The sequence below is a fragment of the Malus sylvestris genome, chromosome 15 (assembly GCF_916048215.2).
Source record: "Malus sylvestris chromosome 15, drMalSylv7.2, whole genome shotgun sequence".
In the NCBI taxonomy this organism is placed as follows: Eukaryota; Viridiplantae; Streptophyta; class Magnoliopsida; order Rosales; family Rosaceae; genus Malus; species Malus sylvestris.
The window spans coordinates 40,316,285-40,460,463 of record NC_062274.1 but is presented as its reverse complement, the minus strand read 5'-3'; the positions used below and the strand labels follow the sequence as shown (position 1 = coordinate 40,460,463).

General features: G+C 38.1%; 2 protein-coding genes, 1 long non-coding RNA gene and 1 pseudogene across 6 annotated transcripts in view; 1 reads left to right on the top strand and 3 right to left on the bottom strand.

The window, feature by feature from the left end:
- Positions 1-5,009: 5,009 nt before the first annotated feature.
- LOC126603396 (nitrate regulatory gene2 protein) lies at positions 5,010-11,406 on the bottom strand. Of its 2 annotated transcripts, none has more exons than XM_050270226.1 (5): positions 11,071-11,406; positions 9,161-10,788; positions 7,952-8,163; positions 7,407-7,630; positions 5,010-6,605 (listed from the first exon to the last, which is right to left on the bottom strand). In XM_050270226.1, the coding sequence occupies exons 2-5, from the start codon at positions 10,614-10,616 to the stop codon at positions 5,810-5,812; spliced, it is 2,688 nt and encodes an 895-aa protein (XP_050126183.1). In that variant the 5' UTR covers positions 10,617-10,788; positions 11,071-11,406; the 3' UTR covers positions 5,010-5,809. The 2 variants fall into 2 exon arrangements, with proteins under 2 accessions (XP_050126183.1, XP_050126184.1); XM_050270227.1 differs by having other exon boundaries at positions 9,161-10,736.
- Positions 11,407-36,115: 24,709 nt separating this feature from the next.
- LOC126603397 (probable L-ascorbate peroxidase 6, chloroplastic/mitochondrial) lies at positions 36,116-111,303 on the bottom strand (annotated as a pseudogene).
- On the bottom strand, positions 105,872-106,513 carry LOC126603398 (uncharacterized). The gene is made up of 2 exons (XR_007616253.1): positions 106,155-106,513; positions 105,872-106,063 (listed from the first exon to the last, which is right to left on the bottom strand). It is a non-coding gene; the product is annotated as an uncharacterized LOC126603398 (long non-coding RNA).
- A 24,307-nt stretch (positions 111,304-135,610) lies between the features above and the next one.
- Positions 135,611-144,179, top strand: part of LOC126603976 (aldehyde dehydrogenase family 3 member H1-like) — a 10,329-nt gene continuing 1,760 nt past the window's right edge. The window contains exons 1-5 of one of the 3 annotated variants that reach the window (XM_050271015.1): positions 135,611-135,967; positions 143,261-143,329; positions 143,465-143,561; positions 143,667-143,873; positions 143,980-144,095. In XM_050271015.1, the coding sequence (XP_050126972.1) occupies positions 135,626-135,967; positions 143,261-143,329; positions 143,465-143,561; positions 143,667-143,873; positions 143,980-144,095 (831 nt within the window). In that variant the 5' untranslated portion in view covers positions 135,611-135,625. Of the gene's footprint in view, positions 135,968-139,757; positions 140,255-140,295; positions 140,716-143,260; positions 143,330-143,464; positions 143,562-143,666; positions 143,874-143,979; positions 144,096-144,179 lie in introns of those variants that run through there. The other 2 variants (XM_050271016.1, XM_050271017.1) reach the window with 2 other exon arrangements.

Here is a 144,179-nt window from a genome sequence, read left to right as displayed (position 1 = left end):
TTCAAACGATTGCTCATCACCTCATGTACCTTCTACACCTATTGTATGTCAAAGTTTGCTTCAAATTTGCGATTTAATATAATTTGATTTTAATATAAATGTTGCTTGCCATATGGGATGGAAGAGCTTGGATGGTAGGTTTCTCCATGGGTGGTAGAAGTGTTGAGCTGGGATATGTCAAATCTACAAGAAAAAAAAAGTGAAAATACTCTTGGTTCAATCGTCAGTCCAGAAATTTGAAGCCGGGGCGGATGAACAGGTTAGGATCGCTAAGTGGACTGCGGGAGTGGGTAAGGCCGCAGGAGTGGGCCGGGCCATGTACGGGGCGCGTAGGCGCAGTGCAGCGCTAGAAGTGCATTGGATCTGGGCCAAAGGGATCGTCGGCGCGGCTTAGTCAGAGTTAGTCTGGCCCGCTTGGCTTAGAGGGGCGCTAGGTTCGCGCTAGCCTTGGGCTTGCGAGTGCTGAGCTTCCTCCATGGCTATAGCTGTAGTTGCTTGGGCTTAGATAGTTTGGGCCGTGCACTAGGTGGCTGCGTACAAGGCCTAGGCTTGCGTTGCTGGAGCAGTGGCTTGGGCTGCCTCTAACGCCTAGGCCTGGGTTTATGACTGCCTTGTTACTACCTACTCACCATGGCCTCGCTGCCATAAAGTTGTCCCACTCCCCACTACCACAGCAGTTACCGTGGTTGCTATGGTGGTGGTGCTCCATGGTGGCAAAGTTACTCCTCTTGCCACCAAGTTGAGTCTCATGGATCGAGGTTGTGGGGCTATATCGCAATCTCCACCATTTAAACTAGATCTTTGACCGGAGAAAGTTCCATTCGTCGTGGTTTCTGAATTTCCCCGCCATTGTATTTTTCTCTTACATCTATTCAAAAAATTAAAAAATTGTAGGAATAAGAACGTACAATTTTTTTTTACGAATGAACGAGAAATAAGAAACTTTGAATGCAAGAGTCTTCTTTGAGCGTGTAAATCAAGCTCTCAATGAAAGCACCAATTTGTGGAAGCAAATTTCCTCCGTCTCTTCCTTTGACGAAAAATACATATGCAAAATAATAACACCTTTGATTAAGGCCAAAAGTCTCACATGCCCACGATGAATTGGGGGGGAAGAGGGAGGGTCTTTGCCCGAAGAATATCTGATGCCAAATTTAGAATTCTAAAAAAGAATGTATTTAGGAGTATGTGGGTAGCAAATAACTTGGTATTTTAGTGGGATAAGTGGGGTATTTATAGGAGGGTGGCCGGCCATTTATGGTGGTGATGGGAGATAATTGCAAGATATTATGTGAAATAATATCTTGCAATTAACATGGCAATTATTCCTAATTTAAATAGGAAGTTTTGGGAGTTACGTTTTAATAAAATCAATAAGGGATTGATGAGGAGTAATGAGATGAATTTGAATAAATTCCTTAAATACCACCTTTGACTCTTCCTTGATTGAGCCGTCATTGTCTGTTGCATGCGTGTGGGAATTCCGGTGTGCATCGAGGGAAATCTCATCTTTTCACCAAAAAATCCACATGTTGTGATTTATTTAATTATTTTTTGGCTGCACACCACACACTTCATGTGTGAGAAGTACAATTTTTATCTTATTTTTCTCAAATGTTGTTTTTTAATTTTTACGGGAGGAGTTATTTGTTTTTAATGGGGTTGGCAGGCATCCGAAAAAAAAGGGTTGGTAATTAAGGAGAGAGAAAGAGAGAGTGTGCGAGTTTAGAGGGTAGTTATAGGGTGACATGTCTATGAGATTTAGAAAAAAAGGCAAAAACTTGTTTATACAAAATTACTTTAATGCCCACATTATTTTCTTTTCTAACTTTTTTTTTTAGTTATATTAAAGGTTAAAAAAAATTCATTATTTTTTCTTTTGTTAACAAAAGAGATTGATCTCGTAGATGGTGAAATCGATACCAAATTAGGTTGCCCATTGTGTGGCTTAGCCAAACTCTATGACAACTTGTCCCTAATTTTACGATTTTATAAATTTTAAAAGTGTGAATTGACGGAAATGTCCCTAGAGGCAAGGATTTTGACTTTCGTTGACTGTATTTTCGTGACACATACATGTTATTATTTTTTTGTATTCTCGATGTACACGACAATATGAACTCATAGGCGCAAACAGAACTAAATTTGGAGTTATGACGAAGATTTTACAAACTACGGAGCATGAAGAACGTTTTGATAATTTTGCATTTACGGGGGATAATTTTCATTCTTTTTTCATCTTTTGTGGTTTGGGCTATGTGCCATGTGGGGCCCATGCCCCATTCCTTCCATCTCTTCCGTGTCTCCCTCTTTTTTTTGGAATTGTCTCTCATCTCTCTCTTTCTCTCTCATTTCTTTCTCTCTCTAGTGCACACTCCCTCTTTCACTCTACACCTCTTCTACCGCAGCTTCCTCCCTTTGTAAAACAACCACTGCACCACACATCACTCACCATTTTCTCTGGGAACCACCACCATCGCCTCATTCCTGGGGAAGCACAGAGAAATCTAACCATCATTGGAACCTCCGTCTTCCTCACCCATTGCGCATAGAATGCATAGAAACACTAGACCACCTTACCTTGGATCTTAGTGAAGGTAAGTGTAGAAATTGACTTAAATCACCCTAGTTTGGACTTCTGAGTAAGATTCTGAGTTTATACATGTGTTTTGGTGATGGTTTGACACAAAAACATCTCGATGAAGAACTTCCCCAAATTCTAGAAAATAGAAACCATGGCTATCCGACCATGTTCAGACCAAGTAGGTGCCAGTCCTGTCGTACAGGTAGCAATAGGCAACTCCAACTCGTATGTGACCACGAATAGCATTAGTCTTCACGTGATTGTAGCACTAGAGCGTATATTATTGTTACATCCAGTCATGTTCATGTCAGAATACCTCTGCATGAACTTATGTGTCAACATGTGTCGATAAGGACCGGTATGATATGTTTTCTTAGGCGAGATTATGTGTTATTGATGGTTATATGTTCATTTACGCAATATTGCGACGTATGGCAATCTTGTGATTTTGCAGGCTACGGTAGGTATTTTCATACTATACATAGTATGTATATTTTGGAAACTATACTTGTTTTACGGCGAGGGGTTATAACGCTTTCAAAAAAAAATTTATAAAACTTTATTTTTAGGCCCACTCACCTTTGTTTTTTTCACCCCTCCAGGTTTTAGCAGCTGAACTTTGTATCAATGAGGATTCTTGGCAAATCCTGGTGTAGACGATTACCTTCGATGGTATAATTCTCACCCTATCTTACTATACTGTACTTATGCTCTGACATCACATGTGAAATGGGTTTATTCTCGCTCACAGCACACTCTTATACTTAGGCACTTTTAGGTTTAAATTTATACACATTTTCCACACCACTCACTTTATGGCTTCGTCACCTTTCAGGTGTCGGCCAACATAGCTTGATTAGGAGTCCAAGTGGACATTCCGGGTTGGGGTGTGTCAAACTCCCCCTCCCCTAGTGTAAAAATATCGATGTACTAAAAAAAATAGTTTAGATTAACTACTACAACAACATTTTAACATTGCCACTTAGTACTACGGTCTAGTGGTATTCCTCTTCACTTGTAAGTGAGAGGTCTTAGGTTTGATTCTTGCCAAATGCGAGATTGAACTACATTATTACTAGCCCATTATGAGGCTAATCTCACCCCCTCCCCTTAGTGTAGATAATATCACTTGTTCAAAAAAAAAAAAAAAACAACAACATTTTAACCTTCATTTTTTTAGAATGACATTTTAAAATTGTTTATTTCTTTTGTATTGTTTAACACTTTATTTTATCTAGAATCTTTGTTAGAATAACTAGTGGAGATAGAATTGGTATCATACTCACTATTCCACAATTCGAACTTAGTATCTCACATGGAAGATTTTTTTCTTCCTTGATTTTCGCAAATACGTATTAGGAAAAAAACGTAGGATGTTTGCCACTTTTACATTGAAAAACGCACCACTGCACACTGCTGGACTTTTCTCTTGGAAAGGGATCCTCTTCGGATCCATTCCACCTAATCCGCCAAGTTTGGGGATCCGAGCCATTGAAATGTGATCCAACGGCTACAAACAGGGGCCCACTTTAAAAGTTATAATAACTTTAGCCGTTGGATCAAATTTCAATGGCCCGAGTCCCCGAACTTGGTGAATTAGGAGGAAGGGATTCAAAGAGGATCCCTTTCCTTTTCTATTGTTCTCTTCTTCTATTTTCCTTTTTGTGAAAAGTCTCTTCAGTAGAAAAACTTGAAATTGGATCCCATCCGAATTCAAATTGTGATGATTCTAGGGATGTGAGGATCCTCACATCTTAGTTATTCATCGTGTATCATGCGATCAGAAATCATTTGACTTTTTTTATTTAAAATTTAACGCAAATAATACCTGACAAAAACTAACCGCACGATATACGATGAATGACTAAAATTTGGGGATCCCTAGGATTCCCACAAAATGGATCCGGAGAGGATCCTCTTCCAAAAAACTCCACCAAAGTGCAAAAAAACCAAGACCACGTCCCCACTCATCAATTAAATTAATAGAAACGCGTGATAAATTTGAAACACAGCTACCTTGACGTCCCCCTATTCTAGATTAGTTTCTCTCATGAATACTAAGATTCCAAGTTCAAGTTCACAATTATAACGACATGATTTTGCCCAGGTTGTCCCTGCTCGCGTGGGCAATTTCTAATGCAGTGTTGCCCCCACATGCAGTGGTGGATTCATGATTTGAACCTTGGGAAGTCCTAATGTTAAATACAAGGTTTTTCTATAAGAAAAGAGCCCGAAGCGCGTAGTTTATTCACTTGATAGGCTTGTTATGCACATGTCAACATATATCGACATATGCCTAAACAATGTAATGAGTGATAGAGAAATATTGTTAAGTGTTGTTAACCCAACATGTCAAAATATCTAGCTTGCATTACATCAAACATTTAGTAAGCACAAAAATAACCCGTACCAAACATTCAAAGAGTCATCAAAAAATCTTCACATGTATATTTTCCGAACTCATATGGTCCCAAGACCACCTTGGTCCCTACTTCCATCCACCCCTGCCCACATGCATCGATAGTCGGAAATCGCTCACATTCAGACACAATACAACTCTAACGGGCACCATGCACTTGAATTAATGCAAGGTGATGAAGCATAAGAGAGATCCAGACAGTACAAGAAAAGACAAATCACTTTGGTGATGGGATAGCTCATTCAAAGACTTGCAGTTTCTCTAAGCTGACATCCTACACATTCCAACAACAGGCAATATATACACCTAAAAACCAATAAACCCAATAAATGAATTTTCTGTACAAATTTGCCATCTGTCAGAGGGGTTGTGCAGTACCAGATATCAAGTCAAGGACGCATTCTTGGCTTTCTGCCTGGACCACGTCACCAGTCAGACCAGTCAGACCACACACATAAAGAACGGAACCCTCCGATATTAAGGTCCTCACCCCCAATTTTGTGTGGAGGCGACGCTGATGCAGTACATCCGCCAGACCAAAAAATTTCTCCTAGTCGAGATGAGAATGTATCAACTTCCAGGCAACCCAAAGGGATCAACTCTACTTCTACTGTCTATCAACCTTTCTTAAATACCTTCTCGAGGCTCTGTCATGCCTAAAGTTTCATATAGTTCCCTTTTCTTTATCTGCTAACCTACCATTTCTAAATGTATGCGATCTCAAGAAACGACTGTACATATAGAGACGGGCTCTAGCTACTCCACGGATCGCACGTCCGACTTGTATAAATATATTTTTACATTCGCTATGAGCCTCTGGCATCTTGAAGTCTGACTTGCTCGTTAACTTTCAGAGCCTCTGAAGTGAAACTACTTAAAGTTTCAAAAATTGGGACCAAACCACCTTGCAAACTATTGGAAGCTGCGTGATTAACTAATTTGATGGCCTCCTGATGCCTCGCTCTCTCCTCGGCTAATCTCTTCTTCATTGAATCCAAATCCACCTTCAGATCATCTAGTGGTGAAACTCCACTATCTGAAGGAGACTTTGACAGAGCGCTTTTGTCTGTTGATGCATCATGGTCATGGTCTCTCTTCGCTCTCTCCATACGCAATTTTCTGAGTTGGCTCTCCAAATTCTTGGAGACATACTCAGCTTTGATCCTCTGACGTTGCTCCTCGTCCTGCCTTTCCCATAACTGGTGTAAGGTTGAAGCAAAATCTTGCATCGCACCTGCCACCCCCTTTTCGGAAATCCTTTCCATTGCTTGGCACCAATCATTACAAACTACAAAAATGGGTGGAGCTCCCATCCGGCTTGGGGAGAAAGGGGCAACTCCATCGGTAGTTTCTTCAGGTTCCTGATTAATGCACCTTGAAAGCCACCCATTTAAGGACTCCACATAGGACTTTTGGGTGCTGACCCAATTGTTAAAGGAGGCGCACCAGCTCAGAAGCTCCATTTCAAGTTCAAGAGTAGCTTTCAAACCGGAATCTTTTCGAAGGCCAGTGCTCACCTTAAGAGATCGAATTTTGCTCTCCATAATAGCTTGGAACTGTTTCTGGTGGCATTTAAGCATGGATTTCCACATTCTTATCAATCTGCATATAAAAAGATACTAATATTAACAAAAGATCCCCGGTGAGTTAAAAATAAACTTAGAACGTAAAAATATTAACATATAAAGTCAAGTCCCTGCAAGTAATAGATATAACATATAACGTCCCTGCAGATAAAAAGATACTAATATTAACAAAAGATCCCCGGTGAGTTAAAAAAATAAACTTAGAACGTAAAAATATTAACATATAAAGTCAAGTCCCTGCAAGTAATAGATATAACATCACCAGTAAATAACCTATGTTTGGCAGGAGGGCAAAAATAATGGAAAGAAAATGTAAAAGGGCTAGGATTCCCTGTAGCACACCATAATCTATCCCTCGATGTACTGATGGATTCCCTGTAGCACACCATAATCTATCCCTCGATGTACTGATGGATTGTCGGTAGGAAAGTTTAAGCATCTTTACATACAAGTTCAGGAATCATACATTTTACGAATCCCCCTACCAAAATTGTCACCAATAGTCTTAAGGGGTCATGCATGAGGGAAAGTGACCCAATAGAAAGCAAAAGTCATCACCGTTGAGCTGGTGGGGGGGGCTCAATACGAACCACTACCAACTTATTGATTTAACTATTGGGAAATAATCTCTAACACAATGACCTTATAACCTCATATATACAAATTCTATACAAATAAAAAAGCAATGAAATGAAAGAAAAAAAAGGCAGGACATAATTCAGATTAATTCATCCAACAATAAAAGTGAACCAATGCAAATATTGTTGTGACCCAAAGTGATAAGCTGTTGCTGAAAGAAGTTGAAGAGATTTGTTACCCATGAATCAATTCCGTGACTTGGGGAAGCAATTCTTCATCCCTCAACTTATGTATCCTCCTCGATATGGTATCAACAGCTCTGATACAAACATTAATTTTGGTTAGCAACTTCCGTACAGAAGCCTGGGTGGCATCAATCTTAGCAGACTCAGCTCCATGATTATCTAGATTTTTCAATTTCTTGCACTTCTTTTCATAGTCAACCCGTAGCTTTTCTTCGTCCTAAAATTAGTGCAACACGAATACATATTAAACAGATGTCAACAGGAGCAAGCTCCAAGCCACTTGAAGAACAAAAAAAGTGATGATTGACTCATCAAATCGAAGCTAGTACAGGAAAAAAAAAACTATAATATAGAAATTCAGGTCCTTCTATGAGTGCAAATGCATTGTACTTGTTAAATCAGAGGGAATGAAATAATTTTTGCAACCTGCTGCAATAAAAGGATTTGGTGACTGTGAGCTAACAAGGACTTTAGTCTTTAAGTGTCATCATAGTAGTAATTATGAGCTGCATGACGTCCATAATTTAGATTCTCTCACCTTAACTTCCTTGTACAATTTTTTCTCCCATGCATAAAGTTTCTCCAAAGTTGATGAGAGGTTTCCAGGCTTCTTGATATCTTTTCCCGGTTCTCCCTGGTAAGCTTTTGCCAATTTCACGGTCTTAGAACTTAATTTTACTGGTGGCCTGGATGAAGGGGGTGAAGACAGCATGGAAGGTGCTACAAGGTAAAGGATCCTTGAGAAGACCACTGCATAGACATGCATAAGTTTTAATGAAACAGCAGCAATAATGCTTCTTCATAAAGATCCCAATAAAAAGTATTAGACTATAACAGAATTTGATTATCGATCCTACAAGCATTCTACAGTCGAAACAGTGAGATTTATATATATTTTTTTTTTCAAAACATTCAGGTGTAACTTGGACTTTTAAGTTTTTGGTCATTGCAGTATGAGGAAGCTTTCCAATGTGTAAAAGGAATCCGAAGCCAAGTAATTATCAAAACAAATTCAAGCATGAGAAGGTCCTCAGAAGTAAAACCTTTTCAGCATGTGTACATATAATGATCAGAGTGTATCTCTGATAAAACTTCAATCAGTTAGACCACCATAAAATATAATAGTCAACACGGCTCCTGCAGATTAATTCTCCAGTGACAAATGTTTCACAGCTATCTCCAAAAAATTTATTGCGTAACATGCTGGTTTCTAATTTAAAGCAAACATGAACAAGGGAGGGACTATTACTTTTTTTCAGTGTCAAGACTTGGACAAGTTCAATTACAAAGCCATATCTAATGCTTAACAACTGAGTATACAGAAAAGGAAATGCAAGAAAAAGTAGAGCAATATTGTATCCACATTGCTCAACCAGAGCTTCTAATAAAAACATGGAAGAAAAATAATTCTGAAATCATCTTGTTAATTATGCGAACTTTATTCAGTGTTCGCACTAAAATCCTAATTTCTCATCTACTCATGGCACATGGTTCATGTGAGTCTATAAGGCACAACACTTAAGTATTTTATGCTACTTGGGTCGATAAGTATGCATTTTAGTTCAGAGAAAGTAAGCCCTTGTTACAATGGAGCTGGGATGTAATGCATAGACAGCGCACAGCTTAGATTCCCAACAACAGACAAAAACTTTACTTTTAAATGTGGTCGGACAATATGGTGGAAGCAATCTACAGAATGAGGATATGTATGATAAATTACCAAGACAACTAGGGATTAGACTCCTACCTTTAAGTGCAGCTCCTCTAGGCTGATAAGGCAACTTGCCCACCTCAAGCAGCATGGCAACCTCTCTCCCATAAGTAGACGCAGTCTCGAACTCATCCCTGATTTCCTTCACAACCTCCTGAAGATCCCTTGTACCGTGGACTGACAATGTAGTTAAGCTACTCCCTTTAGAAGATCCAACATCGTGCGTCGATGCTGCTTCAACCTCAACCTCAAACTCAAAACTCACCCTCTTTTTCTTCACCAATTCCTCTTCAGAGTTTTTGGATCCAATTGTATCAGGACTGCTCTTTATCTCCTTCCCATGCCCAGAGTGTGAACTTTCACTGCTATGCAATGGCACAGTCCCTGAACTCCCCGAACTGCTTGGCTGCTTCAATGGCACAGCCCTTGAAGTCCCTTCACCCGAATTTCGATTCCTATTCCTATTCACATTACCCTCCTCATTCGCCTTCCGCTTCTCCTTGTGAACCTCTTTCAACACTTCCTGCTCTGTCTCATCCTCCAAATCAGGAATTCCCTCTCTCTCCCTCACCTCCTTCGAGTCCGGACTGCTCGTCGTGGACCCGTACCCGTATCTAGCCTTCGGATAGGAACCCGGGTAACCAGTATTATCATAAGTTTCAAACACATTCAGGAAATCCCAAGTGGAGGTTGTCGGAGGCGAAGGCGGTGCAGGTGGAGGACGGGCCGGTGATGGTGGGCTCGGCGGCCGTCTATTGTAAGGATTTTCACTATTCACCGGTGACCCCATTTGGTACCCGAAAAACCCACCACCGCCATACGGCTGAAAACCCGAATAACCCGGATAAGGATCCAGATAAGGACCATTTTGGGTCGGATATCTCTCCGGCTCTTCGTAATACACCGTCTGCATCGGCGTCTCTGTCCTTCTCATATAATACATATGTGAATTCGGAGGGTAATTCGAAGGGTAATTCGGGGGGTAATTCGAAGGGTAATTCGGAGGGTAATTCGAAGGGTAACGATAGGAGGAAGAAGAAGAGGGTACCTCTTGCTCCGGGCTGTCCTCGATGTGAATGTGACCCGACGACAAGTCCAACTCGGATTCTGACTCGGACCCAGATGACAAATGTATGTGAGAGTCGTCAATGTCGTCCGCTTTCGGCGAATCAGCGGAAACAGAGTGCGAAATCGACGTAGACGACGAGTCGTTTGTATGGGGTTTCCTTTTCCTGGGCTTGCCTTCGTCGGAGGGTAACGTGAGAACTGGAGATCCCGGCGGCGAAGACGACCCGCCGGCGCCGGAGATAATGAGGTCTTCGTCGACGAACTTGCACAGGGCGTCGCCGATGTGCTGGAGCGATTGGAAGTAGGAGAGGTGGGCTGCGGCGAGAGCGTAGCGCTGGTCCAACGCCTTTTTGATGAAGTCCTTCCGCTCCCTGCAAAGCGTGACTAGCGGCAAGTCATCGACCTTGGAGCCACCGCAGCCCATGTCATCCGGCAAGTAACCCCTGGAGAGAGCCCAAAATTACAAGCCAATGCCACTCACCGCCACCACCAACTCTGCGCCTAAGGGACCTGGTCTTCCTCCTCATGGCGTCCTCCTCCATGCCTGTCCGTACAAACGAAGCATCGTGAACAACCACCGCAGATCCGACTACGATCTAACCGGGTCACAGAGACAGAGAAAGCAAAATCGGATTCAGACGAAGATCAAAATTCCAGATTTAACGGAACCCAAATGAAAATTCGAGATTTTAATGGAAACCCTAGAGCAGAAACTACAAGGTGAGCAGCACAAACATGCATTTACACACATACATACACAGACCTATAGATATAGAAATAGAAATACATCTAATGCGATCGATTTAGACAGAGCCAGAGGAGGGGGTAGTGAGATTTGGTGCATGAAAATAAGTGAAGGGGTGGGAAGCAAATCTGACCGTTGAGATCGATGGGGATGAGTAATGACTGTCCATGCGAGGAGGGGACAGAGGCTCAGAGAGACGAGTCTCTCTCTCTCCTCTCTGAGAGTTTGAGAGAGAAAGGAGCAGGCAGGCAGTCAGGCGGCAGATACAATACAAACAGATTTTTAATTTAATTTTCTTTAAATTTAAATTTTGATTAAATTAATTCAATTGTGTACATAAGAAAACAAAATAGGGCGTGGAAATGCGAGAGATTGGAGGTTGCGAAGAACAGAGGGAGAGGGGTAAGGGAGCAGGGTGCTTTTTCTCGTTTTTTTCGTGGAATTTCAGATTTGGATGAGAGCGAGACGGGAGAGAGAAAGTGTCTGACAGGAAATAAATTTTAGAGAGGGAGGACACAAGGTGGAACGCGCCACACTGGATACAGAACTTGACTTCATTACAGTTTACCGCGAACAAAGTGGGTATTTACTATTTTGGAATTGGGTCCTTTCCTAGGCAAACTCTCGTATCTTTAACTCTCTAACACAACCGTTGGATTTTGATTTAACTACTATAAATATAAGGATTCTTCTAAAGTTATAATAATTGTAGCCGTTTGATCAAAGTTGGAGGGTCAGAAGGATTTCGAGGGTTTGCCTCGGTAAGGATCCAATTCCACTATTTTCTTCCTTTTCTTGGTAATTAACCATTCCAGTTTACCGTGTAGTAGTGATTGCATCCGTCAATAAAGAATGAGCATCGATTTTTTTTGTGAGAATTTTGATAATTTTAAAATTATGTTCATTAATCGTATATCATGTAGACATAGCTCTAAAATATGAAGTCGAAAGTAAACATATCTTCACTAATGTTTCTCAATCGCCAAGAAGTTGTAAAAAATCCTTTGATTGCATCTATGACAAGCTTCGAAGCACCTTCCACACAGACTTTATATAACAATGTTGATATTCTCCAACAAAAATAGAAACACCATTATTAAGAAACAATTTAAACATGTTTATTAATTCTGAATCGAAATCGAAATCAAGATTTTGATTTCAAATTCGGATTATTTAATTGATTACCATTCATATACATATCAAAATCTCCCCAGCCATTTACAGTTAAAAAGATGTGAAAACGCATCCATCTACATATGTAAGAGCAGTGCGTTTCCACAAGTGATGCAAACACAATATCATAAAGTAAACTCCTGGTTTTAAGAAGAATTGGTTCTCTTTTTTTCTTTTCTTTTTATAAAATAAAAGACAGTGTTAGTGCGTTAAATTGTTAAATATTAGAAGGAAAGGAGATCAGCGGGGATCAAATCCACATCAAAATACATAAGTATTATTATTTCCGTCACTGCAATAAAGTATCATTTGCTAGAAGAATTGGTTTTTGACTGGATTGGTTTTCAGCTGGTGGAGAAACAACATATTCTAACAAACTATTGTCAATTTCGATCCAGATGGTTAGCAAACAACTAGTCATATGTCTACACGCTATGCGTGTGTAATTAAATTTGTAGGGGGAGACATGTCAAAAATTCTACGCCGGAATTGTGAATCAAAAGTCCGTGTGATTTTCTTTTATTTTACACTGAATGGCCAGGGATTTTGACCTTCGTGAACGCGCATTGCATCCGTATTGGTCAAATTTGCATAAAAGATCAAATCGTTAAAATGTGGAGGGAAAAGCCAAAAAGCAAATTTTGAGAGGTGTGAATTTGGGGCTTCTCGGTTTGGTGAGTAGAATCATTCTAATCATCCCTTTTCCACCGGAACATGTTCAAAAGCTGCTAAAATTAAGGGATAAGGATTGTTTGCCCTCTCACCTTCGATAACCTTCCGTGCCTTCCTATTTTGTATGATCACGGTTAAATCACGTCAATATTTTATATAATTTTTTTTATAGAGATAATAAGACAAAAATAAATAGTAATATAAAATATTGACATGGTTTAATAGTGACCACACAAACAGGAGGGCACGGGAGGGCATCGGAAGTGGGAGGGCAGACAATCCTTGTCCAAAATTAAGAGAGTAGAGTAAAATACACGCTAAATATGGAATATGATCATATTCAGATTCTTTTTCTGATGATTCCAAGAATCACTTTATTGTGTTCATTCATCTTTCATTCTATGGTTAGAAATTATTTTTAAATTTTTTTATTTAAGATTGAATATTTGACAAAAAATGATAGTATAATGTACAATAAATATATACGATGAAATGATTCCTAAAATCCTTACAAAAAGAATTTAAAGAGGACCCTCTTCTGCTAAATATTACTACTTAAAGCTTTACCAATAACTTTACACTTATTCTGCTAATTTTGGAAACTCAAATTACCCTTTCATAATTCACACACATATAATAATCATTATAGCTTTCGGTAAATTACCCTGTCACACGACATGGGATCATCATAGGCTATGGATTTCGTTAAGACCGAAAGCAAACCGACACAGGACGCAACTTTTCACAGGGTAAGTGGGGGTGAAATACAGTTGTTACAACGTGATGGTCAAATTCAAATTCAATTCACAATGAGTGGAGAAACTCAAGATAATTGGTTTATGTATCTAAAGCGTGTGATGATTATTTTGGATTTTTTTGTGAAGATTTTATAAATTTTTTAATTACATTTGTTTATCGTATATTGTGTGATCAATTTTTATCAAGTATTATTTATATTCAATTTTAAATATAAAAATTTACAATAATTTTTAACCGTACGATATACGATAAACGGATCTGACGAGAATTCTCGTGGATCTAAAGCAACACTTCCATCTCTAAATGTAGAATACTCTCAACAGTAGTGGGTCCCAAACCTAAGTATTTTCGGAAAATTTGTTGCACTTATCATACTAGTCACATTACAAGCGTGTGAGGAATTGAGTGTGAAAGAGGTTTGGATAGAAGTTTGAAAAAATAGTTGTGGTATTATCCACAATGAGTTGGTTGTGTTTTTTACAGACAAACTGTAATTTGAAACTGCGTAACTTTTTCTTTTTGGGCTGTGAATGAGTATTTTTGTACATGAGTATAAAAGTCAAGATTCTAAAAAACGTTAAGCGTTAGTCGAATGGCGGGTTAATGCCTAGTGTCTATGCGGCCTATGAGAATTTAAGTAAATCTCTTGTATATCTTGTAAATAAGTGCATATTGATAACAACAACAACAACAAAGCCTTTTCCCACTAAGTGGGGTCGGCTATATGAATCCTAGAACGTCATTGCGCTCGGTTTTGTGTCATGTCCTCCGTTAGATCCAAGTACTCAAGTCTTTTCTTAGGGTCTCTTCCAAAGTTTTCCTAGGTCTTCCTCTACCCCTTCGACCCTGAACCTCTGTCCCGTAGTCACATTTTCGAACCGGAGCGTCAGTAGGCCTTCTTTGCACATGTCCAAACCACCGGGACTGATTTTCTCTCATATTTCCTTCAATTTTGGCTACTCCTACTTTACCTCGGATATCCTCATTCCCAATCTTATCCTTTCTCGTGTGCCCATACATCCCCCGACGCATCCTCATCTCTGCTACACCCATTTTGTGTACGTGTTGATGCTTCACCGCCCAACATTCTGTGCCATACAACATCGCTGACCTTATTGTCGTCCTATAAAATTTTCCCTTGAGCTTCAGTGGCCTACGACGGTCACACAACACGCCGGATGCACTCTTACACTTCATCCATCCAGCTTGTATTCTATGGTTGAGATCTCCATCTAATTCTCCGTTCTCTTGCAAGATAGATCCTAGGTAGCGAAAGCGGTCACTTTTTGTGATCTTTGCTAGATTGCTCCAGTCATTAGTGTGGATAAGTATATAAATGGATAGAGACAGGAAAGCAAACACAAGATGTACGTGGTTCACCCATATTGGCTACGTCCACGGAATAGAGGAGTTCTCATTAATTGTGAAGGGTTTACACAAGTACATAGGTTCAAGCTCTCCTTTAGTGAGTACAAGTGAATGATTTAGTACAAATGACATTAGGAAATATTGTGGGAGAATGATCTCGTAACCACGAAACTTCTAAGTACCGGAGTGTGGTATCGTCTTGACTTGCCTTATCTGTCTCATAGGTAGATGTGGCATCTTCTCTGGAAGTACTCTTCCTCCATCCAGGGGTGGTATCTGTAACTGGTGGAGATGCACAAGGTAATGTATCAATTTCACTTGAAGCTTACTTGTAGTTTCAGGCTCGATCAAGCGCGATACAAACCATGTAGTAGGAGTCCCCCAAGTCGCCAAGCTAGGGGATCTGCTAAAAGAGGTGACAGACAAGGTAAGCAATCAGAGCTCCGGCTGATTGTTCACATTCTCCCTATCTTGCAGGCAGCATGAAGGATAAAGAGAAGAAAAATAAGGAGAGATGATATGGGATACTTTTGCTTTTGAAGAAGTAACTTTCCACAGGCTTATTCTTGAACTGGGCTGGAGGGTTTTCTGGTTTCCTCCAGAGTATAAGGCCGACTGAAGAATTTGAGGGTCAAAACAAGTCCATCAAATCTAGAGTACGTTCGACCCTGCTGATATGGGATACTTTTGCTTTTGACAGAGTAGTGGATGTATCGGCACGTGTGTGCTGTTACGCTTGTCTCCACATGCTTCCTTGTATCCTTCTCACTTGCCCTATCTGTTCCTCAGGCAGATGCGGTATCTTCCCTGGAAGCATAAGATGTTGAAGATGAGTACTCGAGAGCAATGCCAGGTAAGTAATCAGGTAAGGGGTTCCAGGCAGTCAGTTCCTGGCTGGAAGCTTGATTCCAAGTGCTGACTGATTGCTCTCTTTCTCCTTGTCTTGCAGGTAAGAACAAGGCCAAAGGAAAAGACAAGGAAAAAGCATGATATGGGATACTCTTGCTTTTAACCCTGATGATATGAGATATTCTTGCTCTAGTATAGCTTGTTTACAGAGGTATTATCGGGGGGAAAGAAAGCTGAATATTTCGAAAGGCTTCGTTTGGAGTGCCCTCTCAGATAAGAGGAAGGGTTGAGCATTTTTGCAGGTCTGCCTGTCCGTTTGGGATGGAGGTCGACATATATAGGAGTCTCCCTAACATCAAGTAATAATGCTATTCCTTTACCCTGCTTGGTCATAGCACGGTAGTGGGAGCTGCCAGCTTCACATGTTTTAACTCTGTCAGAGCACTTTGAAAAAGTGGTCTGTGGTATCTGGAAAGCTGATGTTGCGTGTGAAGATTACATACAAGCTTTATCCAAGGAGATCCAGCTCTTGAAGTTGGGGAAGTGGTGCCTCTTCGGTTTTCGAACAAGCAATCCTGTCGGGGATTTGGCTCTCGAGATTCGGAGAACGATGCCTCTTCGATTTTTGAGAAAGCAATCCTGCTAGGGGTCTGACTCTCGAGATTCGGAGAGCGGTGTCTCTTCGATTTTTGAGAAAGTAATCATGTTGGGAGTCTGGCTCTCGAGATTCGGAAGGCGGTGCCTCTTCGATTTTGGAGCAAGCAATCTTGTTGGGAGTGTTTTCTCGACTGTGAGTAAAGGTTGGGCATGTTTGCTAGTCTACCTTGCCACGAAGCACCGAGGTTGACACACAGGGACTTTCCAATTATCCAGCAGTGGTACTGTTCCTTTACCCTCTCTTCGATTTTTGAGAAAGTAATCATGTTGGGAGTCTGGCTCTCGAGATTCGGAGGGCGGTGCCTCTTCGATTTTGGAGCAAGCAATCTTGTTGGGAGTGTTTTCTCTAATGTGAGTAAAGGTTGGGCATGTTTGCTAGTCTACCTTGCCACGAAGCACGGAAGTTGACACACAGGGACTTTCCAATTATCCAGCAGTGGTACTGTTCCTTTACCCTTGTGGGTAATAATATGGTAGCTAGACCTTCAAAATTTATGTGTCTAAACTTTGTTAGTGTTGTTTCTTTGCTATTCTTTTACCCTTCTTGGTCAGAGCGATGTAGTGGAGGCTGCAAGCTTCACGTGTCTCAACTTTGTCAGAGAACTTTGGCAAAGTTATCTGTGGTACCCATGAGCTACTGTTGCGTGTGGGAAGTGGGTGATTGAACAGTACGATTCATGTGCTTTCTACTTCGCCAGAAATCTTCGACAGAATGCCCACAATTTCCACAAAGCTGAGTGTGCGTGTGACAGGTGCTGACAAGGCTGGAAAAGTAGGTGCCTCTTTGATTTCTGAGATCGGCCCTCGTGGTCTCTGAACAGCCCAGCTTTTGAGAAAGCAAGCCTCTTCGATTTCTGAGATCGGCCTTCGTGGTTTTTGAGCAGCCCAGCTTTTGAGAAAGCAAACGCCTTTTCGATTTCTGAGATCGACCCTCGTGGTCTCTGAGCAGCCCAGCTTTTGAGAAAGCAAGCCTCTTCGATTTCTGAGATCGACTTTCGTGGTCTTTGAGCAGCCCAGCTTTTGAGAAAGCAAACGCCTCTTCGATTTCTGAGATCGACCCCCGTGGTCTCTGAGCAGCCTAGCTTTTGAGAAAGCAAACGCCTCTTCGATTTCTGAGCAGGCGCCTCTTCGATTGCTGAAGCTTCGTCGAGTGCAGATTTTTATAGGGGCTGACATTAAGTTCCAAAGCACACTTGAATATCCACCAGTTGAAGCTCCATTCTTGCACTTCTAAGATCTTGATTTGTCCGACCTCTTCTCTCTTCAACACCTTTGAAAATGTCTGGCCCCTCCGATCATCGTTTTGACTTGAACCTTGTTGAAGAGGCAGCCCCGCCTTCTCCAGACAACATATGGCGCCCATCCTTCGTCTTCCCTACTGGTCCTCTTACCGTTGGGGATTCCGTGATGAAGAATGATATGACCGCTGCGGTAGTGGCCAGGAACCTTCTCACTCCCAAAGATAACAGACTACTTTCCAAACGGTCTGATGAGTTGGCTGTTAAGGATTCTCTGGCTCTCAGTGTTCAGTGTGCAGGTTCTGTGTCTAATATGGCCCAACGCCTATTTGCTCGAACCCGCCAAGTTGAATCATTGGCGGCTGAAGTGATGAGTCTCAAACAGGAGGTTAGAGGGCTCAAGCATGAGAATAAACAGTTGCACCGACTCGCACATGACTATGCTACAAACATGAAGAGGAAGCTTGACCAGATGAAGGAATCTGATGGTCAGGTTTTACTTGATCATCAGAGATTTGTGGGTTTGTTCCAAAGGCATTTATTGCCTTCGTCTTCTGGGGCTGTACGGCGTAATGAAGCTCCAAATGATCAACCTCTGATGCCTCCTCCTTCTAGGGTTCTGTCCAGTACTGAGGCTCCGAATGATCCCCCTCCGGTGCCTTCTCTTTCTGGGGCTCTACCGACTGCTGAGACTTCTCCTAAGCAACCTTTGTGAAGGCTCCCTCTTGTTTGTTTATTTTGACTCAAGTATATGTACATATTTGTAACTTATCGGGGATATCAATAAATAAGCTTTCCTTCATTTCAACGTATTGTGTTAAATACACCAAAGCCTTCTTCGCTAGGTTCTTTGAATTTTCTTTTGTTGAAGCTTGTATGTTGGAGCTTTGTGAGTGAAGCATGTAGGTTGAGGTAGTGTTCCCTTAATTTCCCGAGTGAGGAAAACTTCTCGGTTGGAGACTTGGAAAATCCAAGTCACTGAGTGGGATCGGCTATATGAATCTTAGAACGCCATTGTGTTCTGTCCTGTGTCATGTCCTCCGTTAGATCCAAGTACTCTAAGTCTTTTCTTAGGGTCTCTTCCAAAGTTTTCCTAGGTCTTCCTCTACCCCTTCGGCCCTGAACCTCTGTCCCATAGTCGCATCTTCTAATCGGAGCGTCAGTAGGCCTTCTTTGCACATGTCCAAACCACCGTAACCGATTTTAAATAAGTGCATATTGATACTTACAAAAAATTATACTTGTATGAAATCCATGGATAAAATAATAAAAAAAATGATAAAATGCAAAAAGAGTATCCACCAAGTCCAAAATTTAAAAACACATTAAGCATATATGTCATATAATCATAGTGAGGAGTATTGTATGAAGACACATGTATAACAAGTTCACAATTTTAAACCACTTAGACTTAGATAGGATTTTTTTATTTTTTATTTTAATTTCATTAAAAAAAAACCGCCTAGGCCACCTAGAGTCCAACCGATTTGGAAGAAAACGTCTCGGCTCACCACTGCCTAAGCTGTTTTTTTTTAACATTGATAAAAGTAATGTGCATACAATCAAATAAGCATGAAAGATCTTTATAGATAAGGAGCCAATCAGCGTTCTAAAACTTTATCAATAATCATGTGAACAAGTGTTTATTCCAAGTAGGTTTTTTTGTTTTGAGAAAACACAAATTGCTTTCCAAAATCCAAAAGAAAAGGAGCTATAAAGGTGGTGGTTGGTTGGTGTTGAAAGGGACATGAAAAAAAAATCCTAAAAGGGCGTTCTTGTTTAAGTAGTAGGGAAGGAGGATTATCCATGTAAAAACCACTCCCACCTTCCACTTTTAGTTTTCTTCCATCCAAAATACAGACCTTTTTTTTTTAAGCAGGAAGAATTTGACTAAGTCACATAATGGTTAACCTAATTTGGTATCAAATTCGTCATTCATAAAATTCGAACTTAAGACCTTTCACTTACATGTAAAGAAAAATACTACCGAATCGTAGTACTGAGTAACCAGACCAATTTTATTTGTTTTTATTTTAATTATTGACGAATTGGGCTAGTTTCTGACCAACTAGTTTGGGCTAAACCTTTGAGAAAAATGACACTTCACCACATGGGACCACTAACTCAATGAGGTCAATTCTAATATGAGATCCCCACCGTACGATTAGTCAACTTTATTTTAGTAGGCCCACTACGAGGTTGGTAAACTTGGATAGTTGGACCCCACCACATTCAATAGGCATTGGCCATCTTAATCCCATTGACGAGATTTCCGCGTTAATCGCCATCCATTCACAGAAGAGATCCTTCTCTAAAATCCAGGAATCAAGTAATATGCGTTTTTAAATTTTGATTTAACAAGGAAAAAACAGAAAAATTTGTAAAACAATTTAAAAGTTATAATAATTTTTAACCGTTTGATCAAATTTTTAAAACTCATATCACTTGATCTCTGGGCCTTGGGGGGAAAGATCCAGAGATGATCTATTTTCTCTATTCACTTCCATAATCCTTCAAATTAAGAGGTCAAAATCTCTAATTCCACTAACATTTCAATCAATAAAAATTTTGTTTCAATATTTTTGAAATTATTACATGCATTTAAAACTCTATTTAAATAATAAAATAATATTTGATATTTCGGTTGGAAAAGTACAAAATTTGATATAAAACTTCAGACTGTCACATCAACCATTAATTGAAATATGACTTTTATAATTTGACATTTCTTTTGGAGACTAATCATTAAGAGCGGGATGCTCTACTAACCTAGGAAGGCATAAAGCATGCTTAATACAAATGAGAAAGCTAACTCAATAAAATATCAATCTTGCTGAATGAGAAACTAAAAATGTAAAAATTACTACACAAATATAATATTGATCATTAGACCATCTCCAACCTTTGGGCTAAAAGCCAAATTTTTTAGCCCGGAACATTTAGTTTTTAGCCCAGAAACATCTTTTCTGCTCCAACCTTTCTGCCCTAAAATTTTAGCTTGGAATTATTAAAAAATGAACTTAGGCTAATTTTTTTCTTAAATCAATTTTTTTTTTAAAATATAAATATGTAGATTATTGTAAATTAATTTTATGAACATTTTAATCTAAAAAAATTTAAATTCCGATAAACATTTGACATTTAGCCCGGGGGGAAAGCTGGGGGGTATTTGGCCCAGAAATAGCATTTGGCATTTAGCCTAAAATTTTAACATGGGTTGGAGACTGTTTGGGGGAGGGTAATTTGGAAGGTAATTTGGCTTTTAGCCCAGAGTTGAAGATAGTCTTAGAACAATATATTTTCTAAACTGAGATAACTACAACCAAAATGATTTCCCTAATTTTCCGTTCTTGAAAGAAAAAACGTTAAATCTTTTTTTCGATTTCACAAAGATCAAGGACTTGAATTTAGTTTTAAGAAGATTGTTTCTATGACCCCCGTTATACATCAACCAAAGATTCGTAGGTTAAATAATGAATAATATTTTTAAATTTGTATTCGATGTCTTGTGTTTGATTATATCGCTAATATAAAGACATCAATAAATAACAATCATCAAAGTAGAATCTAACTTTAGGCAATATATAATGTGTAAGTTTATGCATCAGTGACATTTGACTTTCGTTCCTATCATTGTCATTATTTTTCTTATCAATAAACCCCTTAGGGGGCGTTTGTTACGCCGAATTATCTCGGACTGGACTATCTTCAAGGACTAAGCTGGACTGACTTAGACTAAACTAAGCTGAACTAACTTAGTGAAGCGTTTGGTATAGTGTTGGACTAAGAAGCTGGATAATAACAAATTCTAATATTATATTATTTAATATATAAATTATTTATATTTTATTATGATCTAGGTGACCGGAGATGACGAAGAGTCTATCGGGAGTAGTTGTTGAGCATGACGAGGACGAGAGATGATAGTCTTAGCTAGTCCCATGGTTATTGGGGGGTCTCGCTAAGACCTTTTAGTGAAGGGTTTTGTCCATGCTAGTCCTCTTTAGTCTCATTAATGTTAGTCCCAACATGGAACAAATACAATATTGGACTAACAGCTAGTCCAGTCCAGTCCAGTCCCACATAATGAGGACAAACAAACGCCCCCTTATAAAATTCGGATACAACAAAATCAAAAGACCATAAAATCTTTATTACAAAGAAAAATGATTACCGCACTTATTTTTCTTTGTTTTTCAAAGTACTTTTTTTTTTCTTAGACGTTATTGGATTTACGAAACAAGAGCAAGATGAAGTGTGGTACAATAAAGTTTAAGTGTAAAAGTTATTTCTCTATCATGAATTACAAGCGTGATTAGTAAAAACTTATTCAACTTATTTGACACAGCGCTCACAGGCGGAGCCACCCACAAGGCTAAGGTGGGTTGTAGCCTAAGGAGGTTTTTTTTTGTAAGTATAGTACTATTTACACACTCATTTCTATTTCTCACGCATCCCTCTCAATGTTCGGCATTCGCGTCAAATGAATTGAGGAAGATTAATAACAAAAAAATAATAAGGGTGTATGAATATCACTATCTTTTTTTTAAGCTCATACTTTAACAGCAATGCATGTAGCCTATATAGCCCACTCAATTCCAACACATGTTATTATTTCATTATATTTAGTAGAAGATAGGTAATAAATAATATTTTTTATGCTAAAACTAATAAATTAGTTCTATCTTCACAATTAAATCCCTATATCTGCAATTCCTTACTTTTCGTTACGATTTTTCAATGAATGTAACTTTCGGTACCCTCTTAATCGCTTTATTTACTTATTCTTGATTTATTTAGTAGGTTAATTATTTATATGGTCCTTGCAGTATTCTGTTAGGATTATGATTTCAAGAATTGTTTATATTCTATTGTTTTTTTTATATTGATTATCATATAATTTTATGTAAAAAAATAAACATATGATTTTATGGCATTAATTTCAACTAGCCCATCCAAGAAAAATATCCTAGCTCCGCCCTTGACAATGCTGAGCATCTTGCAATACAAGTGATTAGTATTATGAACTATTAAATTTGTGTTCCACTTTCGACCCCCTTAATACCACATTAGAGGAATAGTTGCACGAACACGTATATAGTTAATTTATATGCATATTCTTATAAATATATTGTGTTATCAATATACTCACGTTATAACATATGTATTTATTTATTAACAATAGTCTAAACTTATGCTACATCAATAATATAATTAACCCGCAAAAATAAAGTAAAACACAAAAATTAATATCGTGTGTCAATGTGAATCTATTACTAATATTCTCAACGTGGATGTAATGTGTCCACTCTCCTTCTCGACTTCTAGTGAATGACCTAAACTCACTTATCAACTTTCAATGCCGTGGGAGTTGGGGTCACTAAGGAGAGGACCAAGGTCCACTGTCGTTTGATCGGAAATGACATGCACGTAGCAGCCCAACAGTTTAGGGGTAGTCAAATTAGAATTTGATAGCATTTTAATGAATTTTAAAATCTGGATGTATTCAATTAGGATTTTAAAAGTGGATTTTAAAAGATTTTGAAATCAGAGTGTCGTCAAATTAGGATTTTAGAGGATTTTAAAGAATACATTGAAATCCAGGGATAGTTGATTAGGATTTTAAATAAGTCTGCAGATGTCTAGGTATAATGAAATTACCAAGGATTTGCTAGGATTTTGATGAGTGATGAATTTTAATGGATTTGAGGGTGTGTGGTATAAATACCAAATGCTATCAAGAATCCAACCCTTACCCCTTAGATTTCTTTTCACGCCAGAGGAACAGTCTTCTCCATTTGAGAGGACCTGCTGTGAACTCAATCGTCTTTGACTTCCATGGCTGATCGTGAAATCTTTGCAGGCATGAGAAGATGCCCCAACACCACCAACATATTTTTTCTTTCTTCACGACTGCCCAAACATCTCACGTAAATTCCTTTGTTGATGCTTTCTTTCCCTTTAACTACTTCTTATCTCTGTTGTACTTTTATTTGCAGAAGATACCTTGTTCAATTCTGCTTTGGTGCCTTTGAAATGTCACCATTCATTATTAAAACCAATCAACGTCACTCTTGAAACACATATTCTTTGGCTTGGGTTGGATCAATTCCTCCAATTTGTATACATTCTAAACATTATTAATTTGTGTTATTACTAAAGTATGAAAATATGCAATTAACTAGTCCTTGGACTGAGGACTGTGATTTCAGACGGTGTAGTATAATACACATAACAATTAGGGCTTCAATTGCAGAGAATTTGAGAGGTTAATCTTAGCCAAGGATTTCGTTAAAAATGATCCCACAACTTTGCATGTGATTTCTAATTTTTTTTAAATCCTAGGAAATCCAAGAAAGAATCCATACAAATCCATACAAATCTATAATAGAAATCTACACAAATATGTCAAAATCCATATGGAATTGTAGAGTCCATTAAAATCTTTTAAAATCTATCATCTAAACAAAATCCATTAAAATACTCTGAAATCCAAATTGACTACACCTCCTAAATATGTTCGGCTCCCCCTGAAGCATGCGCACCACGTGGAATAACGTCAAACTAACACCTACTTACTGGCTGATCGAAAATTGATCACTTTTTTTGGGAACTATTGAGAATTCACATGGCTTGAACATCTCTACATTACTTGATTCACTTTAAAACATTGCATTTGTCCATTATGCAATGAACAAGAGGAATCAGTAGAGCATGTTCTCCTTCTTTGCCCATAAATGATTCGGTTTTGGTATGGAGGTCCGTTAAACTATAAGGTGGATCAGATGGCTGTGACAACTCTTGATGCCTGGTTACTCATGGTTTCTAGGGAGTGTTCAAGGAACTCGATTGACAAGAAGTTTCTATTTACAATTATGACTTTTACTTGCTGGCATATATGGAAAGATCGCTGCAAGACAATTTTCAATTGAAAGCCTCCATCCCCTATCTGGACTATTCATGCTATTGTTGATGAAGTGGAGTTGTTTCTGAAGGCTAAAGCTCTGGCCCATATCTCTTCAGCCCTTCACTTTTGGACCCCGGAACACCGACAATCTTATTAAAAATAGATGTCGATACTAGTTGGAAGACCGGTTATGGGCGTGGAGTTGTTGGGGTGGTGATGATGGATCATTTGGGTTGGTGTCTGGCTGTAAGAAGGAAGGATATTGCTATGCAAAGTGTGTATGCAGCTGAGGTAATGGCGATTCTAGAAGGATGCTTGCTTGCCCAACAGAATAATCCATCCCAGGTAGTAATGGAATCTTATTACAAACATATAATCACTTGCTTGTTGGATAGTATGGAAACTGCTCATTGGGAGACATGCCCCATTTTGTCTCGGATAATGAATGTCAGTAATTCATTACCCATATGCACCTGGTCTTGGGTTCCAAGATCAAGGAATAAAGCAGCGGATTTCGTGGCGTCGTTCCAATCTACGGAGATGAGCGACTCAGTTTGGGTTAAAAGACCCCCATCTTCGTTTGTAAGAATCTTGAACAAGGACGGGCTACCATGTCCTTCGTAGTTTGTTTTTGGCTCATGGGGGAGGGTCAACGCTGGTGCCATGTTTGGAGGCATCTTTGTATGCCCTGTCCTTATTTTTTTTGCGATGTGTTTGCAGTTCCCTTTTGACTTTCTTTCTTCCTGGTTAATATATCTAGCTTTATCAAGGAAAAAAAAACATTTCATTTGTTTGTCGTGCAGGTTTCGGATTTAATTTATAATGAAGTGAATTTTTTAATCAATAAAATGATGATAATTAAATTGAATTAGTTACAAGAGTGACAATATTTGAATGCACAAACTCACACACTAACATAATCTCTAATATATGTGAATTCCGCGTTTAAAAAATAGGATTGTTCCTCTTGACCATACTCACATTGATTGAACTTCTCATAACCAAGCTATTCCTAATAGAACTACTCATTACCAAACTTTTCTTGATCATCAAACTTATATTGACCAAGCTCTTCTTGATCAAACTTATCATGACCAGGCTCTTCCTGTCTAGAAATCTCTGCAGACATATAAATTTCAGTGAAATAAATACTCACCGACACATTAAAATTTGGATCGCCAAGGCTTATGTGGCATGCACCATGAATCTGACAAATCGTACACATGGTATGTGACCTATCAAAATCAGACCAATCATCAAGAGAGACACGTGTCAACACTTGGCGGAAAGGAATTATTTGATTTTAATTTAAATTAAACAAATTAATTAATTTAAATTTAAATAAAATGAAAATGCCAAATTGGGGAAGGTGGATTTTTTTTTAATTTTTGTTTGGTTAAATCAAATATTAATTGATGGAGTCAAATCACGAACTAAACCACAAGTCGAGTTTTGGTTCTTTGGTCAATTAATCAAGTCCACAATCAAGGCCAAATCTAGTTGTAGGCAAGACTTAGAGAGCCTACAAATACGAGGCCTTAAGACAAAGAAAAGAGTAAGAAATTCATCAAATCACTCAGATGCTCAAACTCCTAAATTCCCAAACAATCAGAAGATTCAGAATGTGAAGAACCACCAAGCACCTTGTAACATCCCACATTGCCCAAGGGAGTGGATCATGTAAGCCTTATCAGTATATTCCCATCTTTACCTAGCACGAGGCATTTTGGGAGCTCATTGGCTTTGGGTTCCATAGGAACTTCAAAGTTAATCGAGTTCGCGCGAGAGAAATCTCATGATGGGTGACCCACTGGGAAGTTCTCGTGTGAGTTCCCAAAAACAAAACCCCTAAGGGCGTGGTCAGGGCTTAAAGCAGACAATATCGTGCTACGGCGGAGTCAAGCTCGGGATGTGGTGGGGGCCTGGGTTGGATGTGACAATTTGGTATCAATACCTATCCCTGGCTGGATGTGTGACGACGAGGACGTCGGGCCCTTAAAGGGGGGTGGATTGTAACATCTCACATCGCCTAGGGGAGTGGATCATGTAAGCCTTATATGTATATTCCCATCTTTACCTAACACGAGGCCTTTTGGAAGCTCACTAGCTTCAGGTTCCAAAGGAACTTCGAAGTTAAGCGAGTTCGCGCGAGAGCAATCCCATGATGGGTGACCCACTGGGAAGTTCTCGTGTGAGTTCCCAAAAACAAAACAGTGAGGGCGTGGTCGGGGCCCAAAGCGGACAATATCGTGCTACGGCGGAGTCGGGCCCGGGATGTGGTGGGGGCCTAGGCAGGGATATGACACACCCCCCACACGTGCCTGTTCCTCCATTGCCACAAGCCAAAACCTTGAGGCATTGGTTCATTCAAGATTAAATCATCATGACCCTTGGATCAACAACACACATATTTTCACCCCGAAGGTTGAATAAGAGAATTCAAGTTTTGCAAAGAGATTGTAACCCTACATTTACTTTGATAAAAAAATTCTTTATTTGTACATGTGTTCTTGTGTTATTTGTCAAAGCAATTTCTCATGTACAATATCATCGTCATTAGCAAAGGCAATTATACACTTCTTTGCCAAAAAAACCATTGCTCATTTGCATCTTGGTCCAATCAGCATCATACATACTTGTTAACTTGCACTTAACACCTCCAATTGGCTCATGGAGAATCGTTATAATAAAGCATGTCCTTAATTTTTGATTTTCACGTAACCCAGTTGAAGCGAGTGAGTTTCATTATGGTGCTAATCACACCCTCCATTCTAAACGAATAGCAACCAAACTTGGCTCTGATACCAATTGTTGTGAGTATCGCATTTAAAAGATGAACAAATAAAACAATAATTGATACACCATAAACAAAATAAGCAAGATAAATAACACTGGGAGGTTACATGGTTTGGCTATGTGCCTATGTCCATGGAGCAACAATAACAAATTTTCACTGTGTCAATAATGAGTACAACTAAGAATCTTGTCAAGCCTCTAGGATTAAGACTTGAAGAAAACCTTGAAAGAACAAGAACAAGAAACACACTCTTATCTCTTTTTGTTTTCTCTCACAAACACTTTGCCCTTACAATATTCTCACTCTAACTCCTTCAGTGGACTACAACTTATTGTTCTGCTCCAATTCAAAACTAGTGTAATAGTGCCTTTATGCAGACATGACAAAGATCTTTTTCAATAAGGAATATTAATCCTATTAAAATCTAGTAATGAATCATTCTTCAATTGAGAAACCAACTCCAATTGAAAAAAACAATTTTAATTGAAAAAATAATTTAATCATCTAAGATTATAATTTCTAATAGATTAGGACAACCCATCATAAGCTAAAAAAAAACCCAACATGCCATTCTATTATGCGCGGACTCGTGTTTGTGTGTGTGTTTAACAAATGTGTCTAGTTAATATTGTATGTTTAAATAATTTTATCCAGTCAGAACCATTTGTATGGTTTGGTTTGATGACCAAACTAAACCAAATCGAACTTTCGGGGGGTAAAGAAGTGCGTCATGATCCTGAAAGTCAAATTGCTAATTTCGCATGCAGTGCATGGAATATTGTTTTGCATCATCATCGTACTAATACGTAGAAAATAGTTTTATTATTTAACGTCTTTGGTGTGCACGAATTGTCAAATAAATAGCGCATTCATCGTTGCATCGTATCATTGTACGTCTGTGGTGGAGTCTTGTCGATACCAACTACCATAACGCGTTGGATTACGTACCTGCACGAAATTAATACTTGCAAATTGACTATTCGCAAGGATGAGGATCTTCTCTAGATTCTTTTGTTAAAAATCTTCACATTCTATTTGTTTATTGAATATCGTGCGATCAATTTTTGTTAAATATTATTTATATTTAATTTTAAATAAAAACTTAAAATAATTTATGATTACAAAATATATGATGAACAAATATGATGTGAGAATTCCTAAGATTCTCGTAAGGAGTGGCGGAACTAAAAATTGAAGTTTGGAGGGTTATGTAAGGCATAAGAAAGAAATTGAAAAAAAAAAATATAACTAATTGGAGAAGAAGGTTCATTTGTTGTAGTGGAATGGAAAATTTTAATCAAAAGAGAGTAATGAAGTCACAATTTTTTGTTTTTTTGAGATAATTATATCGTAAGCAACGAATTTTTTTTATAAGTTCCTATATTGAAGTTGAACAAAAATTAATAATCATGGTTCAAAATTCCAGCTATGAAAATTATCTTTTAAGATAAATTCTTCCTCTATTCCATATATGCATGGTTTTACTATAAAATGACACCCTATCATGCAAAATAGTGAACTAACTAAGGAAGACTAGTTGAAATATGTCTTTGGTTTCATAACAATACTTTTGTAAAACCTTTTTTTTTTTTTTGTCAATTAGAGAAACACAATAAAGCTAGCCAGAAGAAAAAAATACATAAGTTGAAGAATGTAGAGTATCCAACTAAAAACACACAAACAGAAACTACAAAATGAAAAATTCCAGGGTAGGTTGGGACCTCTCCTGGTCCTTAAGTGGCTCTGCCACTGCTCATAAAGAGGATCCGGATGGGATCCAAATCCTACTCCTATGATCCCATCTCATACCATCTTCACATGAGATATCAAATCAGAAGTGGAATGCAATGCAATGCAATTAAATTTGAAGGTAAGAATAAGTTTCAATCGATATGTCAATCCTATGTGGATTGACATATGAATTTTTTTATGTCAAATTTGACATATGAGAAAATGTGAGTCCTGCAAATATCATATATAAGAAAAAAAAACATATGAGTTGGAGAAAGAGGAAATCTTACATTGCCACTGTTGATGCACAAAATCAATGAAGACTTGGGTACAATAGAAAGTGTTAAGTTCGTGAGCTTCGTTAGATTGCTTCGGTCATTAGTGTGGATAAATATATAAATGGATAGGGACAGGGAAGCAAACACAAGATGTACGTGGTTCACCCAGATTGGCTACGTCCACGGAGTAGAGGAGTTTTCATTAATTGTGAAGGGTTTACACAAGTATATAGGTTCAAGCTCTGCTTTAGTGAGTACTAGTGAATGATTTAGTACAAATGACATTAGGAAATATTGTGAGAGAATGATCTCTATTTATAGAAGAGAGTTTCTAGTTTCATTCTGACATTGACGCGTGTCGTGTTGTGATTAGCTTCTGATGTTGACATGTGTCGCGCTATGATTGGCTTCTGATGTCGACACATGTTGCGCTGTGATTGGCCTCCTGGTTGAAGGGAAACTCTTTTGGGTTCTTGACGGTATAACATTGATCGGTGCTCAATAGTTTAGGGATTGGTCAAGTATGGTACAAACAGTGCTCCCCTAAGTTCCCGAGTGAGGGAAGCTCATCGGTTGGGGACTTGCAAGATCCAAGCCATTGAGTAATCATGAAACTTCTAAGTACTGAAGTGTGGTATCATTTTCACTTGCCTTATTTGTCTCATATGTAGATATGGCATATTCTCTGGAAGTACTTTTCCTCCATCCAGGGGTGGTATCTTTAATCGATGAAGATGCATAAGGAAATGTATCAATTTCACTTAAAGCTTACTTGTAGTTTCGGGCTTGGTCAAGTGCGATACAAACCCTATAGTAGGAGTCCCCCAAGTCGCCGAGCTAGGAGTATTGCCGAATGAGGTAACAGACAAGGTAAGCAATCAAACTTCCAAGCAAGCAACCTGGATCGGAGGTTCGACTTCGGCTTCCGGTTGATTGTTCTCCTTCTCCTTGTGTTGTAAACAGCAACAAGGATAAGGAGAAGCAAATGGAGAAGAGATGATATGAGATACTTTTGCTTTTGAGGAAGTAACTTTCCACATGCTTATTCTTGAACTGGGCTGGAGGGTTTTCTGGTTTCCTCTGGAGTATAAGGCCGACTCAAGAATTTGAGGGTCAAAACTCTAGAGTACGTTTAACCCTGATGATATGGGATACTTTTGCTGTTGACAAAGTAGTGGATGCATCGGCACGTGTTCTGTTACGTTTGTCTTCACATACTTCCTTATATCCTTCTCACTTGCCCTATCTGTTCCTTAGACAGATGTGGTATCTTCTTTGGAAGCATAAAATGTTAAAGATGAGTACTCGAGAGCAATGCCAGGTAAGTAATCAGGCAAGGGGTTCCAGGTAGTCAGTTCCTTACTAGAAGCTTGATTCCAAGTGCTGACTGATTGCTCTCTTTCTCCTTGTCTTGCAGGTAAGAACAAGGCCAAAGGAAAAGACAGGGAAAAAACAAGATATGGGATACTCTTGCTTTTAACCCTGATGATATGAGATACTTTTGCTCTGGTGTGGCTTGTTTGCAGAGGTATTATCGGGGGGAAAAAAGCTGAGTATTTCGAGAGACTCTGCTGAGAGTACCCTCTCGGATATGAAGAAAAGTTGAGCATTTTTTTTATTTGCAGGTCTGCCTGGCTATGGAGGATGAAGGTCGACATATATAGGAATTGTCCCAACAGTGAGTGGTAACGCTGTTCCTTTACCCTTCTCGGTCATAGCAATGTAGTGGGAGTTATAAGATTCACGTGTTTTAACTTTGTCAGAGCACTTTCAAAAAGTGGTCTGTGGTATCTGGAAAGCTGATGTTGCGTATGAAGATTGCAGACAAGCTTTATCCAAGGAAATCTAGCTTTCGAAGTTCGGAGAGCTGTGCCTCTTCGGTTTTCAAACAAACAATCTAGTCGGGGATCTGGCTCTAAAGATTCAGATAACGGTGCCTCTTCGATTTTTGAGAAAGCAATCCTATTGGGAGTCTGGCTCTTGAGATTCGGAGAGCGGTGCCTCTTCGATTTTTGAGCAAGTAATCCTGTTGGGAGTCTGGCTCTTGCGATTTGGAGAGATGTGCCTCTTCGATTTTTGAGCAAGTAATCTTGTTGGGAGTCTGGCTCTCGAGATTCGGAGAGATGTGCCTCTTCGATTTTTGTGCAAGTAATCCTGTTGGGAGTCTGGCTCTCGAGATTCGGAGGGCTGTGCCTCTTCGATTTTTGAGCAAGCAATCTTGTTGGGAGTGTTTTCTCGAATGTGAGTAAAGGTTGGGCATTTTTGCTAGTCTGCCTTGCCATGGAGCATGGAGGTTGACATACATAGGGACTTTGCAGTTATCAAGTAGTGGTGCTGTTCTTTTACCCTTGTGGGTAATAGTAGGGTAGTTGGATCTTCAAAATTTATGTGTCTAAACTTTGTCAGAGATCTTTGGCAAAGTTATCTGTGGTACCCGATGAGCTGATGTTGAGTGTGGGGATTGCCGACATATTTTACTCAGGAAAATTTGCTTCTCTAAATTCGGAGAATGGTGCCTCTTCGATTTTTGAACCAACGGCCCTGTTGCCTTTTCTTTTATAAGGGCACCAATTGTGTGCAAGAAATATGTTCAGAGAGTTATTGCTTGTAGGAATTTTCCCCTTATTTTTGTACTTCAGAGATTTATTGCACCTCATTTCTCCTTCATCATTTCTGAGAATGTCTGGCCCATCCGACTGTCGTTTTGACTTGAACTTTGGTGACAAGGTAGCCATGCCCTCTCAAGACAACATATGGCACCCATCCTTCTTATCCCCTACTGGTCCTCTTACCGTTGGAGACTCTGTGATGGAGAATGATATGACAGCTGCAGTGGTGGCCAGGAACCTTCTCACTCCCAAAGATAACAGACTACTTTCCAAACGGTCTGATGAGTTGGTTGTTAAGGATTCTCTGGCTCTCAGTGTTCTGTGCAGATTCTGTGTCTAATATGGCCCAACGCCTATTTGCTCGAACCTGCCAAGTTGAATCATTGACGTCTGAAGTGATAAGTCTCAAACAGGAGATCAGAGGGCTCAAGCATGAGAATAAACAGTTGCACAGGCTCGCACATGACTATGCTACAAACATGAAGATGAAGCTCAACCAGCTGCAGGAATCTGATGGTCAGATTTTACTTGATCATCATAGGTTTGTGGGTTTGTTCCAAAGGCATTTATTGCCTTCATCTTCTGGGGTTGTACCGCGTAATGAAGCACCAAATGATCAACCTCAGGTGCCTTCTCCTTCTGGGGTTCTACCTAGTACTGAGGCTCCGAATGATCACCCTTCGGTGCCTTCTCTTTCTGGGGCTCTGTCGACTGCTGAGACTTCTCCTAAGCAACCTTTGTGAAGACTCCCTCTTGTTTGTTTATTTTGATTCATGTATATGTACATATTTGTAACTTATCGGAGATATCAATAAATAAGATTTGCTTCATTTCAATGTATTGTGTTAAATACACCAAAGTTTTCTTCACTAAGTTCTTTGAATTTTTCCTTTTGTTGAAGCTTGTATGTTGAAGCTTTGTGAGTGAAGCATGTAGGTTGAGGTAGTGCTCCCTTAATTTCCCGAGTGAGGAAAACTTCTCGGTTGGAGACTTGAAAAAATCCAAGTCATTGAGTGGTCGTGAGACTTCCGAGTACCAAGGTGCAGTAGCATATGGAAGGAGTCCCCCAAGTCTCCGGTTGAGGGAGTTGACGAAGGAGGTGTCTTGCTAGTAGCCAAGTTTCCAAAGTAACAAAACTTCACCATTTTCCTTTCTAAGTGGTAGCCCAAAACTCCTCATTCATATATATTTGTTAAGAAAGAGGAGGCCTAGACTTTTTTTTTTTTTTTTTTTTAATTTTCAAATTTTTGAATTTCCGAATTTCTAAATTTTTGAATTTTCGAATTTTTGAATTTTCAAATTTCCAATATATATATTTAAGCTTTATAGGTGAAGCTTTATAGGTGAAGCTTTGTAGGTGAAGCTTTGAGATTGAAGCTTTGTTGGGTACCATGAATTAATTTTGCTTCACACTATCTTGATCAAGATAGTGGGAAGTGAAGCTTTTGTAGGTGAAGCTTTTGTGGGTGAAGCTTTTGTGGTGGGTGAAGCTTTTATGGGTGAAGCTTTTGTAGGTGAAGCTTTTGTGGTGGGGGAAGCTTTTGTGGGTGAAGCTTTTGTTGGTGAAGCTTTTGTGGTGGGGGAAGCTTTTGTGGGTAACATTTTTGTTAGTGAAGCTTTTGTAGGTGAAACTTTTGTTGGGTACCATGAATTGATTTTGCTTCACACTATCTTGATCAAGATAGTGTGAAGCTTTTGAGAATTTGTAGTTGTCCTTCATTGATGAAGCTTTTGTTGGTGAAACTTTTGTGGTGAAGCTTTGTTGGGTACCATGAATTGATTTTGCTTCACACTATCTTGATCAAGATAGTATGAAACTTTTGAGAATTTGTAGTTGTCCTCCATTGATGAAGCTTTGTTGAATTTCCCAATTTCCCTCTTTTTTTTTGGGAAACTAGAAATTTGAAAATGTGGGAGAGACAACATATACAAATTTTGCTTCCACACTATTGAGCAAGAGATTGTGATGCAAGCCACACCTTGTAGTAGTCGAAGGTTTGGATGAACCATATAAATTGAATTTGCTTCGAACATTCTTGATCAAGAGTGTGTGAAGCTTTCTACGAGTTGTAGTTGCCCTTCATTGATGAAGCTTTTGTTGGCATCATAAATTGGTTTTGCTTCACACTGTCTTGATTAAGAGTGTGTGAAGCTTTTGAGAATTGTGGTTGAACTCCTTTGATGAAGCTCTTGTTGGCACCATAAATTGGTTTTGCTTCACACTGTCTTAATCAAGAATGTGTGAAGCTTTTGAGAATTGTGGTTGCCCTCTATTGATGAAGCTCTTGTTGGCACCATAAATTAGTTTTGCTTCACACTGTCTAGATCAAGAGTGTGTGAAGCTTTTGAGAATTGTGGTTGCTCTCCATTGATGAAGTTCTTGTTGGCACCATAAATTTGTTTTGCTTCACACTATCTTGATCAAGAGTGTGCGAAGCTTTTGAGAATTGTGGTTGCCCTCCATTGATGAAGCTCTTGTTGGCACCATAAATTGGTTTTGCTTCACACTGTCTTGATCAAGAGTGTGTGAATCTTTTGAGAATTGTGGTTAAACTTCTTTGATGAAGCTCTTGTTGGCACCATAAATTGGTTTTGCTTCACACTGTCTTGATCAAGAGTGTGTGAAGCTTTTGAGAATTGTGGTTGCCATCCATTGATAAAGCTCTTGTTGGCACCATAAATTGGTTTTGCTTCACACTGTCTTGATCAAGAGTGTGTGAAGCTTTCTACGAGTTGTAGTGTTTGCATTGTTACAAAGGAGAAAAATCTGAAGAAGATGCAAGATGGCTTAATAGCTTGATCTTCGTATGCCATGCACTGAAGTTGTTGTTGGCTTGCAATAAGACTTTGTTGGTGACTATAACTCTTGTTGGGCATAAGTGCTCCCCTAGTTGAGTTATCAAGCTTGAGGGTTTTTTATTATTTGTGAATGTTAGGAGTTCACATGTACAAGTTGTAACACTCGTCTTTTAGTAGGTGGAATGAATGGTGAGTTGCTTTCATCACTTGGTTGGTGGTACGAATGTGAGTTCCTTCATCACCTTTCATTATATTTCATCACCTGGTTGGTGGCACGAGGATGAGTTCCTTCTTCAAGTATGGTATAAATAGCCACGTTAGCTATTAAATTAACATTTGACATTTATCTTTTGACATTTCCATTCAAGATGCTCTAATTTTATTATTAGTCTTGTTTAATTAACCTATCATATTTGGTTGTGAACCCTTTTATTAAGATAAAACAAACCTTATACCACAAGTTAATTTTTGGCCCTTGAACTCTAATAATAGTTGCTTCCATCCTCGATGTTACACATTTTGGTCCTTTTTGTTTACTCGGTCAAATTGAAATTGCGTTCATAATCTTAAGAGCATAATATGAAACATGTTTGGAATTGATGTTTTCTAACTTCTCCCTAAATTTTAACATAGGTGCTCATTTGTGAAGCACATTGGAGATGCTCAAGGAAGTGCAAAAATTCTAGTATAGATCGACTCTAAACATAGAATGAGAGAATGAACGTCTGAATGTAAGGCCAATAAATCAAAAGTGCTAGCGATCAAACGGTCATATATACTATGCTCCAATTCATACTAGAAAAATTGAAACAAGTGACAGAGAAAATGATATATGTAGTTGGACATTTAATAAATTAAAATTATAGAGTTTGCTTTCACACTGACATATGTAGTTTTGATTATTCAATGCTCCCTTTCACTTGGCTCCATATGGAAAAGCAAAAGCAACTTTTGCCATATAGGCCCATGGCTAGTTAGGCTTTATCACGACACTCAGTAGTCAATACTCGATAGGCTTTGTCCCTCCATTGAGAACAATCATTGTGCTAAAACCCTATGTGCCACCAAATTGGGGGAGTGCAGGCTGCAGAGCTCAGCTACTTATGATCATCTCTTTATTTCTTACACTTTTATTCCAAGGGGAAAGTCCCATTCCTTCTGGTATTTGCCCCATGCTTTGACCAAGCAACATGTTCAAGCAGTGATGAAATCAGAATTTTCAAATAATAGAGTTGTAGTATCAGCCAAAAATAAAATTATTGGGCCATTTGTCTAGCACTTTATAGGTAGCTAACAATTATTATCAACATGTGCCGAAGGTTTATTCTATAATGTCGAAAACTATTATTATTTGTAGAGACTTGTCGAGGATGGATACATGATATTGTGGAGTAATGTTAAAAATTATCAAGGTTTTTCAACTAAAATATTTAATCAAGCAAATGATGCGCACAATAGAGTCGCACACAAGAAAAGAGAAAATGAAGACAAATATGATAGAAGAAAATAAAAGAAGTAGGAGAATGATATTGTAATTTAGTTTGCATTAGTTGTTTATAGGGGTTCAATACAATACATAAACAAATACACATGGGGATTTTGAAGTTGATAGGGTCAAAGACAACTAATGACTCCATAGTGGCTCTGTCACTGTATCCAAGACATTTTTACAAGAAGAATGAATGTTAGCAAGGTCACCCTTTTCATTATGTAATGTTCTATGATAACTCAAATTGTTTATCTTTAAGGTCACCATTTGACAATTATTCTACAAAAAATTAATCAAATACGAAATCGTTTAGCTATTTGATGCTTATCCAATAAATAAATAGACCATGCATGTTATTGAATCAATGCTAAAATTTTGATGGCATTAATTGAATTGTTCAAATATTTTAGTTTTGTGCGTGAACTAAAAAAGAAACAATTATAATCATCGTGCAATATTATAGAAAAAAAGGAAAAAAAAAAAAGTAGAACAAGAATGTACTACTGAGATAGCATCCCACTCATAAAAAGCTTCACATAAATTGATGTGGCGGGAACGCTGGATAGCAAATTGTCATGAAATTAGGATCACATGCTTCACAGAAAATAAGTCTTTCATGAAATTAGGATTACATGCTTCACAGAAAATAAGTCATATTTGGGAAAACAAAATCCTATTGAGTCAGTCTTATTTTGGCATGCTACGTTGTTAGTCCCTGAAGCTGAATTACAAAACCGAATCAAATTCATTTGACTAAGAACGAAGATCGACATAATCTAATAACATAACATGTCAAATTGTCTATCAAGAAAATCTCTGCCGTCATCGACAAACGCATCTTGCAGAGTAAATTTATGCATTTTCTCATGTCCATGATTTACAGATTGATAGTGTGATATTATTAGACTAAAACTCGTCGACATACATTATATAACAGATGTTAGGATTATATTACGTTTACTAGTACAACTAGCACTAATTCGACCGTAAAAAGACATTGGTACCCTCATCGTCATATTGAAAACTTGGAATCTACTCCAACATCACTAGCTTCATTGCCAGTGCCACTAGGACAATATATTGGCCTCAAATTTCTATCAAGGTAAATGGTCAAGCTGGAAATAATAGATAGGAATAACTGATATTCTAATGTCGTTTAAAACCCTACGATCAAATGACTTGCCTAAACCAGATGTCAATGTGGACGGTATCCCAAACAATTGACGCATATGGCAGTGAAATATTGATATGAAATACTGCCATAGTGATAGATCCAGAAATGTTTCCTCATAGGTGAAAGCCTGGTTGCTCTTGCTCCATTTGAGGGAAGAACGCAATTTTTTCACTATTTAAATGTATGAGCTCGAACATCACCTTGCAACGTTACCTGAACGTAAGTTTTCAATAATTTGTTCAAAAAAAAAAAAAAGAGTCTTCAATAATGTGCAATTCTCAAAAACTTAACTTACTCTGATGTTAAACAATGTGTGCAAGCACTGACATTGTTTGAAATCATGGATGAAACTGAGAAGACCGGATCGCTTGATAAATCATAAACTCGTACAAAACCTTAGGGAACGCCTCAGTAAATATTTAGTGTAAATTGTAAAATAGCAATGTAATACTTCTCATTTATAAAAAAGAAAAACCGAAAATCAAAAATCAGTTTCCGAATGAAGATGACAAAATTGCCAAAAGCCCAATCACAACTATGATATTTAGGAAAAAGTTACTGTAGAGGCTTATCTGGGCTTCCACCAACAGCTTGATACTCCGCCCGAATTTCTGCTTCATATTATCTGACAGCTCTCTCTGCAATTCACAGTCACAGAGGTATTACTATTGAATTTATTCCTTTCCTCTTCATTTAAGAATCCCGACTATTACACTTGAGTATTGAAAATAGCTTCATCTTGTACTGTTAAAGCAGATAGCCCAACAAAGCTTGATACTTGCTTTTTACTCGTGCAGAAAGCCATACGAATAAAGACCATGAAAATTTTGTACGGAAAAAGTTTCCCCCCAGATTTGTCATCATTCCTCACAGATGCAAGGGATTTGTTAATTATTGATCAAAAGATTATTGATTAAGAGGTGTGGGAGTTCCGCGTTTACAACCTTGCCAGACGAGTATTTGGCTGCCACAAACTTTTCTGGTATAGGCTGCAAAGGACCATCATCGATCACAATACCCTGATCATCATATTTAATAATCAGTCTCAAGGTTAATAGGCAAAACAACACCGGAGGACCTTTGCACGAAAATCGAAGCAGGAATAAGTTTTCATACAGTAAGCATTAACATGCATTATTCACAGGGGATTGCTAATCCATAACAGAATCAACATATGAAACTTTGAAAGTTAGCAAACCTCTGGAGGGTCAAGTTTGGCCCCCAGGTTGCTGAGTTTAGCATGAGCTTCAGCATAATCCTTGAAGAAGGCTTCTTGTTCTTCAGTATATTTCTCAGCATATACCTGCAAAATTTCCATGTAACACAGGATACGCATAGAACATCATCACTCTCAATTATGTTTTGTTTTACCTTGAATGCTGGATCTTCAAAAATAGCTGCATCAGTTGGCAACACCGGTAGATCTTCATCCCTCTTTTCCTTGATATCCTGTAGAGAAAACCCGTCGTGAGTAAAGGAAAACCTTGTACCAACTCCCACCAGCCTCCTATTGGAGTGTGAGAATTCACACCCAAATAAGGGGATACTATTTGAATACCTTGAAGTAGGAATTATCAAACTTCAACCATTGTGCTGTCCAAGATTGTCCTCCTGGTGCCCCTGGCCCGTCTTTCTGCCATGAACATAATGCTAGTTAACTTTCTAGCTATTGTGGTGAAATTATTCTTGTTCTCCTTAAAATATTTATCGTTGGCTTGTAGGTGCGAGCCGCCACCACTAAATAACCACATGGCTAAAGATATCATGTTTGACATTAACCTTAATCAAGTCAGTAAGCTCATGTTCTGGTTGTTCAATCTCAAAACCTCGAGTGATAGATGGAACGGAAAATATCTTAAATAAGCCACTTGACAGTCGCAAATTCTTTTCTGTTAAGTGTGGTTTAAGTGAATACGAGATTCTGAGTCAATACCGTGTAATTTTCTCTGGCTTGCCCTAACCACGGTGATCAGGTCTGGACCTCCCCAGAGTGTGTGCCCCAGACAATGCAACTATTTCCTACATATCAAACAGGTTCATTAGTAACCATCACATGCACATTGTTATGTCCAGAAACCAAGTTTACATCACTTAAAAGTCACCTTGTCATTCAACCCCATTCGGTAGAAAACCTGACGTAGATGATCAGCAGGCGAAGGAGGGCCAGCATCTAAACAAGCCGAGACAAATATTTCAAAATGAATTGAGCAAATTGAAGAGCAAAATCGTATATGGTCTTCACCAAAATAATTCCAAATTCCATGTTTATCTTGAATACCATTATAGAAAAATATGCATGGTTTACTAACCAGGAAGCCTCCCTTCTTCTGGGCACTGCCTCCTGAAAAACGAAACGATCTCAATCAGTTAAATGAATTTGTTATAAATGTACAAATTTTGTTCATACGAATGTTAGAGGAAGACTAAGAATCACCTCCACCGCAGTAGCACTGGCCAATTGGAACAAGTCGGCGTATGAGACACCAGGGTACTTGCCTATTATCGGCTGAACGAGCTTCAATGCATTCACAAAACCTAAATTTGAGAAATGTAAGCTCATTATCATTGTGTTGACCCTAAAAACTACCAAGCCTACGTGGCGCGCAGGCCGAGTAATTAATAAGCTAACTACGTCCTTTGGTTGTGTGCGGGGGGTGCCAACTCATCGGCCGAGCTTGGCCGGGGTGTAAAATGTGTTGATGTCGCGTTGGGAGCGCTGTTGACTTCTTGATCTTACGACTGCGGTCGAGGAAGGAAACGTCTCGGCCTTCGGGTTCTAGAGCCTGAAGACAAGGCTGCTAGTCTTGCGAAGTTCACGGATCGTCGGTGCTGGGTTTGGTCACGGTGATTATATTCGTAAGAGTATAAGCACGCCGAACCGGTACCAAACTATACGGACACAAGTACTCAAAAGAGATGTATGTCTTAATGGTAAACATGGTTTGGCCGTCAGAATGCTGAACTCTAAAACTTGTGTATATCCAATCATAAAACAACTCGGCGTTCAATGAGCTGAGCCTAGTAATTTGTAACACCTAACTTTGCCGAGAAGGCTAATGAGATGACCTCTACCAATAAGAACTCGAAAATCCTTCTTGGCCGAGACTTGGATAGATAACCAGCCGGCCTCGACGCAGTGCTGTTTATCCAAACTGAAGGTGCTCCAGGGTCGGCTGATTCTACAGCAACAATGTTGTTTATCCAAACTGAAGATGTCACTGGTTGCCTTCATAGTGCTGTTTATCCAAACTGAAGATGTGTTGACGGAAAAAGAAAATAAAAATCTCAAGATGTTTAAGAGGTTTCGCGTAGAGCGAGGGTTTGCGCATGGCAGTTTATGTGTTGAATTCGAGGGGGTTTGAATGATACACTCCCCTCTATATATATAGTAGCGAACCTATTCCTGGCCGAACAAGAGATGTACTCGGACTAAAACTCCCAAATCTGATCTGATAAGGATTCGGCCAATCCTAGTTCTGATAGGTTTATGAATCAAGCTCTATAATGAGTTAGGTTCACTCCCGAGTTCCTAATGCCTTCAACCCTGGAACCCCCTTGTTGTACCAAGACTCAACTTTTTCGCTCTTATCCCAATCAATCCTTCCTGCAATAGGACTTGACCAACCTGATTGGCGATTTATGCCAGCCTAGACGGTTCATAATATTTCCGGAAGAGCATTGGACCGAACACAAACCTAAGCTCGACCCAATAATGTTATTTTGGGCCCAAACATTGCCCCATCGCTTCTGAGGTCTTCGACCTAAAACTCCTTAGCCGAGTTTTGACCTTGAAGAAGTGAAATTAAACCTTTAAGTATCTTTAAAAACAATGACAAGTCTCGAATATCCCATCCACCAGGCGCATTTATGAAGCACGATTGGACGATCTTAAATTTGTCAGACATCCTGCCATGTGGCATCTCCTTGGCATGTTTGTCTTCACTTGACATTGAAACGCCTTCTCAAAACTGAACTCCCTACCACACGCCATCATTATAACCTTGATCCGTGAATTTTTGATCTTTTTGAGACGTGTAGACACTCAAACGTCTCTTCACCATTGAGCTCGCCATCATACGTCATCGTGCAGTCTCGATCTACAAGTTTTTTGATCCCTTTATTTGGATTTTAACTATTCATCATGATTACTAATCCCTCGATCAATCTTATCCCTTATTTTAAATACTAAACCTTTGGATCTTCCCCTAAAACGCCTATAAATACTCAACTCTCTTCATTCAACCTTTTACGCTTTCAGAACCCTTAAATCCCCTTGCCATTCTCTCTCAAATCTCTTCGCCATTTTCTCTTGAAAACCAGAAAAACAGCCTCCAATACTCATAAAACTTTCATCTCCAATGGCTACCAATACTTTCATTAACAAGTTGATCGAGGAGTGCAGCAAATGTCAAAATATCACCGACCGAAACACGATCAAAACCATCCGGTTTGAAGATGAGCCAAATGTCTCCTACCAAACCCTAGGCCCATTGTTTAAGGACAATGTTCCAGAAGCAATCATCGAAATGCTTAAGGAGCACTGCCTAAAACCTTTATTCCAAGGGTATGACTGGTCGAAATGGGAATCAGCTAAACCCCAGGGTGTTTGGCCCTTGACCACGACGGCCTGAGTTGCCTGGGTTACTCGGATGAAGCCATATTTTGGCGGCGAATGGAATGCTCTCGGCATCTTTGACGCCATCAAACTCTTGACCATTGAGATGAACTTGGATTGAGAGCTCGTGATGGCCACATTAAGCTTTTGGTGCTCGGCCAACAACACGATGATTCTCCCCTTCGGCCCCCTTGGCCCAACGGTTTTAGACATGACCGCCATACTTGGCACCCCTTTATCCGACATTTCGGTATACATCTCTCTCATCGGGTAAAAATTCAGTTCAAACCTAAAGACAATTTTTGAGGAACGTGCCGTCAAAGTTATGATGAAAGGAGATCAAAGGCCGTCAAAAGAAGAAGTACAAAAATTGTACAGAAACTTTTTCAATTACAACACTTTGATGACCCACTTCGCCGGCTCAGAGGGGGAAAACCCCACGAAAGGAGAACATGAGGCTTTCTTACTCTACTGGTACAACAAATATCTTTTTTATGCCAAGTCGAATAAGTGCTTGGCCGAGAACATATCGGTCCCCGATGCCCTGGCTAGCGGTCACATCCTGGCTTTCAGTCCAGCTGTCCTTGCCAACCTTACTAGGTGTTTGGCATAAGCAATCTTGGGGAAAATCGACCCCCATCAAAATGACCCACTTTGGGTCTTCCAGCTCTGGCTGCAAGTCTACTTCTTGACTTTGCGGCCTAAAATCCTAGGGTTTAGTTCTTCCAAAATTATGGGTCTGGAGTTAGCTTTGCGCCCTATCCCTACTCATTTGGCCGAAGAAATTTTCAAATACTTCTTCAGCTTAGAAGATTTGTTCGACGACGAATTGGGTCATTTATCATGACTTGTGACATACCTTATGGCTGCGAAGCTCAGTGAGGTAGTTGGGAGGTCTACCATCCCAATTTCCTAGCTCGTCAACTGGGCTATCTTCAAGGGTGCCCTCTGCCATTCATTTCATCTCGCTCCCTTTTAAGACGAGAACGCTTTTCTGGTTCCTTGAAAAAAGAATGTGAAACAACCAAGAAGAAGTTTACAGATCGGCTCACCAAATTCCGCATTCGGCCAAGAAACTTAAAATCTCGGTGTGCCAACACCTTCGTTAAGTGGTAGGAGGCTTATACCAAGGACTTCTTTCACACGTCAGTCGAAGAAATCTTCAAAAAACTTTTTGACGGTCGCCTGAAGAAAGTTTTTGCTTTAAAATCCAAAGAAGTGGCCCAAGGTATATACCTTCTACTTTCCTTGTTCATTTATATTCGTTCAAGCTTTAACTTATCCTGAGTTCAATGTTTCTAGGTAGTCGTACCATCAAGAGGGTCGAGGTAGTGGCGATGGCTGCATCTAAAAAGAAACTTGCCCCTCATTCAAAAAGGGTGGAGGCTGCTGTGCCGACTCTGTCGAGTAAACTTTTATGCCCGGAAGCCGAAACGGCGTGAGACGCTTCCCGACCCAAAAAACACGTTAAGAAATTGGCTAAAAAAGAGGAGTGAGAGGTTCACGTTATCTCCAGTCAATCTACAGGGGCAACTGCTCCTAGCGTTTCTCTCCCTCCTTTTGTCGTCGAGGCTTTTGTTGCAGTACAGCTAAACCCAATAATTGGGCTGGCCATCAATCCAGTTGTTGAGCTGCTTGCCACTTCAGCACTGGCAGCTGCTCATGTCAAAGCTGGCCCGGTGGTTGCAGCCTCGGAAGAAGTGACTCCCTTGGCAGAGAAGAAATCTCTCCCTGACCCAAAGAAGATTGTGGTGGTTATCCTGGAAGAAGAGGTATAAAATTTATAATGTTCTTCTACCTATAACTCTTTGTTTAATGATTGACCTTTTTTTATCTAGGATGATAAGAGTGAAAATCCCCAACTGGCGAGGAGGCCTCGACCGGTCGAAAAAATTGCTCTTAATTCCCAACCGGTGGTCGAAACAGCTAGTCGAGTTGAGCGTCCCTCGATTAAAGCTGGTCCCGATCCTGCAGGGGCACCGTTGGTTGAACCGGAAGCAACAACAGAGACTCTGGTTCATCCTCAGGATCAAAATCTCGGCATTCATCTTCAAGAAGTTACTTCGGCTTTTGTAAGGCCTTTCATTATCCTTCTATTAACTTCCTGCTTTAGAATTCTAAACCAAAAAGATATTAAATGTCAGGTGCCCAATTACTCGTTTCATAAAAATTTTATGCCTCGAAGGGTGTTATATATATTTCCTGGCCACCTTAGTGGCAACCTTTATCGGCTGCGAGAATTGAGAAGCAGTCTTAAACACTGGGCTCAGCCGTTAAGCTCTCTAGGTTCAAGCAATGAACTAGGGGATATGGTCGAAGTCTTATCTCGGCAGGTCTAAAACAAAGTCTCTCGGCTATCTTTTACAATTTTCCTTTTTTCCTAAAATCTTTTCATGTGCAGCCTTTATGGGAAGTCGAGCTCGATGCTCTCATCTCGAGTACTTCTGGAGTGGCCGGGCCATCCGCCACGTCGGCCGAGCCTTCTGCAACTGCGGTCGAATCCAATGCCTTCACCAAGTTGCAGAAACTCCTATCTATTTCGGCCTTGCAAGTCCTTCAATGTAAAGGCCCCGACTCCGTAGAAGAGTGCCCGAATGATCTTGCAGCTAGTGGCTTGCTGAGCATCGAAAGTGTTATCCACTTATCCAATCTCCTTGAACGGACCCGGCAGTACTTTACTATTTTTAAACTGGCTCTCCGGCCCGAGGACGACCTGAAGGCTGCAAATATTGCTCATGAAACCAGTCAGCTGGAGGTTAAGGTCATAAAAGCAAAGAAAACGCAGCTGGCCGACCTTGATCATGAAATTACCGAGGTACAACGTCAAATCGCCGAACTTCAACGGTAAAGGTCGGCCGTTACTTCGGATCTCGAAAAGGGTTTTGAAGCGAATAAGGCTCGACTAATAGACTTCGTAGCTGGCGCAAGGCAGATACATTAACTTTAGCTTGGTAAAAGAACAAGGCAAGTCGAAGTCACAATGGGTGAAGTAAGGTGGTTGGAACTAAAGGCCGCTATTGAAGGCTTCCTTCCTTCGACCCTTTAGGATTTTGGCTTAAGGAAATCTTTTGTAACTTCACTTGTATACCCTTTTGCAAAATTAATGAACTTTTTATTCTCGCATCTCCCAAGTGACTGGATAGTATTTCTTTAAAAATTTCCCATTGATTGGTAGTTTATGAATTAGACCCGTTCGATCTTTAAGGTGGTATGCCCCATTGCTGAGAATTTTATGGACGACGAACGGTCCTTCCTAATTCGGCGACCATTTCCCGAATCTAAGATCTTTGACTCCTACAGGCAACACGGTTTGCCAAACTAACTCTCCCTCGCCGAACGTTTTTCTCTAACTCATTGATTATAGGATCGTTCGACAATCTTTTTTTGTGCCACCAAATAAGCATCAAAACGAACTTCCTCCAAGACTTTTAACTCTTGTCTCATGGCCTAGTTATATTCGGCACTGAACAAACTACTTTGCTTAATTACTCGTAACGAGTTTATACTCAGCTTGACTGGTAACATCGCGTCGTGCCTATAAGTCAACGCATATGAGGTCGTCCCGGTTGCTGATCGGAGTGAAGTTTGATATGCCCATAAAGCCTCGTTTAACTTCAAATGCCATATACCAGGCTTTTCTTTTATCATTTTTTCGAAAATGCCGATCAAAACTTTGTTACTTGCTTTGGCCTGTCCATTTGCTTGTGGGTAATACGGCGTGGATTGTTCGAGTTGGATTTTCAAGTTTCCCGTATATTCTTTGAACCTTTCAGCTGTAAAGATCGTGTCGTTGTCAGTTATGATCGTTTCTGGTACGTCGAATCGTGTCACGATGTTCTCTTCTACAAAATTGCAAACTTCCTTGGATTTTAATTCGGCTTATGATTTTGCTTCGACCTACTTAGTGAAGTAGTCGGTCGCCACAAGTATCCATGAATGTTTTGCTGCTCTAAAAGACGGCGTTATTTTATCGATTACGTCTATGGCCCATCCTTTAAACGGTCAGGGTTTGGTGACCGAGTAAAGCAGTTTGGCCAGAGCTCTTTATATTGGCCTATGAATCTGACATTGTATACATCTTCATGCGTAATTGATACAATCTTTCAATATACTCAGCCAGAAATATCTATGTCGATAAAGCAACCAACGCATCATGCCTCAAGATTGATAAGCTTCGTAGATTCCTTCGTGTACTTCTACAATTGCCTGGGCAGCCTCCTGCGGGCAGAGGCACAGTAACAATAAACCATCATCACCTTTCCGATACAACTCATTCTGGTATGACACATAGTTTGGCATGTACCCTTGTCCTTTGGTCGTGTTTGTCACTAGGGTTGTCGAGATATCACATAATCGACTTTCTCTAATCGTTTGCTAATGTCTCGACAGCGCAGACATCTACAGAAACCTCTTGTTCTAACAATGAAGGTAATGACATAACTCGTGTACAGATCATGCGATCGTGTTTGAGAACTTGGTGATTAACTAGGGCCAGGTATGGTCGTCGTACTACTTGTATTACCAGGCCTAGTTTGCCCTCCAAGAGTTGTGCTCCGGAGGCTATTTGTGCCAGTTTGTCCACATCAGTGTTTTGAACACACGAGATGTGTTCAAATGTAATTCTTTCAAACGACTTGGCCAAATAGTTGGCAACCATGTGATAAGGTGCCAAAGTACAACTCATGCAACGAAAAGTGCCATTGAGTTGGTTAATCACAAGTTTGGAATCACCAAGGATGAGTACGCGGGTTACCCTTAAGTCGTGTAGGACGTTAAGTCTGACGATAAGAGCTTCACACTCAGCCTGATTATTCGTACAATTGAAATCTAGCTTGAGAGAGAAATACCAGCGGTAATGATCTGAGGATTAAATGACGATGCCAACATCAGCTGAGGCTGAGGTACTAGAACCATCAAAGTACATCGTCCAATAATTATCACATTTTTCGACCATGCCGATTTTGACTTCATTGCCCCCGAAACCTTATGGAGATGGGTGTTGGGCCAAAAAATCGGCTAGTGCTTGTGATGCGAAAATTAACTTAACACACAAATTTAACCCTCTTTTGACAATTGTAGTATAAGTATAAGTAGGGATCGTTTTGGACCTAGGATTAGGAGGGCTTGCTAATAACCTCTAAACTGACTCAAAAACATAAAATTAAACTTAAAAACACTTAACAAGATTCACAAGATTCAAAGCAAACTTAAAATACTCAAAACAGCTTAAAACAACCAAATAAACTTAAACTAGACACTAGGAATGACTTTGGATGAAAATTGACTTTTACTTGAATCAAAACACTTAAAAACACAAACTAAAACAGATTTGAAACACTTTGAAACAAGAAACTAAAAGGGGGGTTTTGATTTGGATGAAGTTGAAACAAACAAACAAGTATGAAAAACTAGACAGATTGTAAAACAAATTTGAGAAATAAGATGATGGATGGGATAGCTAGAGGCTTTTTCTCCGCACATGACATGTATGCAAATAATTCGATTTCCAGTTACTACTTCATTGAATTATGAACAACAATGCTCCAAATTAACCATGACATCACTAGTTAACTATCAGATTTTCCTTGTTTTATTGGATTGGATGACATCATTCGACAACCCAAAACATTCTTCAAAAGTTCCCTACATGACATCATAATAGAGATACAATCAAAGATCATTACGTTTAATGAAAATCATAAGCATTGACAAAGCACTTGCAACTATGACATCATGTTGCTTATGCTAGGAATTGAACTTAACGCAATCGTTTATAAGCGACCTTCACTACATGTGAATATAAGTTTGTAACGATTATGTGAAACTTCCTTATATTCTAGCAACAGATTTATGCATGCCAATTAAGTGTCGACCCTTAATTAACAAATACAAATAAGTTATCAATCAAATAGTTAGGCCAATTGCATTCACGATTCAAGAGTTCATAACTGGAATTTATCAAATTATATTGCACACATAATTATGGCTTTGAAATCACCCCTAGCCAAGAGGGGTTTAGCCACTCATATTTACAACAAAACGAAAGGAAATGAATTTAAACATTAGAAACAAAAGAAAGAAAACATCTAAACGCTCCAACGATCCAAGTTGGACAACAAGCACGTCCAAGCACTTTCCTTCCCTTCCTTTGCTACGACACAAGGTGTTGGTGAGTGTTTGAAGGTTTGTTTATATGGAGGAATGGATGTAAAGATGAATGGATGTGTTTGGATGAAGGTTGTATTGAAATGGGGATGAATGATCAAGCAAAAAGTAAACGAAATTGATGTTACACACACTTCTTTTTATAGAGGAAGTGCATGGCAATGGAGGGGAACATGGAGTGGTGTAGCAATTGAGTGCAATGATGCATGAAATCTGAAATGATGGAGGGAACAAGGAATGGTGTAGCAATTAAGTGCAATGAGTCAATGTAATGATGCATGAATCTGAAATGATAGAGGGAACTAGGAATGGTGTAGCAATTGAGTGCAATGATTCAATGTAATGATGCATGAAATCTGAAATGATGGAGGGAACAACGAATGGTGTAGTAATTGAGTGCAATGATTCAATGTAATGATGCATTAAATCTGAAATAATGAAGGGGATAAGGGTGGTTATGCATGGCATGGGTGGAAATGTGAGTAAGTGGTGAATCAATGAGGGCAAGGAGGTGAAAGGATATTGTGCACATGGTAGGCAAAGGAAAGGAAGTGGAATGATGCAAAAAATAAGTCAATGGAGGGAACATGGATGATGATGCACGGCATAGGAATCCAAAGGGAATGCAATGGTGGTGCAGGGCAATGGTGGAAAGGTGAATGGTGGAGTGACACCCCTTTATGGCTAAGCTCTTTGTCCTTTTTACATTAATTCTTCTTTCTCTTTAACATATTCCTAGCCTCTTTAGTCTTCAATTTCATCCATCCACCTTGCTGCATGCATGTGCTATTCATTCCAAGCCCAAAACTGCTCAAAAATGCATCTTATTGCTTTATAAGGCCTATGGACCTACAAACACACGAAAATAGCTTAAAATACATAATTAACTAAGAAATAACAACATAAATGCATGAGAACAAGCTAAATCAGTCGCATAAATATGCTCCTATCAAATTCCCCCACACTTAGCTTTTGCTAGTCCTCAAGCAAAACAAAACAAATGAAACAAACAAAACACAACCTAGATCTTTCAACATTTGCCTTAGGGAATTTTAATGAAACATGACATGTTAAAAATCATCATTACCACAGATTTTGGTCATCTTTACACTTGAGCACATACTTAATCATAGTCACCACTTACTAGTTCACAATTAACCAATTAAAACAATGTTTTGAATGTAGTAACATGCCTTAGAGAATTTTCTCAATTCCTTACAAGCTACTTTCTATTTTCACACACATTTTCTGACTACACACCCTACACTAGTATATGTGAAAAGATTGATGTAAACACGAAAGACTAGGACTCACATATGTTATAACAAAGAAAGCAATTTTCTGGAGTTATTAAGCATGTTTAGATATGATCTCATGAATGGAATGCTACTACTTAGATGCGAGAACTAGTAACACCATATCCTCATACCAATTTCGAACTCCACAAATTGAAGCACACAACACTCAAGATTGAAGTCAAGGGTTGTAACAGGGCTTGGGGGTAATGGCTAATAAAGAAAGGATAGGAATAACAAACGTTCTTAAAGAGATAGCAAGTAAAGCAATGAAGTAGACACTTGGAATTCACTTTAGAATGCAGAATCAACTTTTAAATACAAAGGGAAGATTCATGCAACACTTAGGGCCGAATTCAATGTTTTGGACGGACCCTTTTTAACAAACTTTTTTCTTTTCACTTTTTTTTTTCTTTTCTACCCGTGCCTTATTAAGGACTTTGGCACACACACACTGATGCGAAATATATAAGCACACAAATTAAACCCTCTTTTTATCAAATGTAGTAAAGTATGTAAGTAGGGATCGTTCTAGGCCGGGGATTAGGAGGGATTGCTAAACACTTGAAAACTGACTTAAAAACATAAAAATAAAATTTAAAACACTAAACTAGACTCAAAGAATGCAAAACTATACTTTAAAATACTTAAACAAACATAAAACTCAAAACAGCAACCTAATGACTCAAAACTACCTAAAAACCACTTTCTGGGCAGTTTTGAGAACCTAACAAGAACTTGGACGAAGTTGGATAAAAACTTGAATAAAAACACTTAGAAACACAAATCAAAACACTTTCTAACTAATCTAAGACTTCAAAATAAAGGGGGATTTGTTTTGGACGAAAATTGAAAACAAAACAGAAACTTTAAAACAAAACAGATTGTAAAACGTTTTTGGATGAAAAGGATGGATAAAAGGCTAGTTAGGAGGTTCTTCTCCACACATGACACACTTGCAAACAAAATGATTTTCAGTTGTTCTTTCAATAAATTATGAAACTCAACACCCCAAGTTAATTAGATACGCTTAAATTAACCTTCAAGTTCTCCTTAAGTTAATGAATTGGATGGAAAAGCGCATACAACAATTCAAAGCATTCCTCAAAGGTTCCTTACGTGATGAGCACAATAAAGATACAATCAAGAATCATGAAGCACAATGAGAACTATAAGTGTTGACGAGGCATTCGTTACTATGATGAGCATGAAACTAGTGCCAAGAATTCATTCAACGCGATCGTTTTCAAGCGACCTTCACTACTTGTGATTATAAGATTGTAACTATTAGGTGAAACTCCCTCATAATCTAGCATCATATTCATGCATGAAAACTAAGCGTGCACTCTCAATCAACATACACAAATAAGTTATCAATCAAGTAGATGAACGAATTGAATCCGCAACTTATGAAATAACAACTGAATGTAATCAAATCATATTGCAAGCATGTACATGGTTTCAAATCACCCCCCAACTAAGGGGGTTTAGTTCCTCATTCTTGCAATACAAAGATACATAAAATTAGACATTAAAATCAAAGGAAAGAAAACACCTAAAATGCTCCAACTTGGAAAGCAAGTGCATCAATGGATCTCCCTTCCTCCTTGTTGCGGCATGAAGCTTGTGGACAGATTTTTGGGTGGATTTATGGTGTAGAATGGATGGGGAATGATATGGAGGGGTTTAGGGTGAGTGTGGAAGAGTGTTTGATGGTTGGAAGGTGGTGGAAAACTAGGCAAAGAGGGTGGAAGAAGGTGGAGTGGTTGTTATGTTTTCTAGGCACTAGAATGGTGTTTTTGGGGTGTTTTGCTTCCTAGGGTGTGTATGGACGAATTTCTGTGATAAAATGATGAATATGGGGGATTGTTCTTTGGCCAAGGGGTGTAAACATGTATTTATAGGCCCCAAAAACCTTAGAAAATAAGGTTAGGTTAAGGATGAAATGCATGGCAATTTGTGTGTGTGGTGTGCAATGGTCCAAGGGTGAAAATGAAGTAATGATGCAAAGTGTGAAGGGTAAAATGGAGTGGTGTTGTAGCTAGGGAGCATGAATGATTGTGTACATTGCATAGAGATGGAAAGGGAGGTGAAATGTGTCAACAAATGGGTCAAAGGTGCAACAACATGTGTTGCACATGGCATTGGATTCCAAATGTGAATGATGGAGCATCAATTGGTGCATGTAATGGATGTAAAGGTTGTCTAAAATCTAATGGGTGAAGGGAACAAGAGGTATCAAGCAATTGAGTGAAATAATTAAATGAATTAAAGCATGAAATCAGAAATTATGTAGGGGACAAGAGTGATCAAGCATGGCATGGAATCCAAAGGGAATTCTATGTGGTTTGCATGGCAAGGAATGCAAGTTGGGGTGACAGATTTTTGGGCTGTTTTCTTCATCTTTTGGACCATAATTCTTCATATTCTTGGCCTCTTTAGTTCTCAAATTCGTCCATCCACTTGGCCCATGCATTTGCTATCCATTCCAAGCCCGAAACATGCTCCAAAGGCCTCCAAAATGCATCTTCTTGCATACTTTGTACTTAGAGTCTTTCACTTTGCATGTGGGCTTCTTTGCATGTGTATGAGTTGTCATTATTTATCCTTGCAATTACACACACACACTTGCACACACATATGCCCAAAACGTCCATCCTCATGCATGCAATCCATTTGAGCCCAATATTGATCCAACATGCACCAAAATGCACTTTTCTTGCCAAGGTTGTTATTAAGACCTACAAACAAAAGAAAATGGCTTTAAACACTAAAATAACTAAAGAAACACAACGTAAACGCACAAGAACAAGCCAATTAAGTCGCATAAATATGCTCCTATCACACACACACACACAGACACAAGAATCACTTCCCCCACACTTGCTTTCTGCAATACATTGATAAAAAAGGAGAGTCATGCTTTACGATGCTTCAAGAACAAGGGTATGGATGGTCCTAAAACTAGGCTAGGTAAGGATAGTGTGGATTAACAAAGAACATAGGCTTAACAAGGCTCAACGGGGTTAAACTTAAACACATAATGAAATAGGGGCACGGCAATTTGACTTTGGTGGTCACTACACAACTTCATCTTGAATATGTGTTATGCAAATCAATAGCATGCTTTGAATGAAATAGGCATGAGTTATAGCATTTGGAACTAAATGATGAAACGCCTTCTAAGTAGCAACCAAGCAAAGAATAATGAGATCATGCAATGACTTTAGAAAACAATGATGCACAGATTATTAACTCTCCAAATAAACGTTTAGGCTCAAGTCTCACAAGGTTGTAGCGTTCATTTGAGTTCCTTCCTTCAAGCATGTTACAAAAATTGATTTTTCCTTTATGATTGCATGTGAATTCATAAATTATAACCACAACCAAGCATACACCAAAGAGTAAATCAATTTTCATCCATGTTTATAACTTTCTTTAACAGTCATGTAATTAAAAATCAAACCCTCATCATTGTGTTGGAAGGTACCCCAAGACACAAATAAACACACAAAAACAACTCTTTTTGGGTTTTTCAAACAAATTTTCAAATTTCTAAGAGATTTTCGGATTTTTATGTCAAAACACACTAAAACACTCCAAAACAGCTTAAAAACACTTAAAAACAACAAGGAACAACACTAGAAGTAATGGGTGATAAACTCCTACGAATTTCATGCAAAACAACTTGGTTACCCCCCCCACACTTAAATCAAACATTGTCCTCAATGTTTCAAGCATAAACTCACACAAAAACAAGCAAACAAACAAACAACGAATAAACATGACAAGTATGGAAAAGTAAAAACTAGACACAGTAGAGTTTAAGAACGCAAATATGGTTTTGGAGATAGATGATCTTGTTGACTTTCCACAGCTTTGATCTCGAACTGGTTTGGAATTCTAAGTGAGGAATATTAGAGTTTCTTGGTTTCAAATCAGACTCATTCTGCTGGGTTGATTTGATTGTGCAGTCTGCATTCTTCTCTGCTTGTTTCTTCTGCACAGCAGGCAGGCACGAGGTAGAGGTGATGGTCTGTTTCTTTTTTCAATCTTTCCAAGTGCCCACCATTTGCTTTCTTTCTCCTTGTCCCTAGCTGAGGATGAATTAGCACATTGTCTCCACATGCTTCGAGGTATCATTTTCACTTCCCTTATCCGTTCCCTAGGTAGATGTGGTAGACGAAGATGAAGCATAAGATGTTGAAGATGAGTAGTTGAGAGCAAGGCTAGGTAAGCAATCAGGAAGAGGTTCCAGGCAGTCGGTTCCAGATCGGAAGATTGATACCAAGTGTTGGCTGATTGCTCTCTTTCTCATTGTCCCGCAGATGAAAACAACGACAAGGAGAAGTGTTGGAAATGTGCCCTAAAACCAATCATGTGATGATACTTTACGGACATTTCACATGTTAAACTAATCTAGTTTAATATCAAGGGCAAAGATTATTGTTTAAGCCGTCTCATATAAATGTTATATGCTTAAACAATAAGTCCAAGGAATATGTAATTAGGAGAATGTAATTTAAACAAGTTAGATTTATGAGACCATTCTCTTTCATATACATATCCTAAACGTTCCTGATCATAAGATTGCCAATTGGGCATTGACAGTTCGTTAAGATCAGTACGTGCTGTGTCTTTTCTCATGGAGAGTGACTGGTCTCGAGTCATTGGTGTGATTGACACCAAGACAAGCATGTAGGTGCTCAATAGCGAATGAGTCCACTGAACACGATCAACGAGGAGTTCTCATACTCATGTCACATGAGAACTCATGGTTGGGATAATGCAAAGTAGTTCTTTGACCTGAGGCATCATAGTTGTCTTGTGGTTAAGTCCTTGATCTTTGACTATGTCAAAGTCACTCCATCAGAGGGTGTCCATGGCATAGTTGGGGTTAAGCCACTTAGCCATGGAGGCAAGTGAATGCGCAACAAGGGATCTCTAACCTTCAAACCGTTTGAAGGAGAATACTCTATGATATGATTAAGAATCTCTGGCCAGAGTATGAATGAGATTTAGGAAGTCATTCCAAATCACATTCAAGGTAATCATATAAGTAAATGAATCACATTGGATAGTAGACATGAATAAACTATCAATCCAAACAATGTGGTCAAGAGTATTGTATTAGAGAAAGACCGTATTGCATTGTAATCCTAAACTGAATAGGTTCTCCACCTCTTTTGATTAGCTTGGGTAACCATGACATACTGCTAGGTGTCACTCATGGTTTGTGGAAGCCCTAAACGTGTATAATCACTAAAGGGAGAATTGAAAGTAAGTTTCAATTCACAATTGATTTGAAAGAGTTCTAATCGCCCACTGCCTCGCTAAAAGGAACCTAATGGATCGTACACCGTGTAAGGTAAAGATTGAAGAAACAATGGAGATGAGTAAGAATAATTAAATGGTTTAATTATTTATGGCAATGATTAATTAATGTGTTAATTAATCAAACGAATAAAGTTCGTTAAAAGACTTAGGGTTAGTTTTGGGCCTTAAGGCCCAATGGGCTTCGAACGTCAAGCCCATTGACTTAAGTTGTATGACAACTTAATGACTAAATATTCACAAAAGCCCAAACAACGCAATAACACCCTATGGCCGGCCATATTGATAATGGAGTGGGTTTTGGACTTATTACAAGTTTGCCACTCCAATGAAGGTAGGTATAAATATGACTTTATAGCCTTTTCTTTATTAGGGTTTCTTTTGGAAGAAAAGATGAGAACAAAAGCTCTCTTTGCTCTCTAAGAGGCCGGCCACCCTAGAGGAACATAGCTAGCAATCTTACTTCCTCTAGGTCACTCATTTCTTCATCAATCATTCCTTGGTGTGGAGATTTAGAGATTCTCAACTTTGAGAACTTGGAGAAACCAATTCTTCCATCCAAATCCATGGAGCTAAGAAGAAAGGAATGAAGGCCCTATCTCTTGGGTGATTATCCTTTGCTTATGCAGAGAGGCATCAACAAAGGTATAAATTTCTCAACTCACTTTGTTTTGAGTTGAGTCTTGGTTCACCTAACTACTAGGCTTTGAATTTCATGGGTAATGTTTTGTTTTTGAGTGCATACAAGCATGAGTCTGCCTTTAATTTGTTAATTGCATGCTATAGATGTTGCTCAAAAGAACATGTTTTTCACAAAATTTCCTTCAAGTGGTATCAGAGCCTAGGTCTAGTAGTTGGTGAATCCTTTTGGGTTTTGTAGTTCATAGTCTTTGATTTGAATGTTGTAATTGTTACAAGCTTTATTCTTGCTTCTTTGAATGTAAATTTTGTTAGAAAATTTGCCATCTCAAATGTTGTACGATGTAGTTCATATGAGCATGAATTTTGGAGCTAAAATTTGGTGCCATGTTTTTGGGAAATTCGGCCAAATCCAAAAGGGTGGATTTTTGGGTTCTTGTTTGTCTTGTTAAAAGTGTTTTAAGGTGACTTTTGGAACCCCTAAGTACCCTAGGATGTTAACCCCATTTTGAGTAGTGAAAATTTGAGTTTTATTGATTGAAAATGTTCATGGAGCTCTTATGGGTTTTTCATGAATGTTCTTCATTGTTCTTGAGGTTCTTACCAAGAACAAAAAGTTTGTTGTTTTGATTCAAAGTTTTAGTTAATTTCATAAAGTCTTTGTTTTGTGTTGGTTGGTGTGAATTATCTAACAACAAGACATTTATTTGAAAAGGTGATTGAAATGTTGATAGAGTGTTTGAATTTATGTACATAATTGATTTTTTTTCTTACACACATGTTTCCCACCAACCAATTTCCACTTGCATGGCTTTATGACTTTGTTGAAAAAAATTTCAAAATTTTTGTGGCTTCACTCTCACCAAAACCGGCCACCCTACAAGTAGGGTAGTTTTGGGGCTTTTATGCAATTACATAAAGTTTTGATACTTTTGTGTATTTGTAGTTTGACCAAAAAATTTTCGTTTCTTACGTAAAGGCCCAAAATCACTAAAGGACAAATTGTTTTGTTCCTTTAATGAAGTTTTTGAATTTGTTGAATTTTTGGGTTCTAGTTGTAATTACATGAAGTAGTGGACTTTTGTGTTTTTACAAAGTGACCTCAAAAGTTTATGTTTTGCAACATAGCCCAAAAGTTGAGGTTATTGCATTTTGGCCCAAATTAGGTTGAGAACAAAATGGTTTTGTCTCTTTAAATGAGAATTGGATTTTCATTTCATTTAGCTCCATTTAAATCAATTCTATGGATACAAAAACCAAATGACAATGTTGCATTCAAGTTTAATTAGTTAAAGCGTTAATTAATTAAAGAAAAGGTGATTATGAACCTAAGCCTACGATAATTGAGCTATGTGAAAGGCCGTCTTAAATTTATTTGAACCATGGGAATGAGTAGATTAGATTTTGGTTGTAATTTGATATGATCAAATCTTGTAAAAGAGCATAAGCTCTTCCTTACTTTAAAGTAATTTGTTTTGATCAAATGTTGTAAAAGAGCATAAGCTCTTCTTTACTTTAAAGTACTCCTTTTCTTGTTTTATTTGATATGCATGAAATTGGAGTAGTTGGGTCCAACACCCAATAGGAAAAACACGCCTTAATATGATTAAACGCGTAACTAAAATCAATCACCATCCCTAGACTGAGATTCAACACTAGGCTCGTGTTGGATCTAATCAAAGGTTCATAGCCATCCTAAGGCCCTAAGGCAACTATATAGTCCATCAATGAATGCAAACCTTATGTTAGTAGTACCATATACTCTTGCTTTAAAAACCGTTTTACAAGCTTAGTGGGAGTATTATATACTACTAAATCAATCACATGGACCAATAGTTGTAATAGGACCAAATTGTTTTAATAAGATTAAAATGTATGTTTATATGTGATGAGACCTAAAATCCTCAACCAAACCATTATTAAGTTGATAAGTGTGAGAGTGCTTTGAACACTCTTTTGTGACTCGTACACTGACTTCACCCTATCATGGGGGAGTACAAAGTGCATGCTTACACTCAGGAGGAGTTCTATATGCATACATGATGTTGTGAAGGTAGGCAACAAGAATAGCCAACATCATATCATTTTGAGGTTGTTCTTGAACCCCTACTCGAACTTGCCTGGTGGGAATGACTTAACTAAGTGCAATGGAGCCAACATCATATCATTGTGAGGCTTCATTCTCTAGAGGCCAAATAAGATGGGTAATTGCAAGAGATGCAAATGAGTAAGTGTACTCTCTCATTATTATTCATGCTAGCCAACATCATATCATTGTGAGGTGGGCTTGGTAATGATGAGTCTCCCATACCCTACTAAGAGTTTCCTCCAAAACTCTCGAATTCCGATGAGGGATATGGAATTTGCCAAAAATAGTGGGTGGTGCTATTTGATTTAAAGACCCGAATCAAATGGCTTAAAATCAATCAATTTACATTCGTTATGTATTTGTTTACCAATATATTTGCAAACGCTATCCAAAACTTGACAAAGAAAAGCCGAATGCTTTAGTTTCTGGACTTGGTACCACAATCCCAAAGATTGTCTTAAATGGATTGTATATGTACCTAAGTAGTATAATCCTCACAATCTTCCTATTAATAATGTATCATTGGAAGAACATGTTAGATAAGTCTATCATAAAGAGGACAACACTTTTAATGTCATAGTTCTTCACTTACAAATCGTTGTATGAAGAAATAAGAGTTGCTTTGAACAACCCTTAGCTAATGCAAACACTAGTGCTTGTTTCTTTGTTAAATGAACAAAGAACTTGAGAAGAAAGCACAAGGGCATGGACACTTTATGTGCCATGATTCTTCACTTACAAATTGTTGTATGAAGAAATGAGAGTTGCCTTGAACAACTCTTGAAAGTTTGTAATTATGTTTAGAACATAATGGTTGGTTGACAAAAATAGTCCATCAACATGGACTTATGATGATTTTGAATCATTGAGTGTTGAAGTGTTAAACCACTTCTAGAAACGGAAACTAGGCAAGGACTTCACCTTTGTGTCCCTATCCAAATGGTTCACTAAGTTTATTGTAAACTATATAGTGAACAATAACCACACACTCTCCAAATCGTTTGATGTGTATAACACAATTGAAATAAGTTTCAAGAGAGATAGTGGGAGTTTAGGGAACATGACTATTGTAGTCAAAGGAGAAGTCAAATGAAGAAAGCGAAATAAACTCCAAAGGAACAAACTTTCTTTATGAAAGGATGGACATTGGAAGGGGTATTTGCAAGAAATGTCTTGCAAGTGTCAAGAACACACCTTTCGAAGGTGTTGTAAATTGTTCTTGAAAAGTTCAAAACAGTTGGTTCTTCTACTTGAATACTTGATTCCGTATTAGTAACTATGTTTTACAATCGTTGTAAAAGTGTGGCTAATAAAAAGTAGAAGATTAATGAGAGAAGAGAAAGTACTTCACATTCGGAACGTGAATCAAATGTAGATCTCTGCGAAAGCAGATGGTACTTACTTCCTCATATGAACTACTAAAGAAATTGGAAAAACCATAGATTGTCTTTACATTCCAATTTTAAGGAACTTAATTCCGTCACTATAAGGGATGGATGAATGTTTTGTTTGACAAAACATTGTTCTTTATTAATGAATGATTAGATTATTGTAATCTAATTGATTGTCTCTATAGTAGAGATGATATGGTAGTGTTAACTGTTTAGAAAATAACGATGCTTAAAACCCAAAAGGTTGCAAGGTAGTGACTAATCCCAACTGAGTTGTGATACCTCTAAAACATAAATTACGAGTTGGTCATAGATGGATGCTTTGGATCGTTAGATCCGGATCCAATACCTTCTTATTAAAATTGTATAGAGGCGAAATGTTCGAATCTTTATTCTTTTGGAAAGGAAGAAAGAATCACAAAGTTGTTGAGGTTAATTCACTTAGATGTTAGTGGCACTTGTCCACAACATAATACTCCTCATGTTGTATGACATTCACCGAAGATCACTCTCGGTTGGACTATCATTTATTTTGAATAAACACAAGTCCGAATACTTTGCAAAAGGTTTCAAAGAATTCAAGAAATGTAAGTTGATGAGTAAGATGTCTAAAGTATTTACCTCCTTAGATTTGATCCAAGGAAAGGTAACACTTTAGAACAGTTTCCTTGAAAGATATCAAGGAAAGAAGCATCATATGATAATGGATTTCTCCATTAAGAGAAGAACGAACTCGAAATAAGATTTAGTTCGTTGGATGTTATCAATTGCCCATATATAGGATATATATTTCTAAGACAATATGATTGTCAATTAGAAGATCTTCCAAAATTTTCATGACTCCATAGGATATAGTTGGAAAGAAAGACTAATTTTAATCATGTTAAGATTTGGGGTTGTGTGCTAATAAGCAATATTTGTTTAAAGAATTATCTTGTGGGTATCCTTAAATTAACATTTGGATATCACTTCTATAAACCAACTAACAAATGTTGTTTGTTGGGTAGTTCATTGTAATCCTACAATATGATTTGCCTAACGCAAATGAACGAGAGATAGAACTCAAAGAATGGGTTCTTTGAGAGACAAGATGATAATCAACAAATATAACAACCTAGTTCCTACGACACAAGCTCCAAGGTAGTCGAGAAGGATTTATAAACTGTCTCAGTTGAATGGTTTGAACTTTATGACTATGTCATAGAGTTACACCTCTTAATTCGAAAGAAATAAGAATGAAAATCCTTATGACTACATTAAGTGTATATACGACATATACTCAAGGAAATGGTAAAGTACCATTTGACCCGAAATAATGAAACCTTTATAGCTAATTGATAGCTTAAGGTGACTACAATTAAAGAGATTGGTTGACTTGGAAGAAACCATCTTTGACGTAGTCTTGGTTTCAATTAATTTGAAGATTGCTAGCTACAACTAAATGGTGATTCAATGTTTGGACATAATATGGGTTTCCGAAACCATTATTAAGATAGTCTTGATAATATATGTCTAAAACTATGAATCACAAGACATGTAAGTTGTAGAGATCCATCCATCATGGATCTTAGCAAGCTAGTGGGAGCTATAAACGTCTTATGAGAGAAAGATCAAATCGTTTGATTTCTCATAAAGATGTAAATGAATCCTTTGTTTACTAGGTTTACAAAAGATTAGTGGGAGTTAATCATGTTCCTAAATTTGAATATATATATACAAATATATGATATATTAATTTTGGAAATGAAAAAGAATACTTCTTCGTTAAAGTTATGACTTTAAACATTCTATAACGATAGAATGTATATGGGAGACATGGTCTATAAACATGGGATGTAAATCTACAATGATAGATTTTAGGATATAATTGGATTATATCAACCCCTAATGATAGACAAAAGATGCTAGGAAGTTTCTCATATGATGATAAACTTCAATCAGAAGAACAACTCTAGTAAGACTAGAAGGTAGCTCTTCTCAAAGGGAACATACCCTTTGACTCCCAAAGAAATAATGAGTAAATAGAATCCTTTATGCATACGCAGAAAAGTGATTTACGTATTTCATATTGTATGTAAACATTGATATGATTTGTACCTAGAACGGTATAAGATGATATCAGTGCAAGCCCAGGATCAGAACCATGGCAAATGTCAAGTGAGTCCTTAAGTATTTAAGAAATACTAAAGGATAGATTCCTCAAAGAATGAGGAAGAATTATAATAACGTAATGGAAGCGTAAATGTATTAGATTATGAATCTAATCCATTATTGGATGTTTCTTCATTATGAATGAAGAGATATTTGGATGGAAACATTAAAAGTAATGACTTTAGTGTGTTCCATTGTGAATGCAAAATATATTGCCATATAGAAGCTTACAACAATGTTGTTTAGATGAGAAAGTTCATTCATGAACTCTCTATTCGGTTCCAACCAGAAAGTGTCTCTAGTGTACCGACACTACGACACTAATGAGGCGATAGCTCAAGCCAGGGAATCAAGGTCTCATCAAGATCCGAACTCAAATGAGAGACTGAACCACATGATTGAGAATCATGTATAATGGTGACGTCGTTATTCTCAAGGTTGCTTCTATGGATAACATATAGATATCCATTGTCTAGGCCTACTACTTAGCCATTTTTGAAATGACTAAAGAAGAGGTATCATCACTGATGACCAAGCTGATTGGCTCTAGTGCAAGGGGGAGATTGTTGGAAATGTGCCCTAAAACCAATCATGTGATGATACTTTACGGACATTTCACATGTTAAACTAATCTAGTTTAATATCAAGGGCAAAAATTTTTGTTTTAAGCCGTCTCATATAAATGTTATATGCTTAAACGATAAGTCCAAGGAATATGTAATTAGGAGAATGTAATTTAAACAAGTTAGATTTATGAGACCATTCTCTTTCGTATACATATCCTAAACGTTCCTGATCATAAGATTGCTAATTGGGCATTGACAGTTCGTTAAGATCAGTACGTCCTGTGTCTTTTCTCATGGAAAGTGACTGGTCTCGAGTCATTGGTGTGATTAACACCAAGACAAGCATGTAGGTGCTTAATAGCGAATGAGTCCACTGAACACAATCAACGAGGAGTTCTCATACTCATGTCACATGAGAACGCATGGTTGGGATAATGCAAAGTAGTCCTTTGACCTGAGGCATCATAGTTGTCTTGTGGTTAAGTCCTTGATCTTTGACTATGTCAAAGTCACTCCATCAGAGGGTGTCCACGACATAGTTGGGGTTAAGCCACTTAGCCATGGAGGCAAGTGAATGCGCAACAAGGGATCTCTAACCTTCAAACCGTTTGAAGGAGAATACTCTATGATATGATTAATAATCTCTGGCTAGAGTATGAATGAGATTTAGGAAGTCATTCCAAATCACATTCAAGGTAATCATATAAATAAATGAATCACATTGGATAGTAAACATGAATAAACTATCAATCCAAACAATGTGGTCAAGAGTATTGTATTAGAGAAAGACCGTATTGCATTGTAATCCTAAACTGAATAGGTTCTCCACCTCTTCTGATTAGCTTGGGTAACCATGACATACTGCTAGGTGTCACTCATGGTTTGTGGAAGCCCTAAACGTGTATAATCACTAAAGGGAGAATTGAAAGTAAGTTTCAATTCACAATTGATTTGAAAGAGTTCTAATCGTCCATTGCCTTGCTAAAAGGAACCTAAGGGATCATACACCGTGTAAGGTAAAGATTGAAGAAACAATGGAGATGAGTAAGAATAATTAAATGGTTTAATTATTTATGGCAAGGATTAATTAATGTGTTAATTAATCAAACGAATAAAGTTCGTTAAAAGACCTAGGGTTAGTTTTGGGCCTTAAGGCCCAATGGGTTTCGAACGTCAAGCCCATTGACTTAAGTTGTATGACAACTTAATGACTAAATATTCACAAAGGCCCAAACAACCCAATAACACCCTATGGCCGGCCATATTGATAATGGAGTGGGTTTTGGACTTATTACAAGTTTGCCACTCCAATGAAGGTAGGTATAAATATGACTTTATAGCCTTTTCTTCATTATGATTTCTTTTGGGAGAAAAGATGAGAACAAAAGCTCTCTTTGCTCTCTAAGAGGCCGGCCACCCTAGAGGAACATAGCTAGCAATCTTACTTCCTCTAGGTCACTCATTTCTTCATCAATCCTTCCTTGGTGTGGAGACTTAGAGGTTCTCAACTTTGAGAATTTGGAGAAACCAATTCTTCCATCCAAATCCATGGAGCTAAGAAGCAAGGAATGAAGGCCCTATCTCTTGGGTGATTATCCTTTGCTTATGCAAAGAGGAATCAACAAAGGTATAAATTTCTCAACTCACTTTGTTTTGAGTTGAGTCTTGGTTCACCTAACTACTAGGCTTTGAATTTCATGGGTAATGTTTTGTTTTTGAGTGCATACAAGCATGATTCCGCCTTTAATTTGTTAATTGCATGCTATAGATGTTGCTCAAAAGAACATGTTTTTCACAAAATTTCCTTCAAGAAGGACAGGGAGAAAGCATGATATGAGATACTCTTGCTTTCAACCTTCATGATATTAAATACTTTTGCTTTGGATGAGTTGTTTGCAGAGGTACCCTAAAGAATACTGAGTAACTCGAGAGGCTTCGTTGGGAAGGCATTCTCGAAGATAAAGAAAGGTTACATATGTCTGCCTTGTAATGGAAGGTGAAGGTTGACATTTATAGGAATTAATAACCGGTACTATTCTTTCACTCTTGTCGACAACCGTTGGATGATTTAACAGTAAACTTCATGTGCTTTCTACTTCACACGAAATCTTCGACAGATTGCCCATAATTTTCGCAAGGCTGAGTGTGCATGTGACAGGTGCTTACACGTCTGGAAAAGCAAGTGCCTCTTTGATATCTGGAATCGGTGCTTCGACAAACTGCCTGTGATTTCCACAAAGCTGAGTGTGCATGTGACAGATGCTGACAAGTCTGGAAAAACAGATGCCTCTCTGATTTCTAAGCTTGCCTCTTCGAGTTCTGAGCTCGCCTCTTCGAGTTATGAGCTCCGTCGAATGCAGACGTTGCATGTGACAAGTGTGCACAAATCTGGAAAAGAAGATTGGCCCGTGGTTTCTGAGCAAGCCCAGCTTTTGAGAAAGCTAGCGCCTCTTCGATCTCTGAAATCCCATCGAGTGCTGATTTTTATAGAGGCACGCAGTACGTTTCAAAGCACACTTGAATTTCTGCCTGTAGAAACTCCCTTCTTGCACTTCTAAGATCTCGATTTGTCTGACCTCTTCTTTCTTCAACACCTTTGAAAATGTCTGGCCCTTCCGACCGTCGTTTTGACTTGAACCTTGGTGAAGAGGCATCCATGCCTTCTCCAGACAACATATGGTGCTCATTATTCATATCCCCTACTGGTCCTCTTACCATTGGGGATTTGGTGATGAAGAATGATATGACCGCTGCGGTGGTGGCCCGGAACCTTGTCACTCCCAAAGGTAACAGACTACTTTCCAAACGGTCTGATGAGTTGGCTGTAAGGATTCTCTGGCTCTCAGTGTGCAGTTTGCGGGTTCTGTGTCTAATATGGCCCAACGTCTATTTGCTCGAACTCGTCAAGTTGAATCATTGGCGGCTAAAGTGATGAGTCTCAAACAGGAGATTAGAGGGCTCAAGTATGATAATAAACAGTTGCATAAGCTTGCACATAACTATGCTACAAACATAAAGAGGAAGATTGACCAGATGCAGGAATCTGATGGTCAGATTTTACTTAATCATCAGAGGTTTATGGGTTTGTTCCAACAGCATTTGCCTTCGTCTTCTGGGGCTGTACTACGTAGTGAAGCTCCAAATGATCAACCTCCGATACCTCATCCTTTTATGGCTCTGCCGACTGCTGATGCTTTGTCGACTACTAAGACTTCTCCTAAGCAGCCTTTGTGAATGCTCATTCTTATATTTTTCTGCCTCATGTTCATTTTCAACGAATTTTAATGTAAAATACCTTGCATATCTGTCAATGTTTCAAAAATAAACCCACACCAAAAACAATTAAACAAGCAACAAATAAAAATGATAATCATGGCAAAATAAAATTACAGAAAAGGGAAGGTTTTTAGGAACGCAAAACATGGGTTGCCTCCCAAGAAACGCTTGCTTTAACGTCTTGCAGCCGAACGAAACTTCCTTCTAAGGTTGGATAGGGCCCACGGCACTGAGTGGGATTTCTTCCACAATCTGCCCCACATCACTCTCATAGTATTGCTTTAGGCGATGCCCATTCACTTTGAATTTGTCGCCGTTTCTTAAGCTTTTAACTTGGACTGCACCATGGGGAAAAACATTAGTGACAACAAATGGCCCAATCCACTTAGACCGTAACTTACCAGGGAACAATCGTAGACGGAATTGAATAGTAGCACTTTCTGTCCAATTGAGAATGCTTTTCCCCGAATCATTTTGTCATGAAACGCCTTTGTTTTCTCCTTGTAAATTCGTGCATTCTTATAGGCTTCATTCTGTATCTCATTAAGTTCATTCAGTTGGAGTTTCCTATTCATTGCAGCAGCATCTAAGTCCAAATTGAATGTTTTCACACCCCAGTGCGCTTTGTGCTCCAGTTCCACAGGTAGGTGACACGGCTTGCCGTAGATTAGTTGAAATGGAGACATCCCTAGAGGTGTTTTGTAGGTAGTGCGATATGCCCACAGTGCATCATCTAAACGCAAGCTCCAATCTTTTCGGTTTGGCCCAACAGTCTTCTCCAAAATTTTCTTGATTTCTCTATTCGAGACTTCGGCTTGGCCACTTGTTTGAGGGTGGTATGGCGTGGAAACCCGATGCTTCACATTGTACTTTTTAAACAGCGCCTTAATGGTGTGATTGCAAAAGTGGGAGCCTCCATCGCTTATGAACACCCTCGGCATGCCAAATCTGGAAAAGATGTTAGCCTTGATAAAATTTGGCACCACTCTAGAATCGTTAGTATGGGTGGCTTTGGCTTCCACCCATTTCGACACATAATCAACGGCTAGCAAAATATAAGTAAAACCATATGAGGGCGGAAAAGGTCCCATTAAACTCGGAATTATGCACACATCTACGAATAATCTGGTCAGGACAATACTTCCACAAATATGGATCATTTCACACATAAAATCGTGTATCATTTCTGAGTTTATCATGCTTGTATTTATCTAGAGTGCTAGGAACTTGTTTTGTGACCAAATAATTGACCAAATCAGCATACCAGGGCTCACTTACCTCTAGGGACAGCAATTGCTCGTCAGGGAAGGTCTCTAGAATAAGTAAGGAGTCTTCATCGTGTACCAAACGGTTGAGGTGGTCAGCCACCACATTTTCACTCCCATTTTTGTCTCTTATTTCAATGTTGAACTCTTGAAGTAGGAGCATCCAACGAATCAGCCTTGGTTTGGCCTCCTTCTTGGTGAGGAGGTACTTCAACGCTGCATGGTTAGAATATACAATCACTTTAGTGCTAAGTAAGTATGAACGAAATTTATCTAAAGCAAATACAACTGCAAGAAGTTCTTTCTCAGTGGTAGAATAATTCAATTGAGCATCATTTAGTGTCCGGGAAGCGTAGTGGATGACGTGGGGCTGTTTGTTCCTCATTTGGCTTAAAACAGCACCAATGGCATAATCGAATGCATCACACATTAGCTCAAATGAAAGGCTCCAATCTGGTGGCATGATGATGGGGGCCGAAGTCAACATGTCCTTGAGGGTTTTGAAAGTGGTCTCACATTCCTTGTTGAACTTGAATGCTACTTCCTTTTGGAGTAAACGGCAAAGGGGTTGGGCGATTTTTGAGAAATCCTTGATGAATCTCCTATAAAATCCTGCATGGCCAAGAAAAGAACGAACCTCCCTCACCAAAGTGGGAGAGGGTAAGTGACGTATAAGATCTATTTTAGATTTATCAACCTCAAGCCCTTTTTCTGATATGATATGCCCCAAAACTATACTTTATTTTACCATAAAATGACATTTTTCCCAATTCAAGACAAGATTAGTTTCGATGCATCGTTGTAAGATCAAAGTAAGATTATTCAAGCATGAATCAAATGAGTCACCAAAAACACTAAAGTCATCCATAAACACTTCAATGATCTTTTCCACAAATTCTGAGAAAATACTTACCATACACGTTTGGAATGTGGCTGGTGCGGTGCATAGCCCAAATGGCATGCGTCGATAAGCAAAGGTACTAAAGGGACATGTGAAGGTAGTCTTTTCTTGGTCATCGGGAGCTATCACAATCTGATTATAACTCGAATAGCTATCAAGAAAACAATAAAATGAATGACCAGCTAACCTTTCTAGCATTTGATCAATAAAGGGTAGCGGGAAGTAATCTTTTCTTGTCGTACCGTTGAACTTCCGATAGTCAATACAAACTCTCAATCCGGTTTGGATTCGGGTGGGCACAAGCTCATTATCTTCATTTTTTACCACAGTGACTCCGGACTTCTTAGGAACAACTTGGACTGACGAGACCCAATGGCTATCAGAAATTGGGTAAATCACTCCACAATCTAGTAGCTTGATGATTTCCTTCTTCACAAAGTCCATCATGGGTGGATTGAGTCGGCGTTGTGCTTCTCTAGATGGTTTAGCTCATTCTTCCAAGAGTATTCGATGTATGCAAGTGGTAGGGCTAATTCCTTTGATATCGGCCAATGTCCACCCAATGGCAGTTTTGTATTCCTGAAGCACCCTTACCAACTTGTCTTCCTCTTGTGCAGTAACTGAAGAAAAGATGATGACGGGCAGCGTCTCTTGTTATCCCAAAAACACATATTTCAAATGGCTCGGCAATAGTTTAAGCTCTAGGGAAGGGGGCTGGATTACAGAATGAAGCAACTTGTTAGTCGAATTGAGAATTGAAATTAGGTTAGGAGACTTACCAATGTGCCTTAGATTTGACTCTAAGGCAGCAACCATCTCCACCAATTCTTCTTGAATAGGCACGACAAGATGTTCTTTGTTGTTGCCATGTGCATGCCTAAGTGCTAACCCTTCGTTTTTGAGTCTTGTGAGAGTCTTTTCAAGTGCATCCTCACTCAAATCATCAAGGAATTCTTGTGCCCAAGAGTCAATCACATCAATAGAGAAACAAGAGTGACCATCATGAGGATATCTCATAGCATCAGAAATATTGAAATCAATAACTTCCCCATCAAATTCCATGGTCAATGTTCCCTTGAATACATCTATCTTTGTACGGGTAGTCTTCATGAATGGTCGGCCAAGTAATATTGGTAATTGAGGGGAATGGTTCGAGTCTTCCATTTCAAGCACGTAGAAGTCCGCCAGAAAGACTAGGTGATTCACCTGCATTAAAACATCTTCCAAAACACCTTCTGGATACACATTAGATCTATCAGCCAGTTGAATGATCACTCCATCATTTTTTAATTCTCCTAAGTTCATAGATGCATATATTGAATAAGGCATGACATTTATTGATGCACCTAGATCTAACATGGCAAATTCAAAGCGAGTATTTCCTATAACACAAGGAATAGTAAAACTGCCTGGATCTTTGCACTTAGGAGGTAATTTTCGTTGCAACACAGCTGAGACATTCTCACTTACCCTTACCACCTCTTTGTTCGAAGCCCTCTTCCTTGTAGTGCACAACTCTTTCAGGAACTTAGCATACTTGGGAACTTGTTTAATTGCATCTAGAAGTGGAATGTTGACTTGCACCTTTCTGAATGTGTCAAGGATGTCTTTGTCACTCTCATCCTTCTTTGATTGCATAAACCTGTGAGGAAATGGTGCATTGGTTGGAATGGAATTAGAAGTCATGGAATTTGAACCCAACTTACCTTTGGTGGTCAAATTAGAGTGTGTAGGTGGCTGCGGCAAAGATTGCTCAATCCTTGCCGAGGGCAGGCCTTGTTCCTTCTCCTCAGATTGCATCTTTTCGTCCTCATTTTGATTGGATTTAGATGGGCTGGGATCAGATCCAGCTTCTTTTCCACTTCGCAAGGTGATGGCTTTGGCTGATTCAAAGCCTCCCTTTGGATTCACATTCGTCGAACTAGGTAACTTACCTGGTTCTCTACTAAATTGCCCCATGAACTCTGCCATTTGTCCCATTTATCTCTTCAATTCAGTCACCTCTCGAGCTTGATTTTGCACTTCCTTGGCGTAATTGTGCATATCTTTAGCTTGCTTTTCCTGACCCTTCGCCAATGTAATTAGTAACTGAATAACTTGAGCATTATCAAAAGACGAACTTGAGTTATTTTGGGCAGGTTATGTTTGGGGTTGTGCGGGTGCATACGGTATTTGATAGAATCCCGGAGGTTGCTGTCTGAATGCACTTTGTTGTTGGGTTTGTTGGGGCTCCCTCTATTTGAAATTTGGATGATCTCTCTAACCTGGATTGTATGTATTCGAGAACGGATCATTGCTTGGTTGGTTTTGACTCCCAAACCCCATAGCGTTGGCAGATTCCCACCCTCCATTCTTGATCAATTGAGCGCACTTATCCGTGAGATGTCCATTCATTGAGCACACGCCACAAGCAACTACACTTTGTTCTTTTGGTTTGTCAACCACCTGTGAAAGAAGAGTAGTAAGATTAGCCATTTAATTTTGAAGTTCGAAAATAGCACTTACCTCATTAACTTGTTGTTGTCGTGGGTTGTCTCTTTGACCAACACCTTCATATTGTTAGGCATTCAATGCTCGGTTGGTGCGAAAATTATCTTAACACACAAATTAAACCCTCTTGTTGTCAATTGTAGTAAAGAATGTAAGTAGGGATCGTTCTAGGCCGGAGATTAAGAGGGATTGCAAAAACACTTGAAACTGACTTAAAAACATAAAATTAAGTTTAAAACACCAAACTAGACTTAAAAGATGCAATACAAACTAAAAAGACTCAAAACTGCTTAAAACAATGAATTAGACTCTAAACTGACTCTAGGGATGGTTTTGGACGAAATTAGGTTCTAACTTGACTCAAGACACTTAAAAACACAAATCAAAACAGATTTTGACTAATAAAACACTTTAAAGTAAAGGGGGATTTGATTTTGACGAATTTGTAAACAAAACAAACAGATTGTAAACTAAAACAGATTTTGGACGAATTTTGGTAAACTATGGATGATGGGCTAGCTAGAGGGTTCTTCTCCACACATGACATACTTGCACATAAACCAATTTTCAGTTGTTCTTTCCATCAATCATGAAACTCAACACCCTAGGTTAATTAAGTCCGCTTAAATTAACCTTTAAGTTCTCTTTAAGTTATTGAATTAGATGGGAAAACACATACAACAATTCAAGCATTCTTCAAAAGTCCTTTACGTGAACAACACAATAAAGATACAATCAAAGATCATTAAGCATTATGAAAACTATAAGTATTGACGAGGCATTCGTTACTATGATGAGCATGAAACTCCTGCCAAGAATTCATTGAACGTGATCGTTTATAAGCGACCTCCACTACTAGTGAATATAAGTTTGTAACTATTAGGTGAAACTCCCTTATACTCTAGCATCATATTCATGCATGCAAACTAAGTGTGCACACTTAATAAACATACATGAATAAGTTATCAATCAAGCAGTTAAACAAATTGAATTCACAACTTATGAAATCACAACTGAAGGTAATCAAATCATATTGCAAGAATGAACATGGTTTCGAATTCCCCCTAGCTATGGGGGGTTTAGTTCCTCATACTCACAAAGCAAAGATAAACAAATTTAGACATTGAAAACAAAAGAATGAAAACACCTAAAAATGCTCCAACAATCCAACTTGAATGGCAAACACGTCCAAGGGTCGTCATTCTTCTCTTTGTTGCGGCACAAGGTGTGGTTTGATGGATGCGTATAGATATATGGAAGGGAATGGCTGAATGTGTTAATAAGAAAAGACTCTGCCTTGAGGCAGAATGTGTCTTCCTCCCTTCTCCTTAAACTGTTCGTGTGAATGTGTCTTTGGATGGATCTCTCATTTCCTTTGTTATGGTGAAGGGTGGATGTATTTATAAGCTAGGGAGAGGACCACCATCTAATTAAGGTGGTAGTGGTGTATGTTGTGGTAATGAGTGGATGTAATGGGTGTAGTGGGTGAATGTTTGGTAATGAGTGGATGTAATGGGTGTAGTGGGTGAGTGTTTGGTAATGAGTGGATGTAGTGGGTGAGTGTTTGGTAATGAGTGGATGTAATGGGTGTAGTGGATGGATGTTTGGTAATGAGTGGATGTAATGGGTGAGTGTTGTGGTAATGAGTGGATGTAATGGGTGTAGTGGGTGAGTGTTTAGTAATGAGTAGATGTAATGGGTGTAGTGGATGAATGTTTGGTAATGAGTGGATGTAGTGGATGGATGTTTGATAATGAGTGGATGTAATGGGTGTAGTGGATGGATGTTTGTAGTTGTAGGACAATACACTTGCACACACACATGCTGATTTCTAGCCTTCAAATCTTCAAAAACGTCCATCCTCATGTCTCTATGCTTGCACTATCCAATCTTGGCCTAAAAATGCTCCAAAATGCTCCAAATAGAACTTTGTTGGTTACTTTGTTATTTGAACCTATAAACACACGAAAATAGCTTAAAGTACTAGAATAACTAGAATAAAACTAAGTAAATGCCAAGAAACAAGCTAACTAAGTTGCATAAATATGCTCCTATCAAATTCCCCCACACTTAGCTTTTGCTAGTCCTCGAGCAAAACAAAAGAAACAAAACGAAACAAGGGTATGGATGATCCTAAAACTAGGCTAGGTAAGGATAGTGTGGGTTAACAAAGAACATAGGCTTAACAAGGCTCAACGGGGTTAAACTTAAACACATAATGAAATAGGGGCACGGCAATTTGGCTTTGGTGGTCACTATGCAACTTCATCTTGAATATGTGTTATGCAAATCAATAACATGCTTTGAATGAAATAGGCATGAGTTCTAGCATTTGGAACTAAATGATGAAACGCCTTTTAAGTAGCAACCAAGCAAAGAATAATGAGATCATGCAACGACTTTAGAAAACAATGATGCACAGATTATTAACTCTCCAAATAAACGTTTAGGCTCAAGTCTCACAAGGTTGTAGCGTTCATTTGAGTTCCTTCCTTCAAGCATGTTACAAAAACTAATTTTTCCTTTATGATTGCATGTGAATTCATAAATTATAACCACAACCAAGCATACACCAAAGAGTAAATCAATTTTCATCCATGTTTATAACTCTCTTTAACAGTCATGTAATTAAAAACCAATTCCTCATCATTGGGTTGAAAGGTACCCTAAGACACAAATAAACACACAAAAACAACTCTTTTTTGGGTTTTTCAATTTTTATGTCCAAACACACTAAAACACTCCAAAACAGCTTAAAAAACACTTAAAAACAGCAAGGAACAACACTAAAAGTAATGGGTGATAAACTCCTACGAATTTCGTGCAAAACAACTTGGTTACCCCCCCCACACTTAAATCAAACATTTTCTTCAATCTTTCAAGCATAAACTCACACAAAAACAAGCAAACAAGCAAACAACGAATAAACATGACAAGTATGGTAAAGTAAAAACCAGACATAGTAGAGTTTAAGAACGCAAATCTGGTTTTGGAGATAGATGATCTTGGCGACTTTCCACAGCTTTGATCTCAAACTGGTTTGGAATTCTGAGGGAGGAATATCAGAGTTCTTTGGTTTCAAATCAGACACCTTCTGCTAGGTTGATTTGATTGTGTAGTCTGCATTCTTCTCTGCTTGTTTCTTCTGCACGGCAGGCAGGCACGAGGTAGAGGTGATGGTCTGTTTCTGTCTTCAATCTTTCCAAGTGCCCACCATTTGCTTTCTTTCTCCTTGTCCCTTGCTAAAGATGAATTAGCACATTGTCTCCATATGTTTCGAGGTATTATTGTCACTTCCCTTATCTATTCCCCAGGCAGATGTGGTAGACGAAGAGGAAGCATAAGATGTTGAAGATGAGTAGTCGAGAGCAAGGCTAGGTAAGCAATCAGGAAGGGGTTCCAGGCAATCGGTTTCAGATCGGAAGATTGATACCAAGTGCTGGCTGATTGCCCTCTTTCTCCTTGTCCCGCAGATAAAAACAATGACAAGGAGAAGGACAGGGAGAAAGCATGATATGAGATACTCTTGCTTTCAACCTTCATGATATGAAATACTTTGCTTTGGATGAGTTATTTGCAGAGGTACCCCAAGGAATAAGGAACACTGAGTGATTCGAGAGGTTTCGTTGGGAAGGCATTCTTGGAGATGAAGAAAGGTTATGTATGTCTGCCTTGCAATGGAGGGTGAAGGTTGACATTTATAGGAATTAATAACCGTTACTATTCTTTCACTTTTGTTGGCAACCGTTGGATGATTTAACAGTAAACTTCACGTGCCTTCTACTTCACAAGAAATCTTCGATAGATTGCCCGTAATTTCTACAAGGTTGAGTGTGCATGTGACAGGTGCTGACACATCTGGAAAAGCAGATGCCTCTTCGATATCTGGAATCGGCGCTTCGACAAACTGCCCGTGATTTCCGCAAAGCTGAGTGTGCATGTGACAGGTGCTGACACGTCTGGAAAAGCAAGTGCCTCTTCGATATCTGGAATCAGTGATTCGACAAACTGCCCGTGATTTTCGCAAAGCTGAGTGTGCATGTGACAGATGCTGACACGTCTAGAAAAGCAGATGCCTCTCCGATTTCTGAGCTTGCCTCTTCGAGTTCTGAGCTCGCATTTTCAAGTTCTAAGCTCCATCGAGTGCAGAGGTTGCATGTGACAAGTGCGGACAAATCTAGAAAAGAAGATTGGCCCGTGGTTTCTAAGCAAGCCCAGCTTTTGAGAAAGCTAACGCCTCTTCGATTTTTGAATTGGCCTCTTCGATTTCTGAGCTCGCTGCTTCAATCTCTGAAATCCCGTCGAGTGCTGGTTTTTATAGAGGCGCGCAGTACGTTTCAAAGCACACTTGAATTTTTGCCTGTAGAAACTCCATTCTTACACTTCTACGATCTTGACTTGTCCGACCTCTTCTCTCTTCAACACCTTTGAAAATGTCTGGCCCTTCCGACCGTCGTTTTGACTTGAACCTTGGTGAAGAGGCAGCCATGCCTTCTCTAGACAACATATGGCGCCCATCCTTCATATCCCTTACTGGTCCTCTTACCGTTGGGGATGATAAAGAATGATATGACCGCTGCGGTGGTGGCTCGAAACCTTGTCACTGCCAAAGATAACAGATTGCTTTTCAAACGGCCTGATGAGTTGGCTGTTAAGGATTCTCTGGCTCTCAGTGTGCAGTGTGCAGGTTCTGTGTCTAATATGGCCCAACACCTATTTGCTCGAACCTGTCAAGTTGAATCGTTGGCGGCTGAAGTGATGAGTCTCAAATAGGAGATTAGAGGGCTCAAGCATAAGAATAAACAGTTGCACAAGCTCGCACATAACTATGCTACAAACATGAAAAGGAAGATTGACCAGATACAGGAATCTGATGGTCAGATTTTACTTAATCATCAGAAGGTTGTGGGTTTGTTCCAATAGCATTTGCCTTCGTCTTTTGGGGCTGTACCGCATAATGAAGCTCCAAATGATCAACCTCTGATGCCTCCTCCTTCTGGGGCTTCGTCGACTGCTGAGGCTCTACCGACTACTGAGACTTCTCCTAAGCAGCCTTTGTGAAGGCTTCCTCTTGTATTTTCTGCTTAATGTTCCTCTTTTTTTCATGAAAATGAATGTAAAAATACCTTGCATAACCGTCAATGTCTCAAAAATAAACCCACACCCAAAAATAATTAAATAAGCAACAAATAAAAATGACAATCATGGCAAAATAGAATGCAGAAAAGGGAAGGTTTTTAGAAACGCAAAACTGATTGTGGAGCGATTAAAAAGTCTTCCTCATTTGAATACATGGGTTGCCTCCCAAGAAGCGCTTGCTTTAACGTCTTCCAGCCAGACGAAACTTCATTCTAAACTTGGATAGGGCCCATAGCATGGAATTGATCCTTGAATGGAAGGTGATACTTGACGTGATTCGGCAATGGTTTAAATTCTAGTGTAGGTGCCTGAATCATCAAAATCAGCAAGTTAGTATATAATAAAATCGAAGTTGGAGAAGATGGATTACTTGCTTGCTCCAACACAAACTCAATTACAAACACCACATCTTTGAAGGTTGCAGGGATATGAGACTTGACCAGATTTGAGGTTTTGAGAGTTATAACTTTTCCCGTGTCATAAAATCCAACTTCTTTGGGAATTTTCGTCTCAAGTGTATCATCTTTAATGAATTCTAGACATTCCCCATCCACTTCTTACTCTTGATTCTTTGGAAAGGTTTCGAAGATGCCTTTCTCACCTTCTTCTTTATTGGATTACATGATCCTGCAAGGAATAAGAACATTTGGTGAAACGGGGTCAGGATAAATTGAATTTAAGCTTACCTTGGTTGTAGTGGATGGCATAGAGGGCATATGGGGCTGTGGCAAGGGTGGTTCTTCCCTTGCCATGGCCTTGTTATTCTCCTCTTCTTCAAGCAGCAGCTGTTCATCCATGTTTTGTCTTGGTTTGGATGTCTTGGGTTCACCTCCAACCTCCATAGCATTTCCCAAAGTGATAGCATCATGGATTTCAAAATCTTCCTTCAAATTTTCAATAGTTGAGTTGGAGAGTTCACTTTGCTCTTGAATTTGTGCCAAGAACTCCATAATCTGCCCAATTTGCTTCTCCAATTCACCCATCTTCTTGGCTTGATTTTGCATCTCTTTGTTTCCATTTTCTACTTCCTGGTTCAAAGAGGTGAGTAACTTATTAAACATATCATTATCCAAAGACATACCTGAATTGAATTAGGCAGATTGTTGTGGTGGCTGTGATCGTTCATATGGCCAGTGATAGAACTCATCCGGTGGCGGCAAATATTCTTCTTGTTGTGAGCCCTGCGTCATAGAGGTTAGTACATCAAGAATTTCATCATAACTCATAGGCATACTTGAATTTGATTGGAATTGTTGTGAATGAGGTTATGGTGGCTGCATAGGTCTTGAATAGAACTCCTCTTCTTACTGCCAATATCCATCTTGTTGGAATTGTTGAGGTTCTCCCCACATGTAATCTGAATAATCTCTCCAATCCGAATTGTAAGCGTTGGAAAACATGTTGTCCCATGATTGGCTATGGCCTTGATAACCCTAAGCATCTTCATTCGCAGCGAATTGAGAACATTGATGAGTTGGATATCCTTGCCCATAGGACACACCATATGTAGGGACACTTTGCATTGTGGTCTTTTCGGCATATTGTGACAATTGAGAAGTAAGTTTCGCCAATTGAGCATGCATGGTAGCAAAATTCATGTCTTACTTCTCTAGTACCTGAAATCAAGGAAACAAAACTAAATCAAATATCAAAAGTAAAACAAACAAAAAAAAAACACAAACAGAAACAAAGTCAGTAACTAAAAACAGAAGACACGAAAATATACAAAAAGAAATAACAAGGGATTAGCAAAGTTGCTAATCCCTGGCAACGGCGCTAAAAATTTGGTGCGAAAATTATCTTAACACACAAATTAAACCCTCTTGTTGTCAATTGTAGTAAAGAATGTAAGTAGGGATCATTCTAGGCTGGGGATTAAGAGGATTGCTAAAACACTTGAAACTGACTTAAAAACGTAAATTAAGTTTAAAACACTAAACTAGACTCAAAAGATGCAATACAAACTAAAAAGACTCAAAACTAGTTTAAAAGACTCAAAACTGCTTAAAACAATGAATTAGACTCTAAACTGACTCTAGGGATGGTTTTGGATGAAATTAGGTTCTAACTTGACTCCAGACACTTAAAAACACAAATCAAAACAGATTTTGACTAATAAAACACTTTAAAGTAAAGGGGGATTTGATTTTGACGAATTTGAAAACAAAACAAACAAATTGTAAACTAAAACAGATTTTGGACGAATTTGGGCAAACTATGGATGATGGGCTAGCTAGAGGGTTCTTCTCCACACATGACATACTTGCACATAAACCAATTACCCCATGTTAATTAAGTCCGCTTAAATTAACCTTCAAGTTCTCCTTAAGTTATTGAATTGGATGGGAAAACGCATACAACAATTCAAGCATTCTTCAAAAGTCCTTTACGTGAACAGCACAATAAAGATACAATCAAAGATCATTAAGCATTATGAAAACTATAAGTATTGACGAGGCATTCGTTACTATGATGAACATGAAACTCCTGCCAAGAATTCATTTAACGCGATCGTTTATAAGCGACCTCCACTACTTGTGAATATAAGTTTGTAACTATTAGGTGAAACTCCCTTATACTCTAGCATCATATTCATGCATGCAAACTAAGTGTGAACTTTTAATAAACATACACGAATAAGTTATCAATCAAGCAGTTAAACAAATTGAATTCACAACTTATGAAATCACAACTGAAGGTAATCAAATCATATTGCAAGCATGAACATGGTTTCGAATTCCCCCTAGCTAAGGGGGGTTTAGTTCCTCATACTCATAAAGCAAAGATAAACAAATGTAGACATTGAAAACAAAAGAATGAAAACACCTAAAAATGCTCCAACAATCCAACTTCAATGGCAAGCACGTCCAAGGGTCGTCCTTCTTCTCTTTGTTGCAGCACAAGGTGTGGTTTGATGGATGCGTATGGATATATGGAAGGGAATGGTTGAATGTGTTAAGAAGAAAAGACTCTGCCTTGCGGCAGAATGTGTCTTCCTCTCTTCTCCCTAAATTGTCCGTGTGAATGTGTCTTTGGATGAATCTCTTATCTCCTTTGTTATGGTGAAGGGTGGATGTATTTATAAGCTAGGGAAAGGACCACCATCTAATTAAGGTGGTAGTGGTGCATATTGTGCTAATAAGTGGATGTAATGGGTGTAGTGGGTGAATGTTTGGTAATGAGTGGATGTAATGGATGTAATGGGTGAGTGTTTGGTAATGAATGGATGTAATGGGTGTAGTGGATGGATGTTTGGTAATGAGTGGATGTAATGGGTGTAGTGGGTGAGTGTTGTGGTAATGAGTGGATGTAATGGGTGTAGTGGGTGAGTGTTTGGTAATGAGTAGATGTAATGGGTGTAGTGGATGGATGTTTGGTAATGAGTGGATGTAGTGGGTGTAGTTGATGGATGTTTGGTAATGAGTGGATGTAATGGGTGTAGTGGATGGATGTTTGTAGTTGTAGGTTAACACACTTGCACACACATATGCTGATTTCTAGCCTTCAAATCTTCAAAAACGTCCATCCTCATGTCTCCATGCTTGCACTATCCAATCTTGGCCCAAAAATGCTCCAGAATGCCCCAAATAGCACTTTGTTGCTAACTTTGTTATTTGAACCTACAAACACACGAAAATAGCTTAAAGTACTAAAATAACTAGAATTAAACTAAGTAAATGCCAAGAAACAAGCTAACTAAGTTGCATAAATATGCTCCTATCATCGGTTAGCAATTAAGGTCTTGGCAGCCATGGGTGTTTTGTCCACCAAAGCTTCTCCCGCTGAGGCGTCTAACATTTGGCTTTCAATTGGTAGAAGCCATTCGTAGAAATATTGAAGAAGAAGCTCCTCCTTCATCTGGTGTTGTGGACATGAAGCAACAAGGATTTTAAAACGCTCATAGTAAGTCGGAAAAGATTCACCTTGGTTTTGCTGAATGCCACTAATCCTTTTGCGTAGTAGAATGACTCGAGAAGTTAGGAAAAACTTCTCCAAAAATGCCCATTTCATACTCTCTCATGATGTGACAGTTCCGGGGGCTAGCTTATACAACCAATCTTTAGCCTTTTCCAAGAGAGAAAAGGGAAAAGCCTTCATTTTCAGAATGCTCACATCAACATTCACAGGGGTCATGCTTGAACAAACAACCTCGAACTCCTTCAAATGTTTATTAGAATCTTCCATGGACAACCCATGGAACTTAGGAATATGATGCAATAAACTGGACTTTAATTCGAACTTGTCGGTCTTATTTTGGGCTGCCCTTGGATATTGAATGCATAAAGGCAGAGCATTGTCCAATCCCAAAGCGGAAAGCTCATTGATTGTTCGATTGTCTACTGCCATATCTTGGACTTCTTCAAAAGTCCTTGCTGTGGCCTCTTCTTGCTCTTCTACTTTGTCTTCTTCAAGATCTGGTGCAAGTTGAGATGGTTGGGGATCTTGTTGATTCCTTGCTCATCTCAAAGTTCGTTCAAAATTGTCATCAAAGTCAAAGATGTGCTTATGAGCAGGTTGAGAACTTCGATTCATAAACCACCTAAAACAAGAAAACAAGTAAAATCAGCAACTAGGAACAAAAACACTTGAAAATAAACAAAAAGAAATAACAAGGGATTAACAAAGTTCCTAATCCCTGGCAACGGCGCCAAAAACTTGATGCGAAAATTAACTTAACACACAAATTTAACCCTCTTTTGACAATTGTAGTATAAGTATAAGTAGGGATCATTCTGGACTGGGTATTAGAAGGGCTTGCTAATAACCTTTAAACTAACTCAAAAACATAAAACTAAACTTAAAAACACTTAACAAGATTCACATGACTCAAAGCAAACTTAAAATACTCAAAACAGCTTAAAACAACCAAATAAACTTAAACTAGACACTAGGAATGACTTTGGACGAAAATTGACTTTTACTTGAATCAAAACACTTAAAAACACAAACTAAAATAGATTTGAAACACTTTGAAACAAGAAACTAAAAGGGGGGTTTTGATTTGGATGAAGTTGAAACAAACAAACAAGTATGAAAAACTAGACAGATTGTAAAACAAATTTGAGAAATAAGATGATGGATGAGATAGCTAGAGGCTTTTACTCAACACATGACATGTATGCAAATAATTCGATTTCCAGTTACTACTTCATTGAATTATGAACGACAATGCTCCAAATTAACCGTGACATCACTAGTTAACTCTAAGATTTTCCTTGTTTTATGGATTGGATGACATCATTCGACAATCCAAAACATTCTTCAAAAGTTCCCTACATGACATCATAATAGAGATACAATCAAAGATCATTACGTTTAATGAAAATCATAAGCATTGACAAAGCACTTGCAACTATTACATCATGTCGCTTATGCTAGGAATTAAACTTAACGCGATCGTTTATAAGCGACCTTCACTACATGTGAATATAAGTTTGTAACGATTATGTGAAACTTCCTTATATTCTAGCAACGGATTTATGCATGCCAATCAAGTGTCGACCCTTAATTAACAAATACAAATACGTTATCAATCAAATAGTTAAGCCAATTGCATTCACAATTCAAGAGTTCATAACTGGAATTTATCAACTTATATTGCACACATAATCATGGCTTTGAAATCACCCCTAGCCAAGAGGGGTTTAGACACTCATATTTACAACAAAATGAAAGGAAATGAATTTAAAATTAGAAACAAAAGAAAGAAAACACCTAAATGCTCCAACGATCCAAGTTGGATAGCAAGCACGTCCAAGCACTTTCCTTCCCTTCCTTTGCTACGGCACAAGGTGTTGGTGAGTGTTTGAAGGTTTGTTTGTATGGAGGAATGGATGTAAAGATGAATGGATGTGTTCGGATGAAGGTTGTATTGAAATGGGGATGAATGATCAAGCAAAAACTAAACGAAATTTATGTTACACACACTTCCTTTTATAGAGGAAATGCATGGAAATGAAGGGGAACATGGAATGGTGTAGCAATTGAGTGCAATGATGCATGAAATCTGAAATGATGGAGGGAACAAGGAATGGTGTAGCAATTGAGTGCAATGATTCAATGTAATGAAATCTGAAATGATGGAGGGAACAAGAAATGGTGTAGCAATTGAGTGCAATGATTCAATGTAATGATGCATGAAATCTGAAATAATGAAGGGGACAAGGGTGGTTATGCATGGCATGGGTGGCATGGGTGGAAAGGTGAGTAAGTGGTGAATCAATGAGTGCAAGGAGGTGAAAGGATGTTGTGCACATGGTAGACAAAGGAAAGGAAGTGGAATGATGCAACAAATGAGTTAATGGAGGGAACATGGATAATGATGCATGACATAGGAATCCAAAGGGAATGCAATGGTGGTGCACGACAATGATGGAAAAGTGAATGGTGGAGTGACACCCCTTTTGTGGCTGAGCTCTTTGTCCTTTTTATGTTAATTCTTCTTTCTCTTTAACACATTCCTATCCTCTTTAGTCTTCAATTTCGTCCATCCACGTTGCTCCATGCATGTGCTATTCATTCCAACCCTAGAACTGCTCCAAAATGCACCAAAATGCACCAAAATGCATCTTATTGCTTTATAAGGCTTATAGATCTACAAACACACGAAAATAGCTTAAAATACATAATTAACTAAGAAATAACAACATAAATGCATGAGAACAAGCTAACTCAGTCGCATAATTATGCTGCTATCAGCTTGCCCTTTGATGGCTTTTTGGGGCACGTATTGCAAACTGAATTCGAACAATGCCATTGTCCATTTCCCAATTTGGCCTTTTACTATAGGCCGAGTGAGCATGTAACAAACATTTGTCTAGGCGATGACCTGCGTAACCGATGAGAGCATGTAATGTCAAAGTTTTGACACGGTGAAAAACAAAGCCAAGCAAAGCTTCTCGACGGGTGAATAATTGATCTCAGACGAATTCAAATTCCGGCTGAGATAGAAGATAGCCTGTTCACGCCCAACATCGTTATCTTGTGCAAGGAGGCAACCGATAGGCTCTTCAGCCACCGAAACGTAAAGCTTAAGAGGTTTGCCACGTCGAGGTGGTACGAGGATTTGTGGTGTTGTAAGGGAAACCTTAATTTACGGGAAAGCTGCTTGATGTTCTTCCTGCTGTTGGAAGTATGCCCACAAAGCCACTCATTTGATGTAATAGCTTTTTGGAATACTTATTGTATTAAACTTTTATATGTTTAATGAAGGGCAAAGCTTATTGTTAATCACTATTTATTGTATTATGTGTTTAAGCAATAAGGGAATCCAAGGAATGTATTTGTTCTAAGAGAGAAGTGATCTAATGAGTTAGATTATCGAGACCTCTCTCTTATGTTCATTCCTAAAACGTTCCTAGCCATAGGATTGCCAGTTGGGCATTGACAATCCGCTAAGGTTAGTATGTGTTATGTTGACTCAAACGAGAGTATGAACTAGTCTCAAGTCATTTGGTGTTGGACACTGAGACAAACACATAGGTGCTCGAAAGAGTAATCGAGTACACTGAACGTCGATCAAAAGAGAGTTCGAACATACATGTCATGCATGAACTCTAAAGTTGCAATATGCAAAGTAGTCCTTTGACCTGAGGCATCATAGATGTCTAATGGTTAGGTCCTTGATCTTTGATCATGTCAATGGCATTCCTTCGGATTGTCCACGGCATTGTTGGGGTCAAGCTATCTAGTCATGTAGGCATATGAATGCACAACAAGGGATCTCTAACCTTCCATGGTGGAAGGAGAATACTCTAAGATATGATTCTAAAGTCTTTGGCCAAAGCATATGAATATGACTTAGGAAGTTTGTTCCAAATCATATTCAAAGGAGTCATATAGGAAAGTATCACATTGGATAGTAGACATGAAACAAACTATCACTTAAACAATGTGATTAAGAGTATTGTATTAGAGAAGGACCGTATTGCATTGTAGTTGTAACTGGATAGGTTCTCCAACCAATTCTACTTAGCTTGGGTAACCATGATATGCTGCTAGGTGTCACTCATGGTTTGTGGAAGCCCTGAAGATTAGCAAACACTAATCTTAAGGGAGAATTGAAATGTGGTTTCAATTCACAATCGATCGTTAAGAGTAACATCGCCCACTGCCTCGCTAATTGGAACCTAATGGATCGCACACCACATAAGGATGTTAGTGAAGAAATTATATGAAATGGATAAGCAATTAAATGGTTTAATTGAAGAATGGTCAAGATTAATTAATTAGTTAATTAATTATACGAAAAGTTCGTATTGGGCTTATAAGTTGGTTTTGGGTTTCGGGGCCCAAAAGTGTTTTGGTCCACAAGGCCCATTATGTTTAAGTTGTATGACAACTAAAACAAAATGGGCAAATTAGCCCAATAACAAGGAGAGGCCGGCCATTAGGGTGAATGGGTAAGCTGTTGGAAATATGCCCTGAAAGTCAATCTTTGGAAGAAATCTTTCAGGACAAATGAATCGATGTATGGATGATTCTTATACATCAAATGGCAAAGATACTAATTAGGACTATCTCAATAAACGAAATATGTCCTGAATAGTGAATCCATGGACAATGGATCGATTGAAGAAGTAATCTAATGATGTTAGACTACAGAGACCTTCTTCACATAAACAGATGTCCAAAAAGGTTCCTGGTCATTGGATTGTCGGAGGGATACTGACAATGCGTAGACCGGTACATACTATGTCTGCTTCAATTGGAAGGATGGAAAGTCTCATCCCATTCGTGTTGTGACACTAAGACAAGTATGTAGGTGCTCATTAAGGGAATGAGTTCACTGAACACAATCGAACGGGAGTACTTGCATGGAGGTCTACTCACATGTCAAGCAAGTAACTCTAATGGTTGGAAAGATGTAAGTAATCCTTAGACCTGAGGCATCGTCGTTGTCTTGTGGTTAAGTACTTAATCTTTGATTATGTCAAAGTCTCCCCATTCGAGGGTGTCCACGGCATAATTGGGGTTAAGCCACTTAGTCATGAAGGCAAGTGTATGCGCAACAAGGAATCTCTAATCCTCGATAAGAGAGGAAGAATACTCTAAGATATGATTCGGGAATCTTCGGCCGAAGTATCGAGCGTAATAAAGGAAAGCGTTCCTAAACGACTCAATTGGATCATATAAGAAGGAATAATCACATTAGGGGTTTGACATGATATATCCATACCCTAATGATGTGATTGAGAGTATTGTATTAGAGAAGGATTGAATTACATTGTAATTCCAACTGACTAGGTTCTCCGAATAAACTTCTACATTAGCTTGGGTAGCTATGACATATGGTTAGATGTCACTCATAGCTTGTGAGTTCTTCTAGATGATTAGATGTAGTCGTCAAAGAAGAAAGGTGAATTAAAATGAGGTTTTAATTCACTAAGTGATTGAATTAAATATAAGCAATTGGATTAATGCCAATCACCTCACTGCCTTGCTAATTAGAACCTAAAAGATTGTTCACCACAACACTATTGTAGTGAGTAATTAATGGATGATGGAAACAATTAATTGGATTAATTATGTGTTGTGATTAATTTAGAAAAGTCTAAAGAAATCATAAAAGCGATAAAGATCGTTTTGGGCTTAAAGAAACGTTCGGGTTTAATTAGGCCCATTGGGCCTAAACCCATTGGGCTTTTATTCAAGCATTGGATGACTTGAAATAATAAAAGCCCCAAGCCCAAAAACAACACAAGAGGGCCGGCCATATTATGTGGGTTTTGGAGAGATATTTAGTCAAGTGTTGACTAGGTTTTCTTTTTGTCTATATAAGCAACTTTATAAGATATTGTTCATTAGGGTTTTTGTGAGTTTTGAACAACAAAAGAGGCAAAAGAAAATAGCTCTCTTGAACCACAAAAGCCGGCCACCAAAGGGGGTTTTTACTAATCTCTCTTACACCCTTTTGGTTATTCCTTCATCCTTCTCACTACACTAGTGGGTGAGGATCTTTAGAGGTTTCCTACTTTGGGAACTTGAAGAGAACCTAGGAGCACTCATTGTAACAAAGTGGAGGAGGCAAGGAGGGAAGCTAGGCTCAAGGATTTCAAGGAGCAAAGGCCTTGGAGGTGGTCCATCCTTGGTCTTAAGTCTAGATCAAGAGGTATAAGACTAACCTTCACTTTGTTCTTGATTCCAAAAATTGTTTTGATGCATTATATATAAACCTATGAACCTTGAAGGGGATTTGCATGACTATAGCTTTGATAATCTGTTATAAATGCTTCCGCTGCTTTCGTATATTAAATTTGATTTGTATATGCATGATAGTCATTATGAAATCCCATTCTAGAATCTCATAAATTTCCCTTCAAGTGGTATCAGAGCCAATGGTTTATGTATAATGTGTCCTTTTGGATTTTATGCATATGGGTATTAATGTTATGTATGACATATTATTGTTTCATTCAAAGTATGTTTATCTTTTGTTTTTCAATAGTTGAAAAATGTTAGTCAAAAGTTGAGAAAGATATGTTTGCAAAAGTGTTTTGTATACATGAATGAAAAATGAGTTTAGAACTAGTTAGACATATTATTTCTTCATTTAAAAGTATGTTTGTCTTTTGTTTTTCAATGGTTGAAAAATGTAAATCAAGAGTTGAAAAAGATATGCATGTAAAAGTTGTTTTGTATGCATGAATGAAGAATAAGTCATGAACAAAATTTGGGGTTTTGTTCAAAAGGGTAGGCACGGTTTTGGGGGTGGTTTTGGGTTGTGTTTGTGTTTTATTGTAAACCACTCACACACCCTATTAATGCTTAAAAGTAGTGTTCTTGTCACTTTTGTTTTTGGGTTTGAAAAATCACCAAGAATATATAAATCTTGAAATTGTGCTCATGGTTTTGTTCTTGGTGTTCATGGTTTGGTTTTGGGTGAAAATAGTTTTAATTGGTTTTCATGCATGGTTTTATGGTTTTGGATGATGTTCTTACCATCCATAACCATATTAAAAACTTATAAAACCCTAGACTTGACTAGGAGGATTTCCATCACCCATCTCACCTAAGTTTTAATTGCAAAACCAAGTGACAAGCAAAATTTAATTTTTCTTACATAATGTGGCTTTTAATGCATGTTGTGTAAGATTGTGTAAGAGAACTCCCATCCCCTTAATGTGGCCGGCCTCCCTAGTGGATTTATCCACTTGTGGGGCTATTTTGTAATCTTTAAAAAGTTGATATTTACTTTGAAATATTTACGGTTTTACCCCTAACTTTTCATATTTACATTTAGGCCCCTACTAACTAGAAAGTTAAAATATTTGATTTTAATTTTGTTAGTTGTTTAAATTCATAATACTATTATGCCCATATGCACTAAATCTAAATGTTTATGTTGCATTCCATTATGATTATTTAAATGTGTTTAAGTAGTTATAAAATGGGTGACTTTGGACTTATGCCTTAAACGATAATTGAGCTATATGACAAGGCGCTAAAATCAAATTGTTTGAACCATTGGGAATGTGTTTTAATTACTGTTTAATTGGACCTTGTCACGTTTGACGTTAATCTTTATCTCCCCTTTTAGTATATGTAATTTATAGGAATTTGTACAAATCGGTTTGTAATTCTTATTACTTCTTAATCTCTATTCGTTAGTGGATTCCCTCTAGTGCTAGACTAGAGTTTCTTTAACTATTGGTAAGGAGACATAACTAAAAGAGGGTTTTGACATGAGATTAAAGATTAAAAGGGTCCAATGCCCAAATTAGCAATGTATGATTGTCTTTCATTTCTAATGGCTCAATGAAAATGGTTTTAATTGGATTGATAAGCACGTAATTAAATTGACACAACCTCCCTGAGTTTATATTCAACAATGATGGCTCGTTGTTGCAATAACCTAATAAGTCCATAGTCATCCAAGAGCCTAAGATAACTATAAAGTCCAATTTCAAAGGAATGCAAAAACCTTAGTAGTAGTAGTTACTTCGAATATTTGAAAAATTTGGTTTTGATATTGATTTGTTTTTCTCAAAACAAATAGTGGGAGTATCGTACGCTACTAGACTATAATGAATACAATTAGTAGTTATATAAATATCTCCAATATTTTGAAAAATGTTTTGATATTGATTTGTTTTATGAAAACGAATAGTGGGGATATTATATGCTACTAAATTCATTAACTTTGGACTAGTAGTTATAATAGGACAATTTATTTGATTGTGATTAAATAAATAAAATTGATGAGACCTTAAAATCCCTCAACCAAACAATATTAAGTTGTAAGCGTAAAAGTGCTTAGAACACTTTTTCGTGGCCTTCCACCGTGGTAGGCTCCAAGCGTTTATGACTTGTACACCGCCTTCACCCTATCATGGGGAAGTGACAAAGTGCATGCTTATATTCAGGAGGAGTTTATTTAAAACATTTGATGAGGTTAAGGTAGGCAACGAGTATGGCCAACATCGTATCATCGTGAGGTCATGCTTGAACCCCTAGCTAAACCGGCATGGTGGGAAAGAACTTAACTAAGAAACATAATGCCAACATCGTATCATCGTGAGGTATTATTTTCTAGAGGCCAAAAAGATGGGTAATCACAAGAGGTTGTTGTGAATGGGTACTTGTACCCTCTCATTATTATTGTTGCTAGCCGACATCGTATCATCGTGAGGTGGGCTTGGTAATAGTGAGCCTCCCATAACCCGCTAGGAGCTTTCTTTGAAATCTCCCGGATTCCATTATGGGGGATATGGAATTTGCCAAAAATGGTGGGTGGTGTCATTCGGTTTAAAGACCCAAATCGTTTGACTTAAACAACAATCAATCTAATTATTTTATTTGTTTATGTATATAGATATGGTTGGAAGCACACTCGCGAAAATACTCGACAAACATTGCCTTGAGGGGCACAATTTCCCATCGTGGTATCGTAATGTCAAGATTCTCCTAACATTGGAGAAGATTGTTTACGTACTAGACAAGGCTCCACCTCACATACCTCTTAGCCCTGAGGCTACTGAGGATGAACGTGCTAAGTATGACAAGCACGTTGAGGATGATATACAAGCCAAGTGCTATTTGTTGGCTTCCATGAATGAGGAGCTACAGAGACAGCACGAGGGCATGGACAGTGCATTTTCCATAATACTCCATCTTACGGAGTTATATGGTGAAGGGACGCGCAACCGTCGCTTTAGCACTGTCTGTGAACTTGTGAAGACCAAGATGGTCAAGGGGGCTCCAGTGCATCAACATGTACTGAAGATGATAGGATTCATTGAACAATTGGAGAACCTTGGTACTCCACTTGACGGGGAATTAGCCCAGGACTTCATATTGGCTTCTCTTTCTGATTCATTCTCGCAGTTCGTAATGAACTACAACATGAATAAGATGGATAGCACTCTCTCCGAGTTACTAAACATGTTAGTAACCGCCGAGAAGACTATGAAGAAAGAGAACGTTGTAGGGACTGCTGCAGTAGCCTACAATAAGCCATCCTCTTCCAAGGCCAAGCCGCAAGGCAAAGGCAAAGGGAAGGAGAAGAAGTCCCCCACTCCTAAGCCGAAAGGAGGAGTGAGGAAAAAGAAGGCAATGGAGCCCAAAGGGACTTGCCACCACTGTGGAAAGGAGGGGCATTGGAAGAGGAATTGCAGGTTATACCTTGCAACTCTTAAGGACAAGCCACAAGGTATGGTTTATGTTCTTATCTTCAATTCTAATTGTTAGATCTTCTAAAAATTTATATTTGATATAAAGGGCTAATCACTTGTATAATTGTATATAGGTGGAGGAGCCAAGTAGAAGAAGAACAAGCAAGAAAATGTGGTGAAGGGTTCGGCCACTATGTTTTTGCTAACTACTTAGGAAGTTTTGTTAGGCATTTAAAGATTGTCTTTAAACTTTCTTATTTTGTTAAGAACTAATTATATGGCTTCATTTGATGGAAGGCCACTATTAGTGCCTAAATGTATAAAGGCATTTATATTAGTCTCTAAATGTATAGAGCTAATACCTTTTGTATTAAACATTATGAATGTTTGAACTATCATATTAATGTAATGTGAAGTATGCCCTTTTAATATACTATTTCCTTAAAGTAGTGTTATGAATTGAAAATTGTCTTGTTGTATCCTAGATGAGATACAAGAATTATATCACTTAATTGTAATGTGATAAACCAAACTTTAGATTTATCAATTATGGATAGATCTCACATGTAGGACATAAAAGGATACAATGAATCTTTAGATTTGGTTCCATTTGTCCACTTATGAGTTCTATATGAATTGACAAAAGTCTAGAGAATCCTTTCTTGAAGAAAAGGAAGATCACATTATAATGATATAAGTAATAAGAAAAACGTTTCTTATATGGTTATCACTTGAAACACAATGATCAAGATCACTCTTGATTCAATTAGTAGTTTTGAACAATTAATTGGGCATTCTTAAAATTGTTTTAAAATGTCAATTGTGTTAGTGACTAAACCAAGAAAGAAGTGTCTAAATCTATAAAAGGTTTAAAGACTTTAGTCACTTAAATAACAAGACATTAAACTTAGTGAAGATTGAAACAAATAAGCTTGAAATGTTTCAAAGCTACTACACAATGTCTTCTACCAATATAATCCACTTTTATACATTTTGAATGTATGAAATGATTTCTCATTAAAGTCATGAGAAATAGTGGGAGGTGTGAAAATGGATATAAACTTGAATGTGATTGGTTTATAGTTGTCTAAAGAATAATAGTGCTTGACTATTATTAAGAGTTTGTAATTTTAATTGTTAAAAGGACTCAAGCTCTTCAAACGTTAAAATTCTATGTTGTGTAACATTTAAAGAATAGTCTTTGAATGTTGGTTTCGTCAACCTAGCATAAAATGGTTATATGTTGGGAGTTGTCCATCATTCTCTTTTATGAGAACATGCTAATGACAAAGCATATGGACAAGTTGATGAAACAAAAGGGAATAAGTTTCAAAATGAGTCACAACATATGGTTTAACAACAAGACAATCCAAATTTAACATCTCATGTAACGATATTGCTCTATGTAGTTTTGATAGAGAATTATATCAACCACCTAGAAGGAATGGTTGAGTATCTATATCCTTAGTAGGAGCCATGCTTCCACTAAAGACTTAGATAATTCTTATATCACTACATTAAAAGGTCTTAGTATGACTAAAACTTATAGTATGGTGTATGACATCGTATAATTAAATGAATAGACTTGATAAAACAAGTCACATATTCAAAAGGAATTACTTTAGAAGGAATTCTTTTGTATGTGATTCATTTAAATAACTTGTGTTAGCTAGGGTTGTTGATGGTCTCAAAAATTGTTGAGATATCATCAATAAGCTAATGGATCTCAATGGATCCAAGACAAGTTAATGGGAGCAACACGCATTCAAATCAAGAAAATTTAAGTGTTATTTTTGGATGAATGCTAAGTTATAACAAGGCCAGTGGGAGTGATGTCATAATTTGAGCAACAAGATATGAATAAAGTCTATTTGATAGACTTGATGAAACATAGATGTTACTCGAAAATGACAAAACATGACACGGTCAATTTTGAAGTATAGACTTGAAATTGGACTTACTGATATAGCAAGGCTATCTCAATAATGTTATATGGGAATTAAATCTCAAATGTTGAAGATTTAAGAAAGCATTTTCCTATGTGATAAGAAATCACTTTCACAACCCTTATAATGAATGTGTCATAAAATCACAAAAAAGGGACACATGTATTGACTTGTGAAGTAGATATCCAAAGGTGAAGAAACCACTGAGTTAATCACTTTAAGATATTACTATATCCCAGGATCAGAACCAAAGCAACTGATAGAGTATTATTGCCCTTTAAGAAAGAAACATCAGAGTGGGACTCTGGAAGCGTGCATTCACTTAGGTTGTTAACCAAAGTGAAAATAAGCCATTTTAACAAATGGAACTTCATGATGGATGAAGTACTAATCATATGAATGAATTGTTAGTATTGTACTACAATGGTCTCAAGATTGAAGCAAAGTTTGTATAAAGTATACAAACGAAATATATGTAAATATATATGTTTTAGAAACTGCTTCAAAAGGTGTTTTGAATGAAAGGGGTTCTTTTAAGAACCCATGATTGAATCCAAACCATAAGGTCGTTAGTAGAGTACTACGACGTAATGGGGCGATAGCTCAAGCCATGGAATCAAGGTCTCATCAAAGTATTCGAACACATAAAAGAGACATCATCAAATGTCTTGGAAACATTTGATAAGTAAATCTCTTTTAATAAAAGAGATTAATACATAACCAAGTTAACCTACAAGCATAAACTCTCTCGACAAGATGTATGAGATACACTAGTGATTGACTTTAGTGCAAGTGGGAGATTGTTGGAAATATGCCCTGAAAGTCAATCTTTGGAAGAAATCTTTCAGGACAAATGAATCGATGTATGGATGATTCTTATACATCAAATGGCAAAGATACTAATTAGGACTATCTCAATAAACGAAATATGTCCTGAATAGTGAATCCATGGACAATGGATCGATTGAAGAAGTAATCTAATGATGTTAGACTACAGAGACCTTCTTCACATAAACAGATGTCCAAAAAGGTTCCTGGTCATTGGATTGTCGGAGGGATACTGACAATGCGTAGACCGGTACATACTATGTCTGCTTCAATTGGAAGGATGGAAAGTCTCATCCCATTCGTGTTGTGACACTAAGACAAGTATGTAGGTGCTCATTAAGGGAATGAGTTCACTGAACACAATCGAACGGGAGTACTTGCATGGAGGTCTACTCACATGTCAAGCAAGTAACTCTAATGGTTGGAAAGATGTAAGTAATCCTTAGACCTGAGGCATCGTCGTTGTCTTGTGGTTAAGTACTTAATCTTTGATTATGTCAAAGTCTCCCCATTCGAGGGTGTCCACGGCATAATTGGGGTTAAGCCACTTAGTCATGAAGGCAAGTGTATGCGCAACAAGGAATCTCTAATCCTCGATAAGAGAGGAAGAATACTCTAAGATATGATTCGGGAATCTTCGGCCGAAGTATCGAGCGTAATAAAGGAAAGCGTTCCTAAACGACTCAATTGGATCATATAAGAAGGAATAATCACATTAGGGGTTTGACATGATATATCCATACCCTAATGATGTGATTGAGAGTATTGTATTAGAGAAGGATTGAATTACATTGTAATTCCAACTGACTAGGTTCTCCGAATAAACTTCTACATTAGCTTGGGTAGCTATGACATATGGTTAGATGTCACTCATAGCTTGTGAGTTCTTCTAGATGATTAGATGTAGTCGTCAAAGAAGAAAGGTGAATTAAAATGAGGTTTTAATTCACTAAGTGATTGAATTAAATATAAGCAATTGGATTAATGCCAATCACCTCACTGCCTTGCTAATTAGAACCTAAAAGATTGTTCACCACAACACTATTGTAGTGAGTAATTAATGGATGATGGAAACAATTAATTGGATTAATTATGTGTTGTGATTAATTTAGAAAAGTCTAAAGAAATCATAAAAGCGATAAAGATCGTTTTGGGCTTAAAGAAACGTTCGGGTTTAATTAGGCCCATTGGGCCTAAACCCATTGGGCTTTTATTCAAGCATTGGATGACTTGAAATAATAAAAGCCCCAAGCCCAAAAACAACACAAGAGGGCCGGCCATATTATGTGGGTTTTGGAGAGATATTTAGTCAAGTGTTGACTAGGTTTTCTTTTTGTCTATATAAGCAACTTTATAAGATATTGTTCATTAGGGTTTTTGTGAGTTTTGAACAACAAAAGAGGCAAAAGAAAATAGCTCTCTTGAACCACAAAAGCCGGCCACCAAAGGGGGTTTTTACTAATCTCTCTTACACCCTTTTGGTTATTCCTTCATCCTTCTCACTACACTAGTGGGTGAGGATCTTTAGAGGTTTCCTACTTTGGGAACTTGAAGAGAACCTAGGAGCACTCATTGTAACAAAGTGGAGGAGGCAAGGAGGGAAGCTAGGCTCAAGGATTTCAAGGAGCAAAGGCCTTGGAGGTGGTCCATCCTTGGTCTTAAGTCTAGATCAAGAGGTATAAGACTAACCTTCACTTTGTTCTTGATTCCAAAAATTGTTTTGATGCATTATATATAAACCTATGAACCTTGAAGGGGATTTGCATGACTATAGCTTTGATAATCTGTTATAAATGCTTCCGCTGCTTTCGTATATTAAATTTGATTTGTATATGCATGATAGTCATTATGAAATCCCATTCTAAAATCTCATAAATTTCCCTTCATAAGCTTGCTTAATTACAAGTTTGCCACTCACCAAAGAAAATGTTATAAAAGGAACTTTATAGCAATTTTCTCATTAGGGTTTTCTAATAGAAATTGGGTGAAACATTTTCTCTCTTTTTCTACATAGAGGCCAGCCACTTAGAGGATTTTTACTAGCATCTAAAATCTCTCTAAGTCATCCATATCATCTTCACAATATACAACCTTGGTGAAGAGACTTAGAGACATCAAGCTTTTGATGTTTTTGGAGAACAAATCCTTTTTCCTCTAATCATCAAAGGAGCACTAAAGGGAGGAAAACACAAGGAGGATTCAAGGAGCTTGGAGGTGACTTGAAGGCCCTCCACTTGGGTGAATCCCTTGTGTAAACAAGGATGAGCTTCAAGGGTAAAGAATCACTAAATCTTTACTTCTCTTTAATTTTGTTAAAGAGTTTATTTTGGTTCACCATATACTAGGCTTTGAAAGTCATGGGTTTTATGAATTGTTTTTGGATGCATGCCTACTTTAAAGTGTTAATAGCTTGCATGTGTATTCAAATGTTCATACTTGTTCTTAGCTAGGACAAAATTTTTTCCTTCAAGTGGTATCAGAGCCTAGGCCTAGTGTATGGTGAATCGTTTTGGGTTTTGTGATGTTCATATTTTGTGATTTAAATGTTGTAAATGTTACAAGCTTTGTTCTTGCTTTTGAATATATAAATTTTGCTAGAAAATTTAGCATCTCAAATGTTGTAGATGTATTTCATTTAAGCATGAATATTGGAACTAAAATTTGGTGCCATGTGTTTTGGGAAATTCGGCCAAATCCTTAGGGTGACTTTTTTGGGTTCATGTTTGTCTTGTTAAAATGGTTTTAAGGTGACTTTTGGAACCCCTAAGTACCCTAGGATATTTGCCCTCTTTTGAGAGGTGAAAAATTGAGTTTTGGTGAATGAAAACATCCATGGGGCTATTATGAGTTTTCATGGTGTTCTTCAAATGTTCTTGAAGTTCTTGCCAAGAACAAAAAGGTTTGAAGTTTTGATTCAAAAGTTTTATGTTTTTCATAAAGTTTTGGTTTAATTTTGATGGGTGATGGATATTGGTGAAGCATTAAAATTGGCTTTAATGTTTGTCTAAACTAATTAATGTTTTACAAAACATTTTCTTACAAACAATCAACTTCACCTTTACCTCACCCACCAAAATCAACTTGCATATTGCACATGCATGCACTAAAACCCTTTCACACTTGTTCACACACTCCCTTGGCCGGCCACCCCTCAAGTGGGGTACTTTTGGGGCCTTTTGTGCAATTACATAAAGTTGTGAAAATTTTGTGTTTTTGCATTTTGGCCCAAAAGTTTACGTTTTTACGTTAAGGCCCTAAAACGCTAAAGGACAAATTGTTTTTATCCTTTAATGATGTTTTTACATTAATAAAATTTTGGGATCTAGTTGTATTTACATGAAGTTGTGGACTATTGTGTTTATACAAAGTGACCCCAAAAGTTTTTGTATTTACATTATGGCCCAATTGTTGTGGTCATAGTTTCCTTTTGGCCCAAATAAAATGAGAACAAAATTGTTTTGTCTCTTTAATGAGAATTGGATTTTCATTCTATTTAGTTCCATTTAAATCAATTCTATGGATCCAAAAACCAATTGTTTAAAGTTGTTTTCTTAGTTAATATGATTGATTAAGAAAAGGGTGATTATGAACCAAAGGCCACGATAATTGAGCTATGTGATTGGCCGATATACATTTTGAATGTTTGGGTTTTTAGTAGTATAGATTTGAATGTAATTTGATTAATTCAATTTGTTGTAAATGGACATAAGTCCATCATTTGATTTGTGTTGTAAAAGGGCATAAGCCCTTATTATTATTTCATGTATTCCTTTTGTTTATATGTATGCAAATGGAATAGTTGGGTCCAACGCCCAATAGGAAATAACGGTTTAATTGGATTAAACGCGTAACTAAAATCAACAACTATCTACCTTAAACCCAAGGTCCAACACAAGGCTCGTGTTGGATCAAATCAAACGGTTCATAATCATCCTAAAACCTAATATGACTATATAGTCCATATGAGGATGCAATGCATTCGTTAGTAGTTCCATATAGTCTCGCTTGTTTCAACGAAACAGTGGGAGTATTATATGCTACTAAATCATATTGACTTGGACCAATAGTTGTGATAGGCCCAAGTTCTTTTAATATGATTAAAATGTTTTGATGTAGCCCAAAACTACTCCCTCAAATCAAATATTAAGTTGATAAGCGAGAGATGTTTTGAACATCTCTTCGTAGGCCTTCCACCGTGGTGGGTTCCAAGCGTTTGTGACTCATGCACCGGCTTCACCCTATCATGGGGAAGTACAAAGCATGTGCTTACATCCAGGAGGAATTCATATACATATGATGAGGTGAATGTAGGCAACGAGGATAGCCGACATCGTATCATCGTGAGGCTATTCTTGAACCCCTATACAAACTAAGCATGGTGGGAATAACTTAACTAAGTGCAATGAAGCCGACATCGTATCATCGTGAGGCAACATTCTCTAGAGGCCAAACAGATGGGTAATTACAAAAGTTGTAAATGAATAATGCGTTATTCTCTCATCATTATTTTTGCTAGCCAACATCGTATCATCGTGAGGTGGGCTTGGTAATGGTGAGTCTCCCATAACCCGCTAAGAGTTCAATATAACTCTCGAATTCTATTGAGGGATGTGGAATTTGCCAAAAATAGTGGGTGGTACTATTTGATTCAAAGACCCAATCAAATAGTTTTAAACAAACAATCTAATACGATTTCTGTTATGTTATGTAGTGAACGACATGCCTGAAATTATACCCACCATTATACTTGACAAAAGGGGCCTTAAGGGCCAACGTTTCCTTGCTTGGTATCGCCATATTGAGAATGTCTCAAAGGTGAAAGACATATTGTATGTGCTTAAGCAATCCCCTCCTCATGTACCTCCTACGAAATTAGCTTCACAAGAGGAGTGTCAAAACTATGTTAGACACTATGAGGATGACTTACAAGCCAAATGCTTAATCCTCACTTCACTTAGTAAGGAGCTTATGAAGCTACATAAGCACATGGACACTTCATGTGCCATGGTTGAAAGTTTGCATAAGATGCATGACATTGAGACTAGTAATGTACGATTCTCAAATGTTTGTAGTCTAATGAATGCCAAAATGGCAATGGGGACATCGGTCCATAAACATGGACAAAAGATGGAAAAGATATTTAAAGATCTTAAAAGTTTAGGAACTTCCATCGATGGGAAAATGGCCCAAGATTTTTTCCTTGCATCTCTCTCGGATGATTTCACTAAGTTTATTGTAAACTATAAAGTGAATAGATTCGATCATTCTTTGAAAGAGATGATTGACATGTGCTGTAAATTTGAAAAAGGTTTCAAAATAGACAGTGGGAGTGAGAATGCAAACATAAGGAAAAGGTTGCATAAGAAGAAGGCAAAGAAATCCAAAGGAACATGCTTTCATTGTGGAAAGGATGAACGTTGGAAGAAGAAATACAGGGTGCGCATTGCGAGCCTTATGACACGAACTTTTGAAGAGACTATTTCTGTCATAGAGAGTGCTTTTACAGTGAGCTCCAGTTCCTGGATATTTGATTCAGGCGCTAGTCAACATATCTGTAATACGATGCAGGGACTAGTGGGGAGCAAATCACTGCGCAATAATGAGATGGTTGTGCGAGTTGGGAACGGCACTAAAATCTCTGCAAAAGCAATAGGCACCTACATGCTTAACCTACCCTCTGGGGAAGTCCTGGAACTTAAAAATTGTTTATATTTTCCTTCATGTATAAAGAATTTGATTTCCATCTCTAAGCTTTTACGAGATGGGCACTCAGTATTGTTTGACAAAATGAGTTGCACTTTATACTTGAACGGTCGTATTATCTCTCATGGTAATATGATAGAGGGACTTTTTCACCTAGAGACGAATAGTGGGATGCACTGTATTGCGAGCAGGAATACCTCAAAACCCAAAAAGGCTAGAGAAGAAGTTAACCAAGAAAAGATGTGGCATCTTAAACTTGGACATGTGAACCTTGAAAAGATTCATAAGATGTCGAAAGACGGATACATCCACCCATTAGGTAATGACCGGATGGGTACTTGTGAATGTTGCTTGAAAGGGAAAATGACCAAATCTCCATTTACTGGAAAAGGAGAGCGTGCCACTGAAATTCTAGGGTTAATCCACACTGACGTATGTGGACCTATGTCTACTACGTCGAGAGGAGGCTTCTCCTACTATATCACATTCACCGACGATCACTCTCGAGAGTATGAACTAGTCTCAAGTCATTTGGTGTTGGACACTGAGACAAACACATAGGTGCTCGAAAGAGTAATCGAGTACACTGAACGTCGATCAAAAGAGAGTTCGAACATACATGTCATGCATGAACTCTAAAGTTGCAATATGCAAAGTAGTCCTTTGACCTGAGGCATCATAGATGTCTAATGGTTAGGTCCTTGATCTTTGATCATGTCAATGGCATTCCTTCGGATTGTCCACGGCATTGTTGGGGTCAAGCTATCTAGTCATGTAGGCATATGAATGCACAACAAGGGATCTCTAACCTTCCATGGTGGAAGGAGAATACTCTAAGATATGATTCTAAAGTCTTTGGCCAAAGCATATGAATATGACTTAGGAAGTTTGTTCCAAATCATATTCAAAGGAGTCATATAGGAAAGTATCACATTGGATAGTAGACATGAAACAAACTATCACTTAAACAATGTGATTAAGAGTATTGTATTAGAGAAGGACCGTATTGCATTGTAGTTGTAACTGGATAGGTTCTCCAACCAATTCTACTTAGCTTGGGTAACCATGATATGCTGCTAGGTGTCACTCATGGTTTGTGGAAGCCCTGAAGATTAGCAAACACTAATCTTAAGGGAGAATTGAAATGTGGTTTCAATTCACAATCGATCGTTAAGAGTAACATCGCCCACTGCCTCGCTAATTGGAACCTAATGGATCGCACACCACATAAGGATGTTAGTGAAGAAATTATATGAAATGGATAAGCAATTAAATGGTTTAATTGAAGAATGGTCAAGATTAATTAATTAGTTAATTAAATATACGAAAAGTTCGTATTGGGCTTATAAGTTGGTTTTGGGTTTCGGGGCCCAAAAGTGTTTTGGTCCACAAGGCCCATTATGTTTAAGTTGTATGACAACTAAAACAAAATGGGCAAATTAGCCCAATAACAAGGAGAGGCCGGTCATTAGGGTGAATGGGTAAGCTTGCTTAATTACAAGTTTGCCACTCACCAAAGAAAATGTTATAAAAGGAACTTTATAGCAATTTTCTCATTAGGGTTTTCTAATAGAAATTGGGTGAAACATTTTCTCTCTTTTTCTACATAGAGGCCGGCCACTTAGAGGATTTTTACTAGCATCTAAAATCTCTCTAAGTCATCCATATCATCTTCACAATATACAACCTTGGTGAAGAGACTTAGAGACATCAAGCTTTTGATGTTTTTGGAGAACAAATCCTTTTTCCTCTAATCATCAAAGGAGCACTAAAGGGAGGAAAACACAAGGAGGATTCAAGGAGCTTGGAGGTGACTTGAAGGCCCTCCACTTGGGTGAATCCCTTGTGTAAACAAGGATGAGCTTCAAGGGTAAAGAATCACTAAATCTTTACTTCTCTTTAATTTTGTTAAAGAGTTTATTTTGGTTCACCATATACTAGGCTTTGAAAGTCATGGGTTTTATGAATTGTTTTTGGATGCATGCCTACTTTAAAGTGTTAATAGCTTGCATGTGTATTCAAATGTTCATACTTGTTCTTAGCTAGGACAAAATTTTTTCCTTCACCTGCTACTCGAACTTGTCCGAATTTGCTATGAAATGGTGGAGAAAATTTATCTTGCGGAGTAAAGACTGGAGTTGCTTTTTGGTCGTCGGGGGTAGAGCATTGATGATTATGCGAGCCTTATTTGTGTCCACCTCGATACCACGATGGTGTACAATAAAACCCAAGAAGTTACCGGTCGAGACACCGAAGGTACACTTGGCCGGGTTCATTTTGAGATTATGTTGGCGCATACGAAGGAAAGCTTGCCGAAGATCATCCAGATGCATTCGGCGGCCCTTCGATTTGATTACCACATCATCAATATATACTTTTATGACTGTACCAATCAGGTCATGAAAGATGGTATTCATAGCACGTTGGTATGTGGCGCAAGTATTTTTAAGGCTGAATGGCATGACAACCCACTCATAGGTCCCGAGTGCCCCTTGGCAACGAAAGGTAATTTTGTAAACATCGGCTTCGGCAATAAAGATTTGGTTGTAGCCAGCATGGCCGTCCATGAAGGACAACATCTCATGATTTGCTGCGGCGTCAATTAAAAAATATGAGATCGGCATCGGATATTCTTTTTTAGGGGTTGCCAAATTCAAATTACGAAAATTGATGCAAATGCGTAGAGCGTCGCTTTTCTTTAACACTGGTACGATATTCACCAACCATTCGACATATCGAGCTATCCAAATAAACCTGGCTTTTAAAAGTTGAACTAGTTCCTCTTTGATGTCGAGTTGTGTTAGAGATATGCCTTGAAAGTCAATCTTTGGAAGAAACCTTTCAAGACAATGTCTGTATGTAGGGGTGGGCAAACGGGTACAAGAACCGCGTGTAGGGGCGGGTAATTCAGGTTCAGGGCGGGTACGGGGCGGTTCTAATTTTTTGAGAATAGAAATGGGGCGGGGCGGGGCGGGTCGATAGGATTTAAGGGGCGGGCCGAGTTCTAGGATTTGAAATAACGGGGCCTCGGATGGCCCGTTTCTAACTATATGCAATCTCTAACCCTAAACCATTATCCATCAATTCCATCCCACTCTCCAAAACCCACCCCCAAATTTCATTCCTTCGAAATCCCAAACAGGGCCGCCGAGACTCACACTCGTCTCCCTCTCGACAACGACGACAGTCACGACACCACATCACCTCACCATCGGAGAAGACGAAGATTACGCAGCACTGACCACCCAATCTTGTTCGAATCGGCCGATTCCGCGGCGCTTGTTTTGTTCTGCCTCTGCTCAGTCACAGAATCTTAGCTAAAACTTTGATTTTATTTATTATTCTTAACTTGAAATCCAACATATTGGTCGACAAAGAAGCATTTGTAATTTCTTTTTTTTCCCCCAAAAAGTCTATGTATCTGTGAGTTATATTGCAGTTAGGGTTTTGTGAGTGATGTTGCTAATCTGTGGATTTCAGTTGAGAGGAATAAAATATTAGGCAAGGCATGAAGAAGAAGAGAGGAAGCCTTACAAATCAAATTCACCGATTCTCTTCTGTGATGAGGAAGACGACCTCAACGAGGTCATCCCTTTGTTTTTCTTTTTTTTGTGAATTTGTTGTGGGTTCTTAGAGAATTTGAGTTTTCAACGAGGAAGACGACATCTTTTGTGATGAGGAAGACGACCTCAACGAGGTTATCCTTTTGTTTTTTTGTTTTTTGTGAATTTGTTGTGGGTTCTTAGAGAATTTGAGTTTTCAACGAGGAAGACGACATCAACGAGGCCACTGCCGCCGCCTCCTCCTTCTGCTTCAATCTCAGTATGCCCAAAATCAGGAAAAAAAAATACCTGTGGACCCGTCCCGAACCGGTCCGTTTTAAACAGGCCGGGTTAGGTCCGGTTCCTAGATTCAAAATCCCTTTACCCGGCCCGGCCCGCCCCGTTACATTTTTAAACGGGTAGGTCCGGTTCCTTCAAATTTGGGCCCGGCCCGCCCCGTGCCCAGCCCTATCTGTATGTATAGATAACTCTAATACAGCAAAAGGCAAAGTCACTCATTAGGATTATCTCAATAAACGATATATGTCCAAAATAGTGAATCCATGGACAATGGATCGATGGAAGAAGTAATCTAATGATGTTAGACTGCAGAGACCTTCTTCATATAACCATAATGTCCAAAAGGTTCCTGGTCATAGGATTGTCAGAGGGACACTGACAATACATAGACCAGTACATACTGTGTCCTCTTCCAATGGGAAGGATGGAAGGTCTCATGCCATTCATATAGTGACACTAAGACAAGTATGTAGGTGCTCATTAAAGAAATGAGTTCACTAAACACAATCAAACGAGAGTACTTGCATGGAGGTCTACTCACATGTCAAGCAAGTAACTCTAATGGTTGGAATAATGTAATTAATCTTTTGACCCGAGACATCATAGTTGTCTTGGGGATATGTTGCTAATCATTTAATAATGAGACGTGACCACATCTCATCTTGGATGTGTTCTATGCATTGTTGGGGTCAGTGATTTATTCTCAAAGGCATGTGAATGATCAACAAGGGATCTCTAATCCTCGTTAAGAGAGGAAAAATACTCTAAGATATGATTAGGGAATCTTCGACCGAAGTATCGAGCGTAATGATGGAAGGCGTTCCTATACGACTTAATACAATCATATAACATGGTATAATCACATTAAGGGTTTGACATTAAGTATCCATACTCTAGTAATGTGATTGTGAGTATTGTATTAGAGAATGATCGAATTACATTGTAATTCCAACTGAATAGGTTCTCTGAACAAATTCTACATTAGCTTGGGTAGCCATGATAAATGATTAGATGGCACTCATGGCTTGTGAGTTCTTCTAGATGATTAAATAAGTAGTCGTCAAAGAAGAAAGAGATTTAAAAGTAAGTTTTAATTCACAAAGTGATTGGATTAATACTAATCAATTGGATTGGTGCCAATCACTTCACTGCCTTGCTAATTAGAACCTAAAATGATTGCACACCGATACACTCTTGTGGTGAGACAACTAAAGGATGATGGAATTAATTAATTGGATTAATTAAGTATTATGATTAATTGGAAAGTCTAAAGAAATCATAGAAATGATGAAAGATCGTTTAGGACTTAAAGAAAAAGTTCAGATTCATTCGGGCCCATTGGGTCATTTTATTCAAGCATAGAATGACTTGAGATGATAAAAGCCTAAAGTCCAAACACACACTAAGGGGCCGGCCATTACTAAAGAAAGGAGAGAGAGAAGAAGTCAATTTGTTGACTCACTTCTTTGACATTTCTAAAGGAAATTTAACGAAAAGGTTTCATTAGGGTTTTGTGTGTACTTTTCAACAAAAGAGAAAACAAGTCTCTCTCTCTTAAAACATTCAAGGCCAGCCACCAAAAGGGAAAATTAACTAATCATCTTTTCTCCCTTTTGGTTATTCCGTCATCCATCTCACTACACTAGTGGGTGTGGATCTTTAGAGGTCTTCTATCTTGGAGACTAAAGGAGAATCAAAGGAGTTCGAAATCTATCAAGGTGGAGGAAGCAAGGAGGGAGGGTAGACTCAAGGAGTTCCAAGAACAAAGAGCTTGGAGGTGGTCCATCCTTGGTCTAAAGTCTAGATCAAGAGGTATAAAACTTAACCTTCACTTTGTTCTTCAATATTTTGTTTGATGCATCATATATGAACCTATGCTTCTTGAAGGGGATTTGCATGACTATAGCTTTGATAATATGTGATAATATGCTCCGTTGCTTATGAATATAAATTTAGAATTGTATATGCATGCTAGTCACTAGAAATCCCACATAAATCTCATTATTTCCCTTCAAGTTGTACTTCGGTTGAGAATCGTCGATTGGGTTGGCAGAAAGGCTTACAACCAGTTTTGATGCGAAATTCATGCTAAAAAAGGTTTTGATCTAGACAAGGCATCTCATGGTAGCTCCAAGAAAAATAATCTTTAAACTCGTTGAGTAATTGACAAAGTTCGGTTTTCATGGATTGGGGCAACAAAGTGCTAATGAATAACGGCCGAGGGTCATCGGCCGTCCCAACATTTATTTCCTCTAATGGGTTTTTGACTTGGGCCGACTGTCTTCGAGCTCGGCCGGGGTAGCTTGGACTTTATCGAGGGAAAGGAAGGGACCATTATCCCGTTCGGTAAGAAATTTCACGAGGTTTGCGCCTAAATTCGGTTGTTTGGAAATGGTATACCGGTGGGCCAACAACCATTACATAGTAGATGAAACTGCTACTCATCGTTCGACGTGTTTGGTATCAGACATCGGGATCGATAACGAGGTTAGCCAACTCGAGTCTAGCCAAATCCTGGTGAACAGTCTCGGCGCCTACCTCGATGGTTTTTTGAACCGAAATCTGAGTCAGCCGTCGTTCATCGTTTAAATTGTGCAAGGTAATGTAGCTGACGCGGTCATCATACTACCATGTCTGGATCATGTTGACTTTGAATGATTGATTATCGGCCGAATGAACCACGATTGATTTGTCGTCCCAAAAGATAAGGACTTGGTACAGCAATGAAAAGATACAGCCTGTTTGATGGATCTAATCTCAACCTAACAATGCGTTATACTCGGTCTTTGAGTTGACTATGAAGAATACAGTTATGTGATTGCGAACTAAGATATTGACTTCTAACGGAAGTACCCCCTTGGTCTGGGACTTGTCGCCAGCGAAACTACTCATGGTGATTCTAGACGGAATAAGTTCGTCGTTAGAGCGATGTAGTGCCTTCATGATGGAGACGGGCATGATATTGACCATTGCTCCGTAATTGACAAAGATTTTAGAGACTGGGTATCCTTCGATGTGAGCTGTTACATACAATGGCTTTAAATGATGGAGATTGGCTGAGGAATAGCGGGGAAACAACTCAGTAAGAGCCGCTTTGAGTTTGTCTTCTTTGCTTACTTGCTCGTCTTCCTCCATGATGACGAAGTCAACTTGCATTACTTATTCGACAACCACATCACTATCCAAGAAATTAGGTTGGGACTTAGCTGGCTGAAATTCAGTCGGTTGAACGTGGACCACACTAATTTCTATATTGTCAAGAATCGAAGGGTCCATTGGGTCATGGTCATCATCTTCCGGACTACTGAGCAAAGTATCTTATTTTTTAGGGTCTTCAACCTGATCATTTGTCTTTTCAAGCAATTGTTCATGTGACGCATCCAACAAACCTGTTTTATTCTGATTGTTATCCCTGTGCTCGGTCGACGGTGGAGACCGATTTTGTCCTTGCGACGTTTTACGGGCACGCTCTTGATAGACAATTCAGGCATCCCTCGTGTCCAGGTAGGCATTTAGCCGTGTCATGCGCTTTTTCTCATCAGTTGTCAGGCATAAAAGGGACACTGCTGAGAAAACTTCAAAATGGTATCGTAAACATTTGAGGTTCTCGAGGGAGAAATGAAGCTCGGTGGTATCTATATCAGTATATAGATCGACCTTGAAGCCGAGAACTCGAGCTTCTAGTACATGCTGGAACCTAGCCTTTATCCCCAGATCAATGGACTTTTGAATAATCTGCTCGGCATCAGGGCAAGTTAGTGCTAGGTCGAGAGCCTCTTGACATGCCTTTGGTATGCCATACAGGTCATTAGCGGAGTATTTCTTGTGAAACTTCTGCATGTACTTTAAGGCTTCATCGACAAATGGGGGATGTAGGTTTCGTCGGACTTTTATTAATGATTCTTGTGAAGGCAACAGAGGAAGTTTTCTTTCTACTTTTTTCCTTAAGTGTTCAAAACGAGCCTTCATCTCCCTAGGTTGAAGAAGGAGTTTGATGTGCTTATCGGATTCTTCCATTGTGGTCTCAAAATCGTGATTGATCTCCTTCTGTCCTTGAAGTAATTCGACCATGTTTGCTGGGGGCTATCGGTCATTTTCATTATCTGGTATTTCTTTCGGCTGCCATTAAAACCGAGGTAGCTTGAGCCGCTTGTCGACAAGCCATGCAGTCTATTCGCTGGCGCCGGCGTTTCTGAGATTTTGAAAGTGCGATATAAACACCGATAGGAGAATTGTAACTATACCACCGTTGGTCGCGTGGCTCAAGCGGCTTCAAGGTCTTTTGACTCACGAAAAAACTAGAGCTGTTACTAGGGCTGGGTTCGGTTCTAATCGGTTCGGTTTTTTGCCAAAACCGAAACCAAACCGAAATTTCGGTTCGGTTCGGTTCGGTTAGGCCCAAATTTTTTTCGGTTTTTTTCGGTTCGGTTTCGGTTTTTTTTTTGTTTTTTTGGTTTTTTTGGTTTTTTTTTTTTTTTTTTTTTTTCCTCCAACAAATGCAAAACAACCCCAACATAAGATAGACCCATCAAGAATGCAAATAGAAGTGCATAAACATAAGATAGACCCATCAAGATGTGCTTAACAGGTAATTTAATGTCAATGGGAAGTCCATCATCCTTTTGGTTATAAAGTTTACCATCAGAAGGAGGTGCAAGTACTACAGAAGAAGAAATGGTAATGTCAATCATCTTGCCACTACTACAAATCCTCACCAATGCAATCTAAAATATATTTCAAATTTCAACCAAACAATCTAAAATTTCAACCAATTAATCTGATAAGAAATGAAATGGTAATGTCAATCATCTTGCCACTGTTGATAGATTACTAAATTTTGGTAGAGGCAACCATAAAAGCAATGAATTCCTCTGCAATTAAAGCAAGTGCAAGGGGTGATCATATGTCAAATCCTCATGTGTTTCCTAAAGCCTTCCCATCCGCTTAAACTACTTTAGTCTGCATCATAACTACAGCCTAAAGAACATAGCAAGAACACGGTACATCGCTTTCAAAACAAACACTACACATAGAATGTGGATAACCACTGACTGCCAGTTTCAAGTTCAATAATAGATAGATTGTTAAGCAAAAATCTCTTCGGAACCAAGGAATGCTAAGCAAGCAACTCGAGATGACCAAGAAAAGAACAAGAGAAACAACAAACAACCACACAAAAGAGAACATAAATCAAACTTTAATTCATTAATAACAAATATTCTTAAGTCTGACAACCAATTCAAGTTCAACAGCAGATCAGCTAAAACAAAAATATCTTCTTAAAAGTTGATGAGAACTCAGAAACCAATACTACTAGTACTCATCTTGGGCCAAATCATCGACTCCTGGAATGTTTGAATATCAGCCACTTAACGGTACTGCAAACAAAAAGTTTGAAAAATGAAACCCAATTACATTGTGGAAACGGTGTAATCACGATCAGTAGCTAAGGGTTCTCGAAGCCTTTACCTTGATGAAGCCGATTTCCTTGGCATTGCTGCGGAAGCACTGCCTGCAGCACATGAGGCCGTACTTCCTGATCAAACCATGAGGGTTTCCACACACACAACTTGCAGGTCGCTGTGAAGGAAAAAGACGAAGCGGAAGAGCGGCGGAGTTGGGAAGGAAGGAGAGAGGGTCCAGAGTACAGAGGAGAGGGATAAGGGAAAAGGGTCGCGCCGCCGTGGGTTAGGGTTACACTGGAGGAGAAGAGGCAGGGAACGAGAGAGACAGAGCGAGAGAGAGAGAGGAGGCTCGGCTGCGCTGGGTTAGGGTTACACTGGAGGAGAAGAGGCAGGGAACGAGAGAGAGAGGAAGGGAATGAAACATCAATCTGAAAAGGTATGACTGCTAGTGGCTAGGGTTAAAGGGTTTTGTTAAGTTCTCCAAAAAAATTAAAAAACATCTCAGACATCCTGGAGGTTCGAACCCGTGCGTTGGGGCTTGAAAAGGTTCACCGAAACCAACTTAGCAACAAGGTATGTTTTGTTATGATTGTATGACTAAACTATTTATAATATTTAAAAAAATAATTAAATATATATATATCGGTTCGGTTCGGTTCAGTTCAGTTTCCGAACCTCAAAAACCAAAACCGAACCGGTCAGATTCGGTTCAGTTCGGTTTGACAGTTTCGGTTTGGTGTTTTTTCGGTTTGGTTCGGTTTGGTTTTCGGTTTTTTTCGGTTTTCGGTTTTTTGAACCCACCCCTAGCTGTTACAATTGGGCGCATAATAGTCCTCGTTATAGAACGGTGTGTCGAAATCAAGGCGTTGTCTGGCTGAAGGTGGCTCATCGATCCGTGTTTGAGGGCCAAGCCTATCGAAAACTCTCTAACATTGGGATGTGTCGAACACCTTTTGAGGTGTCATTGCGGTCGTAAGAGGTGGCCGTTGCATTATAGCCTTAGGTGGTTTCTCATTTTGCTCAATAAAGATGATGTTTGCTTTGCACTGACTATATAAAATTACCTGCATGTTCACATCCTCTGCGCTGGAGTTTGTCATGGGCTCGATAACAGCTGGTCCTGAAAAATCTCTAAGCGGCTCGCTTGAAAATAAATCGATCTTGAGCCGTGGTCGAGAGTTTTGCTTTGGAACGTGTTGCATTGGAACAAACTCAGCCATTCATTTTCCTTTATCTTTAGGTGGACAAACATCCACCATGTTTATTGTTGCCGTAGGAAATGGGTTGGTATCGATGCCCATTTTCTTTTCTAGAAACTTGAGTTTACCGTTGTCAATCCAACTTTGGATGGCATCTCGAAACACGATGTAGTTATTTATCGTTGCTTGTTCGAGTTATGATACTTGCAATACGTTTTCCCTTTCAATTCTTCAGCCTTAGGAATATTATTCCCAGGCCGAAGTTTGATAATTTTGGCAAGTAGCAACTGATCGAAGATGGCATCGGCCTTAGTAATGTTGAAAGTGTAAACTTTCGCTGTCTTAACGGGAGGTTCTTCAGGGGCTGGGCGAGTCTTGGCATCTTTGGGATTGGCATGAGCTAACGCCTTGCATATATATGGTTTGTCGATTATTATCTCGATCGCGTCTATACTAGCATATTCTTCGGTTTCGACCAACACAAAACTGACCGTGGGGTTTTTGTAAATTGTTCCTCTGGATGAGGACTTTGAAACATTCTCTTCTCGGAGTAAATAGCCGTATTGCTCAACATACTGAGCTAGTTCGTACATGTCACGAAAGTTTGCCCCAAAGAATTTCTTTTTGTACTCCACGTCCAATCCATTCAATGCGAGCCTAACAAATTCGACTTCAGGGAGAGGTACTTGACACCAATTTCTGGTCGATTTAAACCTTGTAAGATAATCCATTGGTGACTCATTAGATGCTTGAGCCATCCTGGCCAATGAGGAAACTGACATTTCCATCCTCGATCGATAATATTGCTCATGGAATTTTTCAACCAATTCCTCCCAACTGTGGATGGAGTTAGGTGGGAGGTTGATGTACCACGCGAATGCCGAGCTCGTCAACGAGAAGTTGAATAGTTGCAGTTTATGGAAATCACTATTAACATCTCTGTATTGCGCAGTGAACCGGGCCACATGTTCTAACAAGGACAGGGATGATTTTCCAGCAAAAAGGCTGAAATTTGGGATCTTAAAGCCTTTAGGATATTCGAACTTTTCCACATAATCAGGATATGGATGGATGAATTTCAGGAACTTCAGCCCCTTTTTCAAGGTCGTATCGATCATTCTTTGGACCTCAATCATATCGACAAATGCCGTTTCTGCTCCTCGGTTGAATTCGCCTGCTTTGCTGCTTGATCCACCCATTTTTTACAAATCAATCATGTTAAACTAAGCAGATCCTGTTTCGACCAGTAATACTGGTATGGGATTGTTTTTTGGAATAAGTTGTGTGGACCTATCAGCTTGCCCAATATTCAGAGTATTGCCAACCAAGGCCTCAAGCAATCTAGTATGCACGGCGCTATAACCACATACTTTTTCAAGTATCCCTTTTATTTCTTGACTAAACGTTTGCTCAAATTGCCGAGATTGCTCCTCAAGTCGTCTTCGAAAAAATGACCTAGTTGGTGGGTTAGATGCATCACCACTATCTTCGTCACAATCCTCTACTATTCCTTCGACAAAAATTTCTTTTTGTCACTCTGGTGGTAATCTTTGCATCATGAGCTTGTCCGCTGATACTGACTTCCTTTTCTCGGCGTGTCGCACTTGTAGCTTCGGGTGTGACTGCAGCTTGAGGATTCTGTGCTTGTGACATACCATCATGATCTGGGTTTTGGACCATATGTGGAAGGTTAGTCGTGGACTTTCCCATGACTGTTTTCTTTTTAACCAATCGTGTCTCAATAGTCATGAACTTCGTAGTTTTAGCACTGGGTCCCACTGGCCGTGCCAATATGTTGACCTTAAAAACTAACAAGCCTACGTGGCGTGCAAGCCGAATAATTAATAAGCTAACTACGTCATTCAGTTATGTGTGGGGCATGCCAACTCGTCGACCGAGCTCAACCGGGGGAGTAAAATATGTTGATGTCGCGTTGGTTGCGCTGTTGACTTCTTGATCTTACAATTACGGCCGAGGAAGGAACATGCCTCCGCTTTCGGGTTCTAAAGTCTGAATACAAGGTTACTAGTCTTGCAAAGTTCATGAATGTCGGCGTTGGGTTCGGTCACGGTGATTATATTCGTACGAGTGTAAGCATGCCGAACCGGTACCAAACTATACAGACACAAGTACTTAAAAGAGATGTATGTCTTGATGGTAAACGTGGTTCGGCCGTTAAAATGCTAAACTCTAAAACTTACTTGTGAATATCTAATCATAAAACAACTCGACGTTCAATGCACCGAGCCTAGTAATCTGTAACACCTAACTTCGCCGAGAAGGCTAATGAGATGACCTTTGCCAACAAGAACTCGAAAATCCTTTTTGGCCGAGACTTATAGATAACCAGTCGGCCTCGACACAGTACTGTTTATCCAAACTAAAGGTGCTCTGGGGTCAACTGATTATATGGCAACAGTGTTGTTTATCCAAACTGGAGATGTCACCAGTTGCCTTCACAATGATGTTTATCCAAACTAAAGATGTGTTGGCGAAAAAAGAAAATATAAATCTCAAGATGTTTGTGTGTTGAATTTGAGGGGGTTTGAATGATACACTCCCATATATATATAGCAGCGAACCTACTCCTGGCCGAACCAGAGATGTACTCAGACTAAAACTCCCAAATCTAATCTTATTAGGATTCGACCAATCCTAGTTCTAATAGGTTTCTGAACCAAGCTCTATAATGAGTTAGGTTCACTCTCGAGTTCCCAACTTCTTTAACCTTGGAACCTCCTTGTTGTACCAAGACTCGACTTCTTCGCACTTATCCCAATCAATCTTTCCTGCAATAGGGCTCGGTCGACCTGATCGACAGTTTATGCCAGCCTGGACGGCCCATAATATTTCCGGAAGAGCATTGGACCGAACACAAACTTAAGCTCAGCCCAATAATGTTATTTTAGGCCCAAACAGATACACTCCCCTCTATATGTATAGCAGCGAACCTACTCTTGGCCGAACCAGAGATGTACCAGGACTAAAACTCCCAAATCTGATTTGATTAGGATTTGGCTAATCCTAGTTCTAATAGGTTTCTGAACCAAGCTTTATAATGAGTCAGGTTCACTCCCGAGTTCCCAACACCTTCAACCCTGGAACCCCCTTGTTATACCAAGACTCGACTTCTTCACTCTTATCCCTATCAATCATTCCTGCAATAAGACTCTACCGACTTGATTGGCGGTTTATGCCAACTTGGACGGCCCATAATATTTTCAGAAGAGCATTAGACAGAACACAAACCTAAGCTCGACCCAATAATGTTATTTTAGGCCTAAACACATTAACATTCGAGCAATAATCAAATTTAAGCTAAACTAAACTACATGAAGTAGGATTCGAAATTGGATAGCCAACTTGACTATGCTCGAGTCTGCACAAAGATTACAAGCATAATTTAACAACAATTAGAAATTGGGTTTGTTAATTACCTGCATTGGCAGCATGTTTGAGCTCAATCTCAAACCTCAAGCTCTCATTGGCTCCACCTCTTTGCTACCACTCCTCAATGTTCTTGTTGTAAGTTTAAGCATCATGCCACCCTAACTGAACCTGTACAAAACGAAGAAAAGATCGTCACTTTAGCTCAACTATTCTCGATGCTTTCAAAAGAAAACAAAAATGTACAAATTGGGTTATGGAGATACAAGAATGGGGTGGCTAAAAGTGATCTTGATGAGCTCCTTGATGTCCTATATGGCGAGCTTCAGCTGCTCAGGGGCGAAGGCGAGGCATTTGGGCGCGGCGGCCAGGCTGTATGCTTGGGTCAGCACGTGAGATGACGAGCGGAGTTTGGGGTTTAGGAAGAGGTGGGAAATGAGGGGAACGGAGCTAAGGGACTTGAGTGAGATGGAGGAGAAGTGGTAGAGGGGGAGTCTGGCAGAGAAGGAAGGAAGAAGGCGGGAAGTAATGGCGGCGCAGCGAAATGCGACGGAGGACATGGTGGGAGTTGTAGTGTAGGAATGGGATGAGAGCGGTGGCGGTGTTGAGAGAGAGAGGGTGCGGCATTTTTGGATGACAGCTTAGACCACGTCAAAAATGTCACATAGACATATAATAGTAACAAGTGTGGTGAATTTTCGAGCCTAATACATGGACAACACAATGGGATGACGCATGTGACCATTTGGCTTCACACGTGGGACAACCTGCTATGATACCATGAAGAAAGTTGAGCTTCCACCATAAAACTAATTGACTATATGGGGAGTAGCCCAACCTTTTATAAACCATTGCAAGGTCACTCCTATTCTCAATTGAGATGTTGAAGATGACATGGAAAGGAAGGCTAAGCAGACATAGACAAATAGATGTCAAATTTGAAGCTGTCTTCAAATTTTATTTTTGCTATTTCCAAAGGCATTCCATTGCGTTACCTTAAACGCAACATAATTAAGTATTATTTTATTATTTTTAAACCAGCGACAACCCAACTTTTTTAACTTTTGTTTAAAAAATATATATAAATGAAACAATAAATTTTGGCATATTGGGTGAGGAAAATATTAACAACATGTCAAATTGCTAAGTCAACCATCAAATTGAAATTTGATTTTTTTTTTTTTAAATTAACGTCTTTTTTGGAGATGCTCTTATTCGCTTTCTCCTTTTGACTTGGAAAGTTTTGGAAATTTGGATAGGTGGCTGTTAGACATCGCCAAAAGAAATGTCAAACTATAGCACTCAAATTAGAATTGATGGTTGATATGGCAATTTAAAGTTTTATGGTAAATTTTGTACTTTTTCAATTGAATTGACAAATGTTATTTTTTATTAAAATAAAGCTTTAAATGGTTGTAGTTATTAAAAAAATGTTAAAAAAAAAATTTATTAAATAAGAGACTCACTATTAAATTTAATTAAAAATAAATTAAATTTGACTTCTAATCACAAAGGTTCTAAATCTAATCAACAAATAACGCTTCAGTTGAAAAGAATTTTTTATATCAAATACACATAGTAACATTCCATCTAAAATTTTGACATCTTTAGAAGCTCTATAGAGGTCCATGGAGTCACTTTCATTTAATTTGACCAAGCGCCCATTGGCGTAGAGATTTGTTTTTGTTTGGTGTCATGATTCACATAGTCGTTGGGTTAATGGGTTGGTGGATAGTGGACTATTTTAAAATATATAAATGAAAATTACATAAATTTAAATTTCGAAAAGAAAAACAAGAGTCAAACTCTCCCTTTAAAAAATATTGAAGTAGGAGTGTTATGATTAATTCACACAATGCGCTAGTTACAATTAGACATCGAATTCGCTAATTGAGTCAAACTTTTTGCTTTCAATTGAAGATACTACACCTTAGCATATTAATAACAAACTATCAAAAATAAAACTTAACTTTGATAATTTGTTATTAATATAGCATTAGTGATAATAAACGATTTTTATTTTAATTTAAAAAATTGCACCGAAGCATAAGTTCAAAAGATTGGCAAGAGTCAAACTAAGTGAGACTCTCGTATTGATTTTGCATATGACATATCTAAAAATTTATATGTAGGTTAACGAAGAAAGGCGTTGTTTATCTCATACGGACTATTTCACATCATCATTCGTCTTATATTGATTCATAACTCATCCGATTCAAAGTAAGCAATCATGCCATGAATGGACTTTTTTCAGTTTTTCTACCATATACCAGCCACTTAAAATTGGATGGGTTGAGCTAATCAAACCCAATTTTGAAATTGTTAACCGAGCAATTGACGCCTACCAAATTAAAGTGATTGTTGACATTTGATTGTATGGCCTAAACTTCTTTTTTGTTTAAATTAAATTAAATTAAACTAAAGTGACAAACTTCTTTTTCGTTTAAATTAAATTAAACCAAATTAAATTAAGGTGATAAACTTCTTTTTCGCTTGCCCCAAAGCACAAGAAAGCAAGCTAAACGATTGATAGGAAATGTTGCATTGGGGCCCTTTCCTCATATGTGGGTCTTTAGAGCAGCTCCAGCAGGAGCAATTGCTCGAGGGATAATGGGGGAACAGGGCCTGATTGCCCGAGGGAGGAAGGCCAGCGTTGGCTGGCGATGGAGCCTGAGCAAGCCCAAGCGTCAGGCCCATGGATTCGTGCCTGACCGAGCGCCTGAAGGCTGTCTGACGTGGGTTGACGTCAGCCACGTTATTAAGGCACCCACTTGCAAGATTCCGACCACCCGTGCGGTGGATCTGGTGGGAGATGGAGAAACAAACAGGAGAGACAAAAAAGGAGGACGAGGAGAGAGAATGGAGGACAGAGAGGTAAACGGATTGAGAGCTCAAGCTCTCGGCTTCAATGGTAGGACCTAGCACCATGCATCGATGCCGCATGCAAGGCCATGGTTGGGTTCCTTGAGTTCTAGGGATTCCAAAAGTATTATTTTTTAGCTTGATTTGTTGAAGGTTTGAAGAGGAAGGAGGAAGAGAGCTCGCGAGAGTGAGATGGAAAAGAGGGAGAGAAAGAAAGAAAAAGGAATAGGGAGATGGAGAGAGAGAGAGAGAGAGAGAGGAACCGGTCAAATGAGGGGAAAAAGGGGAAGGGTGATGGGGATGGGTGAGAAAAAAATAGTAATATTTTATTACAAATTGCCAGAGCTATGGAGATACAAAAAATGATTACTGTTAATTGAGAGCAGTTACTGTTCACTGGGTGGATAGCCCTAGGGGGCCTCCACTACGTTGGAACTGCTCTTAGTAAAACGGTTTGAGCCCCTTTCCTCATATGTTGGGCTTAGCCAGATTTTTCATTTTTCGATGAGATGGGCTATGAAAAAGCCCAATAACTAATCCCTGCATTCAAAACCTCAACATTGGCCTTTTTTTGTATACTACAATGCTTTGTGAAACCCTAAAACCTTTTGTTGTTTACGATTTGATTGAAATGGATAACTTATAAAATCTTTTAATAAGTAATTTATCTTTCCTTTTATGCACAATATATGAATAAGTATATTGAAGAGCAGCTCAGAAGACGCACAACTGGTAGTAATGTTCATGAAATTCATGTCTAGGCGTGAGTGTCAGAATTAGGTTTATAATGTGGTTTCAAAGAGAAAGACGTGAGGAATTATATGAGCAAAGCTCGCGACAAAGTGGCAAATTTGGCCAAAATACTTCATTGACAATCTCAAAACAACGTTTTAAGTTCTAGGAATACTTTTGGAAATTTGTTAACCGTTTATTTTGTTTCCTATTGAAACACTAAAGTCCTTCTAGGGTTTGGCTTAATGTTTTGGACGTATAAGCACACCTCTTGGTGTTAGAATTACTATCTTTTCGATAGTTATTCAATAAAAGTATTCTCTCTATGTTTCTAGTGGACTCCAAGGCTTGCTAGTGGATTCTAGCGTATGTAGGATTTTTATTCGATTTCTCTTTACATATATTCTCATTGTGTCACTTTTTTGGTAAGAATAAGTAATTCATCTTTCACCTTCAAGTTGGACACTATTTTTTTTTTCTTCATTTAGCATTCAAACATACCTTAGTTACAATGGGTTATCCATTTCAATATAATCTTAGACATCAATTGAGAACTAAACAAATATCTTACGACCCTTGTCACAGCCCGTCCCGGAGATGTATATTATTTTATTCTTGATGATGTGAAATGATGGAAATACCCATGGACGTTAAATTGTGTGATGTGGTTTAAGTGTTGTTTATGGATCACTATTCTCAAATCCTAATTGTTTGGGACCAAGTAGGATTAAGTAATTGTGTATTTTGGGTTGCTGACCAATCCTAGATCACACACACACACATCCACATCACCTCCTCTCTCTCACTCCCGTACTCTCTCTCTCTCTCGATTCACTCTCTCTCTCTCCCTTCTATGTACGGACGTCAACCAAAACCTTTGCGAACGCGACGGATCGAAGTGGAAAATGACACCATTGTGTTCGTGAAGCTCAAATGAACACATCCATACCATTTACAGGTAAGAACTACTTCGAAATCACGTGAAAACCCTAACCCCGAATGAGGTACTGTTCATGCAAAAATTTATGGCTTGTTTTTATGGAATTTGAAGCTTATAGGAAGCTTTGTGAGGTCCCTAGGTGGCTAGGGATAGTTCGTATGAGGATTTTGGAAGTCGGAAAGTGGAGATCGACAAGTTTTAAATTTGGCCGGAAAGTCAAGGTGAGACTTATCCCAAGGACGAGCGTATCCACGGGCGACTCGAGGGTTACGACCCGTCGACATACTAGTGAGTGGGCTTTTGTTTTCAGTATATATTTATATACTTGATATATTTCCTAGAAATGCATTTTTAAGGAAAGTATGCTTTGAAATAATATGCCAAATGCTTTTATATTATGAATACGCATTTCATGGTTGCATATATATATATATACATATATACATATATATAGATATACATATATACATATATATAGATATACATATATACATATATATAGATATATATATATATATATATATCTATATATATATATATATCTATATATATATATATATATAGATATATGTATATATGTATATCTATATATATGTATATATGTATATATCTATATATATGTATATAAATGTGGTGATGTGGACGCACAGGTAAGTTCAGGTAAGTTATGTTTGGTTATGTGAATCATCGATGATGTGATATGTGATTGAATAATGTTGAGCTTATAAAACTGCACCTTGCTGATGTGCTGCAAGAATAGGACATAATTAGTTTTGAAAGGTGCCTTTGTCGATCCTTAGGTGTAGGCCTTGAGGCTCGCAATAAAAACTAACCAAGTGCTAGGCGTGCCATTGCTATCTCAGTATAGCAGATGTAGAACAAGATTGTATTTAGTCGATTACTTGCGCCCCAAGTTCCTCGGACTTCTCGTTATCAAAGGATTGTCGTGGATGGGTTAAGTTCACATTAAGTTCTTTTTCTTGCCTTGTGACCAAGGACTTTCAGTTCATAGTCTTGTATATTTGAATGAGGGGAGTCCAGATCCCTTAAGTCATTTGTTTGGTTCTTGATTGGTTTTAAATGAAAGCATATCCATTAAGCTGACCAGATCCAGATGCAAATGAGACTTTTAAAGTAGGAAAACAGATAGATATGACTTGAATACATGATGGAGAATGCATTAAGCAGTAGATCTATTATCTTAGAAAACACACAAATAACTTTAAGCAAGATTTCACCTTGTCGGACAAGGTTGAACTTCCTGCAATCACTTCTCTTTGAGTTTACAGAGGTTTCTATGCTAAAAAGGGATGGATGGTAAACCAGTTTACATAAGGGAATCGATACTACGCCACTAGGGGTGATAGCAAAGCTTTTAAACAAGACAAAATATAGCTTTTGTGAGGGAGATATCTTGAAAATGACTGAGATTTGGGCTGATTACAGCTATTAGATGCAAATCTGGCTTGAGAGTAGAGTTTGTATGTTTGTTTGTTTGATTGGTTGAGTGTCTTTGTCTCTGGGGCCTCTTCCTCCTTTTATAGGCAAATTAGCCTAACTGCAGTGATTTCGCTTTTGCCCGAAAGCACTTGAAGGGTAGTGAGTCATCAGCTTTTTACTTGTATTGCTACTAAAAAGTGCTTTTTGGCTGATTGTGAGTTAGTCCCTATCACTTGATATTTAAATCATAGGCACATGGCCTATGCATTAATGGGAAGGCGTCAATTTATCTCTGGGTTTGATGCTTGAGCCTCGGGCAAGTCTCCCTTTAATTGGTATCTTTGGGCTTTCACACATTTGCAACCCAATGTTCAAATATTAACCCAAACAACATCTTCAGTTTTGTCGACCCCAACATATTGCAATCAAACTCACAATTGCCGTATAAATTAAGCAATCAACCTCCCTATGTAAAGCGAGTCGAATCAGCCCGTCAAATCAAACTTTCAAACTTAGAGCTATTGGATTCAAAATTTCTAGTGCTCCGAAATATAAGATACTTCAAATAATTTAATTGTTAGATATTAATTTTTGTATTTTTAGCTAAGGTTTAACGGTTAAAAAGTTTGAAGTAGCTGATACTAGGGGGTTCGGAGCACGTAGAAAATCTACTACTGGATCTAGTGGTCAATAATTCTAGTGTGTGATTATAAACGTGTCCATGCAGCCACACACACAAATACAAAGAGTTCTTTGTGTTTTTATATGTGTGCTAATTTCAACACAACTTTTTTAACCTCATCAAATTAAGTAAATTAAACGAAAATAACTAACAAAATTAAACAAAGTGTGTAAGAGGAATAAAATTATGTGTTTATTATTTCTTTTCTTTTTTTAGCTCCTGTGGAGGAAAAAAAATAACTAAAAAAATTATGTCTAACATAATTAAAGATACGGCCTTGTGGAAGAATCACTTGTTTGTTTATGGTAGTACAACGATACAGGGGAGGAAGAAATTAATCACAAAATTCGAAAATAAAGGTAACCGTTTCAGACCACTTGTACTACAAATCACTTGCAAATTGACTATATAAATTTTCAGTTTTGAAATATAGTTGAATTTCAGTAACCAAATTGCTGCATATTTTGTTTTTTTTGTCATTGTTTTTGTTAATTAAGGGTTGAGTATATGATATTGTAGCGTGTGAGAAACTCAAAATTCAGCTAGAATTGGTTGTACCGGCTTGACAATCTCAATACAAATATAATGAAGTTTCAGTTTGGTTGAACAAGTTACGTTGGTAATTGGGCAAGCGTGATCAAATCGTGTACGTACGTAGCCTTGGTCGATATCATAACAGCAAACACCACAATTTGCTACTGCATGCATGCATGCATGTTGCAATTCCAGTTAGAGGTAGTTGTTGAGTTCCATGTATGATGTATATACCAGTATACCAGTCCCAGCTGCATGTTATAACTTAGGGTGGGTTCGGTTTCATTCTGTTCCGTTTTTTGTCAAAATTAAAACCAAACCAAATTTCGGTTCGGTTTGGTTCAATTTTCTTCATATTCGTATTTTTTTTCAGTTTGGTTTTGTTTCAGTACGGTTTCAGTTTTTTTTTTTTTAATTTTTTATTTTATAAAACTTAATTTTTTTAATATGGAATTTAGAAAAGAGGCTTGCATTGGTAGACTAATAATAAGAAAATTGGGAAAGTGGAAAGTAGGAAGGTATAGTTGTACATATACATGATCATATCAACCAATCATTTTCTATCAACAACCTCAATTGCATAGAAAAATGATCACCTATCCATTCAAAAAGGAAACAAATAGAGAAACTCTTCCAAGTTTCAAAGCCTTCCAAAACTTTCCTCTATAACCAATGAAATATGCTCCCTAATTAAACCAAGTATGTTCATTGAAAAAGTCATAGGCTTAGTTTCAAACTTGGCAACAAAGTTTCACAAAAGAATTAAACATCATGGGCATACATAAATAAAGTGTAAAGGGATTCGATTCGGTTCGGTTTTTGAACCTCTAAAACCGAAACTGAACCAATAAGGTTCAGTTCGGTTTGGTTTTTTTTTTTCTTTCAGTTTTTGGTTGTTCGGTTTCGGTTCAATATTTGGTCCCATTTTTTTTTTATTTTCGATTTTTTTGAACCCCCAAATACTTGATTAATTGAACAAGTTTAATTGTAGATACCGCTCGAGAAATTTACATAATTAGAACGTAACAGTTATTTTGTGACATGTTAATTATTAATGTACTTGGTATAATGTGAATTGATACAATAATTTACATAATTGAAACGTAGCAGTTATGTTTGGCAAACAGGTCGGGCCGTGATCATGTTGTTTTCATATAACACCTGTTATCTTAATGGGTTATGTCGTGTTACACCCATTATCTTAATGGGTTCATAATAGGACGGGTCATTTTACCCAATAGGTAAAATCACTCAACCCGTTATGACCTGTTAAGAAAAGTATTTTCTTTTTCTAAATTTGTGCATACCACATTGCCACATAACTATTTCTTCAAAACATAAAAACACATTTGTCATTGCGTATTACGCTACTACAAATATCAAATGTGCAAGGATGTGCAAAAGGAAGGAGTTTTTCTTTTCAAGGTTGTGAAGCCTTTCTCAGAAGTTAAAACCTTGTTAATAAAATTCAAAGCTTGCATGTTGTTCTTTTTACAAAATCCTTGAATTTTCATCGATCATTATGGGGAAATAGTATTAGAACTTTGACTTGATTTATCGTCTTCAAGAGTTATATTGATGAGAGAGATAGATTTTCTAAATTTAATTTAAATATATATATATATATATATATATGTATTTTAACTTTCAATTTGGTTCGGGATTAAATCATTGAATCCTACCGTAGTTAACATAGTATTTTTTAATGGTATAAAATTAATATTTTTTTTATCGTGTAAAGTGTGGCAATCCGTCCCTAATTTTATGAATTTATGAATTTTAAAAGGCATGATTTTACGAATGTGCCCTTAGAGGCAAGGGTTTTGATTTTTGTTGATCAGTGTAAAGTGAGGCGTATGAAATTTTGCTTTAGCGTATCCCTGAAGTATTCGACAACACGACTTCGTAGACGCAAGCAAAAGAGGATTTGGAGTTATGGTTACAGTTTAACGGAACTGTAAACCTGAGAAGTAATTTTATTTTGGTTACTATTTATATTTTTATATGTATATAAATTTAAGTATTATTATTTGATTGGTTGTTAAAAAAAGGAAGGACAAAGAAGGAGGAAGGCATCCGGGGGGGGGGGGGGAAGGAAGAAAAACAGAGAATAGAAGGGGATTGGGCAAAGCTGCCCAATCTGAAAAGAGGAAGGAGAGACCGAATGAGGAGAGGAGAGAGGAAGGTGAAAGGAAAGAAGGAAAGGAGGGAGAAGGAAAAGGAGAGGATCGACCCGGGTACCCCTTTGACCCATGCGTCGGCCCGATTCTGTGCAGAGAAATCTGACTAAATTAAGATGAAATTCTGACGAATGGAGTCGAGTTATCACTTGGAAATCTTTCACCATCAGTCCACCTTCCTTTATCATTCAAAATTGAGGTTGTTTGGGCTCGGTTTTGGAAGAATCAAAACCGTAGGTTTAAAGGACACCCGACGACAATTCGTTATTTTCTACAGCCATTTCTGCTGATCTCCACCACCATTAGACTCCCCTTGAACCCAGGAGTAAAGCCCAAGCAGTGGTGGAGGCGTCGGAACACGTTTGGAGGTCGAATTGAAGCACACCCAATTCTAGGGTTCCGACGGATTTTGATAAAATTGGAGGCTTTCCAGGCCAAACTAGCCTTGTTCACAGGTATGAAAGTTGTTCTACTCATTGAGATCTTCAAATCAACAAATTTTGGTAATTTTTAGAAATAGTTGATTTTTCTTGTGAGTCGGGGCGGCCAACCGTCACCTAAGGCGGCGAGTAGCCCGAGGGCCACCAATGCTATTTTTAGGCTATATACAATGCCTTGAATTCAGTTTTGAGAATTGAATGACGTAGATTGATCATTAGAACCAAAATTCTCTAAGATACGTTAGTAGGCCATTATATGAATTGACAATCCGACCGTTGGATCGTCATCAAACTTTAATAGGTTATTAGTCATAATATTTGAGGAATATAGGAACTTACGGATTGGGAATCCGACTTACGGATCTTCTCGAATTGGATATGTAAGTTCGTAAAATAAAATGTTAACCACCACTTGGTTTTGGCAATCAGTGGAGATCCAACCGTTAGATCATTCCAAAACTTTAGTATGTTATTTTAGAAGCATAATGTGGATCCTTGGAAGTTACGGATCCGAGATCTGATTCGTAGATCTTCTGGACCTATTGACGTAGACTTATGTGCGATGTAAGTTATGCATTGTATCAACAAGAATTCTGAGATATGGTTTAATAATTGGTCACACTCGCCGATCGTTGTGATGCCTCGATGCTTATGCTAAGAAGTTGTAGCGCGGACTCCAGGTGAATGGATCTTTCGTTGCTCATCTTATGTTTCATGATTGATAATTCTATAAATGCTTTTAAATAGAATTGAGAAACTTATGCCATGACATATATATATATATATATGTTATTAAATACTATGAGATGGTTGAGTTAGAGTTCATCGTGATCTATCCATATACGTATTACTTTAAATGATTATTGTGAACTACGAATGGCTTAATCCTTGCTTAGGGTACATAGGCAGTCTAACGAGACGTTAGATGCAGCCATATAAGAAATGAGATTAAATAATCAAGACCATAACCTTGTTTAAGGAACTGAACAATGTGTGTGGGCTTTTGGTTTTAAGTATATATATACACGCTTGATGTTTCCCAGAAAATGCAATTAAATGATTTATGCTTTAAAAATGCTATGCCTATTGAATAATGCTTAAACGATGAGTTGAATTGTTTGCATATATATATATATATATATAATTGTGGTACTGTGAACGCTTTGAAGTGTAAAGGTGAACGCAGGACACACATGTAAGTTCAGGTAAGTTTAGGTAAATATACGATATTAGTTAATTGATGAGATAAGTGATGAGATATCAATATGTCGTATAGATCACTAGAGGTGACTCCAACTTATATGCTAGCCATGATTAATGAGATATGTTATGAGATATCAATATGTCGTATAGGTCACTAGAGGTGACTCCGACTATTATTATGCTAGCCATAACTGATGAGATATCAATAGGTCGTATAGGTCACTAGAGGTGACTCCGACTTATATGCTAGCCATGATTGATGAGATATGTGATGAGATATGTGATGAGATATCAATATGTCGTATAGGTCACTAGAGGTGACTCCGACTATTATATGCTAGCCATGATTGATGAGATATGTTATGATATATCAATATGTCGTACAGGTCACTAGAGGTGACTCCGACTTATATGCTAGCCATGATTGATGAGATATGTGATGAGATATCAATATGTCGTATAGGTCACTAAAGGTGACTCCGACTATTATATGCTAGCCATGATTGATGAGATATGTGATGAGATATCAATATGTCGTATAGGTCACTAGCGGTGACTCCAACTATTATTATGTTAGCCATAACTAATGAGATATGTGATGAGATATTAATAGGTCGTATAGGTCACTAGAGGTGACTCCGACTTATATGCTAGCCATGACTGATGAGATATGTGATGAGATATCAATAGGTCGTATAGGTCACTAGAGGTGACCTCGACTTAGATGCTAGCCTATATGTGATGAAATGCTAGCATATATAATGAATACGTGATGAGCTAGCATATGTGATGAATATGCGATAAATTGCATATGATTATAAATATATGAAGTATGACTTGAACTGATATATATATGTATATTTTTATATTCTAATTCTGGAAATTATATAGGTGTTGTAGCGAGGGGTTATAGAAATTTATATGGTTTCTATTAAAATATTATTTACGGGGTCACTCACATTTGTCTTGTGTTCACCCTCCAGGTCTTCTTAGTTAAGTATTCTTATCACCAAAGACCCGTGGCGATTCTTAGTATCGGAGACTATTTCGAGGGTATGATTCTTAATTCACCTATTGGTACTTGCTTATGCTCTAGCCTCACGTGTGAAGTGGGTTCATTCCCGCTCACCTGTGCACTCTGATATTTAGACACTCTTAGGTTTAAATTTATTCATAATTTTCCACATCATCACACTTTATGGCTTCGTCACCTTCCAGGTGTCGGCCAACACAACTTGATTCGGAGTCCCAGTGGACATTTCGGGTCGGGATGTGTCATAAAGGGTTATCCACTTGTATACCTGGACTGATATGTTATCTTAATATGTGATTATCAAATTACCCGATAACAACCCGATTCATTATTATTTTAACCCAAAAATCTGTTAATTTCGTTTCGAATTAACATGTTGTATCAGAAATTACTAGACCTAATAGCAGTTATACAAAAACATAAATATGTTATAATCTGACCACACGCATGACATGGACGCCACAATACGTAACTTATTGAGTCATTAGGGTCACATTCGACAATCCTGTCGTTAAGCAAGAGTATTACACCCATTAATTCTATATATCCATAATTTGACATAATCATTCTTGAATTGATGGGCTGGTGCTACGGATGCTATTAGACAAAGAAAATAATTAGGCTAAGCAGTCCTTATATGTGGACAACTTTAGTCAAAATAGTCAATTACACTGACGTAATTCCTTATTATGGTCTTCGAGATTTAAAATCGATAGAACTGGTCCTGAGTTTGTCTATTGTCAATCATTTTGGTCATTCCGTAAAAAAATTTTGTTAAATAAGGATAGATTTAGATCTGACATTCGTGTCGTGTTTTCTGTGTTCGTGTTGTTTTCGTGTCATACCCAATATCTTAACGGGTCATGTCATGTAACGCCCGTTAAAATAAACAGGTAAAATGACTTGACCCGAAATCGACCCGATAATATTAACAAGTAGTATGACCCGACCCGTTACCCGTTAAGGAAAATATATTTTAAATCAATAAATAATCAAATGAAAAATGTTTGTACCATACTTGACCAATCCTGAAACTACTGAGCACCGGTCAACGTTATACCGTCAAGGACCCAGAAGAGTTTCCCTCAAACCAGGAGGCCAATCACAGCGCGACACATGTCGACATCAAAAGCCAATCATAGCGCGACACATGTTAACATTAGAAGCCAATCACAACACGACACGTGTCAATGTCAGAATGAAACTAGAAACTCTCTTCTATAAATAGAGATCATTCTCTCACAATATTTCCTAATGTCATTTGTACTAAATCATTCACTAGTACTCACTAAAGGAGAGCTTGAACCTATGTACTTGTGTAACCCTTCACAATTAATGAGAACTCCTCTACTTCGTGGACGTAGCCAATCTGGGTGAACCACGTACATCTTATGTTTGTTTCCCTATCTCTATCCATTTACATACTTATCCACACTAGTGACCGGAGCAATCTAGCGAAGGTTACAAACTTAACACTTTCTGTTGTACCAAAGTCTTCGTTGATTTTGTGCATCAACATTTGGCGCCGTCCGTGGGAATGACACTCATTCCCACTCTCTTCAGCTTTGCCAAGCTGGTTTCCACTATTCGTACACTCTCTTTTGACCATGCATCCCTCTCCAACATGGGGAGCGAAGGAAGCCACAACACACAGAATGACACCCCTTTTGTACCTAGGGCGAAGCAACGAAAGAATGAGGAAAGAGGGTTGCTCTTCAAGTTAAAGTCGATGAGCTAGAAGCTCAGAACAACAAGATAGCAATGAAGAATGAGGTCTTCCAAGAGCAATATGAGAAGCTCTTTGAGACTCTCCACGAAAATAGGCGTACTCAAACACGCGAGCTCGTTGCCCCTGTGGACATCAACCATCATCTGGGTGCCCCCCAACACAGAGGGTCACCACCCTTCGACATGGGTATCCCTGATGAGGAGCAAGTTAATCATCAAAACGTTGATCAACATGAGACTTCTCTCAACCCAGATGCTTCGACATAAAGTAGAAGAAGTGGAGGAAGACACCTCCTTGCAGAAGGGTTGGAATGATCGAAAGTCGTTTATTGTGACTGCTGAGACTTCCTAAAGCAATATCGAGAGAATCCTCTCCATATATGCTCAAAGATCAATGACCCAAGGGTTTCTGAAAGACTCGGTCCCCTCCCGCGACCCAGGCCAGCTGCTAATCTAGGGAAGGAAGGACAGGTCTCAGAGGAACATGAAGGTACGGGGGACTTTGAGGTATTCCAATAGACTCGCCTTAGAAGTCAGTACGGTAAGTCTAAGAAAAAACCACACGCCTTTGCTCAAACTTTCCTACTTCCAAGAGGCGATGGAGACTTACGAAAGAAAATTCTAGTGGTACATGACTCTACTCAGGACCCCCTTATCCTACAGCTCCTTGAGGAAGTAAACAAGTTGAAGGCCGAACGTTAGGCCGAGATACCTGACTGGAACCAACCCAGCCTTATCCCTCTCACAAGAAGGATCCTCGACACCCCCTTCAAGTGAAGACAAAACAAAAGCTTGGTTCACAACTCTATATTGGAAGGGATGACCCAATTGAATACCTTAACCTCTTTGAGTTATCCATGGCATATCGTATGCACACCGACGAAGAGCGATGTCTTGTCTTCCCCTCCACCCTCTCTAGCGGAGCTCTAAACTGGTATTGCCATCTTCCACCTGAGACAGTAGACTCATTAGAGGAATTAAGGTAACTGTTTCTTTCTCAACACATCTTCCAGACCGATCACTTGCATTCTGCAGATAACTTGTACACTATTCGCCAAAAGCCGGACGAGTCACTACGAGAGTATGCCGGTCGCTTCAGCCATGAGTATTCTCGCTGCATTGAGGTAGATGACAAGACCGCCCTCAAGGCCTTCACGGCAGGCCTACGTGATTGTTTCTTCAAGTACATGATCAATGCCAACACTTGGAAGACTTACTCTGATGTGATGGCACATGCTTACAACCACGTCTCCGCCGAAGCAAGGACATACCAAGGGAACCCTCATATGGTTAATCCCTATCAACAAATGGGAAGTGGAAGTCAAGTTCTACCAAGTGAGGAGATATTGGCCATTCAGACACCCATTGCATCATCTCCTGCCTCATTTAGCTACCCGCTAAGTTACCAAACGTATCTGTCTCTTGGTAAGAGGAAGGATTTTTACTCTCAACAAGCCCATTACAACAAAAGGGAGAAAAGTTCGTATCAAAACAACCAGGGGTGAACGTACCGTTGACTATTATGACTATGGAGCCAAGCCTCACTCTTTCAAAGTGGAAGACTAGGTATTGAAGGAAATGCTATTATAAGAAGGCATACATATTACAAATGTTTTGACTCTCAACCGCTTGAGATCTTTTGTCACACAAGTCAATCGGCAAATATTTAAAGAAGAGGGAATTCAGACAACTTCTTCTGAGTTTTTTGTGTTCCTGGCACTGGAACACTTAGTCTACGCTGACCTACCCTTATACTCTAACTCAGAGCTTCAACATGCATACTTTGACACAAAGTATGTGATACTAAGTGTTACAACCAACATGGTTCACATATCAAAAGCATGGATCCCTTCATGCATAGTAAAACATTCATAAGCATCATTCATATCAATCAACATAAACATTACACATTCCAACACATTCACACATAAACATCATACATTCCAACACATTCATACATAAACATCATACATTCCAACACATTCATACATAAACATCATACATTCCAACACATCTATACATAAGCCAACTGTGTTTCGAAAGGGTTCAACATACTTTGTGTCTTCAACACTTGCTACAATGTGCCTCGACACCTTGCCCTTATTCTCACCAACCAGGTGATTAAATGTGAAGAAGGAACTCATCTTTATGCCACCAACTAGGTGAAGAAGGAACTCATCCTCATGCCACCAACCAAGTGATGAAATGTGATGAAGGAACTCACCTTCGTACCACTAACCAAGTGATGAAAGCAACTTACCATTCATTCCACCTACCAGAAGACGAGTGGTACAACTTGTACATGTAAAATCCTAGCATTCACAAATAATAAAAAACCCTCAATTTTGACAACTCAACTAGGGGAGCACTTATGCCCAACAAGAGTTATAGTACTAACAAAGTCTTATTGCAAGCCAACAACAACTTCAGTGCATGGCATACGAAGATCAAGCTATTCAGCCCTCTTGCATCTGCTTCAGACATTTCCCATCTGTAACAATGCAAACACTACAACTTGTAGAAAGCTTCACACTCTTGATCAAGACAATGTGAAACAAAACCAATTTATGGTGCCAACAAGAGCTTCATCAAAGGAGTTCAACCACAATTCTCAAAAGCTTCACACACTTTTGATCAAGACAGTGTGAAGCAAAACCAATTTATGGTGCCAACAAGAGCTTCATCAATGGAGGACAACCACAATTCTCAAAAGCTTCACACACTCTTAATCAAGACAGTGTGAAGCAAAACCAATTTATGGTGCCAACAATAGCTTCATCAATGGAGGGCAACCACAATTCTTAAAAGCTTTTGATCAAGACAGTGTGAAGCAAAACCAATTTATGGTGCCAACAAAAGCTTAATCAAAGGAGTTCAACCACAATTTTCAAAAGCTTCACACACTCTTGATCAAGACAGTGTGAAGCAAAACCAATTTATGGTGCCAACAAGAGCTTCATCAATGGAGGGCAACCACAATTCTCAAAAGCTTCACACATTCTTGATCAAGACAATGTAAAGCAAAACCAATTTATGGTGCCAACAAAAGCTTCATCAAAGGAGTTCAACCACAATTCTCAAAAGCTTCACACACTCTTGATCAAGACAGTGTGAAGCAAAACTAATTTACGGTGCCAACAAGAGATTCATCAATGGAGGGCAACCACAATTCTCAAAAGCTTCACACACTCTTGATCAAGACAGTGTGAAACAAAACCAATTTATGGTGCCAACAAAAGCTTCATCAATGGAGGGCAACTACAATTCTCAAACCTTCGAGGCAAATTCAAGACTGTTCGAAGCAAATTCAATTTATATGGTTCATCCAAACCTTCGACTACTACAAGGTGTGGCTTGCATCATAATCTCTTGCTCAACAGTGTAGAAGAAAAATTCGTATATGTTGTCTCTCCCACATTTTCAAATTTCTAGTTTCCCAAAAAAAAAAAAAAAGGGAAATTCAGCAAAGCTTCATCAATGGAGGACAACTACAAATTCTCAAAAGCTTCATACTATCTTGATCAAGATAGTGTGAAACAAAATCAATTCGTGGTACCCAACAAAGCTTCACCAACAAAAGCTTCATCAATGGAGGACAACTATAAATTCTCAAAAGCTTCACATTATCTTGAACAAGATAGTGTGAAGCAAAATCAATTCATGGTACCCAACAAAAGCTTCAACTCCAAAGCTTCACCTACAAAGCTTCAACTCCAAAGCTTCACATACAAAAGCTTCACCCACAATAGCTTTACCTACAAAAGCTTCACCCATAAAAGCTTCACTCACCACAAAAGCTTGACCTACAAAAGCTTCACCCACAATAGCTTCACCTACAAAAGCTTCACCCATAAAAGTTTCACCCACCACAAAAGCTTCACCTACAAAAGCTTCACCCACAATAGCTTTACCTACAAAAGCTTCACCCATAAAAACTTCACCAACAAAAGCTTCATCCACAAAAGCTTCACCCACCACAAAAACTTCACCCATAAAAGCTTCACCCACAAAAGCTTCCCCCACCACAAAAGCTTCCTCCACCACAAAAGCTTCACCAACAAAAGCATCACCCACCACAAAAGCTTCACCCACAAAAGCTTCCCCCACCACAAAAGCTTCACCCACAAAAGCTTCCTCCACCTCAAAAGCTTCACCCACCACACCCACCACAAAAGCTTCACCCACAAAAGCTTCCCCCACCACAAAAGCTTCACCCACAAAAGCTTCCTCCACCACAAAAGCTTCACCAACAAAAGCTTCACCCACAAAAGCTTCACCTACAAAGCTTCAACATAAAAGTTTCACCTACAAAAGCTTCACACTATCTTGATCAAGATAGTGTGAAGCAAAATCAATTCATGGTACCCAACAAAGCTTCACATACAAAGCTTCACCTATAAAGCTTAAAATATATATATATATATATTTTTTTTTTCTTCGGAAATTCGAAAATTCAAAAATTTGGAAATTCAAAAATTCAGAAATTCGAAAATTCGAAAATTCGAAAATTCGAAAAAAATAAAAAATAAAAAATAATTGTCTATGCCTCTTCTTCTTTGGGCCTAACAACTTTCATAACAAATATATATGAAGGAGGAGTTTTGGGCTATCACTTAGAAAGAAAAATGATGAAGTTTTGTTACTTTGGAAACTTGGCTACTAGCAAGACATCTCCTTCGTCAACGCCCTCGACCGGAGACTTGGGGGACTCCTACCATATGCTACTGTACCTTGATACTCGGAAGTCTCACGACCACTCAATGACTTGGATTTTTTCAAGTCTCCAACCGAGAAGTTTTCCTCACTCAGGAAATTAAGGGAGCACTACCTCAACCTACATGCTTCACTCACAAAGCTTCAACATACAAGATTCAACAAAATGAAAAATTCAAAGAATTTAGTGAAGAAGGCCTTGGTGTATTTAACACAATACGTTGAAATGAAGCAAAGCTTGTTTATTGATATCTCTGATAAGTTACAAATATGTACATATACATGAATCAAAATAAACAAACAAGAGGGAGCCTTCATAAAGGTTGCTCAGAAAAAATCTCAACAGTCGGCAGAGCTCCAGAAAGAGGAGGCACTTGAGGGTGATTATTCACAGCCTCAGTACTAGGCAGAATCCCAAAAGGAGGAGGCACCGAAGGTTGATCATTTGGAGCTTCATTACGCGGTACAACCCTAGAAGACGAAGGCAATAAATGCCTTTGGAACAAACCTACAAACCTCTGATGATCAAGTAAAATCTGACCATCAGATTCCTGCAGCTGGTCGAGCTTCCTCTTCATGTTTGTAGCATAGTCATGTGCGAGCCTGTGCAACTGTTTATTCTCATGCTTGAGCCCTCTGATTTCCTGTTTGAGACTTATCACTTCAGTCGCCAATGATTCAACTTGGTGGGTTCGAGCAAATAGGCGTTAGGCCATATTAGACACAGAACCTGCACACTGAACACTAAGAGCCAGAGAATCCTTAACAGCCAACTCATCAAACCGTTTGGAAAGTAGTCTGTTATCTTTGGGAGTGAGAAGGTTCCTGGCCATCACCGCAGTGATCATATGATTCTTCATCACAGAGTCCCCAACGGTAAGAGGACCAGCATGGGATAAGAAGGATGGGCGCCATATGTTGTCTTGAGAAGGCATGCCTGCCTCTTCACCAAAGTTCAAGTCAAAACGACGGTCGGATGGGCCAGACATTCTCAGAAATGATGAAGGAGAAATGAGGTGCAATAAATCTCTGAAGTAAGGGGAAAATTCCTACAGGCAATAACTCTCTGAATGTACTTCTTGCACACAATTGGTGCCCTTATAAAAGAAAGGGCAATATGGCCGTTGGTTCAAAAATTGAAGAGGCACCACTCTTCGGATTCTGAAGAGGCACCACTTTCCACACACAACATCAGCTCCTAGGGTACCATAGATAACTTTGCCAAATATCTCTGAAAAAGTTTAGACACATAAATTTTGAAGGTCCAGCTACCCTACTATTACCCGTAAGGGTAAAGGAACAACACCACTGCTTGATAACTAGAAAGTCACAATATGTGTCAACCTCCATGCTCCGTGGCAAGGCAGACTAGTAAAAATGCCTAACCTTTACTCACATTCAAGAAAACACTCCCAACAAGATTGCTTGCTCAAAAATCGAAAAGGCACCGCCCTCCGAATCTCGAGAGCCAGACTCCCAACATGATTACTTTCTCAAAACTCGAATAGACATTGCTCTCCGAATCTCAAGAGTCAGACTCCCAACATGATTGCTTTCTTAAAAATTGAAGACGCACCGCTCTCCGAATCTCGAGAGCCAGACTCCCAACAGGATTACGTGTTCAAAAATTGAAGAGGTACCACCCTTCGAATCTCAAGAGTCAGACTCCCAACATGATTACTTTCTTAAAAATCGAAGAGACATTGCTCTCCGAATCTTAAGAGTCAAACTCCTAACATGATTGCTTTCTCAAAAATTGAAGAGACACCGTTCTCTGAATCTCGAGAGCCAGATCTCCAACAGGATTGCTTGTTCGAAAACCGAAAAGGCACCACTCTCTAAACTTCGAGAGCCAGATTTCCTTGGATAAGGCTTGTCTGCAATCTTCACACGCAACATCAGTTTTCCAGATACCACAGACCATTTTTTTAAAGTGCTCTGACAAAGTTAAAACATGTGAAGCTTGCAGCTCCCACTACATTGTTATGACCAAGAAGGGTAAAGGAATAGCACTATTACTTGTTGTTAGGGAGACTCCTATGTATGTCTACCTCCATCCTCCATAGCCAGGCAAACCTGCAAATAAAAAAAAATGCTCAACTTTCTTCACATCTGAGAAGGCACTCTCAGCAGAGTCTCTCGAAATACTCAGCTTCTTTTCCTTCCGATAATACCTCTGCAAAAAAGCCACACCAGAGCAAGAGTATCTCATATCATCAGGGTTAAAAGTAAGAGTATCTCATATCATGCTTTTTCCTTATCTTTTCCTTTAACCTTGCTCTTACCTATAAGACAAGGAGAAGAGAGCAATCAGTCAGCACTTGGAATCAAGCTTCCAGTCAGGAACTGACTGCCTGGAACTCCTTGCCTAATTACTTACCTGGCATTGCTCTCGAGTACTCATCTTCAACATCTTATGCTTCTAGAGAATATACCATATCTGCCTGAGGAACAGATAAGGCAAGTGAGAAGAATACAAGGAAGCATGTGGAGACAAGCGTAACAGAACACATGCCGATACATCCACTACTTTGTCAACAGCAAAAGTATCCCAAATGATCAGGGTCGAACGTACTCTAGATTTGATGGACTTGTTTTGACCCTTAAATTCTTGAGTCGGCCTTACACTCTGGAAGAAACCAGAAAACCCTCCAGCACAGTTCAAGAATAAGCCTGTGGAAAGTTACTTCTTCAAAAGTAAAAGTATCTCATATCATCTCTTCTCCATTTGCTTCTCCTTATCCTTGTTGCTGTTAATGACACAAGGAGAAGGGGAATAATCAACCAGAAGCTGAAGTCGAACCTCCGATCCCGGTTGCTTGCTTGGAAGTCTGATTGCTTACCTTGTCTGTTACCTCCTTCGGCAAATCTTATAGCTCGACGACTTGGGGGACTCCTACTATAGGGTTTGTATCGCACTTGACCAAGCTTGAAACTACAAGTAAGCTTCAAGTGAAAATGATACATTACCTTGTGCATCTTCATCGGTTAAAGATACCACCCCTGGATGGAGGAAAAGTACTTCCAGAGAAGATGCCACATCTACATATGAGACAAATAAGGCAAGTGAAAATGATACCACACTTCGGTACTTAGAAGTTTCGTGATTACTCAATAGCTTGGATCTTGTAAGTCCCCAACCGAGGAGCTTCCCTCACTCGGGAACTTAGGGGAGCACTATTTGTACCATACTTGACCAATCCCAAAACTACTAAGCACCAGTCAACGTTATACCGTCAAGGACTCAAAAGAGTTTCCCTCAAACTAGAAAGCCAATCACAGCGCGACACGTGTCGACATCAGAAGCTAATCATAGCGCGACATATGTTAACATCAGAAGCCAATCACAACACGACATGTGTCAATGTCAGAATGAAACTAGAAACTCTCTTCTATAAATAGAGATCATTCTCTCACAATATTTCCTAATGCCATTTGTACTAAATCATTCACTAGTACTCATTAAAGAAGAGCTTGAACCTATGTACTTGTGTAAACCCTTCACAATTAATGAGAACTCCTCTACTCCGTGGACGTAGCCAATTTGGGTGAACCACGTACATCTTGTGTTTGCTTCCCTATCTCTATCCATTTACATACTTATCCACACTAGTGACCGGAGCAATCTAGCGAAGGTCACAAACTTAACACTTTCTGTTGTACCAAAGTCCTCGCTGATTTTGTGCATCAACAAAAAACATAATATTAAATAAGTATATACATACCATATTGTCACATCCAAAACATAAAAACGTAATTTTCTTTTAAGTATATTTTCGCTTACCTAAATTGATTGCTCTAGCCTTTTTCTTTGCAAGACTCGTATTTGTATTATCTATACTTTCGCTTCCAAGATCTCATTCTGTTCCCATTATCTCCACGGACTCCTCATCACTAAAATTTACTGAATCTAAATCTCTAACATCCATTGCTTTTGAAACAAAATGGGTATAAATTAATTAATAGCTTAATTAATTAAGTAAAGTCTTTAATAGTTTTTAATTAATGTAGAAGTGTAAAAAATATAGAAAAAATATATAAACGCTCATAATGACAAACTTTACAACTTTCATGAAGAGCTTAACTTTGAAATTAGCCACTATAATCATATAAATCATAGATCAAAATTTAACCATTGATTGTTGTTTACATTTACGCTTCATTGTTCTCATCAAATTTTATTTTTTCAGAATTTTCTTTTTTGAAAACATGATCTATTAGAGGATGCAAGAAGATGAATGGTTTGGATCATTGATATTATATTTAGAGTTTTATGGTTAGTTAAAATATTGCTTGATATTTATAAAGTTTCTACAAACTATATGACATCGACTCATATTTCAATTAATCGTATATATCGAAACATGATATCAAAGATCTGAATCGTTCATCTTCTTACATCCGCTAGATAATCATGTTTTCAAAAAAAAAAAATTTTAAATGAAATTCAGTAAGAAGAATAAAGCGTAAATGATAATCGATGGTTAAATATAAATTTAAGGTTTATGGATTATAGTGTTGGATTTCAAAGCTGACCCCTTAATGAAAGTTGTAAAGCTTGTCACTATGAGTGATTATGTGTGTGTGTATATATATATATATATATATATTTTTTTTTTTTACATTTTTTTACATTTCTACAATAATTATTATTAGTTTTATTAATTTTTCCCTCAAATAAAAAACATTATTCATGAGGGTTTGGAGCATTTTAAAAATCTAAATGATAATGTAAGTGTAACCATTATCTACTTGTGGAGGAATAATGATGAATCACTAGTGTTTATATATTCTTTCACATTTTTCATACTTGTATGTATGTCTGCTTAGTTCTTACCTAAACATATACTATACTAGTTTATTTTAATTTTGGACAACATGTTAAGTACAATTTATCCTAGTAATGATAATAAGGAACTCACTAAAACTTTTTTTTTTTTATAACTTATATAGAATAATAATACAAAACTATATATTTAATATACAATATATTGTATATATTAATATGGCTATTGTATTTTATAATAAATCTTTTGGTAATTAAACTTTAAAATTATCAAAATAAATTTTTCTTAACGGGTCGAAACGGGTTACCCACGTGTATACGCGTTATTAACGGGTCACCCGATAATGTCCCAATTAGTTATCGTGTTGACCCGAAACCCGTTATTTTCTTGTCGTGTCACCATGTCGTGTCAGATACTGCCGGGTCTAGATAGAATGACAAAAATAACCTTAATTTTTGTCAAATCATTTTGGCCAATTGTTTATTAAATGAATATTTTTGTCATTTTCCTTATTTAACAGAGAATTCTTATGGGATAACCAAAATGATTGACAGTAGACAAATTCAGGAATCATTTATATCGATTTCAAATATCAGAGATCAAAATGAAGAATTATGTCAATATCAAAGATTATTTTAATCAAAATGTATTGTTTTAAATAAAATTATTGAGACGGAGAAATATTAAATTCTAATTATAAGAGTAATGCACTACTTACCGAGTGATAAAGCTAGAAATGTACCTTATCTTCCACTACCATCGGACTATGCAAAAGGGGATTGTAAAGCTGATCGCTAGGCACGAGTACTTTTCGTTGTAAATTCAGATTTCTTGACCAAAAGGAAGCTCTATTTTCTTGAATTCTGATCTGTTGGAAATATGAACGAACCAGGTCGTTAACCTAATTATTACGATCTATATTTCACCAAATATAGATCTCAGTCAAGGGCAGACGTTGCAAAGTTGGGTCAACCAACTCCATATAGTACTACATAAAATTCAAGATTTTGGTGTTAAAAATTTGAAAATAATATTTGTTTTGAATTAGTTTTGTTTCAATCTACAGATGACCTTGTAGCCTGGTGGCACATATTCCTCCTTTTATTTCGTCATGGAGGTTCTCAACGAAGACTTTCACTCTAATAATAGGATAATGCTTCTATCTCTCTACGGAGAAGTTACTTGTCTTCCCACTTTACAATTAACGAACTTTTACCGGTGGAACATCATAATCAGAACCGTTCATTTTCTTTATTATCATTGAAAACTCTTTCGATAATGATAAAAAGAATGAACAATTTCGATTATAATGTGCGGACAATAAATGTTTGTTAATTGTAAATAGGAGAAAAGTAAGTCGCCTCATAAAGAGACACAAACATTATTGATAATATAAAGAATTTCCTAAAATGAGAATTTATATATAGTTTCAATAATAGAACACTTATCATCGCATCGATTACAAGAGGTCAAACTCTTGTTCTCTCCCTTCCTACGCCTTAAACTCCTTCGAAAATTCCTAACAAAATTGTCCTTACTTTGTTGTAATTTCATACAAAAACACAAATAAATATTATCCCCCGACGTTTGTTATACCCCACTTGAGAGTAGTAGAGAGACCACCAACGTCACCTACCATACTATATTGAAAAGCATTTTCAGCTAATGCAAATGCATGAGAGATTCAAACAAGACACACATCACTTGTAACCTTGTTTTTGTTTCTTGCCTCGTGGCTTCCATATACTCTCTCTCTCTCTCTCTCTCTCTCTCTCTCTCTCTCTCTCTCTCTCTCTCTCGTTTATTCAGAAAGAGGATGTATTTTGATTCGAAAGATGCGTTGGCCATGGTTGAGGAGCTGAGGGCCAGTTATAATTCCGGCAAGACGAGAAGCTATGAGTGGAGGGTGTCGCAGCTGAAGAACCTCGTGAAGGTGGCGGAGCACCACGAACAAGAGATCGTCGATGCTCTTCGCTCTGACCTCTCTAAACCTGAATTTGAAGCCTACGTTCATGAGGTTAGGTTCCTCTCTCTCTCTCTCCCACTAATCTTTGTGTTTTTTAATTTATCTTTTGGTTTGTTGGGGTTTTGGGTTATTATTGATCATGCATGTGAGATAGAACATAAGTTGGGCTGGACCAGGTCGTATGGGTAGCTGCCCAATTTGGTAAATATTGCAGCGATATATTCGTCATTTCAATTTTCAACCATTCACCAAAAACTGCTAAAGTTTCAAAGAAAATTGGCTGTTTTAATGTGTCTACAATACACAAGTATTAATCAATTAAAAAAAAGATCTGTAAGGGTGAAATGACATGAAAGTTGATCATTGGTGACACATCATTTAGTTTGCAAATTTTGTTTACAAATTTAGTCTTCCTAGCATTACCAAATGATATCTGAAGGTATCATGAGTTTGTAAAGGTGAGTTTGACGATCAATATTTAGTTTCTGATCATTCTAGCCAATTACTCAAGTTTCATAGATATTTTGGTCAATTTCCAAAGTTGTAAGTACAATTCATTAGATGTGTAGTTTTATACAACAGATCTTGATACAATTAGTAGTTTAATTCATTGAAAATTTCCAGGGTGAAACTATATATGTGTTTGAATAAAAAATAACTGAGACAACACTTATATAACAAAGATATAGTGATTGCTTTTCTAGCTGGGTGTAAAAATATAGATAATTTGGTCTAACATGCACTCGTTTCTTTTGGTAATAAAATTTAGAGAATGTTAGCATGTCAACAACATGTCAACTTGATTATTTTGACAAGTTTTAATACAAATATCATGAATAACAATTTTGATGTCAATTTATTTTCATAAACATCTTTTTTTTGTTGCACTGATGTGGCATAACAGAAAGTCTGCTAGCTAGGCTACTATACATGTTGAAACTTGAAAGTGTGAAACGTTCAATTAGGTACGCAGACGCAGATCATTTCTTGCGGTACATGTCTTCCATTTCAAAACATTGCTTCATTGTTTGAGTTAATTTGCATGTGAAGTGTTTAAATGTTTGGAGTGCTCGTGCTTCATGGTTTTTGAGTTTTCATGTGGTAGATGGGCGTGTTGATTTATTTGTTCTTGAAAACATGTGGGGTGCTAAATGAACTTAAAATTATATTATAATACTGGAATACTGTTACGTATATATAACTTATTTATGCATTATGATATAGACGTTCGTTTCCGTAATGTTATCATGGTAACACCATATGTAAAAGTTTTGGTATCACACAATAATTTATGGAGTTCATAAAACATCTTTCTCAAAGATACAAATTTGGATGGGGTTAATTCAAGTTGTTAATGATGAGGATTGAATATATAACCTAATCTAGGGTTTTGAATGGTCCTTTTGTGGGTAGAATGTCCCTTAATTAATTTTTTTTAGATGTCCCTAAATTAATAATTAATTTTTTTAGAGGTCCCTTAATTAATTAAGTAGTGAATCTTGTGATGATGTTACTTGTTAGGCTTGATTTTGTCATATAAAGTAGGGTCACCATTTGTGATGCATAATCAATAAATTGGCTTACGAAATCGACTTTCATGTGATAATCACAAAATAAGATGAGAAAATTGTAGATTTAAGTTCCAACCCCAAGATTCGTATTAGAGAAAATAGTTAGGTAAATTTCACTAGTTTTACGAGGAGATCAAGGATATCAATCTACTTAAATATATCAATACACTATTGAACTAAAACGTCACTACCACGGTGAATCGGTTTCGTAAAGCCCTATGTAATGTGTTTGTGACTAATGGATGAGGATCCTCTCTGGATCCTCAAATCTTATATATTCATCATACATGATGTGATCAGCTTTCATTAGATACTATTTGTGTTTAATTTTAAATAAAAAATTCAAAATGATTTATGGCCGCACGATGCATAATGAACAGATAGGATTTGAGGATCTCTAGGATCCTCACAAAGAGGATCCCAATGGGATCCAAATCCGCGATTAATGACTCATGGATTCCATTTATGATGACTTGGCCATTCTTTTTTGAGCATGATTTTCTCCCCTCCAATCCCTTCACCTCCTCTGTCACTTTCCTCTTTGTCTTTCTATCTCTAAAAAGTCAACACAAAATATTAACGTAGTTTAATTATGACATTTCAAATAGGAGGGGATTGAAGGGAAAGAGGATTTGGAGGGGAGCGAATCAAACTCTATTCTTTTTCTATTATGTTATGACGAAGCTTTCCAGCTGTATATCAACTCATGATATTCATGGTGGTTTATTCACTTGAATTACTGACAACGTTGTACTGACTCAAGAATATTAACGATTGCTTTTGCAAGAGTTTTAGAGTTCGAATTTCTATTGTGAGATTATATTCACTCACCTTAAATTACTGTTCTCATACATTTTTAATTTTTTTAATATTTTATACACACCACTAAAACTTGATAGAAAAATATTAAAAAAATTAAAAGGGTGTGAGGGAAGTAATTTAGGATATGTGAATATAGTATCCCTTACTATTCTCTAGATTGCATTCAGAAACTTTTGTCTTTTATTTGTTCGTGCTATGCGTTGATAAACTCTCTCAGTTGATAGATTACAGGTATACGTTTCTAAAAACAGGCTAAAATGCTGCAGAATGCGTATAAAACATTAACAAATGAAGACTTATCATTTTGACCATTAAACTTTAATTTAATTGATTTATAGATTCACCTACCCATTCTCCCACTAAAACTCCTAGACTGCCTAGTGTTGAATTTTGTTTATTTTTTAACAAACGATATTATCTATATTAAATGGGTGGAGAAGTGGGCTAACCCTTACAAAGTGGGACTCTCCATAATAAACTTATGTGTCAATATTATAAAACATTGTGCCAAAAACTTGAGGCGGCATAAAGTCCATATCTATATCCCACTTTTGAGAGAGTCTCATCTTTTTACTAACCCAAAAAAATATGTTTTTAAATAATTGTGAAAGGTTCAAGTGAGAGATCTTTGGTTCGATTCTCGCCAAATGTGAATTTGAACCACATAATTGCTAGCCATTGTGAGGCATAGCCCACTTCCCATCCCTTAGTGTATATAATATTATTTGTTAAAAAAAAGAAGATAGAGAGTTAGACAATAACTTTGAAATAATCGATGTCTTTCGAGATAAGATTTGGCGGGATCATGGGATTTTGAGGTTGCCTTTTTTGAGTGGCACTGCATTGTGTTTATTTGGTGTGTGAGGGTCATGGAATCATGGAATTTGCAAAGGTTACATGTTTGTTTTTCCTGGAAAATCATAATTTGGTTTTTAGTTTTCATCTAGACTGTTTCCACAATGTTGGATCCTCTGAGATTGAAGCAAGGGATATAAATTCATAGATTTATCCATCTATATTTCCTACCTTATATATTTCATGAGAACCTCTTGTTGTTTATCTAGATTTTTCAAAATTTTCTCTCTTCTGCAGTGCCCTTGGTGAGTTAAACGTCTCAAATCATTGTTCATGTAAAACATTATATCAATTGGTGTAGGACTGACGCTGTTGTGCTCATCTTTTGGGCCTTACTTTCCTCTCTTTGGTTTGTAATTTCGTTCCAAGTGAAAAAACTTTGCTTTTACTCATCTCTACAAATTCATTATTAGAAACAGTCCAATTATAAATGTTCAGGGCAATCGGTGAAAATTAAGTTCAACAAGGAAATTGACCAATTATAAAAATTCGAAGATAATTGGCTAAAATTAAATTTTAAAGAAAAATTATTCAATTATAAAAGTTCAAGAGTATTCAATCAGAAATAAAATTTATAGAAAAAAACAACTTCTCACAGATTCAAAGAAAAACAGTTCCTCAAATTTTTATGGGCAAATCAAAATAATTGACAACTTCTCATAAATTCCCCAAGTTGCAGGGAGAGACCAAGCCTCTCTCTTTTCCACCGTCAAACTTTTGTTCTCTTCCTTGGCAAATTAGATAGAGAGATCTTCCCACTTCTCCTTCCCGCACACACTCGATTCATATATACTCACACTCACACACACATACGTTATTCTTCTATCTATCGGTTTCTAGTTCTACCATGGGTTCAATGGCGATTGAGGAGGAGAAGCAGACGGCGGCCAATCCTTTCGACGAAGAAGCCGCCTCTGCGGTGGTGAAGGAGCTGAGAGCGTCCTTCGTCTCCGGCAAGACTCGAAGCTATCAATGGAGGGTGTCGCAGCTCAAGGGCATACTCAAGCTCATCACCAAAAAGGAGCGGGAGATCGTTGACGCTCTCCGCTCCGACCTCTCCAAGCCCGAACTCGAATCCCAAGTCTACGAGGTCATCCGATTTTCCCATTTAATATCTCACCAACTCTCTCTCTCTCTCTCTCACACATGGTGTTCTGTTTTCGCACATGTCGATAGTTCATATCTATATGCGCAGCTAAATCATGAATTGGGTTTTGATTAGAATTTGCAGAGAAATTTTGGCTCTTGAATTTTTTAGTTGGTTGCTGAATGTTTTGGTGTGCACATGCTGATTGATTGATGCACTTCTCACGTCTCACCAACTCTCTCTCTTACATGTCAATAATTCATCTCTGTATGCTAAATCATGAATTGGGTTGTGATCAGAATTTGCTGGTTGATGTAGTTCAATACAACACTCTATTATATGCTGATTGCTCACTCAGTTGTTTTGTTACATCATTGCCTAGAAAAATATGCACATATGGATCCTACTAAACAAAAACAAGGGGTGTATAAATGACGGTGTAGTGGCCCTTGATTATCTGATTGGTATGCATCCGATTTCATTTTCGATTGAAAGTTTGTAAACGGTCTTATTTCTCAATTAGTTCGGTTCTATTTTTTATTAAAAGTTTGTAACTGCTATTTGTTTCTTGATTAGATAGTAGTCTCTTTGGTTTTTGCATTTTTCCATTTTCCATTTTCCATTTTCCATTTCATGGACTCTAAATCCGGACCATAATTTCCAAGTTCTTCCGGAATTAGGTGGGGAGTCCTTGTCACTTGTGGGGGTAAAAACGTGCTTCTGTCACTAAGTAGTTTTAATGGATATATTATGTGGGGTATATGTAACAGTGAAGCATTAAGGTGTCACAAGTTAACTCTGTTACTTGACTATGTTCAAGATGATTAGTCCAGTGTTGAGGGAATTTAATGAGCTATGCAGGAAGAAAGTAAAAAGTGGGTGGAGTGGATCACAGGGTTAATCAATGGGGAAAGGGATCCTCCGTATCCCTTTCACCTAATCCTCCTCATCAAACAATCCTTACTTTTGAAATTTGATCAAATGGCTAAAGTTATTATAACTTTTAAAGTAGGTTGTATTTTTAATCGTTGGATCATATTTCAAGGATCCAGATTGTTTAATGAGAAGGATTAAGTAGAAGAAATCCAGAAAGGATCCCTTTCCGATCAATGACACCCCACTTGCACTTTCATACATAAAACTAGCCAAACTTTACTCTTTGTCTAGAAGTTGCAACTTTTTATGGTTGGTGAGTTGTGACATGGTCTAAAATATCCATAATATCCAGATATATCCATCGAAATTTCCGTGTTTTTGGACTACCGATATTTTTTTGGACTACTGATATTTCTGATATCATCGATATTTTAGACCTTGCTAAGTCACTCATGCATCTTACCATACGATGTATAAAGTGTAAAATATTGTACTAATTCATTATATATAAATGATTATGGTGTGTTTAAACTTCTTTCATTAATTACTACACATTTTCTACACTCACAATGTTTGCCAGCTCGCTATATAATCAACTTAAATCAGTTATATCTATCATGCAATGCATTTCCTTCTAATTTTTTGTGATAAACTAATAGATAATTGACTAAATAAACATCCTGCAAAGTTTCAATAAAAATTTCCCAGTTTTTCTTACAATTTCCTTGGTTTTTATTCAATTTTTATCGATATCGATAATATCCCGATATTTCCATCGAAATTTCTGTGTTTTTGGACTACCGATATTTTCGATATCATCGATGTTTTATATTTTGATTGTGACAGATGTGAAGGTTTCAGTTTAGTGCACAGACAAAATCGTCTCTCACACCATTTGTGAGGATGCATTCCCTCCATTTGAAAGGCAGCCTTTTTTTTTTTTGGAGACTGGGCAACTTTTTTACTTGAATCTTTTCGGTTTTATTTTTTATCGTGCAATGTTATCTGATGATTAGAATTATTACATTTCATATCACGCTTTCAAGATTAATTCTGTAAAAATTCAACCAAATTAGAAATAGTTTAACCTTTCGATTAACATTGTCAAAATTTCAGTGTTTAAGTGAGAAAAATGGTAACCAGAATATGAACAAACGATTTGGGAATCAGTTTATTTTTGCATAAAGATCTTTAAATAGTAACCAAGAAAATAGGTGGTTGAAAAAATCGTTTAATATTGTAGGATGAGAAGGAAAGCCTAGCATTTTTCTTTTTTTTTCAAATTCGTTTGGTGGGGAAGTGGGTAGCCGGGTAGGGCTTTATTATTGGGGTTATTAGTATTAACTCTTGAAAGCAGAGGAGCACTTTTCATGTCTGTTGGGTGTCAGGGTAGATCTTGAAAATAGTCAAACCTTGTCTTTTCGAGTAACTGTAATAAGCTAGGTGTTATGCGGAGAAAAGGTAAAGAATGAACCTGCCATAAACCGCATAGGATATCTGCAGAAACTTGGGGAGTCAACTTCTGTTATTTTTATCTATGCAGGACAAAAACGTTTTAAACTATTTAGAAACTTACAGGAATAATCTGAAAACAATAAATATGGTTGGGTTTTTTTAAACTTGTAGTAGAGATGGATGTTTAAACTTTCAAATTCCTGATTAGGTAAATATGTGCGATGCTAATTCATAATCTAACGACATAAAGGATATCTAGCAAATATATACACACCTACATACATATATAGGTATACGTTTGTATTGAATTATAGATATCTTACATATATACTATTGTGGATATGGCTCTCTTTTGACTCCATACAAGATGGAGAGGGTGGGTCGGAATCTGAACTGTGGATTTCATGGTCCACCCGAACCGGATGTTTCTGCACCCGAACAGTTTCGATTGAAAAATTGGTCTCCCCATTTGGTAAACAAATGGAGAGCATCTTTTTCCAGCCACTGCGTGCTTGTGGTTGTGAACACAATCATTTGGCTCTCCTACATATGTGAAGTATACAATTGTTGAAACAAATGCTTGCCTAACCAATAAAGTCATCCAGTTATGTAGGGCCTGTACATGAATGTTTTATTTGTTACTGACTTCATACGTTGGTTTATATGGTTTTCGTGTAGATATCTATGTTAAATAACTCGTGTAAATTGGCAATTAAGGAGCTGAAGAAATGGATGAAGCCAGAAAAGGTATGTCTTTGTCAGCAACTCCGATGAATGGCAACCGTTAAGTCATCTTGTTTGTCTACACCGGCATTTCTTGAGTTAATTCAATGTTTGTTTCCAATCTAATTTCCGATGAGTAATATTTCCCTTTAACTACAGGTTAAAACTTCGATAGCAGTTTTTCCTGCATCAGCTGAAATAGTGTCTGAACCGCTTGGTGCTATACTAGTAATTTCAGCATGGAATTATCCTTTCTGTACGTTTATACCAGACATGTTTTTTTAAGTTTAGGCATTGAGCTCTATAGCCCTAATTAATCCTGTCTTCAAACAAAAGTGATAGTGTAGTATCTGTTTTCCAGTACTGTCACTTGATCCAGTTGTTGGAGCCATTGCGTCTGGTAATGTTGTGGTTCTTAAACCATCAGAACTTGCTCCAGCCACATCGTCATTGCTTGCAAAACTATTAGGTGAATATATGGATAGCTCTTGTATAAGAGTCGTTGAGGGGGCTGTTGCTGAAACATCTGCACTGTTAGAGCAAAAGTGGGATAAAATATGTTACACAGGTTCTTCGTGATTTTCCTCCCTTTCATTTTCATCTTTCGTTTTCCTTAGATTACAGTTGATTTTTATATAATTGATTGAAAAAAAAATGTATATTTAAATTTGTAGGAAATGGAAGAGTGGGACGTATAGTGATGGCTAGTGCTGCAAAGCACCTTACACCTGTTCTATTGGAGCTTGGAGGAAAATCTCCCGTTATTGTTGATTCTGGCATTAACTTACAAGTATATAGATCTTCCTTCTTGCATACCATCAGTAATATTTGATATATTTTACTTGCTGCTACTAACGGTGTTGTGATTTTCATC

Excerpts from the sequence above, each read along its gene's own strand:
- LOC126603396 (XM_050270226.1), bottom strand. The coding sequence starts at position 10,616 with ATGGGCTGCGGTGGCTCCAAGGTCGATGACTTGCCGCTAGTCACGCTT. Across the intron at positions 8,164-9,160 it reads TAGAGGAGCTGCACTTAAAG|TGGTCTTCTCAAGGATCCTT; the intron begins GTAGGAGTCTAA and ends ATGTCTATGCAG. Across the intron at positions 7,631-7,951 it reads AATTGTACAAGGAAGTTAAG|GACGAAGAAAAGCTACGGGT; the intron begins GTGAGAGAATCT and ends CACTAATTTTAG.